Genomic DNA, 122,322 nt, shown 5'->3' with positions numbered 1-122,322 from the left:
AATTTGGGAAGTGGATTGTTGTGGCCCTGTGCCGCGACGTAGCTCAAGATCTGTGGGGCCCACCGTCATGTATGTGCTTATCCACGCCGTCCATCCGTTTTTTCAGATCATTTTAGGGCCTAAGACAAAAAAAGATATAGATCCAAAGCTCAAATGGACCACACTAAAGAAAATTGTGGGGATTAAATGCCCACCGTTGAAAAGTTCTTGGGAGCCACAGAAGTTTTGTATCAAGCTTATATTTGTGTTTCCGCACACCAGCCAATCCGCTTCTGAAAGGAAGGCAGGGGTATTTTGGTCCTCAAATGCTCGTCGGTACGTCCAGAAGCTAAGTTTTGGACTTCCCAGGGTAAAAAGTTGCGTCTACAGTAGTCAATTTCTCCGCGATACCCTTTCGGGAACTTGCAGGGAGCAAAATTTTGATACTCCGGCAGGGTGTGATGCCTGATACGCAGGCACTTGCAAATTACTTACAAAATGTTACGTTGCATGCAAGAAATTCCAATTAAGCCGTCTAAAATATAGTTCCCTCATATATCAAGAACTAAAAATTACGGTTATTTCAACAATGAGTGTCCGATTCGTGGACATTTATTGGACGGTTAAAAATGAAAACATCCAATGGTCCAATTTCAACAAACAATCCACCAATCAGAGATCAAGAATGTTCGACCAATCTGATTTTGGTACAGTGGGTTCCACAATTTAGTCTGTTTAACCTAGGTTGGAGTTTATATATAACACGCGTTTAAAGTGTCTGCGTATCAAGCGTCATGCCCTGCCCGAGTATCGTATTACCCCATTTGTAGCCTGCGGCTCCACCGCAATCGTTGGTGTGCACGTTTTCTGACGTTGATCTGATGGGCCCTACTGCGAGTGTGGTGATGGCTTGAGAATCAAACTGATCAGACGATCTTAACCGTTTGATAGGCTACTTACCGAGCAAAGGATGTTCTACAGGCAAAAGTCCAGCATTACGATTTACGACCGCATTTCAACGGTTCGATTTACTGGGCCTACAACATGCAGGGCTGGGCCCTCTATCGTACTCCTTGCATGATCATGAAGCAAGCCTCTTCATAGCGCGCGCACAAAAACTAGCCGTTGAACACTGACTACCTGGGCCGTTCATCTAGTGCGCCCCACTCTGGAAGGGCAGCGGCAAACAGTTTCACCAATCTAATAATCTCAACCGTCAGATCAACCATCTGAGAATAACAGCAGCAGATATAATTTAGAAAAGGTCCACCTACCAAATAGCTAGAAATAGAACTGTCCAATCGTGCAGTCATTTCATAATGGCCCATCCAGATGGAGCCCACGATGGTCCAGGTCACCATACCATATGACAACCGTTGAACTTTTGTGATTGGCCCACGATAAGCAATATACACTCTCTGCAGAAAATAAATTTCTTACTTAGAAATGATTCCAATCTCATTTCTAAGGCAAGAAAGCATAGTACAAAATTATATTAACGGTACGTTACAAGCTCTTTTTCATGCTTAGATTGAAATCAAAGCTAAGCTAATTTTGGCAAGTGGGATATGCAGTGTAATGTGGTGGGGCCCATTGTTCAGGGGATCCAAACCGCAAGTCTTCTTAACCTTACCTTGGATGGACCGTTCCACAAAGATAGCCTTAATGGAATGATCCTTGCCTTTCTACCAATGGACAATCTAGAGGAGAAAAAAATGTAGCACGAGTCCACAGCCAGATTTTAAAAAGGACCAAGATTGGTGTGAATGATAATTATATTCCGGGTAAGTTTCCAGCTGTGGTCCATCCAGTGTTGAGTATCAATATCGTGTTACATATCTCATCTTTGGGATATAGATATGCAACGGTTAATGCATGGGATATGTCATTTGTATCGAATAATTTATCACATTTTTTTAGAAACATGAGAGATCATTAGGAAAATTATTGAATTTTTCAATGAAACTTTAAAGATTGTTAGAAAAGACCTTAATATATACTTTTAAATCATAATATCTCAAAAAAAAAAGTACATATATTAGGTTTCCTTTGTATAGCATCTTAAGATACGTATTATTTAACTGAATTAATGTAATTATATTCAAATTTAATACAATGCATGTCTTAAGATACGTATTATTTAACTGAATTAATGTAATTATATTCAAATTTAATGCATAACATTTAGAGTAAACATGATGATCAATTCATCAAACACTCTTAAATACTTTGAAATTAGTCTCAATTGACAAATTGACAGTTGATTGAACGAAAATTTCAAAAAAATAATAATATGTTTTTTGATTAATTTTTAATTAAAAATGATTTTATTTTCTGAAAATTGACAAGGGCTTAACAAATTAGTAGATCAACCCTCACACACGCTTGATTTCATGTTTAGAGTGCAACGTTACAAGCAATTTGGGAGAAATTTAAGAAATTTTGAATTTTCCTCAATTTTTTGCACATCAAACCACCAACACACAAATTTCTAAATTAGAATGTATCCGATATATATATATATATATATATATATATATATATATATATATATATATATATATATATATATACACACGCATCAAACCACCAACACACAAATTTCTAAATTAGAATGTATCCGATATATATATATATACACACACACACACACTACCTGCGCACTTTTGCACACATGTCATGGGAGTCTAATCCGAACGGTCCATTTGATGCAGCATCCCATGAAACCTTCGGGAACCAATTTTCGCGGTGATCTAAAACTATGAGGGGCCAAAGCAAAGAGAGATGCAAATCACGGGAGGAAACTGTCTTCTTTCTTCATGGCCCACCATACTTTGGATCAAAGTAAAAGTTGGGATGTAAGGGTAAAAGTTGGGATGTAAGGGTTTCGTGGGGTGCTGCATCACGTGGACCGTTCAGATTTCGAAAACACATCACATGTGATGGGTTCTCAAAATGATGGGTTCTCAAAATGTTTGGACAAGTTCGTGCAAACTGGTTGGGCTGTGTGTGTGTATAGAGAGAGAGAGAGAGAGAGAGAGAGAGAGTATGAAGAGCCAATAGATATCAAAATCAAAGCTCCAACTCCATGATTTTTGGACTCTAGATCATTGAATTATGACCGTTGATGAAGTACAGAACTAAACTATAGTTGGGAATTTGGGAAGTGGATTGTTGTGGCCCTGTGCCGCGACGTAGCTCAAGATCTGTGGGGCCCACCGTCATGTATGTGCTTATCCACGCCGTCCATCCGTTTTTTCAGATCATTTTAGGGCCTAAGACAAAAAAAGATATAGATCCAAAGCTCAAATGGACCACACTAAAGAAAATTGTGGGGATTAAATGCCCACCGTTGAAAAGTTCTTGGGAGCCACAGAAGTTTTGTATCAAGCTTATATTTGTGTTTTCCCTTCATCCAGGTCCGTGTGACCTTATGAACAGGTTGGATGGCAATAAAGTATCATGGTGGACCCTAGCAATTCAACGGTAGTGTGGTCCACTTGAGCTTTGGATCTGCATCTTTTTTAGCCCATGCCCTGAGCCCCACAGCCCTTGGGCCACGTCATGGCACACGCAATACCCTTTCGGGGATTTGGAGGGAGCAAAATTTTGATACTCCGCCAGGGTGTGATGCCTGATACGCAGGCACTTGCAAATTACTTACAAAATGTTACGTTGCATGCAAGAAATTCCAATTAAGCCGTCTAAAATATAGTTCCCTCATATATCAAGAACTAAAAATTACGGTTATTTCAACAATGAGTGTCCGATTAGTGGACATTTATTGGACGGTTAAAAATGAAAACATCCAATGGTCCAATTTCAACAAACAATCCACCAATCAGAGATCAACAATGGTCGACCAATCTGATTTTGGTACCGTGGGTTCCACAATTTAGTCGGTTTAACCTGAGTTGGAGTTTATATATAACACGCGTTTAAAGTGTCTGCGTATCAAGCGTCATGCCCTGCCCGAGTATCGTATTACGCCATTTGTAGCCCGCGGCTCCACCGCAATTGTTGGTGTGCACGTTTTCTGACGTTCATCTGATGGGCCCTACTGCGAGTGTGGTGATGGCTTGAGAATCAAACTGATCAGAAGATCTTAACCGTTTGATAGGCTACTTACCGAGCAAAGGATGTTCTACAGGCAAAAGTCCAGCATTACGATTTACGACCGCATTTGAACGGTTCGATTTACTGGGCCTACAACATGCAGGGCTGGGCCCTCTATCGTACTCCTTGCATGATCATGAAGCATGCCTCTTCATAGCGCGCGCACAAAAACTAGCCGTTGAACACTGACTAACTGGGCCGTTCATCTAGTGCGCCCCACTCTGGAAGGACAGCGGCAAACAGTTTCACCAATCTAATAATCTCAACCGTCAGATCAACCATCTGAGAATAACAGCAGCAGATATAATTTAGAAAAGGTCCACCTACCAAATAGCTAGAAATAGAACTGTCCAATCGTGCAATCATTTCATAATGGCCCATCCAGATGGAGCCCACAAGGGTCCAGGTCACCATAGCATATGACAACCGTTGAACTTTTGTGATTGGCCCACAATAAGCAATATACACTCTCTGCAGAAAAAAATAAATTTCTTACTTAGAAATGATTCCAATCTCATTTCTAAGGCAAGAAAGCATAGTACAAAATTATATTAACGGTACGTTACAAGCTCTTTTTCATGCTTAGATTGAAATCAAAGCTAAGCTTATTTTGGCAAGTGGGATATGCAGTGTAATGTGGTGGGGCCCATTGTTCAGGGGATCCAAACCGCAAGTCTTCTTAACCTTACCTTGGATGGACCGTTCCACAAAGATAGCCTTGATGGAATGATCCTTGCCTTTCTACCAATGGACAATCTAGAGGAGAAAAAATGTGGCATGAGTCCACGGCCAGATGTAAAAAAGGACCAAGATTGGTGTGAACGACAATTATATTCCGGGTAAGTTTTCAGCTGTGGTCCATCCAGTGTTGAGTATCAGTATCGCGTTACATATCTCATCTTTGGGATATAGATATGCAACAGTTAATGCACAGGATATGTCATTTGTATCGAATAATTTATCACATTTTTTTAGAAACAAGAGGGATCATTAGGAAAATTATTGAATTTTTCAATAAAACTTTAAAGATTGTTAGAAAAAAACCTTAATATATGCTTTCAAATCATAACATCTCAAAAAAAAAATAAGTACATATATTAGGTTGCCTTTGTATAGCGTCTTAAGATACGCATTGTTTAACTAAATTAATGTAATTATATTCAAATTGAATACAATGCATGTCTTAAGATACGCATTGTTTAACTAAATTAATGTAATTATATTCAAATTGAATGCATAACATCTAGAGTAAATGTGATGATCATTTCCTCAAACACTTAAATACTTTGAAATTAGTCTCAATTGACAAATTGACAGTTGATTGAATGAAAATTTCAAAAAAATAATAATAAGTTTTTTGATTAATTTTTAATTAAAAATGATTTTATTTTCTGAAAATTGACAAGGGCTTAACAAATTAGTAGATCAACCGTCACACACGCTTGATTTCATGTTTAGAGTGCAACGTTACAAGCAATTTAGGAGAAATTTAAGAAATTTTGAATTTTCCTCAATTTTTTGCACATCGAACCACCAAAATTTTGAATTTTCCTCAATTTTTTGCACATCGAACCACCAACACACAAATTTCTAAATTAGAATGTATCCGATATATATATATATATATATATATATATATATATATATATATATATATATATATATATATATACACACGCACACACGTACACACATCAGCCCCACACGTGGGGGATATATATATATACACACACACACACTACCTGTGCACTTTTGCACACGTCATGGGAGTCTAATCCGAACGGTCCATTTGATGCAGCATCCCATGAAACCTTAGGGAACCAATTTTCGCAGTGATCTAAAACTATGAGGGGCCAGAGCAAAGAGAGATGCAAATCACGGGAGGAAACTGTCTTCTTTCTTCATGGCCCACCATACTTTGGATCAAAGTAAAAGTTGGGCTGTAAGGGTTTCGTGGGGTGCTGCATCACATGGACCGTTCAGATTTCGAAAACACATCACATGTGATGGGTTCTCAAAAAGTTTGGACAAGTTTGTGCAAACTGGTTGGTGTGTGTGTATGTAGAGAGAGAGAGAGAGTATGAAGAGCCGATAGATATCGAAATCAAAGCTCCAACTCCATGATTTTTCAAGCAAAACTTGAAAAACCAATATATTTATAACCATTTAACATAATTTCAACTCCAAAAAAAAAAAAGATGTAAGGATCCAAAATTGAAAACGAATACCAGATTGACCGTGTGGTATATATTGGCATTCAATATGCGTTTCGTATCGCACAGATATATCATGGGATATATTGGCCGATATCGTCCATATTTAAAACAGTGTCCATCCAAGGTGGGGCACGGCAGAACAACGATCTGGATTACTGAATCAGGGGCCACGTGTCATGGTTCATTGCAATTCCCTGCTCAAATTACACACCAAGGCAAACATGCTTAATGATTGGGACAGTTGATTTAGTGGGCCACCACATGGATAGGTCATCGAAAAACTAATAATAATAAGTGGCTCAGGCTGGGTTACCCTTCCTACAAGTGGCCCACAAGAAATGGTTAGCCCAAAAAGGAACACTTGTCCATACTCAACCTGCCAAACTCACCACTTATGGATGGTCAGAATTGTCCAATCACTGCAATTGTTGGCTTGTGGCCCACCAGGATGAAAATCCTCATAGCCTGAAATTTACGTGATCCAATGCTCACAACCACCAAAATGGTGGCCATCAAATGGATAGCCAAATATCAATTGGTTAGGGTCCAAATTCAATGGCCATCAAATTGGAGGGTTAAGATCAGCTGGTCCGTGTGATTTTCAAGCTATGCTACAACAATGAGGCCCATGATTTGACCGTCTTGATTGCCACAATCTAAGCCATGTGTGTAGTGGATGAGGAAAACACAAGTCCCTCGCCCAAAGTCCAGCCTTACTTCCATGAATTCACAATGCATTGCATTGCCAATTCATTGCACCAAGATCTCCACACTGGCCCCCACTTAAGATGGGCCAGAGGCCCGAAATGGATCATTCTGACAATCCTAACCCTTCAATTCATGAAGATGAATGCTTTCCCATTCAATGACACAACCATTCGCAATTTCTTTCAATCATCCATTTCAGGAAATGAAGAATTTCTAATATTAAACTGATCAATACAGAATTTCTATTTGGTTGCACCTAATATCATGATATTAGGTGCAACCAAACGCACCCTTATACAAGCAAGGGTACTTCAGAACATTATATATATATATATATATATATGAATCCCGTTACAACAGAAATGCCATTCTTGAGTTTTAGCGAATATACAGACCTCACAGAATAGCAGAAAATGGACTCAAGAACCAGCTTCAAACCGCGTAGTCTTTCACCATCAAAATCTCACCGCAGAATTTTCTTGGCACCTGTTCCAGCGCTTTCCCTTCTTGCCAAGCTTGCCCTGCCATTACTCCTGGGCCCACATGACGAATGTACACAACCACATAATCATCGAAAGGCCAGGGATGTTTCGCTGCACATGTACACGTAGACCCAAATTTTAAATTTTAAAGAAAAAGGTCAGTTTCATATGAAGGTAATGATGCCACAAGATGCAAGCAATGAAGAGAATGAGGAAATATAGTCTTGTGCATAATCAACAAACAGTCTACTGACACACATAGCATCCATACATGTGGGGGGCCAAGATTCAGTGATCCAAACCATTGACAGGGTAGTCCCATGGATGAGTGAAAGAACACCCTCTGATCTTTGGACTGTCTTCTGTTGAATGTGGACTGTTGTTGTATTTCCTCCATAATGATCCACTTGTGCGCCGTTCAATGAAGGTTTAGGATCTTCAAATCTGTAAGATCTTCCTGGCAACCCCTTTCCATGGAAGCCCATAATATCAACCAATTGTGGGCCCCACGTGATGCAATCCTGTGTGCCAGCAAATTCTAAGTTTGCTAATGTTTGGGATCTCATACTGCATGCTACCGTGGCTTATCATGAAAAGAGATCTGCTTCCTAATTACAAACACTTCAAGACATGCTCAGCATTACACATGCATGCAAACACCCAGATGCTACCGTGGCTTATCAAGAAAAGAGATCTGCTTCCTAATTACAAACACTTCAAGACATGCTCAGCATTACACATGCATGCAAACACCCAGATGCATGTACTCATGCTTTAAATAAGGTATCATACAGTGTTTTTCATTTTGTACAAGTGGGGCCTATGGTTCAGTGATAAAAATTGTCAATATTATTAGCCCCGCTTTGGCTTGAGTCACTGAAACACAGGCCCACTCGTACAAACTCAAAATCTGAACGTACTATAGGAACCCTCAGGCTGCACTGTCCAATAGATTGTCTCAAATCCAAAATGAACTCACTAGCCCAAAGGCGCTGTAACCGCCTATATACCTGGTTTTGGGAAGCCTTCAGGATACTCATGCAGATCCAAAAGCCCATCTCCAAATTCATATGCTAAATCACATGGCTGTTCCGTAGACATTACCTCCGTAAGCTTTACTACTGTAAAGTATAGCGGACAAATGGAATTGGTGATTCTGGGCAGAAGTGATCCACCTGAACAACAACATTACTTCGCTTGAGTTATACGATTATGGAGAAAATGATGTTTGAATAGCACCAACCTTGATAAGCAAGAACATACATTTCATGCAGATAGCATCACAATATGAGTAGGAATTCCAAATCAAAGATGCAGTTCTATGTGACAACAGAGACATTTCATTCTCCCATGTTCTTAGAGAAGCTAATGTCAATGCACGCAATGCAGTTCCCTGGCTAAGGGTGGCGTCTTAAGGGATCATATTGTTGTTGACAATCAGATGTGTTTGGATGTGAAATCTGGATGAGTCTTCAGCTGATCTAGTTTTTGTTTTCTGGGCTGCCATACATGTATTTTTAGCTTGCCATGAATATGTTAGAATACACACATCAGAAGATTATCTTTGTAATAAGGAGATGGAATGTTAACGCAACTATTATGTGCTAACCACTATGAGGAATTTGTGAATAGTTAGGATAAGACCATACAGTTTCAGACAAGCCCATATCACTGATTTGATGACAAGGCATTTGAAAACCTTAATTTGATTTTATTTTATTTTTCAGACAAAAAGAAAAAGAAAAAAAAAAATGGTTGGATACAAGGATGAAATTCATGAACCTAACAGTAACAAATTACTTCCAATTTCAATGTCGGTAGGTCACTTTTTTTAACTCACTGTGTGTCAGGTATGACATGGAAACAATACCCAGTCATGCAGTTTATAAGCTTATGGCTTTTCACCCCAAAATAAGAATCTTGCCCATTTTGAACACTGGTTGAAACAGACTATCAATTTCAGAAATTGATCATCCTACCCCACTTCAAGGTATTTCGAAAGTACTCTTGGCTACATGATTGGTAATGTAGAGAGAAGTCCAAATTTTTTAAAGAAAAATGATGATAACAGCAGTAGAAGAAAATAAATACAACTATTGTCAACATTAACAAATTTACCAAGAAATATCCGGCCATATGTCTTCCCATCCTTGCCACAAAATATAGCCTGAAACATGGTAAAATAGTGAGCTTCAATTGCGGTGCCTAGAATAGCCATAAATGATATATTACTGGGATAGAAAAATGAAATGTCCATAGCTTAAGGCCCTGTTTGGTAGATGCCTAAAATTAAGTTCATCTCATTTTAGTTAACAGTAATTATGTATTAGAGATCTTCATCTCTAATACATAAGGAGTTAATGTTTTTTTTTTAAAAAAAAAAAAAAGAGGCAACGATCAAAATATATTAAAAGAGGAAGGGAGAGAAAACAAGCAAAAGCAAGAAGAAAACAGAACTGCTGAGATAGCAGAACTGGAAACAGAAAACTAGCCTTTCAACCCTTCTACATTGACAACCCATTCAACCAACATCCTTTTGGCTCTGGCTCCAATCACGGAGGCAGAAGACGACCTATCATTAAAGCCTCTGTCATTCCTTTCTAACCAGACTGACCACCAAATAGCCAGGATGGCCATTCTCCAAATGATTCTTCTGGGATTTCCAAGCTTCCAACTGTGCCAAGACAAGAGGAGGTTATGGGCCGAATCTGGGCTGCACCAGGATAGGTTGAACCGCTGGCTAAAATCGTTCCAGATTTGACGGATGAAGGGGCAATGCACCAGAAGATGGTCCACCAATTCCGCATCTTGCATACAACAAAGACAGACATTAACCAGCTGCATACCTCTTTTCCGGAGGTTGTCGATAGTTAGGATTCTATTGTGGTCCACCAACCAAGCAAAACAAATGTACTTAGGGGGGACCGGATATCTCCAGATGAAAGGAGAGGCTGAGATCGGGGGAATCGAAGGGGGAGATAAAGAGGAATATAATGAGCTGACCGTGAAGCAACTGGACTTATCTATCCTCCATATGAGCTTATCAGGCTCGGAAATCTGCGGCATGGTCCTAGAAATGCATTCAAGGAGCTCCACGTACACGGCGATCTCACTATCTCTGCGATTTCTAACGCTTCTTACATCCCAAACAATTTTAGCGGCCGTATAAGCATAGCAATCTGAGATGAAGATGTTCTTGATTGGAGCCAAGCGGAAAATGTTTGGGAACCGGTCCTTCAGCTTGGTTTCACCCACCCATAGGTCTTCCCAAAAGTTAATAGCTACCCCACTTCCCAGCTCGAAGCTGATATTGTTGGTGACTGCCTGTTTAACCTTGAGGATCCCTTTCCAAAGGATAATGTATTAGAGATCATGTTAGCAGTAATAATGTATTAGAGATCAAGATCTCTATTACAGAATGAATTACTGTTAAATAAAATGAGATGAACTCATTTTTAGGCATCTACCAAACAGGCCATAAGAAACCCTAGAAATTTGAGAGTTGACCTTCTTGAAGTCCCTTATCCAAGCAACAGGCACAGGCCCTATGTCAGTGTAGAAAGGCAATGTCAGCAAACCAAGAAAAAAAAAACAAATTGATGATCGAAGAAGTATAATTAGCAGATTGCTAAGGATGCAACAACTCTGCGGGACCCACAATGGCAGTGAAACCATGGGCTCCATATGAATATGCATAAATACCCAATCTGAGTGTTGAAATACAGATATAGTATACACGCATCCTCCCAGTCCCTTGATAGACAGATCTCACAATGTAAACATTAGATTTGACCATCCATATCAAACTTCATGCCATGGGATACCAAACCAAGCTACCGATGGTCAGATATGATCACTTGGATGCACAATCTGAGAATTGAAATGTCTGCCTTAGCTATCAACCTGTGTAATCTTTAAGTAGCGAACCCCTTGAGTAATAACCAAGTGTTTCCTATTAATATGCTTGAACAAAATTTAACTAATGGCTTTACTCCGAAAGTATTCTCCCTGCAAAAATAATTGACTCTTAGATATACAAAGGGAAATTTGATGTCAAAGGATGCTCTCTGTGTGTTATGCATGTTCATTTAACTCTAGTTCATGAATATTTCCACCATGTTCAGTGATGTTTACAGTGTTCTCCCTCCCTCCCTCCCTACCAATTGGAGGCCTTTGCACACTGAATGTGGACTATCAGTTGGACTTATAACCATCCATTGCAACCACCAAAATTCCCCTGTCAACAATTAGATAATTATGCAGACAGGATTTTCAGGGTACAGCCCATCCATGGTAGCGCCACCAGATGAATGGTCCTGATCTCATACGTGTACCACCTGAATGGAATCCTTTTGAATGTCTAAAAGTTAAAAGGCAAAAACCAGAATCCTTTCGCACAAAAGGATATGTACAGATGTAATAACTCACAAACTCTCCAGTTACACAGACGTGTACTATGGAAGGCACAAGAAAACAAATAGAGCAGTTCTAATCCAGTGGCCTTGTCAGATGTTATCTGATACACATATCAGATACATACCCAACGTAGGAACTTTTCATAAAATAAATATGAACCCACATAAATATCAGACATTCAAAAGACTTTTGAATGTCTGTTTGCTGTTCAAGGATTTTGTGAATAATCACATTTAGGGAAGACCAAAAACTTGCATGACATAAATTTAGCAAAAAGTACCTCCACTGGTTCGGCAACTCCAAATTTCGGGTGATAGCAAACTATCTCCTGTAGATAACAAGCTGGATGCACTTTTCTTAACTAACTTAGAATCCTCATAGCGGGTGCCAGCTATTTCCCAAATCCTTGAAACAAGCCTGCATTTATCTTAAGAGTTTAGGTTCTTCGTAAATCATAATGGATCTCCAGAGCACAAGTACTCAAATTTAAATAAATGGCAACGACGAATGATAATATCACAACCTGTTTTCCTGAATGGAAATTCAACAGAAAATTCCACACAAAATTGTAGGATATATCAAAGAAACTCTAAGAGAGATCACCTTGGTTTTAGCAAGTAAAGCAATCGATGCCGTCTCTCCTCAGGAATATCTCCAATCTTCTTCCTGGATATGGACAGAAATTGGATATTAATAAGCATTGGATACAAAATCTCCAGTGTTGCCTTTTTCATAAAGAGATAGAAATAGAAAGAATATGTTAAACGCTGATACAATCAGTTGTACTAGGCATGGCAGAGGAAGTAAATTCGGAACCATTAAACTTTTTTGAAAGTTGATTATTTATTGATTAAAAGGGGGACAAGTGACCCCAAAAAGAATACAAAACAGCCCACACTAAATACAGCGGCACCCCCAAGAGTGCAATGGTGACCCACAAAACAAAGAGACACCCTAATTACAATGATGCCCAAGATTCATCCGAAAAAGAACAATCTTTAAGGATGGCATAGTCGAGGCCCACTCTATTACAAGCAATTTAGCTCCCTGAAGACTTCCAGCACCATTGCGCTTTTAACAAGAAAGCACCGATTGTTTCCCTCTCCCCACAATACCAAAAATCCTGCTAGCACGGATAATCTCCAAAGCAAAATTCCTTTCTTCCCTTCACCTCTCCCATGCCACAATCTAACAAATCCCACAATTGTCTCCTGCATCACCTATTGTATGCTAAACAGACCCAAGAAGCGATACCATAGCTTCCTAGAAAACAGGCAATGAAGGAATAGGTGGTCAACCAACTCCTCATTTCAAAGACACAAAAAAACATACATTAACAATCACCGTTCTCCTCTTTCACAAATTGTCCACCTTTAGCACCTTGTTGCTACCAACCAATCAGGCAAGAACAGTGACTTTTAGGTGGAGCCCCATAGGACCATATGAAAGTCACATGCCCCTTTTACCCTCTAGGGTGAAACCCTCAAAAAGTATCTTGTAAAATGAAAATACCATGAATCTCCCACATTTATCTTTTGACCATGACATTGCATCATGAACCATTGGCAAAGGGGATATGTCACTAAGCTTCCTTAACAAGGACAAGAATCCTGATTCTTCCCCTTCATGCAAGTTCCTTCGGCATAGAGGGGTCCACACCACTCTCGAGTCCAACACCTCATAACATGCACTAACTGTGACATTTGCATATGTGGCTAAGGCTGCCAACCTCAGATATTCCTCCCTTAGGGATTCCCCTCCTATCCAAGCATCCTTCCAAAACCTTATTCTCTTTCCATCCCCCAAGGAGAACTAACGCCTTGCACAAATTTCTTTCTCAAACCCACAATTGACCTCCACATCGACGTATCCCTATATAGTGATGATTCATTTGTCCACCATCCCCTTCTAATGAGGACATCAGAGCACCATTCAAGGTCTATCAAAGGAGGAGGACATCATCACCAGTTTCCCTTTGGATGGATGACCACTACGTGGGCCCGAGTGGCCTATTTTGAAAACCCCACATGCATTTGATGCATCTTCGAAGACCTTACACTAGGAAGATGCATGTAGGCTACATTCTTGAGGAGTCCAGACCATTGAATTGAGTGCTCACATTGATCGGACTATTGGATTGCGCACTATGGGCCTTTAGCCCATCTTGATCACCGACCACCCATTGGCCACGAATAGTTTAGAATAGTTTAGATTTATTTGTTTTTAGTTTTTTGTCATTTGGACTATTTTATGTTTTACTTGATATAAGAATTCTTTCCTGAGAGAGATTTTTTGTAAAAGTCTCTTTCTGAGACTATAAAAGAGAAAGGGGGGGTGTGTGGAGCCCTAATACCATTATTTTCAAAAAAGAACTTTGTGTTTTCTCTTCTTGATGTGATTTAGAGAATACTCCATCTGATTTGGAGCTTGGGTGTGGTGTGATTCCATTCCCCATTCAACGGAGGTGCGAGGCTTCCCATCAATCATCTTCCTTCTCACTTCTTTTCTATCCACAAAGAGGTATTTTCTCAAAAACTTCATCTTTCTTCTTCCCTTCCCATCCAAAACCATACGAATCATCTTTTTCTTCAACTTTTCATAATTCAACTTTTCATAATTCAACTTCAACCCCAACCGAACCCAACCATTGAGGATCCCAAAACCCTAGCCAACGACCCACATGTGTGACCATATAGCCACACGTGCAGGCCCCTAGACTGACCATACGAACAACCCCTCAATCCCTTAATTTTCCCTTGCTTCTCCCATCAAAACCCATTGATTCCCCATCCCTAACCTTACCCTAAACCCTAGATCCCAAATTCCCTATTTTCCCCAATTTCTTAGAAAAAAACATATTTCCAAAATCCCTAAACCCTATAATCTCAATTTCCCTAATTAACCTAAAACACCAAACCTCCAACCACTTAAATCCCTAATTCCCCTCAAGTAATACCCATGCTCAAAAATCCCTTAGCCAATTAAACCATCTAAACCATAATTCCACATTGTCCCCCAAATTCCGCAAACCCTAAGTTAGCTACATTCTAATCAAGCAAACCCTCGGTAGTAATAGTCATTCCCTTTTGAAATAAACTTATTCCTTTGATATTTGGGTGTTTTTACATCCATTAGATCATAATTTCTACTATTCAATGATCATACATGGCGTAGTTTGTTGATTGTGGCCTAGACTATTCATAGTTTCACGTTGGATTCTTGAAATATTTGATAATTTTGGCCTGATTTGTGATTTTGATTATTTAATTTAATTTTCTAATTGATCTCACTTCACCATTTAGCCACATGCATGTGTCCTACATTACCTTCCCCAACACCATGCTTTCTTGCAACTACCTCCATCCATAACACATCCTCCTCGATACCAAATCTCCAAATCTATTTTCCCAAAAGTGCTTCATTTATCGTGATCAATTTTCTAATACCAGTCCCCCCTTCCTCTTATGGTTTGCAAATTTCCTTCCATTTCATCGAATGGAACTTGCTCCTCAACCCCTTTGCCATAGAAAGTTTTGTCTTAGCCTCTCTAGTTTCACCATAACTTGAATAGGGACATAAAATAACGCAGGAGATTCAATAACATCAATTTGATTAGCGTCCATCAACCTTTTGCTCGTGGATAGATGTCGACATTTCCACACTGATAAATTCCATTCTTTCAATCACCCTATCCCACAAATGCTTAGCCGTTTTGCTGATACATAAAGGTAAGCCCAAATAAAATGAGGAGAAAAAGACCTCGTTGCATTCTAATGTCTTGGCTAATGAGCCAATCTCTTTCTTTCAAGTTCCAATGAGCAATATATCACTCTTATAAATATTGACCTTTAGACCCAGCATTGCCTGGAAACATCCGATTATCTTCCTTAGGCTATCCACCTTCACTATACTTGCATCACAAAAGAGGATAATATCGTCAAGAAACTAAGGATGTGAGACACTAAATTCAACTTTATCCACCTTGAAGCCACTAACCTTTACGCCTTTGTCCAACATCATACTCAAGGCCTCTAGATGACAATTGGATTTGAAGAATCCTTAGGGTGACCCACTGACGAGAATTAAAAACCTTGCCAATCTCATACACATTTGCATCCATTTTTATCCGTTTCTCCCCACAACCCAACTGACTCGACTTGTAGTTTAAAAAGGCTCACTCTACACGATCGTAAGCGTTCTTAATGTCTAGCTTGCATACAACTCCCTTCTTACCCTCCTTGTGGTGCGAATCGATACATCTATCAATGCCATATCCAAAATTTGTCTTCCCTATAGGAAAGCTCCTTGGCCTTAGAAATAACACGCCAAGAACATCAACGGTCGCCCAAGATGACCAACCCTACACCGCTAATGACTACTAGAGGATTGTATCAATCAATGTGTTAAAGTGACAAAAAGAAATGTGTTCGCTATATAACACGGGTTGGAAGGACAATATCAAAAAATAAGAAGCTATATAACACTGGTTGGAAGGACAATATCAAAAAATAAAAAGCAAATGTTTTGGGATGCATCACACATAGCATCTATCCAGAGTAGGCTGATTTCATTCAAGTTTCAACTAGAAGGTTGTGAAGGATCGGGTAGGTCGATGTGGCCCATATGAGTGCGAAAACAGTGAAATCTCAGTAACATTGAGCCTCTGCCTCGGTGGTGATAATCTCAAGTTTATAACATTAAGATCAAGGATTTTAGGGGAACTGCTACTTGCAAATACCAGAGTCAGGAAACTGACATGTGCCAATGTGGCACAGGTGCAGGATCCAGGCCATTCATAAAGCAGTTCCATGGTTAGAGTGACCTAGCCCAAAACTACCCTAGTCCATTCATCAAAGGGGCATATATGTGCAAAAAATGTGACTCACGGTTATCTTATTTTAGCCCTCCATTGTTTCATATGAATAGGTTAATTTGAGTGGACCAACCAAAGACTGGAGCACATTCACCATGGCACCTGCCAAATGAATGGCCCTTACCTTGCACACATATGGGGCACTTATCTTTGGCATTTGGAGGTAGGCACTTTTAGTAGCATTTGTGCAAGATCAGGCTGTAAATGGATTTCAACTTACCCAAACACAGACAGTTGTTTACCTGTAATCAGATTACAGCTTAAAGCCAAACAGGACCAGCTGTAAACACTTTACACCTCTAATCAGATTACAGCTTAATAATTTTACAGGCATCCAAACGACCCCTTATTGTAAATTTCACATATTGAATTTATGGATATTGCCTGATTTTGCTCATGTTTGTGCCCACCATCCACTCACAGCCACTGATAGTGGCTACATAGTCTGGGCCCCTTGATTTTCAGATTATGACCCATTAGCATGATGGCCCACCAAATCAATAGTATTGATCACAGCACACGGGTGCCAATTGCAGTGGAGATGTTTTGGGAGCACACTTGATAGAGGGGTGTATCATGGTAGCATTCTTCTTCATACAAACCATCCACTAGACAACATATTATTTTTGAGATACCATACATGCCAGGACTGAACTATTGGCAAATCCACCTTTCAGTGATTTTCATGTGATTCGTCGGGAATATTTTCTCACAAACCATCCATTTCAAGGAAATTTATTAGATGGCTTGCATTGCCCGAGTGGGGAATTCATTGCAGCATCACCCATCCACGGCCGTGCCCACATTTCAGTGATCCAGATCATCCGTCTGGTTGGCACTGCCATGGATGTAGAACGGACCAGAAACTCTCTTCCATCAAACAATTCCCGCCATCTGATCAGTGGACGTTTTCCCATTGCATGTCAATCATCAGGTATATTCTCCCTCCAACCATCCATCTGCAGGAAAACAATTGGATAGCTAGGATTATCCAAATGGGGAATTCATTGCAGCATTGCCCATCCACAGTGGGAATTGCTAGATGAACAGTCAGGATCAACAAAATGCATGCCCCGCGACCAATAATCCATACTGAACATTTTACATTTCTTCAAAAATAGTTTAAAATCATAAAACCCCCCAAATTTTCTTGATTATTTAGGGTGCGTTTGGTTTCACCAACATCATGAAATGTAATGATATTTTGCACCACTTTGGACTGATTAATCATGAAATTTCATGATATTTGATGCAACCAAACGCACACTTAGCAAAAAAAAAAAAAAGACCAAAAAGCTTACCAAAGATAAGCGGCAGGATTATACGAGGCTGGATCCAAGGGTATAAGCTCTTTGGGAGGATCGAGAAGTGTCACGATATCTTGCTCATCAAGATAAGCCCTCCTTCCACCCGGCAACAACTCGTGCGGCTTCTCATCCAGCGGCGACGACAGATTCTCTCCTTTGCTCCGACGATCAACGGCTGTGATTTCTCCATTGGAAGCGCTCTTCCTGAACCGTTGTATTGGAAGCGCTGAGAACTTCTTGACTGAAAAGGGCGGAGAAGGAATAGCATTCTATAAGAATAATAAGAGAAATGCCGTTTGGATAGAATTTTTTCTACTACCTTGTTGGGAGAATCGTGATTTTGGAGATTCGAGATTGTATTTGACGGAGAAGATTTCAGGGTTTGTAAGAGAGATGCTGGTTTTGTTGAAGATGCAGGTTGCAGTCGCTTGCATTCTGGTGTTTGGGAGGGTTTTAGGAGGGAGAGAAGAACTGACCGCGAATTGCGAGTTAAGATTCCGTACTGAGCAACTCAGCAGCGTACAGAGCGAACTCAGTGGGCCCACAATAATGTATGTTTCTTATCCACGCCGTCCATCAATTTTTACAGCTCATTTATGGCATGGGCCCAAAATTGAATCATGTCCAAAGTTCAAGTGGACCACACCACAGGAAACAGTGGGGATAATGACGTCCACCGTTGATACCTTTCTCAAGCCCGGCTGATATTTAAACCTATTCATAAGGTCACGTATACATGGATAGAGTAAAAATACAAATATCAACTTAATTTAAAACTTCCATGGCCCTAAAAACAGGCCACAGAAGTTTTCAACGGTGGGCAGGCATTCTATTCCAACAGTCTCATGGTTATTTGGCACCATGGATTTGGGAGGATTAGAGGGGATTTCAATTGCCATGGTTGTTTGGCAGCATAAAGTAACGGGGGTTTCAAATCTAAGGTGAGAGCTTTATCACACCTAAAATTCTTTCAATAATTGCATGTGTAACGTATGTGTCACCATACTATTATTCTATTGGGCACATGACCCATTAATGATATCCAAAATCAATTAGATTTTCAATTGTATTACTATAATTACTTTAATATGATGATCGGCATTGTCCAAATATTGCTTATGCAAATCAATGACTAACAATCGTTGGTTAGTCACTCAAACATGATCATGTGCTTGTGGCCCATCCGAGACTTGAAATTTCATCACTTTCGAGCAAAGCATATATTTAAGCGGGCTTATTATAAGCATTGTGTCAAACATTACATACTTCACTAATTAGAGATATTAAAGTTGATTAAGTAATTAAATACAAACTCATATAAATATATCATTCATAACTACTTTTGGATTAAAGTTGATCCTCAATCCAGCCAAACACAATATGAGGATTTCAAATTCATTGGGTTTCAAATACAAGAGGTTCCAAATCCACGCTCCTAAACAAGCCCTAAGCTTTGGATTAATCTTGTCGTCATGCCCTAAAACTAGCTTGTAAAATAGATGGACGGCATGGGTAAGAAACATATATCATGGTGGCCCCACGGAATTTACTCAGCAGGCACGGTTTAGGTGAAACTTGGTAGATCCCTAAGCATGGGCCCACTGTGATGCACGTGCCTTACATCCACACCGTTCATTCAAACAACTTATTTTAGGGCATGATCAAAAAAATGAAGCAGATCTAAATCTTAGCTAGACCATACCACAAGAAGCAGTAGTGATTGAATCCCCACCATTAAAAACTTCATGGGGGCCATTCGAATGTTTATTTGTCACCCAACCCGTTAATAAGGTTAAAACGACATGGATGAAGAGACCATACAAATATTAGATTAATTCAAAATTTTGTGGCCCATGAGAAGTTTTTAGCGATTGATTACGAATGTTTCATGTATTATGGTCCACTTAAGATTTGGATCTGCTTCATTTTTGAAATTGTGCCCTAAAAGAATAGCATGAATATAAATTACATACATCACAGTGATCCCCAAGATACCACACACCACGGTGGATCCCTGAAGCCACACCCTACCTCATATAGGGTGCTAAGTTACTCAATAGGCAAGCTGCATCCCAACAATAGGTGGCCAAATGGATGGACATGGTAGATAAAACACAAATATCAGCTTAAGGTTGGAGTAATTCCTTGCAACCCCAGTTGGAGGCCATCTGCATCCAGAATAACTGATCACCAGAATGCAGCAGCAAAGGCCATCTCCTTTGATGATCATCAATGGTCTTCTTGTAGTCAAGGCAATGCATGGTTATTAAGCTCTCCTAAATAAGTTGAGAAACTAGCCTCTTTTACATTAAATGAATCATCCTATATTGTCATCTGGGTGGGTAACCTCTGATCTGGTCTTTGATGCACCACAGTCGCCATCTATAAAAGCCTCTAGACATTCACCTGTAAAATGTCCAAATTGTCACGCGGACACCCAACAACTGAATGACTTAATTCATCATAGGGCTCTGCACCCTCAAATGGATTCATTTTTCATCCTATCTAAAATCGCCAACGAGACCAAACACCTTGCTCTAGCCCAGTACGAGCCTTAGAAAGAGCAAAGCCCAACCGTTTGCTACCATAACTTGTGGTATGGTACCATCTTACCAGCCAACATGCCACTTGTGCAGGGCATTAGTACCCTGAAAACAGTAAGGCCGTGAATATCACCCGGTACAGGAATCAGACAGATTCGGGCCCACAGTAATTGAATCGATGACAACCAACGGTCTAATTCGACATACATGTGTGGCCAGCCTAGTGAACTAATCAGCTAGATTTTAAAGAAGGTTGATGTTCATGGGGAGCCTACGGATTTGGTAGTAATGATTTTCTAAACAAGTGGCATGTTTACCTGAGAGGAATGCGTCGGGTTATCAGTTCTCTTCGAAGAGAGGGCTGATGATCTATTGTTGATTCTACAGAACAACCTGTTTTTTTAAGAGAGAGACTTCCACATACTTGGAAGATTGTGATAGATGATGCACAGGCACTTAAAAATTGTTTAGTGGAATGTGAAATGCAATTAATTCAAATTGAACATTCTAAATTATGGTCTCAGTTTCAATGCATCACATCCAAAACAAAAGATAGAAAGCAGTTTATCGGGAGCAACATTCGCTTCTCTCGATAAACATATCCGGCTCAGTTGATATTACTTTAGAATCTTAGTTGTGAGCTTTGAATCTCATTCAAATTCCGAAGCATGAATATTCAATGTACAGGTTAATTTTATTCTCAAAAGGAGAGGGCAGCGCATTTCCACAAGACATGTCCCCTAATTTGTAAGAAATACAAGATACTCGTTAAATGATAAGAAGCCATCTCTACTTCTATAGCTCTAGATTTTCCAAAGAGTTTGATCAAGCGGACCAAATGAAGGCTAAATAGAAGTGGAAGTAATTGGTTAGATTCAGGCCCAGCCCTATTGGGCAAGCACATCTAGTTCGAAGAAAATTCATTTAGGATGGAAGGAAATTACAATTTGAAGTGTGAAACATAAATCGGCCATAACTCTTTTATTTGAGTATTATTACGGCACATATGACCTATTGATCTTTATGTAGCAGGCCATCCGAGGTCAACCAACTTGCATGGCAGGTTGTGTCCGTCCATTTCACAAAAAAAAATAAAAAATTGCGCGCTTTCAATTCAAAATAAAATTTTCCTTAAAAAATTAATAGTTTTACTAATTTCAATTTTTATTTATTTTTGGTATTTCTTTATTTTTTAGAGTTTTAGATTTCTTGTTTTTTTTAGAGATTAAGAGTAATCATGCGAAGAATCCTCCAATAAAATTAATTTAGAACTTTCTATTTTGACAAAAGTTATTATTTCAAGTAAGTTCCGTTCTAATTAAATTAGGATTTCGTATAATTGAGAAATCATATACATTAGACATTATTCAATAAAATTATTCAAATTTTTTTCTATTTTTTCTTATTGATTCAATAAAGTACCTTCTCAATTCAAGGCCTTTAATATTTGAGGAATACGCATCGGGCAGTCAAACTCCATTTCAACATTAAGATCATAGGATCGAGTGCCCATATGGTGTGGGTGTATGTGTGTGTGTGGTGTAGGTGTGTATAAGAAAATTGATTTTCAAGGAGTCCTTTACTTTTATTTATGATATAAATGAATGGCCTAATAAAGAGAATGGGCTTTGCCAACATTCCCCAAAATGGCCGGCAATACTTTGAATCACATGTATTCATACTCATGATAGCATATGGATAACAAGGCTGATGACGCAGGACAAAGTCAAGGTCGATCTCATGGATGACTAAGATCGAATGACATCATGTAAAAAAGTTCGACCCAAGAGTCTGGTGTGCATTACAATTTCGAAATGGCCGTGTCATTGCAACTAGTTATTCATGATTAGCTTTGCATTTTGGTTAATGTCCTGTGCCATTGGCTACCAAATAGTTTTATAAAATTCAATTATTTCATAAGTTGAAGTTTCCTTAAATTTAACTATTTTTAGTTTGTTACTTTTCTTATTTTTAATTGTTTTATGATTTGGGGAGTCACAAACTCGCTGAAAGTCTTGGAAGAGTTTGAATAGGATTATATACCTATACTAATTTTAGAAAGTTTATATATTTTTAGAAAATTAATAATTTAAGGCTATATAATTTATATTGGCTATTTTGTAATCAGACATTTGTTCTTGGTATCAATTATATTTTCCCTTTCAGATTTTATTTTTACATTGCACATTTAGAAGTTTCTTATGGATTAAAAGTTTATATTAAAGGAAGAAAACAATGATTTCTTTGGAATGGATTTCTGCAAAATCAAAGGGTGGGCATCCCAGTTCAGACCATTGATCTGATGGCCGATGCCCATAAAGTAGGTTCGAAGATCAAACCTTTTTAGACCATTTTCCCATGAATGTGGACGATAAATGCATCTCTTGTTAACCATTCATATGTAGGGTATTCAGGGAAGGTTCAGGATCTTCCAATCTTTGAGATTTTCGAGGCAATGCATCTCTTGTTAACCATTCATAGGTAGGGTAATCAGGGAAGGCTTAGGATCTTCCAATCTTTGAGATTTTCTAGGCAATGTATCTCTTGTTAACCATTCATCCGTAGGGTATGCAGGGAAGGTTTAGGATCTTCTTATCTTTGAAATTTTCAAGGCCCATTGAGTCAATAGTTAGAGCTGTCCACTAGTCGAGTTAGCTCAGTCAGCTTGGTAGACTTGACTCACCTTAGTTTGAAGTTGGATTCGGACTGAGCTGAGCTGGTTTTCGGAGCTTAAAAAAATTTTGAATTCCGTTCAAGCTTGCTCAAACGTCAATGTACTCGTGATTTTGGATTATAGCGCATACTGTATCTCTCTTTATACTCTTGGTTTTTCGTATATGATGCCATTAACGAGAGAAGCTCATCCTTTTTTATAGAAAAAGAAGAAAGTTTGGATGAGACCATATCATCCAGTCTTATCCCTATCTCCTATCATAAATCAAATTCAAAATTGAATTTGAAATATAACAGAAAAGGAGAAAGGCCGGAAAATGCTTAAACTTATGGGACCCACCCACTAGTGATTGCTCACCGGTGCGCCCCACCGGCCTATGTCCAACAAACTTAGAACTAACCTGAACTTGAATCAAATTAGCTATGTGAGCAGCACAAAATATCTGAAGAAATGACTCAATGGAGTGTTGTTTTATGGTATGTACATTCTCTGCAAGGTCAGTTGGTGGCGAGATACAAGACAATTCATTACAAAAAAAAAAAAAAAACCTTTACAACATAAAACTGCTCTTGTATTTTAATTTTGATTTTGCTGATGAAAAATCTGTAAAATGTTGTCCTTGTATATCTGGTGAAAAATTGAAAATGCATTTTATGTGTTTGAAAAAATATCACACAAGCTTGAATTCGACTCGAATTAACTTGAGTTGTTGACCGACATGAGCCGGGCCACCAAGGCAAGCTCAAGGACCGAGCCAAGTTTGAGCTGTGCCCAGCTCGACTTAGTTCGGCGTGCGTACAGTTTGGATTGGTGGCCTCCCATGTGCTAAATCATGGGAACTTTATGTATGGACCATTGACTATTTCTCATCGCAGCCGTCAACTGAGACTTTTGGGTCATGCCCAACTGCAGCGGGGCCCACGATTTGAACGGTTCGTTGAAAAGAAATGCTCGTGCAATCGGTGGAAGAGTGACTCAATGAGTGATTTGCGGCGCACGTGCCAACATGTATAATGTGTTAGAGGTCTGGGCCACTCATCAGGTGGGCACCACCTAGACCATGACCTGGCCCTAAAATCAAGAACGCCGCATCATGCGGGCAACAAGAGTCGGTTGAATATAGACGGATGGTTTATCTTTCTTCTCACCGTCTAGGTGGCCCACCCAACTGATTTTTGGCCCAGAGCATTCCCACATTAGACTATACACGACAAATGTCTCTGATCTCTCGCACGTGTATTGTCGCCTATGCCACATATCCGGCATCATTCTATCTCGAACAAATTGTCAAATATCAACCGTTGAAAGTCAACCTACTGGTCCGGCAACAGTGGCCCTCCTGATTTTTGGTTACAGTGAAGATTCGACGTTGATTTTAGCAACGCTATCCTTGCACCGTTGCTTTCGAAAACAAGGAATCTTTCACTACTCTAGCAGAGTATAAAGATCCATACTCGTGCATAACCCCAATGTAGACATGACACGTATGTACCTCAACGGAAACAACCCAAATCGTAGCTTCCAACATAGATAGATCATAGACGTACAATCATATTGATTAGATGATTTTTTTGCCTCTGATCAGTGGACATATGTTGGCTGAATATGGACCATCCACTTTTTCTCATCTTAACCATCTATTTGATGACCACCAAACGGAGAACTAGGAACATCTGTTGAGAATAATTTTCTGGGTTATGCACGTCTGTAGTGGGTCCATGATATGAACGGTTGGGATGGAGGAACCTGTACGCCACACCTATCCAACGGCTGTGTCAATGATGCATGGATCTTCTACCAACGCATTAAAAATAACGGTCCACGAGATGTGCTTTTTATTGGATTTTATTTTTTATTTTAATTTTTCAAGAGAGATTAGTAAATGAAGCAATCGATGAATGTGAGGAAATCTTGTCTGATCATGCCCTGAAATGGGAGACCATGCAACACGTGCCAACGTGGAACACGGGTGAGAGATCAGGGTCATTCATTCCATAGGGCACGTGACACTGGGTTGACAACAAGTGTATGAGAACAATGGATGGTCACACCCTGGTACATAGCTCAAGTGGCAAACCGAGTGAAAGATACCTCATTTCAACATTGAGGTCTCGGTATCAATCCCTAGTGGGGGTGGCTAACAGTGAAGTGCCAACTTACAGTGGGGTGTACTAACAAGCTAGCAAATAATAATAATAATAATAATAATAATAATGGATGGTTATAGTTATTTATTCAATGTGGCCTATTTGATGAATGGATCCAATGCACCCCACCTAATGAATGGAGCGCATAAGCGCATAGTCCTTTGGTTATAGTGTGTGTTTAGGTAACTTTAATTTCAAGTAACGACTCATCTAGCTTAAATTTCAAGTAATGATACAAGTAATGACTCATCTAGCTTTGGTTATAGTGTGTGGATTTCTCTCATCATTGGTTATAGTGTGTGTTTAGGTAACTTTAATTTCAAGTAATGACTCATCTAGCTTAAATTTGTGCAATTGTACCTCTCCATGCATTGAGCTATCCTTTACCCATCTCATGTCACATACACTATTTTTTTATGGTGTGACCCACCTAATGATTTGATAATCCTAAATTTTTGTTTATTTAATAATCAATGTGGGTTGAAAAGGTTGGATGGATTAGGTATTATGCACACGTCTTGGATACCATGGTGCTCGACTTCACCACAAAAATACACACACACACACACATATATATTCTATTGCATTTTAATTATTTTATCTTCCAAAGCACTACTTAAATTTTTTAATTACTCATTACTTAATGAAAATTAGAAGTATCAAGGTATTTTAATGCATAAAAAATTTAAAAATAAAATCATGTGATATGATGGGAAGCCAAGAGCCATTTTATTTTTATTTTGGCATTTAGATCATAATATTAAAATTGGAAATCTAAAAATATGTTTGCATTGTTTGTTAATTTACATTCCTATGGTAGCTTGCGCATCCATGCATGTCTCAATCAGGTTGAAATATTTTCTCAGGTGACCCACAATGTACGTAATAATGGGGAGATGCATATGCATAACTCATCCTTTATACAAATTACTTTTATGGTTAATAACCACAAGGACATCCACAAAATCACAAAAAAAAATAATAATAATAAAAATAAAAGCAAAAAGAAATAAAGAAACAATGGTAAGATGAGAATACTCAATAGGTAGAAAACCCTCTCAATCAAAGAGAAAAATCAAAGTGCTGTCAAACAAATCCGCCATGCAAGAATGAGAACCTTTCTTCTCAAGACAATAGTTCCCCAAGGATAGCCTTTTGATTAATAGAAAAATGCTAACTTTCAATCAAATGATAAAAACAAGATCTCTCATTTTTCTAAAGAAATGAAAAATTCTTTTAACTTAAAAAATTTATATTTTAGTGCCCTTTCTTTCTCTACGCCTCTCTCTATCTAGAGAAATTTGTGACTGTACGACCCATTTATGGCCCATTTAGGAGACTAAGCCCACCTCATTTTCCTTTGCGAGAATACGCCCCAGCTGTACGGAAGGCTTGCCAAAGTTCGAAAATGCCCCTGCTTGTTCCTTCAAGTGGATATGTGGTGCTCGAAGACGAGCGCTGACACTCCTCGAACTCCGAGTTGTACGAACGATTCAAAAGATATCAAAGTTACATGGGCCCCATAGTTACGTATTTATTATATCCACAACGTTCATCCATATTTCGAGATGATTTGGGAGCATTATCAAAAAAAAAAAAAAATCCTATCCAAAGATCAACTGGACCACATCACAAAGAGCAACGGGAAAATTGATTTTCACCATTAAAAATTTTGTAGGGCCCACCATAACATTTATTTTCCATCCAATCTATTCATAAGGTCACAAAAGCCTGGATGAAGAGGGAAAAAAAATTTCAAAATGATCCAAAACTTCTGTGACCCCTAAAAGGTTTTCAATGGTAGACATTCAATCATCCACAGCCTTTTACAGTGTGGTCCACTTGATAGCTAAATCTATCTTATTTTTCTTCCCAAGCGTTAGTACGAGTTCGCCAAATAGATGGACGGTTTGGATATAACACATACTTCATAAAAAGACCTACAAAGACGGTGGGGATTACAACGGGGAAAAAAAAGAGCCTGGTATCTATGGCTACAGATTATAACAATAGAGATAACCGCAGCCAATGGTTTTTCAATATGTCCTCTACTATGCATCGAAGGTCTTTCGATATGTACTTCGATATATCGAATGTCTTTCGATTAATCGAAAAAGGTCCAAAACTGTCCAGCAACTTTGCATAAAAAATTCTACAATTTTCGATTAATCGAAGTGTGTTTGATATGTATCGAAGATATAGCTACAGATTATAGCTGTAGCCATAACTGCAGTCCGTAAAAGTCTATGCAAATTTTTTTATTTTTTATTTTTTATTTTTTACATGGAGAACTTTATTCTACCTACAATTTTCTCTAATACATGTTTATATAAATATGTATATATAAGCATATAAAAAAAATTTCTCTCTTTTTTTATTTTATTTCTCTATTCATTTAACAAGAATATCTTCTAAACCAAAATTAGTTACTTGATGTACCCTATATGATTTTGGGGTAGGAGAAGATACTTTAGCCAACTAACCTAGTTATTTTCCAAGATTCCATCAGGTTGATGGTCGAAAATCTATTTCATTCACTTTGCGGTCAATTTCAATCAATTCGTGGTCATTTCCATGCATTTCGCAGTCAATTCCCTCCACTTCACGGACAATTCCATGCATTTCATGGTCATCCCAAACTATTTCGTGTTGATTCACGGTCATTTCGAGGCATTTCACGGTCAATTCCCTTCACTTCACGGTCATTTGCATGCATTTCACGGTCAATTCGCATCAATTCATGATCATTCCCATGCACTTCACGGTCATCCCAAACTATTCTGTGTTGATTCACGGTCGTTTCGAGGCATTTCGCGGTCAATTCCCTTCACTTCATGGTCAATTTGAAGTGAATTGAAGCGAATTGAAGAGAATGATCATGATTTGAAGTGAATTGAAGCGAATTGACCACGAAATGCATGCAAATGACCGTGAAGTGAAGCGAATTGACCGTGAAATGCCCCGAAACGACCGTGAATCAACACGGAATTGTTTGGGACGACCGTGAAATGCATGGGAATGATCATGGTTTGAAGCGATTTGAGCGCGAAATGCATGCAAATGACCGTGAAGTGAAGGGAATTGACCGCGAAATGCCTCGAAACGACCGTGAATCAACACGAAATTGTTTGGGACGACCGTGAAATACATGGGACTGATCATGGTTTGAAGCGATATGAGCGCGAAATGCATGCAAATGACCGTGAAGTGAAGGGAATTGACCGCGAAATGCCTCGAAACGACCGTGAATCAACACGAAATTGTTTGGGACGACCGTGAAATGCATGGGAATGATCATGGTTTGAAGCGATTTGAGCGCGAAATGCATGCAAATGACCGTGAAGTGAAGGGAATTGACCGTGAAATGCCTCGAAATGACCGTGAATCAACACGAAATTGTTTGGGACGACCGTGAAATGCATGGGAATGATCATGGTTTGAAGTGATTTGATCGTAAAATGCATGCAAATGATCGTGAAGTGAAGGGAATTGACCGCGAAATGCCTCAAAACGACCGTGAATCAACACGGAATTGTTTGGGATGACCGTGAAATGCATGGGAATGATCATGGTTTGAAGCGAATTGACCGCGAAATGCATGCAAATGACCGTGAAGTGAAGCAAATTGACCGTAAAATGTCTCGAAACGACCGTGAATCAACACAGAATTGTTTGGGACGGCCGTGAAGTGCATGGGAATGATCATGGTTTGAAGTGATTTGAGCGCGAAATGCATGCAACTGACCATGAAGTGAAGGAAATTGACCGCGAAATGCCTCGAAATGACCGTGAATCAACACGGAATTGTTTGGGACAACCGTGAAAATGCATGGGAATGATCATGGTTTGAAGTGATTTAACCGGAAAATGCATGCAAATGATCGTGAAGTGAAGGGAATTGACCGTGAAATGTCTCGAAACGACCGTGAATCAACATGGAATTGTTTGGGCCGACCGTGAAATGCATGGGAATGATCATGGTTTGAAGCGAATTGACCGCGAAATGCATACAAATGACCGTGAAGTGAAGCGAATTGACCGCGAAATGCCTCGAAACGACCGTGAATCAACACGGAATTGTTTGGGACGACCGTGAAGTGCATGGGAATGATCATGGTTTGAAGCGAATTGACCACGAAATGCATGCAACTGACCGTGAAGTGAAGCGAATTGACTGCGAAATGCCTCGAAATGACCGTGAATCAACACGGAATTGTTTGGGATGACCGTGAAATGCATAGGAATGACATGGTTTGAAGCGATTTGACCGCGAAATGCATGCAACTGACCGTGGAGTGAAGGGAATTGACCGCGAAATGCCTCGAAATGACCGTGAAGCAACACGGAATTGTTTGGGATGACTGCGAAATGCATGGGAATGATCATAGTTTGAAGCGATTTGACTGCGAAATGCATACAACTGACCGTGAAGTGAAGGGAATTGACCGCGAAATGCCTCGAAACGACCGTGAATCAACACAGAATTGTTTGGAATGACCGCGAAATGCATAGGAATGATCATGGTTTGAAGCGATTTGACTGCGAAATGCATGCAAATGACCGTTGAGTGAAGGGAATTGACCGCGAAATGCCTCAAAACGACCGTGAATCAACACGAAATTGTTTGGGATGACCGCGAAATGCATGGGAATGATCATGGTTTGAAGTGATTTGACTGCGAAATGCATGCAAATGACCGTGAAGTGAAGGGAATTGACCGCGAAATGCCTCGAAACGACCGTGAATCAACACGGAATTGTTTGGAATGACCGTGAAATGCATGGGAATGATCATGGTTTGAAGCGAATTGACCACGAAATGCATGCAAATGACCGTGAAGTGAAGGGAATTGACCGCGAAATGCCTCGAAACGACCGTGAATCAATATGAAATTGTTTGGGATGACCGCGAAATACATAGGAATGATCATGGTTTGAAGCGATTTGACCGCGAAATGCATAGGAATGATCATGGTTTGAAGCGATTTGACCGCGAAATGCATGCAAATGACCATGGAGTGAAGGGAATTGACCGCTAAATGCCTCAAAACGACCGTGAATCAACACGAAATTGTTTGGGATGACCGCGAAATGCATGGAAATGATCGTGGTTTGAAGCGATTTGACTGTGAAATGCATGCAATTGACCGTGAAGTGAAGGGAATTGACCGTGAAATGCCTCGAAACGACCGTGAATCAACACGGAATTGTTTGGGATGACCGCGAAATGCATGGGAATGATCATGGTTTGAAGCGAATTGACCGCGAAATGCATGCAAATGACCTTAAAGTGAAGGGAATTGACTGCGAAATGCCTCGAAACGACCATGAATCAACACGGAATTGTTTTGGATGACCGTGAAATGCATAGGAATGATCATGGTTTGAAGCGATTTGATCGCAAAATGCATGCAAATGACCGTGCAACTTAAGAGACTAGAAGAAGCACACTATGAACACAACTTGGATAACATGGAGTGTGTACCGACATAGGTGTGTACTAACAAACTAACCTAAAAAAGCAAAACAAAAAAAATTATATAAAAAAAATAATAAAAAAAACACATTAGAAAAAAAAACGGAATAATTACACTTCGATATATCGAATAGAACACGATATATCGAAACTCTTCGATATAATCGAAACCTAATCGATTAATGGTAGAGTAAGTTGTCGATTATATCGAAATCTAGTCGATATAATAGTAGTAAGTCATCCTTACAATCGACCGATATATCGACTATTATTCGATTGATCGAAAATAGTCACACACTGTCCAGCGATAAAATACTTTTTAAATTGTATTATCGATATAATCAAATAGATGTCGATATATCGAGGTATCGATATATCGACTAGATTTCGATATATCGAAAATTGTCAGAAAATGTCCAGCTTCGAATTGCTTTTTTAGTGCAATTATCGATTATATCTCCGATATTTCGATAAATCGAAGTAAGTATATATCGAGTAAATATCGATATATCGAAAATGTACCTCAATGGTCCAGCAACCAGAATCTTATTGACTGGGGAAGGGTTTCAAGTGGAGGAGGTGGGCCACCATTCGCTGATCGAGAAGCACGATTTAAATGAAGAAGGGGGAGGAGATGGTGATGGAATCGAGGGTATGTTGTTGTATGGGTCAATTGAGAATGATTGTCCATCATCATCTGGTAAAGAATCTCTATTGATCGAAGTGCTCACAGAAGGATATAATAATGGACTGGAGGATGTGATATTGCATCTGGTAAAAATTTCGTGTTGATTCACGGTCGTTTCGAGGCATTTCAATTTCACCTCACCATGCATGCATTTCATGCAAAATCGCTTCAAACCATGATCATTCCTATGCATTTCACTCATCCCAAACAATTCCGTTTTGACGGTGCGAGGCATTTCGCGGTCAATTCACTTCACGGTCATTTGCATGCATTTCGCCATCTGCAAACCATGATCATTCCCATGCATTTCACGCTCGTCCCAAACAATTCCTGATTCACGGTCGTTCGAGGCATTTCGCGGTTACCTTCACGACCATTTGCATGCATTTTACGGCCAAATCACTTCAAACCATGATCATTCCCATGCATTTCACGCCGTCCCAAGCAATTCCGTGTTGATTCACATTATTTCGAGGCATTTCGCACACAATTTCACTTCACGGGCCATTGCGGTCCTTTCGGTCGAATTCTGACAACCCTTGACTCATATTCGATGTTTGCGTGTGATCCTAAGCTAAGTCCTGCATACCGAAGTCAGCTCAACCTGAAACTTATACCCTAACAACCGTGCCGTCGCCACGGTTCCAATGCTGTGACTCGCTCACTGATCTGATACCCAGGCTAAAAGATATGGGCCCGTATTTGTTCCGAGGAAGACGCTGCGTGTTTCAAAATTTGAGGGAATCTTTACAACATGTCACATCCATCAAGTCAAGTACATTACCCATACCCCATGCCACCTCACCCTATCTTAAGTACAAATGACCACTCCCTCTTTTCCTATAAGTCAAACTCCCTCTCTCCCTATCCATCACTCTTTTACCAAAATTCAAACAAGCCCATACCATCCATATCCTTTTCTTACAACACCCATTCCACCCACCCATTTTCATCCCATCACTCTCTCTCTCTCTCTCCATCTCATTCCATTCCAAGCTTCCATTTGAGGAAATCTCCAAGGAGAGAAGAATGCAAGAGAGGACCCATTTTCCTAACCCCTCCTCCAACCATCCAACCCTTCAAAATTCATCTCACTCCCTTAAAGAAGAAGCTTAGGAGCTAAGGAGTCCAAGGAGCTAAAGAAGGAGGCCATAGGTGGGTGTTTATCTGTCGATTTTTAAGTTTGATGGCCCACTTGTGGTGGGACCCAATTGATGTATGCATTGTATCTTGCATGGAGGAGCTCATAGTGGCGGAGCTCCTCCCATCTCCACCATTCGTCTCTCTCTCTCTCTCTCTTTCCCTTAATCCATGACCCACCTTGATGATGCGTGAATTAATCCACGACATACATTTAGTGGACCATACCGTTGTCTAAAGTGGAGCCCATCTCTCTGCCATATCCAGCCAGCCCACCTTCTTGTCCATTTTGGGCCGGCATGGGCGAAGGGATGCAACAAATATCAGCTTGGTCGGAAGGTGGGTCCCACACGTGTGGAATACCTCGCACCAGATAATATAGATGACTGTATTGACGTCATCAAAAGGTGGGTCCCATCGTGTGGTAAGTATTACATTCCACTGTCCATCCATTTGCGTGAGACCCAACCCACACGTGTAACACGTGTGAGGATGGGCCCACCTCATGAATGTGCTTCATATCTTGCCGTCCATCCAGCAGAACTGGAACAACGGGCCTCTGATGTATGCGTTCTATCCAGTGGTCCATCTGGACGCTAGAGGTGGATGACATTATTATTATTTTTATTATAAAATAAATATATATATACATATATATATATACACTATATAGGTAATGATGGTGAGTCCCACGCCGCGTGGACCCACCTCATATACGTATTCTATATCTGGACCGTCCAACATTTTGGACATTTGTGACCCACCTTTGATGTATGGGTCTCAGCCACACCGTCCACTAGATTGGGACGGTGGGACCCACCTTGAATGTATGTGTTTCAGCACCATCATGTGTTTTATCTATGCTATCCAATCACGTGGACCTCCATGGAGTGTGTGTTTCATCCTAGCCGTCCACTGATGCCACCAAGTTCCGTGGGTCCCACTGCATGACATGCAGCTCTGTGGGTCCCATTTGATGTATGTGATCCCCAAGCCATCCACCTGTTATGCTGCGTGGGCCACCACCGTGATGTATGTTTTGTATTCCACACTGTCCATTTAGACGGGCTGTGGGGACCCCATCATGATGTATGAGGTATATCCACACCGTCCAACCACCTCCAGTATCCCCACCATGATGGACGTGTTCCATCCAAACCGTCCATTCATTTGGTGAGCTCGCTTTAAGGCTTGAGAATAAAAATGAGGCAGATCCTGGTATTAGGCGGACCACACTGTAGTAAACAGTGGGGGTTGATCGACGACCCTTGAAACTCCCTTGGGCCACAGAAGCTTCGGGTCAATATGATATTTGTTTTTCCACTTAATTCAGGTATTTGTGACCTTATGATCAGATTGGGTGGAAAATAATGTTAAGGTGGGCCCTACCTTGATAATGTGTTGTATTCACACCATCCATCAGGATAGGTGGTGTGGGACACCACCATGATATTTGTGTTTCATTCATGCTGCCCTGCAGCGTGGCCCCACACACATGTGGAACCCCCCATGTTGTATGTACCGTGTGGGGTCTGCCTTGATGGGCCGTCCAGATTTTGGATTCCACCATGATGTATGTACTATATTCACACCATCTGTCCATTTGTGGTGTGAGCCCTCGATGATGTTTTATCCACTCCGTCTGTCCAGTAAGGGGATGCGGATCCCACCGTGATTCATGTGTTTTACCCACGCCGTGAGGGGTGGTCACATGTGGACCCACCTTTAATATATGTATTTCATCCATGCCATCCTGATGTGTAGGTCCCACCTGTAGTGACGTTCATAAGTTCCGTAGGCCATCTGATGTATGTATTCCACCTAGTCGTCCATCTGGATGCTTTGCTGGGTGGGGCCCTCTTTAATATATGTGTTGCATGAACCACTCCATGACGTATGCGTTTCATCCATGCCTACTGTTCATTTGTTGGGTGGGGCCCACTTTGAAGACATGTTATATATTCACATCATCCATCACATGATTGACGTGGCCCTACCATGATGAATGTAGTGTATATCCACACTGGATGGTGGGGCTCACCCCGATATATGTATTTCATATCCGCGCTGTCTACCCATTTTGATGGCGCGGGGCCCACCTGTGCCCATTGGTGGTGCCCATTGATGTGGCCCACTTATCGTATTTAAGGCCCATGGGTGGGACCGACGTATCTGAGGCCTATGGTTACAACCCATTGGATGTAGCCCATTTGATGAGGGCCGATGTTACGTATTTGGAGCTCATGGTTGAGGCCCACATGTATGTATGGCGTTGTGTATGAATCCTGTATGTGAGCCGGGGAGCGATGATGGTTAAATGTCCACATTGATGAGCAATGATGGTTGACGTCCACATTGTGACCTTCTTGCGGATAGGCTCATCCTCATCGTTCTCGTGGGTTAACCCAAACACTTGGGCCCCATTGACATTGCTTGATCCATCATCGTCCATCTATGGACCGCCTTATGTCGAGACCGATTTCGATTGCCGATTACGATTTTCATGGTTACCGATTTTGACTATCGAGGTCGAGACCGATTCCGATTGCCGATTTCGATTATCGAGGTCAGTTATTTCCCATTGCCGATTACCGATTTCGATTATCGAGGTCGACCGGCCGATTGACACGATTTCGATCGAGGTCGACCGACAATTTTTGATTCGCATTATCGGTCGTGACATTGAATCCGATGACCGATTTCGATTACAATTGATTATCGATGAAGATTTCGATTGCCGATGACCGATTTCGATTTTCATACCGATTTTGATTATCGAGGTGGATCCGACCGATGACCGATTTCGATTTTCGATTCCGATTTTGATTATCGAGATCGACTATCCCATTGCCGATTACCGATTTCGATTATCGAGTCAAGACCGATTTCGATTACCGATTCCGATCGATTGTCGAGACCGATTCCGATTTGCCGATTTAGATTATCGATCAATCCGATTTTCGTGTTTGTCGATTCGATTATCGATCGATTGATCCGATTGTCGTGACCATTTATCGATTCTAATTATCGATCTATTCGATCTTGACCGATTTTGACAATGATCGAGGGATTATCTAATTTACACATTCGATATCGATCGATCCCGATCATTGAGGAGTATCGAAGCGATTCAACCGAGGTCGATTGTATAAGGCCGACCCCGATTTCCAGTGTCGATTCCGATTGTCGAGACCTATATGCGAACCATAGTTGAGGCCTACCGTGATGTATTCGGCCCATGGGCAAGGCTCATTGTAGTATATTCGTGGCCTATGGGCAAGGCCATTGTGATATGTATTAGGCCCAGGATGTATGACGCATTTGATGTATTCGTGACCCATGTGTAGGGCCCACATGTCATGTATTTGAAGCCCATGAGCAGGGCCCACCTGTTCTGTATATGTGGCTCTTGAGTGAGGCCCATGGTGTTGTATGTTTAGCCCTTGTGAGAGGCCATAGGTCCACTATATGTTTGGCTCTATGTGGGTCATTCCTTGGGGGCAATGTTGGTTAAATGTTCATATTGTCGAGGTCGATTGTCGATGCCGGTTGTTGATACCGATTATGAATATGTGACAGCATAGCATCATGATACTTGCCCATACGCATCATCTGCATGTTTATTATGAGATGTGGTTGATCATCGCATATGTCATTGAGCATGTTGTTATGAGACTCGCTGCAGAGGTTATCTCACATAAGCACGCGCCAGATGCCAGGATTGATCAGATGACTCATCTCACATTATGATTATCACGCCTAGCGACATTAGGATTCGTGGCCTCCACGCATATCGTGGATGGCCAAATGGGACACCGAAAATGTTTGGTTCAGCATACGGGCACCATAGATGTCCTCGGGTGAAAATCCCTAAACCTCCGTGGCCGGGACCCCGACGCCGAGACCGAGTGGATACATGAGCGCCGAGTGCCGAATACGGCGCGTCGCCCACTGTGTCGTGGTTGGTCGGGAAGGGGTGTGGCCTTACCCGCCCGAGGGTGGGGGCATAGCTTTGATCAGCTCGTGAATGGCTATCGACGTGGGATGGTATTGGCAGACTATTAGCCGGATAGTGAGGTTTCTTACGCTCACTGAGACTGCGGCTTGAGAGCGGCAGTGCCATTTGGAGTATACTAAACCCTGATGATGACAACACCGATATGTGGACTTATTGAGTAGGAGTTGCATACTCATTCATTCATTCATACATTCACTATCCACTGGGTTGGTGGTGAATTATTTGTTCTGGTACCTTCAAATGGCCATGATTTCGGTCGCGCAACTAATCGAGATCGGGAGTTTTCCACATTGAGTCCGACTATCCAAATTAGGTATGGGATTAGTTTGGATAGAAGTCCTTTTGACCATAGCATGCGATATTACGTACTATCATCCCGACTTCACACTCTAGCATGGTCATTCCATTCGCACCGCATATTGCATTACATTTGTGGCATATGACATTTTGGGTTACGTGTTTATGCATTTATATGGTTTAGATGAGGTGATATTCGACTCTTTATGACTCCTCATTGTATAGCTATCTCGCGTACTATGATATTGTTCCTCATTTGTATAGTTAATCTATATATTCTGACATTGTTTAACTCATGGATTTGTTAGCTTACTCGATAACGTATGATTCATAACGCGCCTATTCACATGTATGATTTGTCATTGATCAATACTGACACTTACCTTGGCACACACTTACACCACCCTAAGCTTATAAGCTTATGCACGATAGATGCGCGCAGGTAATGTTAAGCATTGAGCTTGGAGCATGTAGCCGGAGCTTAATTTTCGATTTATGCATTTCCCTTTCAGTATTGTATTTAAAACGTTTATATTAGTGGATATGTGGTGATGATGTTGCCTTTGTGAATTGGGTAATCTTGTGGTTATGCTTATTACGAATTAAATGTAAAAAAAATAAAAATAAAAAATCCTCCTTGTAGGATCCCAGGATCAGAATCTGGCATATGGAGCCGAGAATGGGGTACTACGGAGGCTGTCGGCACCAGATTCGGCGATCGGGATTCTTGTGAATCCGATTTTCGGGTTTGGGGCGTGACACGTCCCAAACAATTTCATGTTGATTCATGGTCGTTTCGAGGCATTTCGCGGTCAATTCCCTTCACTTTACGGTCATTTGCATGCATTTTGCGCTTAAATCGCTTCAAACCATGATCATTCCCATGCATTTCACGGTCATTCCAAACAATTCCGTGTTGATTCACGGTCGTTTCGAGGCATTTCGCGATCAATTCCCTTCACTTCACGGTCATTTGCATGCATTTCGCGGTCAAATCGCTTTAAACCATGATCATTCCCATGCATTTCGCAGTCATCCCAAACAATTCCGTGTTGATTCACGGTCGTTTCGAGGCATTTCGCGGTCAATTCCCTTCACTTAACGGTCATTTGCATGCATTTCGCGGTCAATTCGCTTCAAACCATGATCATTCCCATGAATTTCACGGTCGTCCCAAACAATTCCGTGTTGATTCATGGTCGTTTCGAGGCATTTCGCAGTCAATTTCCTTCACTTCACGGTCATTTGCATGCATTTCGCAGTCAAATCGCTTCAAACCATGATCATTCCCATGCATTTCGCGGTCATCCCAAACAATTCCGTGTTGATTCACGGTCGTTTTGACGCATTTCACGGTCAATTCCCTTCACTCCACGGTCATTTGTATGCATTTCGCGGTCAAATCGCTTAAAACCATGATCATTCCTATGCATTTCGCGGTCATCCCAAACAATTCCGTGTTGATTCACGGTCGTTTCGAGGCATTTCACGGTCAATTCCCTTCACTTCACGGTCATTTGCATGCATTTCGCGGTCAATTCGCTTCAAACCATGATCATTCTCATGCATTTCACGGTCATTCCAAACAATTCCGTGTTGATTCACGGTCGTTTCGAGGCATTTCGCGGTCAATTCCCTTCACTTCACGGTCATTTGCATGCATTTCGCAGTCAAATCGCTTCAAACCATGATCATTCCCATGCATTTCACGGTCATCCCAAACAATTCCGTGTTGATTCACGGTCGTTTTGAGGCATTTCGCGGTCAATTCGCTTCACTTCACGGTCATTTGCATGCATTTCGCAGTCAATTCGCTTCAAACCATGATCATTCCCATACATTTCACGGTCGTCCCAAACAATTTCGTGTTGATTCACGGTCGTTTCGAGGCATTTTGAGGTTAATTTCCTTCACTTCACGGTCATTTGCATGCATTTCGCAGTCAAATCGCTTCAAACCATGATCATTCCCATGCATTTCGCGGTCATCCCAAACAATTTCGTGTTGATTCACGGTCGTTTTGACGCATTTCGCGGTCAATTCCCTTCACTCCACGGTCACTTGCATGCATTTCGCAGTCAAATCGCTTCAAACCATGATCATTCATATGCATTTCGCGGTCATCCCAAACAATTCCGTGTTGATTCACAGTCGTTTCGAGGCATTTCGCGGTCAATTCCCTTCACTTAACGGTCATTTGCATGCATTTCGCGATCAATTCGCTTCAAACCATGATCATTCCCATGCATTTCACGGTCATTCCAAACATTTCCGTGTTGATTCACGGTCATTTCGAGGCATTTTGTGGTCAATTCCCTTTACTTCACGGTCAGTTGCATGCATTTTGCAGTCAAATCGCTTCAAACCATGATCATTCCCATGCATTTCGCGGTCATCCCAAACAATTCCGTGTTGATTCACGGTCGTTTCGAGGCATTTCGCGGTCAATTCCCTTCACTCCACGGTCAGTTGCATGCATTTTGCGGTCAATTTGCTTCAAACCATGATCATTCCCATGCATTTCACGGTCATCCCAAACAATTCCGTGTTGATTCACGGTCGTTTCGAGGCATTTCGTGGTCAATTCGCTTCACTTCACGGTCAGTTACATGCATTTCGCGGTCAATTCGCTTCAAACCATGATCATTCCCATGCACTTCACGGTCGTCCCAAACAATTCCGTGTTGATTCATGGTCGTTTCGAGGCATTTCGCGGTCAATTCACTTCACTTCATGGTCATTTGCATGCATTTCGCGGTCAATTCGATTCAAACCATGATCATTCCCATGCATTTCACGGTCGTCCCAAACAATTCCGTGTTGATTCACGGTCGTTTCGAGGCATTTCGCGGTCAATTCCCTTCACTTCACGATCATTTGCATGCATTTTACGGTCAAATCACTTCAAACCATGATCATTCCCATGCATTTCACGGTCGTCCCAAACAATTCCGTGTTGATTCACAGTCATTTCGAGGCATTTCGCGGTCAATTCCCTTTACTTCACGGTCAGTTGCATGCATTTCGCGCTCAAATTGCTTCAAACCATGATCATTCTCATGCATTTCACGGTCGTCCCAAACAATTTCGTGTTAATTCACGGTCATTTCGAGGCATTTCACGGTCAATTCCCTTCACTTCACGGTCATTTGCATGCATTTCGCGCTCAAATCGCTTTAAACCATGATCATTCCCATGCTTTTCACTGTCATCCCAAACAAATCTGTGCTGATTCACAGTTGTTTGAGACATTCGCGTCAATTCCCTTCACTTCACGATCGTTTGCAACCGACCGTGAAGTGAAGGGAATTGACCGAAATGCACGGAATTGAGTGAATCAACACGGAATAGTTTGGGATGACCGTGAAGTGCATGGGAATGATCATGAATTGATGCGAATTAACCGTGAAATGCATCCAAATGATCGTGAAGTGAAGGGAATTGACCGTGAAATGCCTCGAAATGACCGTGAATCAACACGTAATAGTTTGGGATGACCGTGAAATGCATGGAATTGTCCGTGAAGTGGAGGGAATTGACGGTGAAATGCATGGAAATGACCACGAACTGATTGAACTTGACCGCAAAGTGAATGAAATGGATTTTCGACCATCGACCTGATGGAATCTTGGAAAATAACTAGGTTAGTTGGCTAAATTATCTTCTCCTACCCCAAAATCATATAGGGTACATCAAGTAACTAATTTTGGTTTAGAAGATATTCTTGTTAAATGAATAGAGAAATAAATGAAAAAAAGAGAGAATTTTTTTAATATGCTTATATATACATATTTATATAAATATGTATTAGAGAAAATTGTAGGTAGAATAAAGTTCTCCATGTAAAAAATAAAAAATAAAAAATAAAAAATAAAAAATAAAAAATAAAAAAATAAAAGAATTTGTATAGACTTTTACGGACTACAATTATGGCTACAGCTATAATCTGTAGCTATACCTTCAATACAAATCGAATACACTTCGATTAATCGAAAATTGCAGGATTTTTTATGCAAAGTTGCTGGACAGTTTTGGACCTTTTCCGATTAATCGAAAGACATTTGATATATCGAAGTACATATCGAAAGACCTTCGACGTATAGTAGAGGACATATTGAAAAAGCATTGACTGCGGTTATCTCTACGGTTATAATCCGTAGCCATAGATACCAGCTCTTTTTTTTCCCTGTTGTAATCCCCACCGCCTTTGTGGGTCCTTTTATGAGGTATATGTTATATCCAAACTGTCCATCTATTTGGCAAACTCGTACTAACGCTTGGGAAGAAAAATAAGATAGATTTAGCTATCAAGTGGACCACACTGTAAAAGGCAGTGGAAGATTGAACGTCTACCATTGAAACCCTTTTAGGGTCCCAGAAGTTTTGGATCATTACAAAATTTGTTTTTCCTCTTCATCCAGGTCTTTGTGACATTATGAATATATTGGATGGAAAATAAATGTTATGGTGGGCCCTACAAAAGTTTCCACGGTGAAAATCAATTTTCTACTGCTCTTTGTGGTGTGGTCCAGTTGCTCTTTGGATATGATTTTTTTTGCTTGGATAATGCTCCGAAATGATCTCGAAATATGGATGAACGTTGTGGATATAATAAATACGTAACTGTGGGGCCCATGTAACTTTGATATCTTTTGAACCGTTCGTACAACTCGGAGTTCGAGGAGTGTCAGCGCTCGTCTTCGAGCACCACGTATCCGCTTGAAGGAACGAGCAGGGGCATTTTCGACCTTTGGCAAGCCTTCCGTACAGCTGGGGCGTATTCTCGCAAAGGAAAATGAGGTGGGCTTAGTTTCCTAAATGGGCCATAAATGGGTCGTACAGTCGCAAATTTCTCCTCTATATATCTCTCATCTCCTTAAAAAATAAAAAAAAGGAAAAGAAAATAACATAACATCTACTTGTGCTCTCACACGCATAGAGATGCACTTGTATGAGTATTACTCACAATTTAGGCCCAACAGTTTATTTCCTCCATATGTGAAAATGATATACCACTGTACCAAAAAAAAGTGGGCCACACACATGAAAATGAAGCATCATACTGAATACATAATTGATGGAGAGTTGAATCATTAGTTTTTAGCTGCCCATTTTACTTATTTATATTTTTTTTAGTTAGCTTGTTAAGTACAACCACTGTTACTTCACACTTCACTGTTAGCCACCTCACTAGGGAATCGATGCTAAGACCTTAATATTGAAATGAGGTATCTTCCACCCAGTCTACTACTTGAGCTATGGATCAAAGGTATTAGCTGTCTATTTCCCTCGATCCACTAGGGTTGAAATGGATTGCTTTTTAGGTTAATAAGATCTAAACAATATTGGAGCCCACATGATAGATAGTCCAAAGCTAATTCTGTTCCACATTGCAGATGGGCTGCCTGTTGAAAACTTGGCTAAGGTGATTGATAGGAGAGGAAAGAGGAATTTCATCTCTTCATTTCATCAAGGACACGTGGCAGCCTGATGATTAATCGGCACCCATCTAGCTGATGGATGGCTTATGATTAAAAATTTCAGACCCATTGACAATCTGATCTCCTCTTTTTTTCTTCTTTCAATTTCACCACTCAATATTTAACCATATATCATTTTGTTTTCTACTGTCCATTTGAGGGCCACCAATCAGATGGTTAGTATCTTCCCATCCATATGTATTTTGAACGAATTGGACGGTCCCAAATGATTACTTCACTCTTCCATGAAGTGTTCAAGTTCTAACAACGTATCTTTGTTGAAGCAAGACTCAGATCATTTTGGAGGAAAAAACGGAATAAAACACGCAAATGATTTCATTGTTCAAATTATTCAAGAATTATTCAAACTCCAGCCGGCTGTACCATACGGACAAAAGATCGTTGGAGGAGGTTCCCGCTTTCGGAAGGTAGGTGGACCCAAGGTCATGTTTGTTAGAAATCCACCGTGTTTATCCGTTTTGCCAGCTCATTTTTGGACAGTAGACAAAAAATGAGGTGCATCCAAAATTCAGGTGGGCCACATGAAGAAAAAGTAGAGAAAGAAATGCCTACCGTTGAGATCTCCTTCGACCCATTTTGAAGCTTGTATGTCATCCAAAGGTCATTCGCAGTGGGATGAACTGACAACACACACAAGGCCTGATAAAAAAGCTCTACGGCGCTACAAATGCTTCAATGGTGCCCACTTCTTACTTTAGTGTGGCCTACACCAGTTTTGGATGTTTTCATTTTCGGTCTACCGGCAATTTCGGCCTCTTGACGTAAAATGTGAGTTTCTCCCAAACCACAGGCATCTATGCCCGTACCACGCAGCCTGTTTTCTTACGGATGTGTCACATCTAAACCGTACAGAAGTTGGGGTCATCACCGGAAACGGTCTGGCTATTCTCCCCTGCCACCAGCCGATGGCTGGTGGTAGGTGCTATGTGAGCCCACCATCATGTACGTGTTTCATCCATGCTGTCTATATATTTTTCAGAATGAGGTATGTCCCAATCTCAAGTGAACCACATTATAAGAAACAGTGTTGAATGAACTTCGACCATTAAAAAAACTTTTAGAGCCATGAAAGTTTTAGATCAAGCTGGTCTTTGTTTTTTTCCCTTTGTTTAGGTTTGTATGACCTAATCAATTGATTGGATGTCAAATAAACACAACAGTGAGACTTAGGAGGATTTTAATAGTGGATATCTAATCACTATTTTTTCCTGTGTTGTGGTCCACTTCAGATTTATATCCCTCTAATTTTATGGTCAAACCTTGAAATTATCCATTAAAATGGATGAACGTGATGGATGAAACACATACATCATGGTGGAGCCCACAAATCACCTGGCTAGCAGCAGGGGGAGTAGCCAATCCGTTTTGGACAGAAGTTATCACCTGTGTTGATGATCGGACCACTTTTTGAGTGGGTAGATAATTAACTTATTTGATATAAATAAGTTTAGTTTATAATTAATTATAAATATCTTTTTATTTAAAATTATTTAATCCTTCAATCTACTAAAGAGAGTTTGGATCTTAAGTTAGCTAAGATAAGTTATTTATGACTAAAGTAGTTTATCTTAATTTATACTCATTAAGCAAATTAGTATGATTGGTAAATAACATGTTTATTAGCTGCGTCTCTCTCTCTCTTTCATTTCTCTCCATTCTTGCCTTTAGCAACATATGAAATGTATAAAAGCTAAAAAAAGATTAGCTAAAAGTGATTAAGTAAATTTAAATAAATAATTACTTATAATTACTCATAAACTAAACTTCTTTTAAATATATTACTTATGTATTGCCATTAGAAAAAATAACTTGTTCGGTGGTATTCAAATGGATCCTAAATTGTTTAAGATAAGTTACTTATTTCACAAATAAGTTATCTTAATTCTTGCTTAATAAGAATACGAGTATATTTGATAAATAATCTAATTATCAGCTTTTCCTGTCTCTCTTCTGTTTCTCCGGTCTTCTTTTTTCTTTTCTTGAGTAACTTGTGAAAGTTAAAAAAATTAAAAAAATTAACTAAATAATTAAATAATTTTAAGTAAAAAAAATTACTTATAACTAATTATAAACTAAACTTATCTATTGCTTAAGTAAAATATAACTTATTTAGTGGTATACAAATGAACTCCAATAGGAAATCAAAATAAACTACTAAAGTCATAAATGGCTTATCTTAAATAACTTATGATCAAAATGCTATCTTGGAAACTCTTTTTTTGAAAAAAAATCCCTATCAAAAATCAATCGGATTGAGAATGCTAATGGAATGTATGAGAATGGTGATTAGTTAAATTAATCAGGGTTCAGTGAAAAGCTTTTTTTATAAAAGTATTAGAACGTGAATTCCATGACAACAAGGTACTATTTTATACAAATCCTGAAAATAAAAGGAAAAACTTTGATACTTCACGGAGTGCGATGGATGATAGGCAAGTACTTAAAAATTACATATAAATGCATACGTGGCATATGAACGTAATTCAAATCAGAGCCAATCATGGGTCTCATTTTATATGCTTGTTCGATTATCTGAGTATCGATCCGGATCGGGGGACCTTTATTGGACGGTTAAAAAATGATGTTCCTATTTCCACAAACAAGTTTCTCCTAATCAGAGGTTAGGATTGCTCAACCAATCTGATTTTCAGAATTAATTTATCTGACAGTGAGTTTCACAATTTAGGCGGTTTAATTTGAGTCTATGCATGACACGTGTACAACTCTGAGCGCATGCGTATCAAGCGCCATGAGCTGCCAGAGTATCAGATAACTTCCCAATGGGAAACCCTTCTCTCTACCCTTTTCGTATTCCAGGCACACCTGTAGGCTGGGCTGGCAGACGAGCAGAAAAGAAACCGGAGTCCTCTACGGCATCTGTTTTACGCAGTGCGTACACCACCCAAGTTTTTTGGGCCCGCTTTGATGTATATATTAAATCCACTTCGTTCATCAGGTTATTTATTTGGTTGTACAGTATGATACCAAAAATTATGCACAAATACAACTAAGGTGATCCACACCATAGGAAAAATGACTATGTGACGCCAACCATAGGTTTATGTGTCGGGCCACCACCGATTATAACTTTCATCAGGCCAATTAATCAGACTTTAATCACTATAATAAATGGAAAATACAAAATCAGCCTGATTTAAAGCTCATTCATGCTACAACGCATGAACTTAGAGGTTGTAGGCGCAATATTACATTGTTACCATTATTATGGATCTTTTTCGATTTTAATAGATATTTTTTTACTGTACGGTTAAAATAAATTTTATAATATTATGAACGGTGTTGATTTTTGAAATACAGAAATTTTGGATACCAGAGATCTTGGCTGGTACGCCCTGCGTAAAACGGGTGTTGTGTACAGTTCCGGTCCAAAAGAACCCCAGTCTCCCTTTGTCAAAAAGTCAAAACGCCAGACGACTAACGTGCGCGGTGTGGTCAGATACGAGAACGCTACTCCCCCCGCGACGAGCCCCGTTGCTGATGGTTGGTGCTCTGTAGGCCCCACCATGATTTAAATGCTTCATCCATTCCGTTCATGCATTTTTAAAGATCATTTCAGTGTTTAATAACAAAAATGAGAGGCATATAAATATTAATTGCACCACACCACAGGAAAACAATATTGATTGGATATCCACCATTAAAATCATTCTAATGTCCACTGTACTGTTTATTTGACATCCAGTCTGTTTATTAGGTCATACAGACCCAGATGAAAGGAAAAAAAAAAGATCAGCTTCATCCAAAACTTTTATGGCCACCAAAAAGTTTTTAATGGTCTAAATTCATTCAACACTTTTTCATATAATGTGGTCCACAGATCGTAATAGTACTCATTTTTTTTCCTTAGAGCATAAAATGACCTATAAAAATAGATGGACGGAATGGATGAAACACACACATCATGATGGGGCCCACAGAGCACCGAACACCAGCCATTGGCTGGTGACAGGGGGAGTAGCCAATCCGTTTCCTATTTGTACTCCCCATTTCCCGCACACTGCACTGCAATAATGATACCACCATCATTGTCATCATTTTACGCTCTCCCAAAACCTCCCTTTTGCTAACATCAACGGTGAGTGCGCTATACACCACCTTCTGTCTCTCTCTCCATTAAAATCCCATCGTGCTCTTCACGACCCAGCTTTTATAAATATACTACTTTTAATACCGCAGTACTACATGAATCTGTAAACCGCAGCTTGTGTTCCCCTTCTTCCCATCAACGGTTTCCTGCTGGCGGGAAATCGGACGCAGAAACAGGATCTGCTCCTTTCAGGATTTTTTCAAATACTGGTTTGGAGGGTAACCATTTTTTCTCTGGATTTTCCTTATTTTAATATGTTATTCGTATATTATACAGACATGATGCGGCCGCCGCCACTGCTACCACTAGAGATCTGTTTCTGAATCTTTCCGAATCGTCTTCGGGTTTGGATTTTTCGTGCACGGTATGGATTTCAAGAAGGAGAAGCTCGTAAGGTAATTCGCTTGATTCTTGGATTTTATTTTATTTTATTTTTTAAAAATCTCGGTGAAGAATTTGAACTGTAGAATCATTAAAGAGAAAAGAATTTGAATAGTGGATTTATGGGATTTTTTTTTGTACGGTCGAATTGTATAGTTTCCGTATTGTTCGATGGAGTGTTGTTCGGCCTAACAAAGTCGGAGGCCTTTTTTGTGATGAATCTGATTTTTGATATGATGGGACTTGTGGTGGATCGAAGACTCGGCAGGAAATCTCTTTCATTGAAGGGGTGTTTGGATGTGTGTTACTCTTGCATCTTGACTCGAGTTGGGTTGTTTGGTGCTACACGAGATTGTGTAATTAGGCTTCAGTTGCAACTTGAATGTGGTAGGTGGAATTCGGGGGGATTCTTTCTCTGTTTGAGCCTTTGAAGGTGTTTTTTGATTTTAACCTATCAAATGTTTGATGAAGATCTTTCAAAAAAACAAAAAATAAAAATTGCTTGATGAAATGCCTAAGTGAGGGTCCTTGTGGTGTTTTTGAATCAACCTTGTTTTTTGAATGTTGAGGCTATCCTCAGGCAAAACTGTTTTTCTTTTGGGTTATCCTTCATTCATAATTATAACTTGAGAGCTGAAGTCTTTCCATTGTAATGTTTGGCCTAAAGGTCTACCTTTGGCATTTGGCCATGCTCAGTCTGGTTCTAGTGTTCCTTTGACAGTTTGTTGGGGCTGAATGCGGGCTTTATGCATACCATGTAGTCATTTTAAAGTGAAGTTGCTTAGTGTCATAGGCCTTAGCTATCGTGCATGTCCCATGGGCTTGATCCAGACGGTTGATTCAATGGGCTCCAGCATGGATAGACAATGATCGAAAAATCTCTTGAATCGGATGCTTGCAACCATTCAATCTTCATTGATTTATGTATAGCCCACTTGATGAGTGGACCATTTCACTTTGGACCACTCATGTTCATGTTGAGCCCCATCGTGTGGATGTCCTATTCATCAGGTTGACCACACTTCTTTTGAGGATAATGCACAATTTATTATTTCAAAATGGTATATAGTGAATTTTAGTAGTTCGTGTGTGACCCACCTAACAAGTGGACATTTCACTTTAGGCCACTCATGCCAATATTGAGTAAATTGATTAATGTACACATATGCCTCTTTTGAAATGTGCAATCCACCAATTGAGCATTTCACATGAGTTCCACAAATTTGACATCCACGCACGAAGTCTTGGCTTCCATGTAACTGTAAACCAGGGAACAAAATATGATCATCAGACTTACTTGAAGGGGACATCCATTGAACTCGAGTTACCCATGTACATAGAGTTACACGTGGCCCCCTGAATGATCCTAATTGTCTATTGGATCCCATTTTAAATCTGGAACTTTGGCTGTAGCCTTCCATTTCCATTTGAAGGGTAGGGTCATTTGATTGGGAGATATTGGTTATTCTCATGATGGGGGCCCACTAGATTAATGGTTTAGATTATCAAAGGGTGAGTTAATTGGGTCGATCAAAGACGATAAAAATGATGTGATGTCTTGTTTGATCAAGCATCAAACAGTACTTATTAGTTTGGTAGGGGAAGAATCTGAATTTTGGATTTACGAGTTTGTTTTGGAATGAATTGTTTTAGATTCTATCCAGACGGGAAACACCATCCACAGTTCCCATGGGAAGAGGACAATATACCGCTGCATTTATCAAAACCATTGCCTTCATATCATGTCCCATCTCCTCTGCTTAAACCTGACGGCATTGGTAGAATATTTGGGATGCCGAAGATCGGACGGTCTAAGGTCTTTCCTGAAGACCACGGGCCATGGCAGAAGCAAATACTTGATCCGGGCAGTGAGGTTGTCTTGCAATGGAACCGAGTTTTCATTATCTCATGCTTGGTTGCTCTTTTCATAGACCCATTGTATTTCTACCTACCTTCAGTGGGGGGTTTGGTGGGGGATACTCTGAATCCGTGTATGAAGACAGATTTGAATTTGAGGATCGTGGTGACCTGTTTCCGAACTGTTGCCGATTTGTTCTATTTATTGCATATGGTGATAAAATTCCGGACAGCATATGTGGCCCCTAGCTCACGGGTGTTTGGGAGAGGTGAACTTGTCATGGATCCTAAGAAGATTGCGAGGAGATATTTACGGTCGGATTTCTTCATAGACTTGGTCGCGGCACTCCCTCTTCCTCAGGTACCATATTTGTTTTCATTTTACTAATTTTTTGCCTTTTGCTGTTTGTTTTAGCATCCTATCTTATACTTGTCAATTCTTATTAATGCTTGTGAAAGTACTGCTCCCCCCCCCCCCAATTTCAAAGTGCGTTTTTTACAAGTATGACATTAATTTGATCATTATAAACCTCCATCAAGTCAAGCACTAAAATAATCTATTTTTGATGAAGGGAGCCATCCTTGATGAAGATAGCTAGATATGAGCTGAGTAATTCAATTTTTGATTCATAGAGGACCTTGTATCCATTGGCACCATTGGTTTCCCTTTGTTCTCAGGCTTGGTTGTCTTTATGGATCTTGCCCATTTTTAAACTTTTGAGCACACTGTTTGCTATGTTCACCTGCAAAGGAGTGAAAAAGCATCAAAATATAGATTTTATTTTTATTTTTTATTATTATTATTATTATTATTATTATTAATTTTTTTTTGGGGGGGGGGGGGGGGGGGGGGTATGGACTGCGGAGGTTGTCTTTTATCTTTGATGAAATCCATGAAATCACCTATAGGCTAAACATTTTGTTTGCGCATGTGAGCAGAAAGGCTAATCTTGGTTCATTCTTTGGCTGGAAAGGTATCATTAGGTTGATTTGTTCTAAGAATTCATTCCCTCTTGTGTGATGTTTTCTGTCTTTTTGAATAAAAAGCCGTATCTTTCAGCATGCGTGTGCATATTCATGATCATTGTCTTCATCTTCATATTTACCTAAGAGACCAAAAAATGAATAAATAAATAAAAGTTAAAAAATGATACTTAAAATCTATAAAAGGAAAGGAAAAAAGACAATAATTCAACAATTTTTATTTTAGATTGAAGTTGTGAAACTTCCATGCCACTCTCCTTTCGCTTTATTTCATATCGAATTCCCATGACAATTGTTTGATGCTCAAAGCTTGTGGAAACGTCAGCGCTTTCTTATCAAGTGGTTATCTTGTTGGCTACGAGAGTGGAACCTTCACCAACTGTCTTTTTCTTTTTGCAGATTGTCATCTGGTTTATTATACCGGCAATTAGAACCACCCACGCTGATCATAACAATAACGCTCTTGCTCTGATTGTTCTGATCCAATACATTCCCAGATTGTATCTTATTTTTCCATTAAGTTCTCAAATCATCAAAACTACTGGACTTGTGACAAAGACTGCTTGGGCTGGGGCTGTATATAATCTGCTACTCTACATGTTAGCTAGTCATGTATGTAATCTCTCTCTCTCTCTCTCTCTCTCTCTAATCATATTGGTCACCCCTGTTATGTTATCGGGGGTGAACTGGTTCATTATGAAAAAAAGGTTTGCATCGGCAGATTTATGGGGCCCATACGGCTGTTACACCCTTGCTTTTGAAATATTTTATTTTCAAAATTTCTCCCGTTTTCCACTCCTTTCTTTGTTTCAACCATGAAGCTTAGCAACTAATTTTAAACTAGTTCTAGGCCCATCTTAAGAATCCAAACACAAGATTTGAGTGGATTCGATGAATGTCGAAGCGGAGTGGGACCATTTTGGGAAATATTTGAAGTAAGGGGTAATACATCACTTTAAAATTTTAATTTTGGATACCGCTACTCAAAACGTTGCCCCTTTTGTTTTCTCATTGCTCTCTTCAATAGTTGGATCTACTTAAGTACTTATAAAAAGCTTGATGACACCATGATTCTTGAGCCCTTATATTGCTCCTTGCAGAGTAGGATTTTGAATCCCACTCACTATTCAGAGTATCGATATCCTTACATGTATCAATATTGCCGATACTTTGAAAATATCATTGTTTGAGGGAACCATTGGCGAAACGTTGGGAAAAAGGTGAAATTTTTTAGTGAAATTTCAGGAGATGTTAAAGACACATGTTAACACATGTAGGAATCAAAATATTGTAAAAAGCAACTATACATAATAAGTTTACATTTTATAAGGGCTTAACCATGTGTTGTCAAAAAAATCAGTATAAAATAAATATATAAAATCTGTAGCCAATCAATAGATCATCCAACACTTATTAATATATAAAATTTCCACATTAATCAATAGTGAAAAATACATTTTTTAAAATATAAAAATGGAAAAATTAGGATTTCACAAATTTCCTTATTTCAAATAAATGTTAATTTTTTTTTCGTCACAAATCCATGTCAATGCATGAGAACCATGCATAGACATGGATTTTTTTGGGGCCTTTGGCCCTAATAAAATGCTTCATCTTTAAAAAAGAAGAAGAAGCATAAACATGGATTTCCATTGCAATCCATGCTAACATTTGAAAGAAAAAAGAAGAAGTTTCAATGGATTTTTCTTCACCTTTGAGTTTCGGCCTATCTTCGTTTTGAGCCGAGATTTCTTCCCAAATACAAACTTTGATTCTATAAAAACCACGAGTGATTCACCTAAGGAACAAAATTCTAAGGGCTTGTTTGGATGATGGACTAACACAATAATGTGATGTAAAACTCACATCATTACTCATCTTTGATTGGATATTGCAGAATGTCAAATCATGGTAATCCTTCTGAATCACAACATCACATAGATTGGTGAACATGTGTTGACGTGATGGTTTCGTAGGCCCACCATGATGTATGGGTCATATCTACACCGTTCATCCCTCTTGCATGATCATTTTATAGAATGAGACAAAAAATGAGGCAGATCCAAAGCAGAAATGGACCACACCACAGCTAGCATGGGTATTGAACAACTGCCATTGAAAACCTTTTGGGGTCTACAGAAGTGTTTGATCAAGCTCATTTTTGGGGACACACCCTAAAATAATATTGCAAAATGGATGAACGGTGTGGATTTAACACATATTGACAGAATTACACCAAAGTATATCCAACCAACTATAGTACTTTACGAGTTTGAAGTGGAGTTGGGAGGGGAGTATTGTGTATGGCCACTACTTTATTTTATTTTTGACTATGGTAGTAATGATAATCATTACTTTTTTACCGTACATTACAACACATTACTGCTGTTTCTGTGAATCCAAACATGCCCTAAAAGGAAAAAAAAAAAAAAAAAACCAAGAAAGGAGATTTTTTGGGTTTCTGGAAAATTTCCCAATTTCTTTCAATTTTCACCTATTTATGAATGTTCCCTTGGTATTGAGGATATTATTGATGGTATCACCGATGGCAGGGAACTTTTATAAGGGTTTCTTTTCAAACTATTGTTGATATCGATAATATTGCCAAATATTGCCAATATTTAGAAAAATTTAAGTTGTTAGTTGTTCGGTGTCGCTGCTCTGGTGATATCGATAATAATATCAGCAATATTATCAATAATATTGCCTTTTTGGATAAATGATCTTACTCTCCCTTCCAATGTAGTGTGTGTGAGATCTGGGCCATTAATCAGGCAAGCCCCACCTTGTATGTGATGCGGTAACGTGGCCAAACAAGCAGGCTCTCCAATTATTTGTGCATACGTTGAATGTGGACTGTTTGTCAACTTTTTTCAACGATATGTATGGCTCACCTGATGATCGGACTGGCCTGATTTTTGCGCCACAAAAAACACAGCAGGGCGCCCAGATGGAGTAACCTGGTTCTTGCACAGTTATGGTGCATTTGCACTTGTGGGTAGAGTGGGATTCCAAATGCTACTCGTACTCTGTTGAGTAGTCATTGTAATTTTCAGGATTCTTTGCTCAACTTTTGAGTGGGTAATCAATGCAAAGTCAAGTTTATTTTATTTTATTTATATTTTTTTATTTGTAGGTCTTGGGAGCATCATGGTATCTTTTGTCAATTGAAAGACAGACTGCATGCTGGAAAACCGAATGCAGAAACGAAACTGAGTCTATAAATGGAGCAAAATGCAAATTTGCTTATTTGGACTGTGACACTTGGTATCAAACGGAACGCCAGAATTGGGCAAACAGCACACCTGTATTTCAGAATTGCAATCCTGATAATAGTGGCATCACTTTCAACTTTGGCATATTTGAAGATGCATTGACTAAAAATGTTGTTTCCTCAAGTTTCGTTAAGAAATACTTATATTGCCTATGGTGGGGTTTGCAAAATTTAAGGTATGACAAAAACAGGAATTTCCAATATTTTATATGCATTCGAACAACAATGCAATATTTTATGCAGTGCTGTATTCTTATTCATGTGTATGGCTACATTAGACACTTAAGATATTTTACTTACCCAATTATTGAAAAGATAAGAATTCTACTTGGCCTGAAATGGCATTTGTCACTTTGACTGTGTATGTGTATATTTGTGAATTGGGGACAGATTATGACGCTCCATTTCCTTTTCTTTCTTTATTTTAAAGTTTCGATAGGTGAGCATGCATTAGAACTGTCAAGAGGATGGAGTGTGAAGATAAAATAGAACTTGAAAGATAGAGAATCGAAAATCTACCAAATTGGGAAGGGGATAACCATGTGGAGTCACACCACACAAAAGCCTAGAATCACTCCGAAAGATTTTCTAGAAGCATCACATCACTAGACCATCACATGATACACAAGAAAAGTAATTTCTTAATCAAACTAATTCATAAGATCACCATTGTCTGCCACCCGTGCATCTGGCTTTATTGACATGCTACAACTCATCATCATCATCTAAGCCTTATCCAACTAGTTGGGGTCGGCTGCATCATCTAAAGCCCTTTCTGTCGTTCCACTATGCTTGGCACTTTTAGAGCCTTCGACTTGTACCATCTCACTCCTAATTGGCATAGTTCTTGGTCTCCGTTGCACATCACAAACCATCCAAGTCTACTTTCCCTCATCTAATTACCTGTTGGTGTTACTCGTAAGTCCCTACCTAAAATAAAAGAAACCAAACTATTGATAATAATATATTTCTAAACTGCCTCCAACTTGCAATAATAGAGATGTTATAAAGCATACCTAGTAAAGAGTTCTAACTTCATCAAAAGACCCAAAACAGTGTATATGGCTTGGATATACTCTAAAGTTGTTTTATTGAACATGTGGCCTCACTTGTCAATCAGTCCATTTCAAGGGCCATCTGATTGGATCCATGTGCCCCACAGTCCAATGAGATCATTTATCTGCTTCATAAAATCTGTCAGGACTATTGACAAGGTCTTGATTTTTCATTAGCTCAAACTGGAACCATTATATGGTCTAAATGTTCAATCTGGATAGTTAGATGGTCTCTATCTTCGTCTCAATGGTTGGATAGACCTGATCTTCAATCAGGGCACTAGGATGGGCTTGATTTTCAATCGTGGGCCTATTCTTTAGGGATTTTGACCAAAATGGCCTTGTGGACCCCACAAAAAATAAATAAATAAATAAAATGCTTTGGCTCTAAGAGCCTTTCGAAATTTTTAAAGGGACGTAACTACCCTTGCATTGAGCCCAACGCCCATTAAGGCATGATGGCGGGAGGAATTCAAATGAGGTAAACACTGTAGGGTCCACTATGGTGTTTGTGAGAAATCCACATTGATCATATGTTTTGCCGAATCATTTTATGACACGAGTCCAAAAATGAGGTAGATCCAAAGCTCAATTGGGCCACACAACAGAAAACAATGGAGATCGTATGCTCACGATTGAGACATTCATGGGGTTGCAGAAGCTTTGGATCATGCTAATATTTGTATTCTTTCATTTCATCCCCTTGGTAAGGACCTTATGAGCATTTGGGCCACTTTATGAACGGTTTGGATTGCATATAAATATCACGGTGGAGCTCAGAAAGGTTTGAATGGTAGGCAAACCCTTTCCCCTATTTCTAGTCATGTGGCCCACTTGAGGTTCATATCTGTCTAATTTTTGGTCTCATGTCTTAACATTATCTTCCAAAACAGATGGTTGGAGTGGATTTCCCACAAACATCATGGTGGGCCCAATATAGCTTCCAGTGGCAGGAACTTCCTGCAAAAGGCTTTTGCTCGAAACCTGCATCAACGTGATGGAACGTGAGGAGAACTGGTTAGCAGGACCTAGCTAGAGACGGATGGTCCTATGGGGCTCACTCTGATGTATGTATTTTATCCACGTCGTCCATCCATTTTGAAAGATCATTTTAGGGCATGAGCCTAAAAATGAGTCATATCAAAGGCTCAAGTAGACCCCACCACAGAAAGTAGTGAGATTGAAAACCTACAATTGAAAACTTCTTCGGGGGGCCATAGAATTTTTGGATGTAACTCATTCTTTGGCCCATGGCGTTAAATTAAATTCTGAATTCAACAGACAGTATGGATTCAACACATATCCCATAGTGGGCCCCACAACCCTTAACGCATGAAAACTACGACCTCAACCCTTAACACATGACAATCTCAACACATATCCCACAGTGGGCCCCACAACCCTTAACGCATGAAAACTACGACCTCAACCCTTAACACATGACAATCTCGACCCTTAACACATGACAACCTTGACCCAGACCCTTAACACATGACAATCACGACCCAGACCTTTAACACATGACAACTTGGACACTTAACAAATAATATATGTTCATCATCTTCCAAGGCAATACATTATAAAATCCAAATTCTATCTCCTACATTGTCTTTCACATAACAACTGTTAAAAGGGCCGCAACGGGGCATAACGACTGTTACCCCCGTAATAGTTGAAAAACAACCAATTCTTTTTTCTATGTAAATCCATTTTTCTTTATTTTTCTACTTTTCTCATTCTAAAAACTTTCCTACATTATTCTACAATAGATTTCAAGCATTCATACTATATTCTTTAGGATTAAAATAGTAGATTGGAGCGATTTAGTCGAATAAAAGCTCCGAGAGCCATTTTTTTTTTTTTTTTCAAAAAAACCGAAAAAAGTGGTATATATGCATTTTTATCCGATTTCTAATTCCAATGTTTGATTGTGATGTGTAAACATCAGAGATACATAACCATGTTCATAAATTCACTAAACAACCCAATACAACACTCTCACCAAAGGGTGGACCGATACGCTACCATAAGCATGTTCAAACATCAAAATAAATACATATTTGGAATATTGATATTATTCTATATTTTCTAGATATTATTTCAGGATTTTTTGGGCAAATTTTTTTGAACCGTTATGGGGGTTGTAGCTGTCATTACGCCCCCATATCGGCTGTTGTGACTGATACCCATATCGGTAACGGTCTATTACAATCATCATTATTGATACGGAATACCTTGGCCAAGAGTCAACCCATCGGTGGATCCATTAGTGAAGTCAACAATAAATTTAATGGTGGACTTTATGCATCGCCATCTTGGACTTTTAAACATTTGTCAGACGTGTCTTCCTTTGGATCTTTTGACAATACGAAATGTGATCCACCATCTTTACTGGTTATCAACATAGGATTGTACCGATTCTTTCAATTTTGTCATTGATTCATTGAGTGTATCTTGACCTTCATCGAATTTTTAGATCATCTCCTTTCATTTCTCACTTTTTGTCTTTTTTACTCTTCTTTGATCTCCTTTCATGGCCTTTTACCATGCGATGTCAGCTACAAATAGCTGCCATTGGAGTTGACTGTCATAGCAGCTGCCATTGGAGTTGACTGTCATAGCAAGGAGTGGAATATGGATGGGACTTCCATAATAATCATAGGAAGAGAGGGATTGTTGTGATAACTGATAAGCATAGGATAAGAATGGTTGTAACCATACACAACATGGTGGCCCTCCACAAAATCAATGTTGGGCGTTCCCTCTTTATTGCTCCCTGTGTTGAGGTCACCCACGTCCTGATCTTTGGACCCATTTCCGAACATGGGAGGGCGTGCATGCTGTTTGGAGTGGAGATGTATATATGTATGTCTGTATGTCTGTATATGCATATCCAGTGGTATTGGTGCCACCATAGCTTACAGTTTCATGGGGCTGTGGTGGGTGTCACATCCATCAGATGCTCCATCCATGATTGGCCTTAAGCCCAAAAATCAGGCTGATCCAAAACTCAGGTGTGCCATCCACACGGAACCATTTGAGAGGGCATGCCCACCATTAATTTGCGTGGGGGGCTCACTGTGTTGTGTATATGGAATCCAGGCCATTCAGACCCTTCATCGGTCCTGGATGAAGGGTCAGGCCAAAAATTAGGCAGTTTTGCAACTCAGGTGGGCCTGAAGAAAGTCAAGGCTGCGCATTCCCTCCCAACTGTTTCACTATGTCGTGGTCCACTGGATGAGTAGATCGTCCTGATTTTTGGGCCTCCCTATGAGTAACATGAGGTGATCCATCTGATGGATGGTTTAGATGTCGTGGCTCCACAACAGCCCGATACCACTGAATTGCACCTTATATATGTATAATTTTTCATGTTCCTAACGAAAATTTTTTCCCCTATATTTTGGACTCTCTAGACTCTCTAAAAGGAAAAGAAATTTAAAGAACCTTAGTGTATAAAGTACAAAAGTACTAATAGTTTAATTAAACTTATCATTCTAGAAAACTACTAATAGTTTTGTTCAATAAATCAAAACTTAAATTAATAGCACTGTTACCATGTTTCAATTGTAAGTCATTAAATGCAAATAACTTGTTATGAATGGGATATTCACAAGTTTTCAATAATATGATACATATCATTTAATATGGCTGTACGACCCGTATCAGCCAATCCCTAGAGGTGCAGGGATGTATCAGCATCTTAGATGTGCTATAGCCAGTGTAGCGGCACATATTAGCTGATGCACATGCTAGCACAGGCTTGTGACATGCTTATAGTATTATGTTGTTTTCTATTGCATTCACAATGTTTGGTCTTGTAATCACAAATACTTTAATTTTGGATAATATGTTGTGAATCCCATGATGTCTGGTTAAAATATGTAATCGAAATCATGATAGTAAGACTGATAAAAAAGGAAACTATTATGGTAAAATTTGATGATAAACCAAAGAATTTCTAATTTCCAAATGCTTGAGGGCCCGTTTGGCATCACGCCCGATGCAGATGTTGACAGCCACATAGCCCAGGTCCCACATCGCATGGGTTAGGATCTTGGTTGAACCCCCCTCGTGGGCCCTAAATCACATGGGTATCACCTCACACGAGCCACCCACCTCTCATGGGTGGGGCCTACCTCACACGGGCCGCCCACCCCGAGTGTGCCCCTGCATCCCATAGGCAACCCCACTCGAGCCCGGTATGAAAATGCTTCTTAATCATTCTCGGTGAGGAGTCTCGAAAACGAGACCTCCCGCTTTGATACCAATTTGATGTAGGACAATTAGCCACTTGCTTTAAAAGCTCAAATTGATAGAGCATCGCAAACTAATTCCTTTATCTCATAGCTCAGGCCCCATATCGCATGTGTTAGGATCTCGGCCGAACCCCCCTCGTGGGCCTCAAATCACATGGGTACCGCCTCACACGAGCCACCCTCCTCTCACGAGTGGGACCTGCCTCACACGAGCCACTTGCCTCACATGGGCCGCCCACCCCGAGTGTGCCCCTACATCCCACAGGCAACCCCACTCGAGCCCGGTGTGAAAATGCTCCTGCATTACTTATCCACACCATTCAGCCATTATATCAGCTAAATTTAGGGTATGAGTCCTAAAATGAGGCAAATCCAAAGCTTAATTGGACCACACCACAGGAAACTGTAATGAATTGAACGCCTACCGTTAAATACTTCTTGGGATCCCCATAGGTTTTGGATCAAGCTGATATTTGTGTTTTCCCTTTATCCATGTCTGTGTGACCTTATGAACAGTTTAGATGACAAATAAACATCAATGTGGGCCCGGTGAAAGAAACAAATTTCAATGGTGGACGTTTTATAGACACTGTTTCCTTTGATGTGGGCCACTTGAGCATTGGATCTGCCTCTTTTTTCAGCTAATGCCCTAAAATGTTATGCTAAAATGGATGAAAGGCAAAGATATGTCAAATACATCACTATGCAACCACAAATTTAAGTAAAAAATTTTGGACCGGATTTCAAAGCAGAAAGACAGCTGGATTATCAAACAAGCTAAGTAATCATTATCTATTTACAATGTATTTACGGTTGAGGTAAAAAATCAAACGTGCCCTTAACACCAAATTTAGAGGTCAAAAATTGTCAAAACAGAATTTTCAGCAAGTCAAGCTGACAGACAATGTTGTTAAAATCGTTATTGTATCACAAATTGTAGTAGAGGTTGAATCGTATCAAATAGCAAATCGTATCATAAATCATAAGATTTTTACAGTTTTCTTTAAAAAAATTGAAAAAATGTGTAAAATATAAATAAATCACATTTTTTTTTTTTGGTCTTGGAATAAATTTCCCTTAAAAAAACATACGAGGGTCCTTTAATAATTTATGTTCTTGTTACCTTTCTTGAATGTAGAAACAGTGGAAAAGTGGCCTTTGATACTGTAGACCAATGAAAAAGGATATTTTGATTTCTAAACATCATTCCATAATACATATAAATCAGCATGATCGTAACCATCCATAAAAACATTACAAGTAGGTCATACATCAATTTGGTGTTTCGACTAGTTAAGAAGTAAGAAATCACTAAAAAAGGTACGTGATTTAATGTTAAAGAGAATATATATCATTTAATCTCTTATAAAAAACAAATAAAATAATTTATCTTTTCTAAATGATTCTTAAAGCCCCCACCAATTTAAAAACATAAAATGAAAACCAAGCGAAGCTTAAAATAGACGAGAACAAGTATAATTTGAATTGTTACTCAAGATTTGAATTGTAAATCGTAGGATTCAAATCATAGAATCGTAGGATTCATATAAAAAGGGATTCATGGATGGGATTCAAATCTTTTTGCTTAAGATTCAACTAAAATCGTATATCGTAAATCATAAATCATAGGATTTTGACAACACTACTTACATACAACATTCTTACCAAAGAATCATACAACACACCATTGGGTTCATGTAAAAAAACGCAAGTAAATGATACATGTGAAAAAAAAAAACAAGTAAATGATAGATTCATCTGCTGCCTGACTTTTCATTTTTTAAAATACTTTTTTGCATTGTTTTTTGTTAAAAGTTCACGATGATTTCATCTGATACAGGTCCCATATGTCCCGTATCATATCATATATATATTTTTTTGCCTCCACCGATATACCCTACGATACTGATATTCGGAACCTTGAATTCCCATATCCATTTCTGTGTCCTTAATTCTGAGAAATGGGGAGCTGTATAACCATTCCCTAGATTGTGTTGCTATTAGTTCCTCTGACTGGGCATCATGGGCTGCGTAAGACATGCCATGGATCATTGATGCATTCTCACTTGCTTAGACATGGATAGAAATTAATACAAGTGAAATTGTTGGGACAAGGCTATGAAGGCAATGATGATGATGAAGTGAAATTGCTATGTTTCTTAAGTTTCTAGTCTAAATAGTAAATAGTTGTGCCACATGCCATGAGCTTCTTAGGTGAACAAAGCTTACTTGAGGGGAAATTAAAAGAACACGAAGGGGGAAAGAATCTTTTATTTCTCCAATGTAATTTATAGTACCTGAATTCTACAATGGATATAATACTCTTATGGGGGGTCGGGAAGGAAAAGATAGCTTGTGTGGTATGAGGTTAATTCATGCAAACATGGCGAGGAATGTGGATGGTTGTTCATTGTTTCATCACGTAGATGCAGAGGCTCCGGCTAATGGAAAGCAGTCCTAGCATGGCCAACTCTTTCGGAGATCATACTTCTTTCTCTCCGGGGATGAGTCTTGGATACATTTTTAGGACAGGTGGTGCAGGATCAGCCCTTAAGGGAAGAGTTCCCATTGTTGTACAGAGTGGTGAGGGTGAAACATGTTTCTAATTTTCTACCGGGCGAAGAGTCTCGGATACATTTTTAGGATAGGTGGTGCAGGGGTCGGCCCTTAAGGGAAGAGTTCCCATTGTTGTACAGAGTGGTGAGGACAAAACATGTTTCTAATTTTCTAAATCTCAATGCATAACGAGCAATGGGGGCCAATTGGTGTGGTATTCGACTTTTTGAAGGAATCTCCTAGATGAGGAGATCATCGATTTTGCATAATCAAGGCATGCCAGTGGAAGAGGATAAATGTATTTGGAATCAATGCAAATCTAGGGGTTTCTCAGTCTAAGTCCTTCTACTTGGTCCTCCAAAACGAGACTCCTCCACAACTCGAGGATCCTATTCGACACATGGAAATACCTGGGGCCTTCTATGGTGGTGTCCTTCACTTGCTTGGTGGGTAAAAGCAAAATCCCTACCCTTGACAACCTAAGGAAAAGGCAAATGATCCTCCCTAATTCATGTATCCTGTGCATGCATGATGAGGAAATGGTGGACCATCTTCTCATCCACCATGAGTTCTCCCGGGTGATATGAATTGTTGGAAACCAGTTGGGTGATGCAACAAAAGATGGGGGATCTTCTTTTTTTTTTTGGTTTTTTGTTTTAATCGATGTGGCTTTTGGTTCGGTCAGGAAGGAAGAAAATGCTGATGTGGAGCCTTTCTCTAAAAGCCATTCTTTGGGCCATTTCTAGATTGCAACAACAGGTCCTTTAACAACAATTTGGTGACTCCAGAGCAGGTGCTTTGGAAGGCTAGGTGGTTAATGGAAGCTGAATGGAGCTTTTTCAGGGCTCTTTCTTCTTTTTATTAGCTGGATGGTCTCTCATCATCCTTTCTGTGTTCTCTTCTCCCCTTTGTTTCCGTAAAATTTTGAGTTGCCATTTAAAAAAAAAATCTTATGGACTTCTCGTTGTGATTGTGGCAATGGATAGGCCTGAATTGGCTATTTTGATGATGATGATCAAGTGGAATTGCTACATTTATCAAATTTCAATCCAAGTAGTGGCCAGTGGGGACAACATACAAGCTTCTGAGGTGAAAAGAAGCTTACTTGAGGGGAAATTAAAAGAACAAGAGGAGATAAAATTCTTTTATTACTGTAGTGTAATTTATATTACCTTATTTCCACAATGGAATTTATTTTTAAACTACTTTGATATGCCTGAGATCAAGTCAGATAAGAAATATTGAAGGATAACCCTTTTCACTGTTAATTGTCTTCTACGACAAACATATCTCTGTCATTTTCCCTATTTGCATTTTGCGAAGTAATTCAGCAAATAATTTTGTAATGGCTTCAAGCATTTTTAGGTTAGGTCTATTGTGGATTGCTGGATATTCCTGACTTAGTTTTTACAAGTAAAGTCTAATGTTTGAACATGTTATGGCATTTATTGAAGAAGCAGGCGCTGGTGTTTTGTGTTATTTGTATGATTTATTGGTTGAATGATGAAATAGATGGCAAGCTTGTTTCTTTATACAAATTTATGAAACATCTGTTTTGCTTGGTTTTTTTTTTTCTCAGTTCATATGGGCAGAATTTGCAAACAAGCACATTCATTGGGGAAACATCATTTGCCATACTTATTGCCATTTTGGGCCTGGTTTTATTTGCACATCTGATTGGGAACATGCAGGTATTTAGCACGTCTTCTTTCTCAAGGTCTCCCCTTTCTAGTTGATTAGAAAAATCATTTTCTCCATTGTTTTTGTTTTTGTGGACTACAAGAGATTCTTTAGATACTTTGAGATGCTGATTCCTTGTTCTTTTTTATTTTTTTGGGTATGTTTTTAGATGTATTCCTATTTAGGCACTGGGATAATATTCAAGCATTATTACATCTGAATTAAGCTTTCTGATATGTTTTACTTTGTAGGAATATATATATATATATAACCTAAGAAAATCTGAATTTTCTAACAAAGACCTTGAAAAAATTATTTTCAAAATGTATCATCCAGACAGAAGGGCAGATGACAGATTTGCCTGGCTGTCCTGTCTTTCTTTTCTTTAAAAAAAAATTGCTTTCTTGTTCGGCTCTGAAAGGATTTCGATTTCTTTTTAAAACGAAATTCTTTTTTCAATACTAGAAGGTTTGTGACATTCCAAACCTTTCGGTATCGAATTTATTTATCTATTTTCATAATCCTTCAGTACCATAAGGTCTTCTTCTTTTTTCTTTTTCTTTTTTTCCTTATTAAATAATGCTTTGGGTTCCCTTGATAGAGTAGAATGGCGGAACAAGATTCATGTAGCCAAATGTGCGCGTGCGCACGCCAGGCCAAAAACTTGGCTACTAGGAACTTAAGCCAGGGCCAAAGATAAGCATGAAAATGACACCAAGGATATAGTATCAGACACAAGTCCTCAAACTTACTAAAAGATGGTAGTTCCTATGCATGTTGGCTAAACATATAAGGGTTTATGGGAAGAGAGGAAAACCGATGTTTCCGCAATCTTAGTAGGGAAGCTTCGGAGGTCCTTAGGCAGGCGGGCGGGCCAAGTTAATGTAACTGAGTGGGCTTTGATCTCATCAGTGTTCTAAGTATCAGTATCACTACAAGTTGTATACAAAAACAATATCAATTTCCCCAATAATATCACTAATAACCGAAAATGCGGCGAAATGTTGGGTAAACATGGGGAAAACAGTGGAATTTTTCAGTGAAATTTCAGGAGATGCTAAAATACACATATTTGCATATTTAGGAATAAAAAAATTACAAAAAAAGTATAAATAATAATTTTCCATTTAATAAGGGCCTAAAAGCATGTGTTGTCGTAAGAAATCAGTCCAACCATTTCATCCATCTCATCTATCCATCCAAGCATCCATTCAAACATCCATAGATATTTTAGAATATTGACAACACAAGATATTTCAACAAGAAATCATTGACAACTGGAAAGGAAACAAAGATTGTGGTCTCGAGACCGCCCATGTTGCAATAATGATATTATCGTCAACAAATTGAACACTGCATGCAACCATGCGCCCATAAAAAAATTGAAATTGAAATTCTTTTAATAAACATATGATTGGCGATATCGATACATTGGCAATATCATCAAAATATTGCCGATACACTAGCGATACAAGCGACACTTGGAATTTACATAGTCGAAAATATTGGCGATGCAAGCCGACCCCTGGAATTTACATAGTCGAAAATATTGGCGATGCAAGCCGACCCCTGGAATTTACACAATCGAAAATATTGATGATACATTGGTGATATCGGTACGTCGATGATACTTATTGATGCATCGTCAATACCTAAAATTTTTTATGCTACCAGTGTTATTGGTATCGTTACCAGTGTTATCGGTATCGCCGAGCTGGAGATACAGATAATATCGAGGATGCTTCAAACAATGTTTCTCATCGACTTTTGTCGATTGTGATCTCTCCTATATTTGTTGAGTTTCTTTGTAATTCTTTGGCCTTTTTGGCCCTTTATCAATAAATCACAACCTTTCCCCCCAAAAAAAAAGAAAAAAAGAAAACAGGAAAAAAAGACAGAGAAGGGTTGTATCGAACATGAGAAATTAGTTGGATGTGAGTTTTCTTCATGCAAGTAGTGTTTTGGTTTGCCGTTGGCCATGCACTCCCCACATTTTCAGCATGAGAAATGAGCTGGACCTGAAATCTCTTCATGCTAGCAGTGCTCATTGTACCACGTTGAAGGGTAGGACGGAAGGAGTAGGGGGAAACATATGAAAAGACATGTTTTGTGATCTTGGGCCTTTTGTCTTCCGTCCTAATGGTATAGGCATTGATTTTGGGAAAAAAAAAGAAAGTCAAGGTCTTTTTCTGAAAATTCAGATTTTCTTCTTCATCTTCATTTTTTTTTTCTATAAAAAAAAATCTTATTTGCATCTTGTAAACAATTGGAACTTTATCCAATTTCATGTGGAGTTTTAGCGAATTTGGGTCTTTCCAATTACTGAAATTTTGGACATGATCAACAGCCACTCCAGTCCATGCGTTAAAGAAAAGAATTCTACATATGATTATATATTGCACTCTTTTGAGAAAAGAGTTCTCGGAATGCTCAAAGTTGGAGATGCTTGGCAATTGGGAAAATATGTAATCTGAATCTTTTTGTATGTCTGGTTGTATCTTGTGAGTGAACGAGAGGGTCACTAGATCAGGGTCTTAGTACATGTATCATATTGAGTAGCATATCAATAAATTCGTCAATTTGAAAAAGAAAAAAAATTAGAACATGATCTAGAACTCAAATCATAGGAAACCCTATGAACCCAAAATTGCATAATCAAAGCAAAAGTTCCAAAGCGAATAAACACCTGTTGTTCTGGGAAGAAAAACGAAAGTACTGTGCACTAACGAAAGAAAGCTTGCCCATGGGATAGGAAAGATTGACAGGGACTAAATGAGGAAAAATACTTAAACAAGTCTCACAGTTTCTTTTTATTTTTCTCCACCTTCACTTGGCTTGGCTTGAAGCTTGTAGAAAGGGCCACACATTTTCGTCCTCCAAGAATGACGAGTGGCATTATCTGTGCTGATTTTATCTTCTACTTATGTATACTTTAGCCTGGTCTAGATACCACTTCATGTGCCAAGTCATGTACTTCCCTCTCATATTTTCTACTTGGATTTGAGTTTCCAATTCACTCAATCAGTTACATCACTTCCTGTGAGCATATCTACCATGTGTACAAGACTAGATCTCGTGCTTGTATGCACATTAGGAGGAGGATGAGGAGGAGACAAGCAAAAGCAAAGGAGATGATGAGAAATCCTCTCAAGGTGCAAAAGTAGCCCCGCCCCTAAAGCAACTAGAAAACTCAATTAACTCTTCTTCTCCCAGTAAGAATGGACTTCCGGGGATGCCTGTGTAGCGATTCTTAAAAAACCCTTAGGTTCCTCTCCTTCCAGATGCCCCACAAGACTGTAGCAATAAGAATCTCCCATGGTGTCCCCCCTTTAGGAGAAAAGTGCCTTTATTCTATCCCCCCAAAAGAGGCAGGATAGAATCACTGAGAATCCACAACACCCCCAAAGAGGTAAAAAAGTGGCTCCAAATGCCCTTAGCAACCTCACAAGTCACAATGGATGAAAGGATGGTTCATAGACTCTTCCTCCCTTCTGCACATGAATAAAATGTAAGGATTGCAAGATTCCTCTTATTGATCAAGCGGATCGTGTTTGCCATGGCTATCCATATGAACACTTGAACTCTAGGAGGGATTGAAGACCTCCACAGCATAGCAAGTGGGGAAGGATGATTGCCCCTCGGTGCCAATTGAAGAGGGGCTCAAACAATTTGTTTGTAGTTCAAGTTTTGTCTTCAATAACTTGGAATCATCAGGAGGAATTGGTGAAGACAGATTGAAATGGACTATACTGGTTGATGAGTATTTCAACAACCCCTTTTCCAAGTCGAAAGTACTAACGGCTTTCAAAAGTACCAATAGCCTTAAACTAAAGGCTAAAAGTCTTTCTGTGTGAGGATTCTTATTTTTTTTAATGGATCTCTCTTGGGTTCACTTGCCCAGAAAGGTAAGAGTGAATTTTCCAACATGAATTGAGGGAAAGATTTGGAGGAGATGCCATTTTTCTACCACAACCCACACTGTTTTATCTTCAACTTCAGGATTTATTTTCGGACCATATAATTGTCCCTTGTGCCTGCTAAAAAGGCCCGATTTCTTCATCTCTAAGATTGCTCCTGGTTAGCACATTCCAGAAAACTGTCTCTCCTTTGATAGAATAATAATCCCCCACCTTACCTCTTTACAGACTAAGAGTGCATATGGCAGAAGGAAAAGATTCCACAGATGGGGCATGTCGATCCACATTATCCCAAAGCCTCACCGTATCACTGCGGCCGCCAATCAAATGAACCCCTTTCATAAATGCCATGCTTGCCTTTTCTGTGATACTTAAGACTATCGCCATTAAGCACTTGGCAAGGCAAGCTAATGTCTTTCCACACCCCCGAACACATTTCTCCATTTGATAGGGGAACCAACCTCCAATGGATGCTCCATGTTTTCTATGAATGGCATTTCTCCACATGGCCTCTGGTTCTTCTGCATATCTCCACCACCACCTCACAAGCAAAGCTAAAATGGTGTTGTTAAGGCAGTAAAATGGTTGGACGCATAGCTGCTAGTTTCTTACCATTGAGGCGGAGCATATTTCATGTAATGTAGGGGGCATTTTCACACCGGGCTCAAGTGGGGTGGCCTATGGGATGCATGGGCACACTCGGGGTAGGCGGTCCGCGTGAGGCGGGTGGCTCATGCGAAGCGGAACCTATGTGAAGTGGGGCTCATGAGGGGGTTTCAGCTGAGGTCATAGCCCATGGGATGTGGGGCCTGGGCTATGAGATAAAGGGATTGATTCGCTATGCTCTATCGGTTTGAGCTTTTAGAGCAAGTGGTTGGTTAATTATCTTGCATCATCGTGCCTTCTTAGTAATCTTTGATGTAACAAACTTTTCTCTACATGAAGTCAATTAAGCAGTTTGGCAGTCTACAACTGTAGGGGTTTAGCAACATATCTTTTATTGATGGGACCATGATCTGAGGATTGAATTTAGTCATGCAACCATCTCCCTCCCTCCCCCCAAATCCATGGACTGTTCCATCATCATGTGGTCTTGTCTATAAAGTGTGGGATGAGGATGTTTAGTCAGACATGAAAACATGGCGGAAGGTTCCACCTGTTGCCTTCCCACCCCAGTTCAGAGCCTCTATGAAATTAGCTCTGAGCATCCCATCTATGAATGAAACTGGCACCAGCCGACTGATGCATTCATGAAATTGTTAATAATTATGTGCCATTGTTAGTGGTTTTACTGATTTTTTTTGGGGTTTATTGCAGACCTACTTGCAGTCTATCACTGTGAGGCTTGAAGAGTGGAGACTTAAGCGAAGAGACACTGAAGAGTGGATGAGACATCGCCAACTTCCCCCGGATTTGCGGGAACGCGTCCGGCGGTTTCTTCAATACAAGTGGCTTGCAACACGAGGAGTGGACGAAGAATCTATCCTCCGTGCTTTACCCACCGATCTTCGTCGGGACATCCAACGGCACTTATGCTTGGACCTTGTTCGACGTGTATGAAGTTTTACCCGATATCTTATTAATGGCCTAAATTCAAGCACTTTAGTATTATCAGGAATGTGCTTCATTCTGATTTTGTTCTATTTCTGTCTGAGCATCGATAAAAAAAAATACTTAAATTCAATTTCTAGAATAAATTAAACATGAGAAAGCGCAAAATTAGCATTCTAATTTTGGGTTTTTGCAAATAACCACATCTATAATATGGTACTTGCAAATAACTGGTCAAATTTAGCTTTAACCACACCATTAATTCACAGTTTTTACACATGCCCACATTCTGTTTAGTTTTACTGACATCAATTAGAGAATGTTAACCCTGGAAATGACAAAGATACCCCTCCCTAACATTTGTTCCTCTTTCAAATCCATTTTCAACTCCAAAAACCTCATCCCATTCTCTCCACCTCCCAAAACCTTTCATTCTTGACTCCCAAAAAGAAAAAGAAAAAAGAAAAATCCTCAAGCTTTATCTCCTTTCTCCAACTCCAATTGCAAACCTCCTTTATGCTACCTCTCACATTTACATCAAACTCTAACTGAAAGGAGCAGGACGAAGAGATGATGATGATTTCTTCTTCTTCTTCTTCTTTTTTGTTTGTTTGTTTGTTTGTGGAGCCTATCCACATGATCCGCATCATCCATCTATTGTGCAACACACTCAAGATGAGTGGTGATTGGGCCCATTCACACAATCAATACCGTCCATTTGTTGGCCTCTGCATTCTTGATGGGCCCTGGTTTCTTTTCTTTGCTTTTAAAAGCTTTTTTCTCTCTTCAGTCATATTTGTCTAAATTTTGTGGGACCCATCCACACTGTCCATCTATTGGACCCACACTGTCCATCTATTGGAACCATGTTTTAATCAAAAGCAAAAAGGGTTTTGTCTGGCCCTTTTTTTTTTTTCCATTTTATAAATATGGGTGTTTTGATCATCATCTAACTATTGTTAACAGAAATTGTTAAAAAATAACAGAATGCTAGTATTTGCAATAATGGTGAATTATTGATGCTTGTTTGCATAGTCAAAATTTTTATGCAGGTATTTTCAAGTCCCCTATTACCAATGTCGAAATCTGCAAAAACCCCTTCAATTTTTTGAAGGGTGGGATTTTAATGGAATTTGAATGGGTAAGTATGAATAGAGCTACCACAATTTAAAATATGTTCAAATGTTTGTGAAAGGATATTGACTTAGTCTTTAGTGACATACTTGGGGAAGTGCTTAGGCCATGGCACTCATCTCGCCTTTCTTTCTTTCTTCTATACTGCTTCACATGAAACTCAATCACACTTCACACATGCAGACACTGATACATATGAGAAATTATGTCCCTGATGCACCCAGTCCATATAATAGGGACCACCGTGGATGGGTATGAGCCAAAAAATTTCCTAGATTGGAAGATCCTAACCAGTGGATCAGTGACCTAAAATAGGCCTTTAAGAACAACAAGGGTCTAGAGGAAAGGGCTAGGATCATCTTCCAATCTGGAAGATATTGTTTGGGGAGTCCCTCATCAATGGCATAGCCCATCAGATCAATGGTCTTGATCATGAACTATGGCCCCCACTCTTGTGGGCCTGGTACATCAGTATTCTATTCACGTCCTGAGGCCTCAGGACAAATACTATTCCATGCATACACATGCATGCTTGTGCACATACATTTTGAACAACAATGTAAAGACCTCGCACCATTCCTGAAACACTGGAAGTTCTCTAGATATGTTAAATACTAAACGAAAGACAAATTTCTGTCATATTATCATTTAGGGGTCAGTTTTTTAAAGTTTGATTCTGCTAAAGATGGAGGATCGTAATGTTTTCATCGGTTGTCTCCCAATCACACATTTAGATGTTAGGGGCATCTAGACCTAGGATAAATGGATATGGTTTCTGTATGACAATATGGAACAGAAAAAGGGATACAACTCTTTTTTTCCTTCTTTTTTCTTCTCAAGATCTACAACAAATATGAATATAAATTTCTGATTATCAACATGCTATTTGTGTTGTCCATATTGCAGGTGCCCTTTTTCTCACAGATGGACGATCAACTTCTTGATGCCATATGCGAACGCTTGGTATCATCCCTAAGCACAGAAGGTACCTACATTGTTCGTGAGGGTGACCCAGTAACAGAAATGCTTTTCATCATTCGAGGACGATTAGAGAGTTCTACTACCAATGGAGGCCGAACTGGTTTCTTCAATTCTATCACTCTTCGGCCTGGTGATTTTTGTGGCGAGGAGCTACTCGCGTGGGCACTTCTTCCAAAATCTGCCCTCAACTTGCCTTCTTCAACTAGGACAGTAAGAGTCCTTGTTGAGGTGGAGGCTTTTGCATTACGGGCGGAAGATCTCAAGTTCGTTGCAAACCAGTTTCGACGTCTGCACAGTAAGAAGCTGCAGCACACGTTCCGGTTCTACTCCCACCACTGGCGAACTTGGGCTGCTTGCTTCATACAAGCTGCTTGGCGTCGGTTTAAGAGAAGGCAAATGGCGAGGGATCTAAGCCTGCAGGAGTCGTTCTCCTCTGTGTCGGACGAGCACATACCTGATGGAAGGACACAAGAGGAGGAAGAGGATGGAGAGGCTGCCTCTAGCACGCCTTCACAGGCCAAACAGAATCTTGGGGTTATGATACTGGCGTCGAGGTTCGCCGCAAGCACAAGAAGAGGAGCCCAGAAGATCAAGAGTGTTGAATTGCCAAAAATACGGAAGCCGGAAGAGCCTGACTTCTTTGCTGAGCCTGATGATTATGAGTAGCTTCTTGGCCACTGGTATTGTAGGGATTGTATGGTGCAAAAGCATCAGGATGTGAGCAGTGTCCTAATGCTACCCTGTCTGCTCAAGTGGTGCCCATTGTTTGGTGGTCCAGACCATTGATCTGATGTGCCCCACAGTTGATAGGAGACTTCCAAACTAAAAGGCCCTAGCCAGTAGAATCTTCGGCCTTTTTTCATGAAACAATTGCTGCATTTTTCTCATAACCGTCTATTTGTAGGCCACTGATCGAAATGGTCAGGATCATCCCGGTTTTTTAGCATCCAATGTCAGTGGTGGGGCCCAACACATCCATGGCTTGACACTATTCACATCCTGATGCATCTGGACCAAACAATTCCTTGTATAAAATTCTCCAGTAACTACTGCTTCAGCCATCATTGATGGCTTGTGCTGCCACAGGTGAAACCAACTTAGGAAGTCTGCGAAGAACCTGTACAATGGTGATATGAAAGGCCCCATAACTTTCAATTTCGATACAAGAGGGGCCGAAATCCTGACCAGTCATTTGGTTGTCACAATTAAAGGTTATACACATGTCTTGACATTGTATCTATCCATGATTACATGTATCCATCATCTAACTTCAAGATTTATATAGGTTTGCTGTGATATGAACACTGGCTAATGCGTATTGGTTTTTTCAGGTAGTCAACAGTATGATGTACTTTGTATTGTATCATTTCAAGTTTGAAAACAAATATATTTTCCGGTACACATCGATTAGTGGTCAATGGCTGTTTCCACTTAACAGGTCTTGGGTCATTTTGGTATGGTGGCCCCCACACCCACATCAGATGCTGTCGCCTGAAAGCGGAGCTGATTTCTGATTTGGAGGTCATGGGGCTCATCTTGATTTTGTGGGATAATCTACCAAACGGACCACTTGTTTTTTATTTTCTTCTTCTTCTTTATTATTATTATTATTGTTATAATTATTAAATTTTTTTTTATAGAGGATCGGTGACGCACATGATAACATAGAGGTGGTGCCTATTGTTTGATGATCTGAACCGTTGGTCTGATGGGCGAACAGGGGTGGGATGCCCCCAGAAAATTCTGAGATGGGAAGATCCTAATCCGAGTGCACTTGGCCTTTATTCAGAGGAATAAGAACAGTAGTACTCTCTCTTCAACTGCCCATTTACAGCCCACTGTATATTGAAGGATCAGGATCTACTGATTTAAATATCTCTTAGGGTGTTTTGTATGTATTTACATTGGGGCCCGTTGGGTCAATGGTTTGGATCACCCAACAGAATTCTGCATGTCATCAAACTACATTGATATAGGATGAACTAGATCCCCTACTTCCACTTTGTCCAGTCTACTGTAATCTACTTGCTTATGATGGGTCCCTGACAAGGGATATAATCCAGGTGAAACACCTGTATGATTGGTGACTCTTGCCACCGTTGATCTTTGTGGAAGTGGGCCAACTTGATCCATCACTTTAAAAAAAAAATCATGGTGGACCCAATACTGATCATGTCTGAACTGTATTAGCACAAGATTCTGCCATGAGTTGTTGCCACTATATCAATTCCCTTCTCAGATGCTCATTTTCAACATTATCAGTATTCTTTTGTTCTCGTTATCTCCCTCCATTTCTATTTTAGCTGAGTTGCTTGTCTTGGATTAGAAGTTGGCTTGTCAATGCCGGTCGATTGGTGTCCACTGGTCAAGCCAACCCTTCCCACCTCGGGCCTAGATTCCTAGGCCTGTTGGGTTGGGTTGGGTCTGGTTTAGAAGTTGGGGTTAGTTGGTAGTTGGCCAGGCTCGGATCAAGCTCATTGGTCGGCCAGCCTGGTTCAGCCCAGGTTGGTTCGGGACATTAGTGGTATGAATGAGAAATGATCTAGTGCGGTGGATGTAGAGAAACCTTGCCTTCCAAATAGAGGTATTTGGACTTGTCATCATTCACATCACCTATCTTGTCCATCGATTAGATCTACTCTAATCTTCTTTCATTACTCCACATAAACTACAGCAATACACGACCTATCTTTAATGAACAATCTTGTTCATCAATTTTTGCACCCGGCCTATCATGATCAAATCAAATGTCTTAGAAGATGCCATGTGGTAGCTCTATCTACCATGTAATGAAGATGAACTTCAAAGCCAAAAAGTTCAGCAAAAGTAATTCTCTGGCAAGACAAGATTGGCCATAACTAAAGATAACTTAGGAAAGTCTGCGCAATTATGTGACTTGCCAGAAATGATATTTTTAATGGCTTATGGAAGTGTACATGATCATGTGACTTGCTATAGAAAGTTTTATCAGTGGTTTAGGAAAGTGTGCAAAGTTACGCAACCCCTTGGAAAAAGCATTCTCCTTGAAATAGGGCACATAATCACGTTTGCTTGTTGGAAATGTGGTTTCTCATGTACACTTGGCCTAATTCAATAAGCTACACTTATTTGGAAACTAAAAAAAATAAAATTACACAGCTAGCTAGGCCAACCTTTCACCCCCTCGAAAACACTGAAGGCCACCGCCTATTTAAGTTTATAAAAGCATCAAAGATCTCCAATCCCTCATCAACACAAATCAATCAATATATTTTTTCATCCTAGTGCAGCTTATTTATTCGTCCTTCATGGATGCATATCCTTTTATCTATTCTAGTTTAAATCTCCATTGCTCACCAGCGTAATGCTGCTCATAGTGTAGGGATGTAGTTTTTATCCTTAGCTTATTTCTTTATCTTTTATCCATAGCATCTTGTTGGATTGGAAGGAAGATTGTTCAATTTTAAATGGAAGATTACGGGGCTTTCTTGCTATGTATTAAATGATTCCGCTAGTCATCTTGCTACGAAGTTTAATCCACACCCACCCGATGATGAACAAATAGCCAAACCATGAGTGTCTCACTATGTGCTCGATTCCCACCAAGTCCACGAATAGACCATCATCCCATTGGCCATCTTGCCATGAAGCCTAGTTTTAAACCAAGCAATAAACAAATTATTAAAGTCATCAGTCATCTTACTACGAAGCCCGGTTCTAAATCGAGTAACGAACAGACGACCACCCATACTTCACAATTGTCGTGCTACGAAGATTAGTTCATAATTGGGTGTCAAACGGATTGTCGTCCTTCAAAGTTGATCGTGAGTATCTCTATTGTAAAACTATTAATGAAATACTTTCAACTTTTATCTTCTTTCTCTATTGTTTTGTCATTGAACTACGGTTACAATCATATTAAACATTAAAGATCTTTAAGTTGAAATGCAATAAAAAGAATCCATTTGAAGTACGAACCATCTTCTTTGCAAATCTCTTGATCTCACACAATTGATAGCTGGCTAGATGACCAATTTTCATAGATCTGGTCTTAAGTGGTCTATCTCAACGCCTAGGATCACAAGGTTTTTGGTTTGAATTAAGCCGCATCTGATTATGACATGCCTGACCTGCATGCACGACGAGACTTGAGTCAAACAATCTGATCATTATGATTTTTTCAAGGCCACTTGAACCGAACGGACAGTCTAGATAGGTGATGCCGTCCACCAAATTCACCCATGTGCATGGTAAGGCTCCGATGCACTCACCCCACTAGATCATTACTCTACATGTATTACAAGCCACTAACATACAAGAAGAAAATTGCTTAACAAGCCAGGCATGGGCTTGACAAACTCTTAATTGGGTCGAGCTCAGGCCCTAATACTTCAATTTCTGGGGCCCAGCCGTGTATCCATGGGTTGGGCCGAGTCTGTCCACATCACCACATAAACCCTATTCTCAGATGACCTGGCCAAGGCCGACTCAGTCCACATCGTATTCAGATTCTATTTACTCTTGAATTGCTTCTCATAGGCTAGAAATTGGATGATCGATCTCATCTCTGTATCAAATGGTTTGAAATCTTTGAAATGCGCCTGTTTCTACAACTGCCTGCTAGTATCCATGTAAGCCAAACAGATACATTAGCAGCTCTTCCAATCCAAAGAAAGATTGAATAGCATGCAGACGTGCATGTGGACCGCACAATGCAATCCCACTCCACGTTGGGCCGACACCGATGGTGAAATGGTGGTGATTGTACTTGTGAAAATCAATGTGCATGTGGATATGAAAAATGAGAGACAAGATGCGAAACAGGATTCGCATATGATCATGAGTCTACCAGCTTGCCCCACGTGCCGACACAGCACATGTTAGAGATCTAGACTGTTCATTTCTGTGGGCCCCACAACATGCACTGCCAAAGGAACCAGATACATGTGATTGTAGACCGTTTGACCGTTTCTTTCCAGGAGTGGGAGCCACGAGATGGGCGCACCTAACAGATTTTTGGGTTCTTGATATCATCACAAAGTTACTAAAATACCCCGATTTTTTGGGTGATTAGCACCATTATCTTTTTGTTTTATTTTTGAAAAAAAGAAAGGAAAATGAGGATCTAACCGTCCAAGTTAAAGTTGGGACATATCCACATGTGGGGGTTGTGTGTCGAACAAAAAGATGCTTGGGTGGGCCCCACATGCTTGATAGGATATCCTCATCATTTAACCATAACTGAGAGATGGGTATACCATAAAAAACCTGCCGACAGTTTGTTTTACCAAACCAACCACAGTCATATCTCATCACAAAAAGGAACAAAAAGAACAAACATGGAAACTGTCGGAAACATCACAGATGTGTGCGTGTGTGTCTATATATATATATATATATATATATATATATATATATATATAAAGGTTCTATGCGGTGTCCCATGAGGTCCAGCATCACCACCGTGCATTTGATGGTCCCTTTTAAATTATGGGATATCCCAAAAATCAGCCATATAGGAACTCAGGTTTGCCATACCATCTACAATCATGTGAAGACATGCCTAAAACATATAAAAGCACTTGGTGGGGCCCACCTGAAATTTAGATGCGTCTGAAACTTGGTTTGATCCCTCATCCAAGTGGGACACACATAATGGATGGGCTGGGTTTGTGAACCACATCTCGGTGGGCCCAACAAATGATTATGAATGTTTTAATGGGAAGGTAACCCCTCTCAACTTTTGTACTTGGTGTGGCTCACAAAAGTCATCGATTGACTTAATTTTTAAGCCTGAGGCCCAACATGGAATGGTGCATTGACTAATGGGGTAGATGTTCAACACGCATCACTGTCAACTCGAGCTCATGGGAAGTTCCCATGAGCTCGATTGCATAGAACCATTTCCCACACTCACACACCACATGTGATGTGGCCCACCATGAATGTATGTGGTTTATCCATGCCATCCATCTGTTTTTCTAGCTCATTTTAGGGAGTCCAAAATTGAAGCATATCCAAAGTTCAAGTGGACCACACCACATTAAACAGTGGGAATAATGATTTCCACTGCTGAAACCTTCCTAGGGCCCACAGTGATGTTCATTTGTCATCCAACCTATTTATAGGATCACACAAACATGGATGAAGGGAAAACACAAATATCAATGATGTTTATTTGTCATCCAACCTATTCATAAGATCACACAAACATTGATGAACCGATAACACAAATATCAGCTTTATTTATTTGTCATCCAACCTATTCATAAGATCACACAAACATGGATGAAGGGAAAACACAAATATCAGCTATGTTTATTTGTCATCCAACCTATTCATAAGATCACACAAACATGAATGAAGGTAAAACACAAATATCAGCTTGATCCAAAACAAGGGCAGTCATTCAATTCACACTGTTTCCTGTAGTGTAGACCACTTAAGCTTTGGATACGCTTCATTTTTGGGCTCAAGCCCTAGAATTATCTGGTAAAATGGATGGATAGAGTAGATAAAATACGTAGATCATGGTGGGCCCCACGGAATTTACTCACTACGCAATTCAATTCCGGATTTGTATGACCCTCTCAGCCCGAGGATCTGTATTGTCCTTGGCCTCTTGAGTTCCCAGCAGCGCAGCCCACAATCTGTTGATCCACAATGTTCGTCTCATGGGCCCCACTGTGTAGTTAGGCCATGTCCCAAAATTCTCAAAGATTAGAAGATCTTAGCTTATCTAATCTCTGGCGATCCACAATGTTAGTATCATGGGCCCCACTTTGTAGATAGGCCATGTCCCAAAATTCTCACAGATTAGAAGATCTTAGCTCATCTAATCTCCATGGATCCACAACGCTGTAGATAGGCCATGTCACAAAATTCTCACAGATTAGAAGATCTTAGCTTACCTAATCTCCACCCTTTATGCCGCTGAATGACGACCGCAGAATGTCACATCAAGGAGATTTCTGGGTTATCCACCATCCACTGTGGGGTCCATAAACAAGAACTCAGTGCCAGATGACACATGTACATATCATATCCTCGTGCCGAGGACCATATCAATCCTTGAAGAAAAAGAGGCGGCAATGAGAGAGAGAGAGAGAGAGAGAGAGAGAGAGAGAGAGAGAGAGAGTCCAGAGAGACAAAGGAAGCATCAGATATCATTTACTTTAAATAAACTGAATCAATTCAAATATACACATTACTGTTATACATCTCAGTATAAATGGATTTTGGAAAACCATAACCCAATTTCTCTCACCTTTGAAAACACTGCTAGTGTCCCACATCTTTTCAATTTCTTCAAATACACATATGGGTTGAATCTGAATAACAAGCCACACCCACCAAGCAAAAATAAAATAAAGACTCTAGTCCCACCTATAACACCAAATTCAAAGAGAAGAATGTCTATGTAACAAGTAGCCAAAAAGGACTGAAAGTGAGAGAGTTTCAAGGAGAGAGACTGATAAGAATCCTATTTGGGCAATTGGAATATGAATAAAGACTTATTTATTCGGATCGGAGGTTGCCTCCTTTTTACCCGTCGTTTGCAAAAGTGAAGATTCCAACTTCAATAGGAAGGCGTCGGCTGGACTTCCTTGCGTGAATTGAAGTCGTAGCAATAACAAGATGAGTTTTGGTGCATTGGAATGCGAATTGGATGGCTTTAAACAGATGAGTTTTTTTTTTAGTGTTCTTTTCTTGAGTTAACTCATTTGCTCTCCAATTAGATCGAGACCCACGAGGAGGAAGGACACTCCTTGGAAGAGAAGGAAGTAGAAGTGGACCCCTTGCGCGGATAAGAGGCTTCTGACCGATGCTGTGAGGAGGAGAAAGGCAAGAGCAAGTTCTTTTTTATAGATTTTGTTTGTCTTTTTGGGGGGAGGGGGTGGTTCTGATTGCTCCTTCAGCCTGTTCAGCTCAGAGAGCTCGCTCTCTGAAGCTCCTCTATGGAGTTGTGGGTGGTTCAAGGTTTTTGATTCCCTCTCTGCTGCTGCTATCAAGTCGGATTCTGATGATCGCCCTGCTTTCTTTGTGACAACCCACTCGTACGAACTACCCAACTGGAATAATCCGGACACCATGGCATTGAACTTGGTTACAGACATGGTGTTCTCGAAGAGAAGGTATGGGACGATGAAGGGGAAGGATCTCGGGGCGGGGAGGATGTTGAGGAAAGACATGAAAACCGGCACGTAGCAGATGACCCACATAGGTAGCTCAGCCTCGGGCACGAACATCGTCAGGGGGAGGATTATGCAAAACAATGTGAAAGAATAGAACGGAAGGATAAGCTTCCTCAAAAGAAAGAATAGCAATACCATATTCGCCTTCTTCCAGAAAGATATCTGCAATTCAACATCAACGGTTCCTCAGAAAATTAAGTTGAAAGTGACATGGTAGAAAAGGTCATGACTATTGAATTTGAATTGCGAAAAGTAGTATGGTAGAGAGGAAATGAGTAAATTGAAATTGAGAAAAACTTAAATGCTCTAAGCAGTGTGATGGATGATATGCAGGCACTCAGAGATTACTTAGCAATTGCATGCGTCACATGTAAGTAATTCAAATTGAAATGTCCAAATCATGGGTCCCAGTTTTGATGCATAATGAACCAAGATTTATGCTTATTTCATCATCCAACTATCAGTGTTATTGGAATGCTAAAAATGAAAATATCCAACGGTTCTATTTCAACAAACTAGTGTCCACAAATCAGAGATTAGGATTGCCCCACCAATCCGATTTTGGGACTGTAACTTAGCAACAATGGGATCCCCAATTTAGTCAGTTTAATTAAGTTAATGTATGCCAGGTGTGGAATTTCTAAGCACATGCATATCAAGCATCATATGTGCCAGAGTATCAAATAACTCCCCACTGTAATTACCTATGTTACTCTTCTTAGTAAGGGAGCTGCCCTCAAATTCTGGTGATGTTACTTTCAAGTCTGACTCAAAAGTAACATAAATGCAATTCAAAACGTAGGACCTTAATAATAATACCACAGTAATTGTAGTTTGGTTATTTCCGCAGTTGTGTAGTACCTCAATAAGATCCTGACATTTGATTCTAAAGAGGGTAATACATTTGGGTAGTTTCCATTTTATTGTAATGATTGCAATCCAATTTGATAGTGCATCCAAATATGGCTGAAGGGGATGTGAAGGCTGCAATTCTAGAGAGATGACAAACCTTGGAAGTTACAATAGCCGGAAGACATAAGCGGAAAAGGTGCATTGGACCAGAATGCCAACGATGTTGCTGTTTCCGATAAGCTTCATAAGACTCTGGAACTTCACAGAGGACCTGGAAAAGAAGTCGTAAATAGGATCACCAAACTGTAGTTACTAAGGCTGTGTTTGGATGCACAACTGAATTGAATTGAAATAATTAGTTCAATAACGAACAAATCGTAGTTACTTTAGTATCATTTGTAATGATGGAGAGCTCTCAAACTGCAGTGACGTTTGCTTGAATACATCCCAATGTATAGCAATATGATACGTTGGGGACTTTAGGCATTGGAATTGGGTTCTTTTCAATGACCCAAACCGTTTATGTGATAGGGCTCCCATAGGATGGGGGATGCCCAAAAAATCTCTCATATTGAATATTTCAAACACTTTGATTAGACAAAGGTTCATCATCCATTTTCAACGCATAGGACCCAAATTTTAAACAGTTGAAATGATTGAATTTGAGAGAACTTATTTGTTTTATATCCACCATACAAGGTGAGAAACATCATATAAACGGTTTGGATCACTAGAAGATGAGGATGACCCAAATTCAAAGGATAAAGTCATAATGTATCATATTGCAATATGTCGGGATGTAGTCAAGCAACATCAATTGCAATACCTTTCTTTCAAGCCTAACTTGAGAGTAACATAATTGCAACTTGGAGCATAGTCCTTCAATACTGACACCACAAAAGGTAACTTCAATTTGATTCAATGGTGCATCCAAACACGGCCTAAAGAAAATTATGGAAAATTGCAGTGTTAGATCAACCAGATAAGATTACCTTGACATCGTTGAGGAAGATGAATTTCCATCCGTTAAGATGGGCACGGACAGCAATGTCCATATCTTCGACAGTCGTTCTCTCAAGCCAACCTCCAGAGTCCTCCAGAGCTTTAATTCTCCAAACACCAGCAGTCCCGTTAAAACCGAAAAAATTCAAGAAGACACCATTGACCTGCTGCTCCACCTCAAAGTGAAAGCATAGATTGATGTTTTGGAGGCGGGTTAATAAGTTCTCATCCTTGTTTACGAAGGCCCACCTGGCCTGAACTAACCCCAGTTCGGGATTGTCCTGCACACCATACAATAAAATCAGCATTGATACACTAAGAAAACCACATTTTCAGTACTCGAGTGAAATTTGATAACACAGTAGCCATATGAGCTTACCTTAAAATGTGGAACTGTCTGCTTAAGGAAATCTGGGTTAGGTTGGAAATCCGCATCGAAAATTGCAACGAATTCATATCCTTTAACATAGTCACAGCTCATGGCAGACTTGAGATTGCCAGCTTTATAACCGGTCCTAACCAATCGATGTCGATAGATGATATTGACGCCCTTTTGGCTCCACTTGGACACCTCACCTTTGATTAACCATTGGATGCTCTCGTCATCAGAGTCATCGAGAATTTGAATCAACAAATGGTCTTTCGGCCAATCGATCTGGCAGACGGCAGAAATGGATTGCTCATATACCTGGGGTCAAGACCAGCTTATCAATATTCAGGAGGAATCTCTTTATGGGATATCATCAAAATTGAAACTGTTGGGAGAGTGAAAATTTTGAGTTCTCGATGACAGCATGCTTGGAACTCACATACTATAGTAGATTATTGTAAAGTTACCTCTCAAATTGGGACTTTAAAAATCACCTGGATGTGCAATGTAGTAGTTTATGCTGCATCCGGAAGTTGCCATATTTGCATTGAGTGAAATGGTACTAAGTGTACTCAATCTGGCTCCTTGCTGCATAGAGCTAAGTTGCCATTGAATCCACTTCAGTGGACTTTCTCCATTCCAACTCAATGCAGAAAGGGGTTTTCTCGTTTCCCAAACAAGCCAATTTCACAATTTCAAATTAAAAGACGACACCATTTAAACTACAGATCTAAAAGAAAAACAAGAGAACTTCAAGATACAATTGAATTAAAAAAAAAAAAAAAAGAGCAGTTGAGCTTCATACCTCTCTCTCATTGCACATCGGAATCTGAATGAGAACCATGGGATAATTACTGCTAGAACCCTCAACATCCTCTGATTTGTAGGGATCTCCTTCAATTCTAGGCTTAATCTTCTTGTACTTGATCCAAAAGCACCCAAGGCATAAGATCATCCGATCTAGTGACTGGATAAGAAAGAGAGCAACACAGAAGTTTGACAAGGCCCGAATCAATGGGGCAATGTAGTCAGTTCGGAATGACAGCCACATGAGATACACCAAATGCACCCACCCTTCGATCTCTAATGTTTGTGGAATATGCAAATTGGGTCTCTGAAAATGCCAGCCATTCAGGTGGGCCACCACCTCGAATGCAAGAATCACCAATGATACCACCAGAAATCCCCTGATGAGCCTGAACAACAGCCTCCCTTTACTCGACTTCTCTGACTCCACGGTCACTCCCTGCTGGAAAATCAACCGTTTCTTGACCGCACCAAGCAATGCCCACAAGACGCCTGCGACCCAAGTGAGGCAACCAACAGCCCGGTGAGCCCTCAGAAGCAAAACCCATGTAAATTGCTTCGCATTCTTCCCTCTATCCTTGTCCACGGGCCGGAAGGCGGCATCTGAGCCGTCAATCTCCACAACTGAGTAATTGGGGTTCTCCATCGTCACAACGACTGGAGTCCCTTTCCTTGTTTCCTTTGCCCACCAATCGGAAAAATCCAAACTTGGGGCCATTTTCCTCAAGAGAAATTCACACAAAACACCACCAAAACCTTTCCCGATTTCCCAAAATTTCACAATCCAGACCCCAAAACCAAGAAACCAAGAAAGCCCATTTCAGCTCCCACAACATAAACCAGATCTTACCCCCAAAACGTCAAAAAACACCCACTTCTAAATCAGCATTCCAAACCCAATGCAGCAACCCAAACCAACAAAACAAGAACTCTCTCTCTCTCTCTCTCTCTTTCTCTCTCTCTCTACTATTCTAACAAACTACAATAGAGAAGAAAGCAACGTTACTGGGAAAGGTTTCTGCAGTTGTAAAGCTCCAAACCATGTGGGCAATATTCAATAATATAAATATATATATCTATGAATGGAAATAAAAAAAGAAAAAGAAAAAACAAATACACCCCACTTTTTTAACCTTACAAACAAAATGTTACCATGAGATTGACTCAAGACCCCCAAAAGAAAGTTAAATGAGAACATACATCCAGTATGAACCCCACAGAAGAAAGGCCAAGATTCATTAATATCTTTGGACAAAACCCAAGTTGGGATTTTTTGTTTTTGACACCCCACTTTTTTCCTAACTTCACAAACAAAATCTCACATGAGATAGACTCAACCAACAAAAAGTTACATGAAGACACACATCTAGAATGGACTCCAAGATGAAAGGCCAAGATTGATTGATCCTTGAAGAAAACCCAAGTTAGGATTTTGATTTTTGAAGATGAACAACAACAAAATAAAATAAAAACAGAGAGATAGGGAGTAGATGAATAGTTACAGGCAATGCAGATTCATAGATCTTGATCTCCTCACAATGCAATCTGAAATATGAAAAGGCCCACCATTTTCAGATCCCTTACATATAGCATCTCTTGTGTAAAACCAGCTATATTACTTCTCAGAGTAACCATAGAAAAAGAAAGCTACTACAGTGAAAGAGGATAAAAGAGGAAAAGAAGAATACCAGCCCTTTTCATATTATTTAAAGAGAGTTGTTTTTTAAAAAATAAAAATAAAAAAAAATCCTTTTTATTCTCTCACTTTCTCACCCACATGCATGAATGGACATGTATGCATGCATGTAAGAAATCCTCATGTAAGTACAACTTGAATTACCGAAATGCCCCAAAATGTGGTGTGTTAGTAGATGGTAGTTTGGTCATTTTCAAATTACCTCCTTTAGTGAGAGCTATATACCACTGCATGTGTGTTTGCCACAACTCACCAGCTATACAGGATGCTAGCATGGACACAAATCTGGACCGTCCAAATCATGTGACCCCAACTTTGGATGGAGTATGTCAATTATTTTTTTTTGAAATTTTATGATTGAGCAATAGTTATTCTGGTGGCCATCAAATGGACGGCTAGGAAGATAAATGGTCAGATTGGACGGTGGATGAGTGCCCAAAGATGGGATAGTTGTGACAACCACACATTTCTAGTGTGGCCAACCTCGTTAGTGTTTGTGGGGAAGCATTGATTAGTTTTGTAACTGATTATTAGTGGGTGTCTGTAGATTTTAATGACAATAATCTAATAATAGCGAGACGGTTTTATCTGTATCTTTGAAGTTCGGAGAGCCAGCTAGATTTTCTAGATGGGCCTCCTAAATGTATTCACGCGAGCGAGAGATGGACATCATGAATCGCGGCACATATAATAAAGTGGCACACGCATGCCAGATTGAGGACTTGGGTGGAATCGATTTGAACATTTCCTTCTCCAGAAGTTTTTCAGGCCGCTTATCTAGTGGGCCACATGTGAATATAGAAGTGTAGCCCATTTGATGATTTAAGTGACGTGATTTATGATAAAGCTGATTTAAAGGGTCTTCCTCGCCCATGAATGGCACGGATGATGAACATGGGCTGTAATTTGGCATGTGTACTGCGATTCAACCCTTCCATCTTTACTCGCGCGAATCTCTGTAGAATTCCTCGTGCATTTCATTGAATCGAGTCTAATAGGATATTCCTCGCCAATTCATCGGCAACTTTGGAATATTCGACAGCGTTGGTTTTAACTACAGTGATAGTTCATCGCGGGCATAATTGTGGTGGTGACTTCATCCACCGTACACATTGTATACTTGCATGGGAGCGTATTAGGTGAGACCCGGCCGCACCCAAGAGGGTACAGCACTCAACGTGGGGCCCACATTGATGTATATATTCTGTATCCACACCGTCCTTTCTTTTTCCTGGATATTTTAGTGAATGATCTAAAAAATGAAGCAGATATAATTATCAGGTGGAACATATCATAGAGATTGTGGTGATTAACCATTAATGGGCCACATAAGTTTTATATCAAGCTGATATTTGTTTTTTTCTTTCATCCAGACTTATGTGACCTTATCAACGGATTAGATGGAAAATAAACACTACGGAACACTAAGGTATGCCCTAAGAAGTTTTTAATGATAGGGTGTTCAATCACCACTATTTCCTAGAGTATGGTCCACCTGAGATTTATATCTTTTTTGCTTTTGGGATCATGCCCTAAAATTATCCGGAAAAATGGATGGAAGGAATGGATATAGAATATATACATCAAGGTGGGCCCCACGGTAAGGGCTACACCGTCTTCCATGAGGCCGGGGTCTCACCTAATCAACTCCCACTTTCGTGAAGATTCACGCCATCAATTGGATCTCATCCACGATAACTAACGTAGCTGATGCATGTAGTCCACAAAAGACTCTAACGTGACTTATGCAAACTTTATATCTTTTATTTATAACCTTTTCAAAATATAAATAATTTTAAATAGTAAATTTATTAAAATAATAAATAATTTATAAATTCCCTTCAATTCCTCAAAATAAAGGTTTTAAGCTATTTTTAAAGTCTAAAATATTATAAAAATAAAAAAATTGTGATTCAATAAAAATTTTAAAAATTTTAAATTTTAATTTTTAAGTTTAACCCTTAAAACTATTTTATTAAAAAAATAATTCAATAACATTCGGCATTGCCTAGCATGTAGGGCAGTAGGTGACCTTGCAAAGATATATTTACACAAAGACATGCTCACCTGCACACCTTTGTACACGTGTCATGGGCCTCTAATCTGAATGGTCGTGATGCGGCATCCTATGAAACCTCCGGGGACTAATTTTAATACTGATCTAAAACTCATGTAAGCCATGAAAAAGAGATATGCAAACCAAGGAAGTAAATTATTTTCTTTTTCTATAGCCTACAAAAGTCTTGGATCAAAGTAAACGTTGGGCTCCAGAGGTTTCACGGGGTGCTGCATCACGTGAACCGTTCAGATACCGTACTTACAACACTTATGATGAGTTTTCGAAAAGTTCTCACGAAAACTCGTGAGCAGCTGAGCATTTGGATACGTCTGAGATGGATAGTCAGTCGCATAGTTATGGCGTGGAGGAGTCTCTTGGATGGAACTTTTAAACCAAATTTCTTTCAATCCTAACCGTTCATGTGGTATTCCTTAACCTTGTCTCACATCAATAATGGCCAAGTTTTAATTTGATCACGGTAGGACAATCTTCACCATTAGGCTCTTTTAATTTGAATTGTTGGCCGTTACATTCCATTCCCTTTGATCCAACCTGCATCTTCTAAGTCCATGGTCCACCGACAGTGGGCCCATCCACTGACCCCACCATCCAAAAATGGTGGCAAACTCACGTAGATTCTAACGTGATTTAGATTGTTATATAAAAAGTGTCGGTTTGAGTGTACCACAAAAGGAGGATTGGTTCATTCCAGGGGCCATCCTCGTTTTACATGACAAACGTACGAAGCATGGGAATGTATCACATTGCAATTTGGAAACAATAAAAATAAAAGTTTTACATACTCTAGCAAGGCAAATGTACACTTGGTATATGTTAATTTAGAACAAACCAATTAATGTGAAACACATTGTCACTAAGTCATGGTCCAAAAATTACATTGTTTGGGCAATCTTAACCTTTGATTTTTGGACATTCTTTTGTTGAAATAGGGTCATGGGATTTTCTTTAATTTCAACCGTCCAATGAATGTTTACCGAGCAAATAATTATTTCTCTTGATATTGAAGCTTCACTCAATCCACCATATAGTATGACATATATCCATTTGTTTGCGACATTCGGATTAGCGTTAGGGATTACGTTCCCTTGATCAAACTACTAGATGCCTTAACCAAACTTTAGAGTATCGGCGACATATACTTCGTTGCCGAGAAAGATTTGAAAAAGCTTGATACTCATTCAAATTAGCGCATTGCCATTCTCAGGGAAACAAGCATACATTTTTATTAATAGGATTTAGCTTAGTACAACTGCATGCACTAAACTCGGCAACATCATTTTAACAAAGTGATGTTGAGAACTCTGCAAATTCAGTGCAGAGAAATCAATGACGATCTCTATGAGATCAAGTGAATCTATCCTGGAATGTGCTTGCACTACTCTTAGACTCTTCTAAACTTCATCAATTCTCAAATCGATCTTTACCAAGCTCAGCCGCGTGAGAGCAATGAACATAAGAGAAAGGCTGAGTATAAAGCCGATGTCAACGGTTACCGCATTGATCAATTCTTGTGCTTTCTCGACTGAGTTATATAAAGTGAAGAGTCCTGAAAAGTTCAAAGACAAACAACTGAACTCATAAGAGAACGTGTTGCCAAAGAATTTGATGAGATGAATGTTGATTATGCCTAATTCATAATCTAGTTGAGCCTTTACTTTTCTAATTCTTCTCCTTTTTTTTTTAAGAAATAAATATGTAATTCACTAGTCAGCCTTATTTTACTAGTCTTAGCCTTATAATATAATATTTATATTTTTGCTTGCTGTCTTTCGATCGATTTTGATTTTTTGCACATCATTTGTGATTATTCTAATCATTGCTTGACCTAATCTTTCCATATCTCCCATAGACTGAGATGATATGCTTTTAGAAATCAAACATTTATTGAATTCTTTGTTATCTTTCTATTGATATCACGAAGGATATAAGCTCCTATATGAAGAACTTTTATCATTGTATATGGTCTATCCTATGTAGGTGACCATTTACGAAATTTAGCATCCTTAGTATTGAGAGTCAATATCACTTTTCGAACCATATCACCTTCACCGAAAATTTTCTTTTTCACTTTTTTATTGTATGCTCGAGTGACTCTGACCTTATTTGTCATGATGGAATTTAAGGCCCTTAGCCGAATTTTGTCTAAGTCCTCGAGTTCAACCGACATAACCTCTATGAACTTGACTGAGGTCAAGTTAGCTTAATAGGCTACCCATAATGATAACATGGTCACTTCCAATGGTAACACAACATCATGTTTATATACCGGTCTGAATGAATTCATCCTTGTGCCTGTTCAAAACGAGTTGCGATAAGTCGAAAGAGATTTTGATAAGTTAATATGCCATTATTTGAAATTTTTATCAAACATTTTTTGCAAGATATTCTTGATGACTTTATTACTAGCCTTGGCTTGTCCGTTGGCCTAAGCATAGTAAGGTGATAAATGCGTCAGCTTAATTTTATATTGATCGGTTATTGTATTAACCTACTTCTACCCATTTGGTAAAGTAATCAATCGCTACAATAATAACATTATGCCCCTTAAATAATGGAGGATAAATTTTCTCTATCAAATCAATGACCCATCCTTAAAATGACCAATGTTTGACAATAAAAAATAATTTGGTCGCGGGCACATGCTGTATCACCCCATGTTTTTGGCATGATTCACACCCTTTAGCATATTGGTTACAATTGGCAATGATGTTTGGCCAGAAATATCCATAACATCGAAGTGTAAGCCTTATTTTTCTTCCAACTTAATGCGCTCCACAAATTCTTTTATGCACCCCTCTTATAGCCAATATAGATTTCGTTTTGCTAAAATATCGCAGCAATACTCGATCGACCCCTTTTGATATAGTTCTTTATTGATCAATACATAATTCATAACCATTCTTCTAATGTCTCGACTGACCTTCATCTATGGAGACCGAAGATATTCCACGATTGAAGCTCTCTAGTCGTCATCGCTCACCTCGACCTAGTAAATTTTATCGGTTAATTCCCACAGGAAACTGAGGGTAATGAATTCCTCTGAACAGTCACTGTTCTTTCTTCAAATTCATGGGTGATTTGAAGCCTTGATGTTAATTGTGCTATTTCATTTGTATCAATATTGCTTTATTGAGTATATGTTTTAACTCAACCTCATCGAATCTACTTAGCAAGTATGTCGCCAAAAGACAATATGACTGTAGAGTTATACTTGTAGAATTAAACAAACTAATAACTAGTTTATCATTAATAAGAAATCGTCCGTAACTAATACCTATTTTGTTCATAAATCAACCAACCTCTAAACCGATTATCAACGCTTCATATTCAACTTGATTATTCGAGCAATCAAACTCAAGTTAGAATGCAAATTCTTATTTTCTATTAGTTGAATCGATTAGAATAATCCCTTCTCTTGATCCATTATCGGTTCTCGAACTATCAAATATCAGTCTATAGGGTGACAGATATACTACATATAAATCTAAAGTTATTAATGGCAAATGATTTTCAATGTCAGAAGGATGATTAACTAGAAAATTTGTTATAGCTTGTCTTTTTACAAACACTTTGTGGCACATAAACTAAATCAAACTCAGATATTATGAGAATCCATTTGTCAATTCGGTCATTCATAATCGGTCGATTTAACATATATTTTATTAAATCAATTACTGCAATTATATTGACTGTTTCAGCTAACAAATAATGTTGTAATTTTGCAGCCGCAAATTACAATGGTAAACATAACTTCTCTATGACATAATAACATCTCTCGAAAATATTCGATTAAGATGATAGATTGCATGCTCTTTCGGGTCACCATCAACTTGTGCTAATAAAGCTTCGACCGACTCTGTAGAAGCCACGATATACAACTTGACTAGTCAACCCTTTACTAGTAGCATTAATACTCATGGCATGGACAAATAATCTTTAATGCTGTCAAAAGTCAACTGATGCTCTGCCTCCCATCTAAACTCATATCCTTGTTTCAAATTCAACAAAGGAGAAAATAGATTAGTTTTTCTAATGCATTTAGAAATAAATAACTGTATAAAGTTAACATTGCTAAGAAACCTCTGTAACTCAATCTTAGTTCTTAATAGTTGGGCCTCTATAATTACTTGTGTTCTATACTGGTTGATTTCAATTCCTCTTTAATGTACCATGAATCTCATAAAATTTTTGGTCGATACACCAAAAGCATATTTGAGAGGGTTCATCTTTAATTTATGAAATATTATTCTTTCAAATGACTTTCATGATTGGTCAAAATGTTCGATCAAATTACCTAATTTGACCACTATGTCATCGATATAGATTTTCATGAATTGGCTAATCATGTCATGAAAAATTATTTTTATGGCTTTTTAATAAGTAGCTCCTGTATTTTGAAGCCCAAATGGCATTACGACCCAAAAAAGTATACCAAAAAGATCAAGACATCTAAATGTTATCTTTAGAATATTTTCCACTGCAATGTTTATTTAATTATATTCTTAATAACCATCCCTAAAGAATACTATCTGATATCCAGCAGTCTAATCGATGAGCTGATCGGCCATAGGCATAGGATACTCATCATTTGAGGTGGCTCGATTTAAATTCTAAAAGTCAATGCATACTCTGAACTTATCATTCTTCTTCATAACATGCACTATGTTTTAAATACATTCAGCATATTTGATGGGTTTAATGAAACATGCTTTTAAAAGACACTCGATTTCTTCATTTATCTTTTACGTCACTTCGGCCATCATCTGCCTATGTAGTTGTTTATGTAGGCAATAACCTTTCTTCATGGGTAACCCGTGTTCAATTTGTAACATTATAGATTTTCATTATTTTAAAATTTTAAAATTCTTAAAATTTTTTCATTATAATTAACTTATGATGCCACTTACTAACCTTTAACACTTGATGTGAGCCTAAATGCGAGTGGTACTAGTAAAGAACTATACGATCTGATTAGTCAACTGTATAAGTCAACAAATGCGCCTAATCACTTAAACCTCGAGTCTAGCCTCGCGATTTGTTCATTTAGGACCCAAATCTAGTTGACTTATCACTGGCTAATCAAGACAACCGCAACTAAATAAAGACCTATCAAAAGTCAAGACAACTAATGGTCAGATCTTGGTTAACAAACCAAACTAACCCAGTTACTCTTTTACCCCAAGTACCAACGGTTTAGGGTGATTAGGATCGAATCGCCGTTTTTGTTAATTGCAAATAAGCCACATTATGAACTTAACTAATCCAAACCTTAATCATCGGGTACAAAAAATCTCGCTATCCAATTCATTATAGAAATGCCTCGATTTTTCGAACAAGCTCTACACCGTTTGATAGTGTGTCGCTAAACCTAGAGACTATAGAAATGTGTTCGTCTTAGCAAGCTTGATGTCCATCATGAGACATCAAGTGAAGATCGTATCTCAAATCGCTCAACTTGGACTCGTAAGGCTAGTGTATGGGATATGTGAATATTTTCAGAATTAATTAAGAACTTAAGTTAGTTGTGTGTATCCGGTCTTTGCCAAAGTTATGACTTTTCGACCATTAGATCGTGACAAAATTTAGGGCACTAACCTAAGTTAATACCATGCGTATATCCATTTAGTCGTGGCCCTGATCGACCATCGGAGACCGTCGAGCTGACTTCTGATCATACCTGTCGATCGACGCATTTTAAGGGCAGACCGATCGTATCCATATGTCGATCATCGTTAGGGCCAACTATCCTATAGTGTATATCGACCCTTACACCCCGTAGTAGGCCTCAAAGGTTAGAAACACACTCCCATAGGGCTGATATAATGAAAACCTAGACATTATGGACATTTGCACCACTTCTAGCACTATATAAGGCCCTCATTTGGGCACCCCCTCTCCCCATACGAATGTGCCCTAAAATTGGAAAAGAAAGAGAAAAAGAGAAAGAGAAGAGAAAGAAGAGAGAGAGAGAGAGAGAGAGAGAGAGAGAGAGCTTGGAAGTGTGGGGTTTGTGCACCTTCACCCTCTCATCCCCTTTTATAGCCACCTTGCTGCTCATGGATCCTTCGTAGAGTCCTCTTGGCAGCGATTGGAGGTAAGAAATGGATGCTACTCTCTAATATAGTCGTTTAGGTTAGGTTTTCTAAGTCTTACAATGGTTTGTATAAATGTCTAGGTTTTGGTGGATTTTTTCTATAACCCTAATCCTAGGAATGCTTTGAGTTGGAAAAATCATCATAAGGTGTAGACCATTATTCCTAGGTTGTCATTTATTGACCCTTGAGGGTCTCATTTAATGATTTATTATTGTAGATGGCTTGGTGTATGCTAATATGTCCATATTTTTGTTCATCGGCTTAACCTATTTGCACTCCAAGAATAATTTTTTGTTGCAACCGAACCAACCATCGAGGATTAATGGTGGCTACATTGATCTCTATATTGAACAGAAACAAATCAATATTGATCAGCATCACTTCCTTTTCTTTTTCAGGGAACTTCAGTAACCCTTTGTCGATGTTGTCTTTAATAACATTTTTGAAAACAATACATTTGTTAGTGCAATGCGACCGAGTTCCATGCCATTTACAGTAATTAATAATTTTCTTCAAATCTTCGACTATCGAAATCTTATGATTAATAGGAATTTTGATAAATTTACCGTCTAACATGATATCAAAGATTTCGTCAATGTGAGAAATATACAAAATGTACGTTCTTTGAACTTTCTGATTAGCAGATGTCACTGCCTCTGTTTTAACCAAGGCCGAACATATGAATGGTTGTTTAGCCATTACTTCAATCACTGCAACATCATAATTAAGGTCATAATAATAAGTTCCTGCTGATGAATTCTTTTGTCTTATTGACTCCTGAAGCAAGGCTTATTGAGACACATTTCTAGTCAAATCATAAAGATTTGTGAATTCTTTACTAATAAATTTCTTTCAAAGTTTGAATTCTAGCCCATATTAAGCTAACTGTACAAATTCTGTTTCGGTCGTGACTACCTTACATCGGCTTTTTACTCTCTTGAATCGAGCATTATAAATTTTGACCGATTCTCCTGAAATTTATCAAAATCGAGTAAGATCGGCCATAAAAATTTCTTTGTCTTTATAAAAGAATTAAGCATGAAACTTTCTTTAATCTCTTGTTAAATTTGTATGAAATTTGGTAGTAAATTGAAATATCGAGTGAAAGCTACCATAGTAAGTGAATGACCAAATAGTTGTAATTTATAATACTCATTATTAGCCAACTTTTTTACATTATATGGTAAATCGACTTATGTCTTATATGGTCGATTGACCCGTATCACTTGTAAATAATGTAAAGTCATGTCGATAATTCCTCGACAATGGATATTGCCGGTCAATCCAGTCAGAATATGGCTTATGATAAACTGGAGTGGAAATTCGGCTAAGAACTTGACCCACCACTTCTTGAACCAGTTGAACAATTTGGTTACGCTCCCAGTATTGTTATTCAGCAACTTGCGGTATTTCCGGACCTACTTGATATTGTTCTTCACTATATGGTTGATTTCTAGCAAAGGTTGCCCCCCAGGTATCCATTGATTCCTACCTTTAGGGATTAAGTTTCTATTCTCAACTTCAAGACACCTGAAATCTGTAGGTGGTGGTGAATTTTGCACATCTTGGATAAGAATATGTTCAGGACATATGAAATCTACTAGTATTGGTGAATTTCACATATCCTGTATTGGACCAAGAATAGAAATATGTTATGTATTTCGTCGTAAGGGAAGCGTCTTGGGCTGGTGGTACAGGTGTTAGATTTCTAACAGAATTAGTATCGACCTATTGTTGAGGTGCAACATGTGCTCTTTTAACAAACAAAGCCATCAACTGATTCATGCTCTCGGTATGGCCAATCATCCACCTATTAAAGGCCTTAGTCTGAACTCGTGACAATTCTACGATATGCTAAATCTCCCTTTGCATATTAACCATCCCGGCTAACATAATCTCAAGAGATTCAACCCGAGATGTCAATAGTCTATCTAGATTTGGTGGAACAGGCATCGGACTAGGCGGTGCATTTCCTTAGGCACCTGTTGAACTTGTAACTTCTCCTCGTGAGCAGAAGGCTCATTAGCTAAAACGATATTAGTAGTGGCTATTGAAGCATTACGACCACCTTTTCGGCCCATGATTCTGAGAAATTACTGCACTGATAAGTATACTTATGTCAAAAGTGTTCTTTCTGCATAATCGGTGCAAAATGAATATTTATGATGTCTAAGTAATTTTTTTAGTCCTATCGGGCGTGCCAAAAATGTTGACAATCTTATTGGCTTTCTATCACGCATAATGTGCACGGCTGTGCCAGAATCAATAAAACGAGTTGATTCAAACCGATTAACTTCGACCCCAAGCGCCGGAATAAGCAGATGCATCCAGTATGAATATATATGTCCAGATTTTGAGAAGATTGGTCGCTTACTCGGCCACTTGCAAAATTTTATAATGATCAAGCAATAATCAAGGGGTGGGGTTCTTCCTCCAAAAATGGATTGCTTTGTGCCTTACATAAGAAAGGACTTTCAGAATACCAGTGCACGAGTGTACCAGAATCGATAAAGCAAGTTGATTCAAATCGATCAACTTCGACCCCAAGTGCTGGAATAAGCAGATGCATCCAGTATGAATGTATATGACCAGATTCTGAGAAGATTGGTCACTTACTCAACCACTTGCAAAATTTTATAATGATTAAGCAATAATCAAGGGGTGAGGTGCTTCCTCCGAAGATGGATTGTTTTGTGCCTTACACAAGAAAGGACTTTTAGAATGCCAATGCAATTAAACAAAAGGAAAGAACTTACAATCGGTCACTAAGAGTGACTGCAAAAATGCATCTCTTGAAAGAACTATGTGATATTAGATAAAGAACAAATCTAGTGTATGAGCATAGATTTAGATTACAACTAAAGATTACAGCTAAGAATTACCGCTACTCCTAAAATAAGCTGAGATAAAAGATAAATTTGTAGATGAATATTGTTGTTGTCGGAATGGAGATTGGTTGGTTCTTTCTCTGTAGATTTCTTCTCCTATTTATAGATCTATATTATACGACTTATTCTTCCAGATCATTTTTTCATTATTGCAACGGTTATAATAGTCGAAAAGCATCTCTAGATCATTCTTTTGTTATATTTTCTTTTTGCGATTGTTTCTCTTTCGTTAGCCAAACTTTGTTCTTCTCGGTCATTTTTTATATCTTAACTTGCTTCGATTGCATTTCTTTCTTCGGTCATTAAACTTTTGGATAAGTCAATCACATCATTCCATCGACCATTCACTAACGCGTAGAATTGAATTTATACCACATCCATCCCATATTTAAGGTACAATAACTCGCACGCCATATGTCCTGCTTATGATATATTACACTTTAACATGCTATCAAACATCTTATTTATAACGAAGGAGAAATGTAAGTTAACTCAGTCTCCATCTTTAAAAATGGTAAACAAAGTATAAATGTTAAGCCAAAGAAGTGCCTACATGTGATGTATGTATGTATACACACGCACATGCATCCCGTGCATTTGGTTGACCTCTATCAATCCCACCATGATGTATGTACGTTGGACATCCATGGCATACGTTTGGTGGGTCCCTCTGGGTTACAAGATGTACCAAAAATCAGTCATATATGTAACTTTTGGTGTACCATATCATCTAAAACCACGTGAAAACATGCCTAAAATATCTAAAAGCAATGAGGCCCACCTTGGTTTTGGATGTCTGAAACTTAATTTTGACCCCTCATCCAAGTGAGACACACACAATGAATATATATGTGTGCGTGCAAGCGTACACAGAGAGCTTTCAAATGCAGCTGGTTGGACGGCACCCCAGTGAGTAACTTCCAACCATTCATGCATGTGCGACATCCAACTCATCTAATATTTGAGTGGACCACACTTGTATTTTATTATTTATTAATGACTAGACATTATTTTCCATGTTGTGTCCCTATAAAGAGTGGACCACTGTCCTTTCTTCTCAGTAATTTCTACCATGAGGTCGTTTGCTTTGTCTGATCATCAACACTCTTCATATGTGTTTTGATCCACATAGATTGTGGGTTCAATCCCATCAGGTTTTATTGATGGTGAAAGGAATTGTACCATATTTATAGTTCTAGGTGTAAGAATCTCAAATTGACGGTTGAAATTCATGAAAAATATCAAAGTTCTTGTGGTTCTAAAAGGCAGGTGAGTCTCATGTCTCTGGTGGACTCAGACTCAAAACTAGCTCGTTGTAAGTTACACAGCCATTAAAAAACAAAACAGGAATGGCAGTTGTGGGCGTATGCTAATATACAAATTGAATACCATCATGACTGAATGCCTAGTAGAAACACTGATTGTACAATCATGTATATGGTGGGCCCCACTCATTTTCATGAGTGTTAGGTGGTGCACCATGCTTATTTATAGTACTTAAACATTATTTTAATAGAAAAATTGAAAAAGAAATGCACCATTGTGCTCTTGTAGCACTGTATGTTATGGTGCTCCTAGTTGTATTGGTTCACTTGGACAATCCAATCAACTGATCTGAACTGTCCACTACGTCCCGTACATATTTCATGCACTACTATGCAAAAATCATACGGATTAGATGATCCAATATCCTCCACTTACCCTTTCTTCATATAGCCATCCTTTTCCCAGAGCCATGGATGGGATGGTTACGATTGCCTAACAAAAAAGAAGAAGTTATACCTCCCTATCACACCCAATCCATGATCAGGCCTAACAAATAAATAGATAAATTTGTTAACTTGATCTATTTTTGTGTAAATGATCTTAACCATTCATATTGATCAAATAATTACTATTTGTCCTATTAATAAGATATTTGCATGGTGGCCCTGGAAGTATGTGTTGGACCTAATGAACCGTCCATATCAATTCATTGTACTATATAAATATCCTGGTGCAAGGAGGAGCACTATAACTTAGAGCTCACTAAGAGCATTGGAGCATTCCTCAATTTAAAACAACCTATCAATGTCCACAAATTCCACATTAACAAAAATATCTGAAATTTTGCATTTGCAAGCAACTGTTTTAGTAATTAGAATATTTTAAGAAATACCTAAAAAAACATTTGTAACATACCATTTCAAAAAATTTATTTAGGGTTGTTTGATTTGGTGTAAATACAAGTAAAATATGATAAAAACATAATAATGAGTAGTAGCAACTATTTGAAATATCAGCCCAATTTTAAGCAAAACTAAATCCCTTGGAAGCAAATACTCTGTGAACCTCATCATGATGTATATGTCATATCTATGTCGTCCATTCATTTTCTCTTATCATTTTATGATAGGAACCAAAAATTCAATAGATCCAACTACTTTATTGATTAATTCCCAAATTTAATAATTTTTCCTTCGTTCATTTACATATAATGTATCATTGTAATAAAATACCCTATTTATAAAAATAAAAAAAATTATACATAGAGAAATTAAGATTTTTTTTAAATGAAAAAGGTAAATCCAAAGCTCAAATGGGCCATATTATAAAAATATAATGGATTCAAACTATTTCCTTTGATGTGGTCCATTTGTACTTTGGATTTATTTTTTTTATTTTTTTTTGTGCTTATGTTTTGGAGTAACCTAATAAAATGAATGGATGGCACGGATAAAACACATAAATCAAGGCCTCAAGAGTTGTGTCATGTATATATGATAAGAGCATTACGTAAGTTGACTGACTCTTTAAACTAGTAAACCTATCAAGTAATGTTGAAGAAAATGCGAAAGTAAATAATTATTACTTATTTACCTTAATTTACCAATAATTCGGTGGAATCAAACCCGCCATTAGAAAATTGATGGTTCATAAACAATCTCAATAAATAATTTATTTATTAAAAATCAATGTTACACTTTCTAAAAACAATATTTACATGCCTTTAAAATAAGAAAGAAAAACAGCCCATACAACCGTTGTATCCAATAACTTGATATGCAATAGTAATCACTATGATATTATGTTAGATATTATTCTTTATTTAAACTTGAGTTGGGGTGAAGAATAATATAAAAAAATCAATTAAATATCAATCACATTATATGAAAATCAGGCAAATGTATTCATAAGGTGGGCCCCACTTATACACTATTTGTTCCATCAGTCGGTAATAGTTTTTGATGTATGGAATGGCCTGATTTTCATACCAGTGGTTATGAGCATGTGGCCCACCTTCTCTACACATGGGATGTTTATTTGAATTGATACGGTTGTATCAGACAAGTTCTCAATAGCAATTGAGAAATGTGACCCACTTTTCAAAAGCTGTGGCAGGCCCCAACATTTCACCGTGGCATACAACTTCAACCCCAACTATCCCCGTTATGATGGATCGTAGGATTTGAAAGTGAGTCGTCAATGAACGATCAGAACCATCCGATTTCTGCCAGTGAATCGGGACCATTGATCTTTTTCTTTGTACTGTCCATTCATGGTGGACGATTTGGAAGCACCGGACACACCGACAGGTTTGCCACGTGAAGAAAAAGGTAACACCAGTCAATCAATGGTGACAAACGCACACCATTAGTTACAGCTGCTTCTACGATTCTTTTCCTTCTTAGAGATAGAGTGAGAGAGGGAGATTTGTGATCCTTCTGCTCAGATATGCAGAGTTTTCTGGGTTTTTACAGGTGGGACTCATAGTTCAAGGGTCCAGATGTTCTAGACCATAGCCTCATCGCACGAAAACGACCTTTCAGTAAATTAAGGCCAAAGATTGAATCTTAGAACCGTCCAATCTTGGATTTATTTTCAATCATGTCTCACATACACCACCTTCATCAAACAAACGGTATGGATCAACGGATCATGGGCCCTACTTGTAGAAACTGAAACAGCGGCGACTGTATTGACTCCTCATACCCGAGTTGAAAAACCCTAGGGGTTTCGACTCGCCGAGTTTTTGCCGAGTAGAACGATGGGAAGTCACCGACAGTCCAAGCACCGACCCGACATTTGACCTCTAATGATTCTCAATCTCACCATCTATCCCACATGCACATGCCCAACCCACATGATGACGTAGCAAAGCGGATTTCATTCATGCTTCCCGAAACCAGGCGGTTTTGGTTTTCGTATAAAACCGCCTTTCCAGACCCGAAACACCCCACCCTGCAAGCAGAGCGCTCCCTGCCACGTGTAACGGTCACCCCCGCTCCTTGCCAGCAAAAGCACGTCGCTGGGGCCCACACCCGCCGTCTGTGTCGCGGACGTAAATTTCATGCAACGGGTACAGATAGGGAGCCCGTGTAACAAAAAGACGTGGGGCCCATCAGTGATGTCTTTGTGGAATCTATCCTGTCCATCCGTTGCGCTAGCTCATATTAGGATGTGACTAAAAAAATTAGCCAGATTCAAAGTTTAAGTGCACCACACCACAAGAACAAGTTGGAATGGGGGACGGCCAACATTGCAGCCTTTCTAGGGCTCACCGTGATGTTTATATGCTATCAGATCCGTCCATGAGGTGAGTCCCAACGGGATGAAGGGATAAAAATCAATATCATTGTGATCCAAGACTTTGGTGAGCCACAAGAATGTTTCAGTGGCGGGTGGCCCCCATCCCACTATTTCCTGTGGTGTAGATCACTTGAGCTTTTGAATCTGAATGTTTTTGGATCATATCCGTAGTATGATCTGGCCCAACGTATGGACGGTTTGGATGTCATCACACGGTCATCAAGGTGGCCCCACAGAGCTTTCTGTTACTCGGGCTCTTTGGGAAAGGTGTCGCAGGAAATTCGCGTCCCACCCGTCGCGAGACGTGGAATCATCTGATCCTCTGCGAGCCTTGAGTTTGGAAAGTGGGTCCCACGTATTAGTAATCTGGACCGTTGATATCATGGATCTATTAGAGTAAAAATGTCCTGTATTGAAAGCTGGTATAAGATCGAATCAATGGATCCACTTGATGTGGATCTCAACCAACTGTCAAAATTCCGGCAGATGATTCAGATGTTACGATTGTTCATTCAAAATGGCTTTTTATTTTTATTTGTATCCCTCCTTCAAAGTGGGACCCATCAGATGAACGGTATCGATCGTCAGGCCGTGGTTTACACTGAAACTTACGGCTCAAGAATACTGTTATATCGAATAAACCGTCTTCTAAAATTACGTGTGGATGGAGAAAAACGGTACAAACTGTCGTAAGTACACCGTCTGCCCGACCAACAGAATTCTCTGTGGGGCCCACCATGTTGTGTGTCCGGCATCTATTCCGTACATCATTTTCGTCCATTCATATTAAAGTGACCCAAAGATTATGCGGATGCAAAACTCAGTGGGCCACACCAAAGGGAAAAGTAGGGATGGAAACGCTTACCGTTGAAACTTTCGTGGGGCCCACCGAAGATTTTCACTGGGCTTTTATTTGGCCTTACCCTTCATCCTAGTGGGCCCCACCTTATGAACGAGTTGGATGTCATATAAACATCACGTTGGACCCTAGAAAGATTCTGACGGTGGGAGTATCCATCCCAACTAATCCATGTGGTGTGGCCCACAGGAGCTTTTGAACGGACTGATTTTCGGGCCCACATCATAAAATGGTCTGGATAAAATTATGTACAGAGAAGATGTGTACACACATCACGGTCGGCCTCAAAGAGCTTTTTGTTGCACGGGCTTCATATACGACCTATATTCTGTGAGTTATCTACCGCTTATGAAAAGCCCAGTGCATCCCGCCCCGGCCCAGACCCGACTTGGGCCTGGCCCACAGGGTCAGTTGCAAGTTACAACCGCAGCAGGAACTCATCCTAATAATACACGTGGGTGCATACATGTGCTTCAATCCAGACCATCCATTTCACGGATCGTTGCAAATGGAACAAGGAATTAAATTTTCAATGTAAGATCTTAATCATCTGACTTTCAACTTTGAATTTGGATTGTTGATTATTAGCCGTCCGTGTGATGGAACCTACTGAATATAAGTATTAGCCAATCAGTTAATTTCTGGGCTATGCCCCAGGCATACAACTAACTAATTTGGACGGTCTGTATCGATATACATGTATTCCAGATGGAATGTGAATGGGTGGCCGTTGATTCGTATGGGGTAGAGATATCACAGCATTCCTATGGGCCCACTACTTCGACCGTTTTATTTGAGTTATATATACGGCACGTGTGTAGTTACTGAGTGCATGAATATGATCCATCATAGTCTCATAGAGTATCAAATATGGTTTTGATGGGCCCCACTTATTTGATGGCTTTGATTTTGGATTTACAGGTTCCATGCAATTGGATGTTCTCCCATGCAGTTGGGATGTTCTCTAATGAGGAAATATAGAATCCTAGGCTCTGCCAGGATACTCAGGTTTTCATTTTTGATAAGTGGGGCCTGGTTGGGTAATCTAGACCATTGATCTGTTGAGTCCCACCGTAGATGGACCATGCATCAAAAATCTCCTTGTTGGGACAAAGCATAACCTGTAAATTGACATTTGGAGAAATTCAGGAACAGTGAACATTTAACCAAAAGATGTCCTAAGATCAGTGTCTAGGATGTCTAATATATGATTTTTCTTTTTTTCGGAATATTACATCCAGTATGGGATGAAATGGACTGATGGTTTAGATTACCGAAATGTGGGGCCCACTTACAAGAAATTAAAACTAGATCCTACTGTAGAAATCCTCCTAGTATTGTACGCAATTATGCACTGTAAATAATATATATCGTACATTCAGGTGTATCTATAACGCACACGTCGCGTAGGTGAGCCAATCGAGACCATTCAAATTGTGGGCCACGCAGAAGGTTGGACTTGTCTGCTGGAGAGGGCCCAATGTACACGTGTCACTGTGCACGGTCGAGACGCGCCGGTGACTTATAGGGAGGAGTTAGGTCTAGGGGTTCACACGGTTCGGTTTGGTCCGGTTTTGGGGTGAAACCGGAACCGAACCATTCCTAACGGTTCTAGGAAATTTGGAACCGAAACCGAACCGTTGGCACCCTAGAACCGAACCAGAACCGAACCGTTAAAACCTGTTCGGTTCCAGATCGGTTCCACGGTTCTTAGCTTTTTATAATCCAACCCAATTGCAAGCCCATGTCCATCCATGTTGTGGTCCATTTGATGAATGGTTCAGATTTTGTATAAGGTGTTCAAAAATATATTTACGAAAATAATTATTTTAGAGAAAATAATTATAAGATATGCAAAAATACATCGGTTCGGTTCAAAATTCGGTTCCACGGTTCGGTTCTACGGATCGGATCCACGGTTTGGTTCTACCGATCGGTTTACAGTTCGGTTCGGTTCTACATACCCCCAAACCGAGAACCGAACCGATATTATCGATTCTTTAATTTTTGAAACTGGAACCGAAACCGGTGCACTCTAGAACCGGATTAAACCGGACCGTTTGGTCGGTTCCGGTCCGGTTCTACGGTTCTACCGGTTAAATGTGCACCTCTAGTTAGGTCAACGCTCACTCTAGTCTCTCTCTCTTATTTACTTCAGGTGTGCTAACGTCACGCGAATGTAACGCAGCCTTCATACACGCCATCAATTGTGCCAGCATGGCGTACGTGTGAAAGATCCAACCCGTGCATAAGATTGTTCACATGGTTCAGATACACTGGCCCAAACCTCAGGTTGACCACTCATCATCTCAATGTAAAAACAAATGGATGGATTAGGAAAACTTAGTCAACTTTTCTTAGCCGTTCATTTTTACCAGCCTGATTTTTGTCCAGGGTATCTAGACGGTGGGATCCACCAAACGAACGATTTGGATCCTACCCATATGCCATGCATTTATATATATTGCGAGGAAAGAAAACCTAACACGCATGCACATTGAATGTACACGTGGCATGCATACAACTCAAATCAAACCGTCCAAATTGTGGGGACCACTATAAATAAATCCCCACCTAGATTTAAATCGGACAACCCTAACTTCTTATTAATGAAATTTTGTTGGTTAAATCCTGACCGCTACTATTTTTCCTTTAACCGTTAGATGTCCACCAACCGACAAACTAGGCCCACTGTAAGCTAATAAGCCATCTAAAGTGGGACCCATGATCTCTACGGTTTAATCTCAGCACATGTGTGTGAACCATCCAAAGTGGGGCCCACCTTTTTCAAATAATAAAGTTAGATAATTACAAGAGTATTTAAATGGTTAGCTCCCCACCGACACCACAAGATCACGTTATTCATGCGACCAGCTCCTTAGTGGGGTGGACTTGTGATGGGGATAGAAAGTTCCTCTCATCCTCTCATTATTGCCACGTGGACACCGATCCAACCAAAAAGGAGAGTTATTTGATACTCTGGCAGAGCATGACCCTTGATAAGCAGGCACTTAGAACTTGTAAGCGTCGCGCATACATTAACTTAAACTGAACGGATTAAATTCTGGAATGGACTTTTGCTAAGTTACAGTCCCAAAGTCAGATTCGTTGAACAATTCTAATCTCTGATTCTTGGACACTGCTTTGTTGAAATTGGACCATTGGATATTTTCATTTTCAACCGTTCATTATATTTCCACCGTTCTGATAGCCAGATTAACAAATAAGGGTAATTGTAGGTTTAGGAAACATCTGATCTTGGAGTCATAATTTGGACGGTTAGTTGGATGCCACGTAGGCAATTTCTAACTAATTTGTAGGTGCCTGCGTATCATTCGTCATTCTCCGCCAGAGTAGCGTGGGTTTTTCTCAATTGAAGTTACCTGGGCGGGAATCCAGATGCAGGTAGCTGTGATTATTATACTTTGTGCTACGTTTGATTAAAATAATCCATTGGGAAAATTGGAAGTAGTCAAGTAGGTGGACAGAAATAGTAAAGGGGTTCTTGGATCGCCCAATCAGGTGGGCCTGCTTTGGATGGGCCACAGACCAAATTCGCATCGAAATCTTGACCGTTCAATCATTACTTTTTCCTGGTTAATGTGAACCGTTGACTACCGTTGCTTTGAAACAATCAGTTACGTGTTGGACGAGGCAATATTTTTATATGGACTATAGAGCCTTGGCATGTGGACCCACCTTTTGGACGGTTCCAATAATTCTACATTGCCCAAGATCGGGACTAGCAGGGTTTAACATGGGAGCCCTTTCTAACAAAATGCATCACCTTCACACGTATGCCAACCTTGGAAGTGGAGCATCCGTGCCGGGAGTAAGGTGGGTCCCACCGTGAAAATAACCATGTACAGAAATCAGCATGGTCTAGTGATCAAACAGGTCACAAGTGTACATTGAACACGAACCATTGATCAGTTTCATTGAACCGTAGAATTCTCTTCTTACACGGGTGGTCCATCTGATGAATGAACCAGTCTAGTTTTTTACATGGTCATCTTCATTATGAAATGGCACTACATGAACGTGTCAGATGTCCCACAAGCTTGCTAAATTGGCATGTGTGTTGTATGCAAAGTTGCTTGTGGAGGTGCATGTGAAACCACCAGACCCTATCTAAATATGTGATAGAGCTTCACGTAACTTATTACAAGAACCAATCATATATAGATATTTGCATGAATGATTAGTCATGGCAAATTAGATGTAACCCATTAATTGTCTTTTTCTTTTTTTCTTCTTTCTTCATTTGAATTTAGAAATCACATGAGACATTAAAGCTTCATGAAGGATCTCCCAAATGTGACCACATTGACCGTCGGATCAGATGATTGCGACAAACGAGTGTTAGGTACGTGGGACTGATATCCAAGAATGACGCTGCCATGTTGGCTTTTTCTTAGTTGGATTTTAGCAACAAACCAGTTGGGAAACCCAAATGTCACTATTTTATATATATATATATATATATATATATATATATATATATAATATTGGATTGGAGATGTAGTAGAAAAGTTGTTGCATAAATCGATATAGAAAAAGCTTATGATATGTAAATAACCTATTACTTCAATGTGATTTTTTTTGGAACCTTTTCTTTTAAAGTGGTCTTAGCCAATCATGTAGGCCCATGGATTGAAGATTTAGATATTTGATCTTATGGGCTGCGCCATGGACGAGGGATGAAGAAGATCTTAACTCTTGGATAGTCCAAGAATAAGCAATAATTAAGAAAGACTTGGGAGTCTAAGAACAGACAATTTTGAGAGATTTTTCAATCATAATCAATTCAAATGTCTCAATCCCCTAATGTTTCTTAGGGCCTGTTTGGACGGTGGGATTAGAAGGGATCAGGTGGGATGGGATTCGCGTGGTCCTGTGCCAATTTCACTCCATGTTTGGGAAGAAAGGAAAAGCTTGGAATTGCATTGGGTCCCGTGCCAATTTCACTCAATGTTAGCAAGTTGTGTAGGTCCCACTATGATGTGTGGGCTATATCCATACCATCCACCCATTTATCCAAATTATTTTAGAGCATGGGCCACAAAAGCAGGTAAATTTAAAGCTCAAGTGGACCCCACCATAGAAAGCAACGGGGATTGAATACTTACCGTTGAAAGCTTCCTTGGGGCCACATAAGCTTTGGATTTACCTCATTTTTAGACCCATGCCATAAAATGAGGTTACAAAACAAATGAACGGTTTAGATATAACACATGTATGTTATTGTCAATAATTTCAAATGACGGTGGGTATATCCATTCAATGTACCACCATATTATCAACAAAGCATGGCATTAATCTTATCCCATGGCAGCAGGGGTCATGGTTAATAATTATGGTTTTTGAATCCAATCCCACCTAATCCCTTCTAATCCCACCGCCCAAACAAGCCCTTAGGCAATTAATTGTAGCGTACAAGTTCATGCAACTAATTGTGTGTGGAGCTCAATGTCCAGCATATATGCTGTCCAATTGTTACATAAGACACAGGACACAACAAAAATAAGTTAGACCTAACCATCCAGTGAGCCTTATGAAGTGTTTTATACCATAGAAAAAAAATAGACAACCACCTAAACATTTTCAAATTCAGATGCCACCCACTCGAAGGGTGAACTGGATTCTAGAATCCCATTTTCATGATAGGGCAACCCTATTGGTCGATTGGATGTCATACTTTTCATCAATAGATGATTTTATCAAGACGGTGGTGTGCTCCACTTGATAGTTGAATCAATTTAATTTTTTGAGCATCGTACTTTCATGATGAGATAATCTCACTGGATGGGCAAGATGTCATACAAACACCATAGTGGCCCACAAGTTAGCTAGTTGGACATACAATTAATCATGTGTGAGTATTTCTTTTTATTATTGATTATCTCATTTGTCACCCCATTATAAATCTCAGCCCACCTTTTGTATGGTTTTGGAAGTTTTTAATACTCTAGCAGTGTACAGGGCTTGATACACAAGCACTGAAAAATTGTACATGCAATATCCATTAACTCAAAGTAAATAGACTACAAAAGCCAAAGTTCAAAAATTAGATTGGCCAAGCAATCCAAACCTCTGATTTGTGGACACTTGTTTGTTAAAGAAGGCCCATTGGATGTTTTTAATTGTTAACCGTCCAATAGATATCCAGCAATCTAGTGGTCGGTAATCAAACCAGAATAATCAAAATAAAGTTTTTTATTTTTTATTTTTTTTTCCTTTTTGAGAGTGAAATTCAAGTCATGGACTAACCAAAGTTAGAAAAAAACACAAGGAGCAAAACAAACATGAAAGGATAGGAGTAGATAATGCTTTAGTTTCTTTTCCTGATAGTGTTGATTTTTCTTGTATTCTTGTTTGTGTTTGATTTTTCTATTATTTGGTGATGCGTGGGATTCCGTACGTGTGGGGCCCATGGTCTTGGCGATCCGAACCGTTGATCTGATCTGGAAGATTTTTTTTTAAAAATAAAAATAAAAATAAAATTTAATATTTGGTATTCTTTAAGGATTGAGATTTTGCAGATCAACGATATATTTGGATCACCAAGTCAAAACCCGGGACCCTATAAGTCCTCAATTAAGCAACAGCAGAACAATCCACACATGTGGGCCCCACCAATCCGTAGTTTGTGCCATGATCTTCGACATGGATTGTGGGGAGTCAAACACACTATCTTTAAACAAATTCCCATGTGCCCGCCTACTGCAATAATGTAATATGGCAACTTAAAATGGCCCACCATCAAATTCATCTACTTCTCTTGTTTTAGTCCACATTAGCACATTCACGTGTGGTAATGCATGGGCCCCATTGATGGTAGCCGAACAGGCCAGAAATGGACGGTCCAGATTGCCAAAATAGACCGATCGATCAGAAGTCTGGAGGTCCTGATTGGCGAAGTTGGTAGCACCGGTCGATCGGTGCAACTTTCATACCATGGTCCATCCATCAGCTGCAGAGATTTCCCTGCGCTAGGAACCATGTCGGCCATCTGATCACGAAAAACACGCCGTGGCCCACTGAAAGGAACGTTTGTAACCTACCAAGTCCCTGTATCAACCGTTGATTTTGCATGGATTTTCATGCAATCTTGTGTGTAATGATTACAGGAAAACTCAACTCGACTTGAAACCCAGTCGAGTTTGAGTCGAGTCTGAGTCAACTCGAAAACTCGTATGAGTTTTTCAAGCTTTTCTCAGTAATATCTGGTGTTTAAAATATAAAGAATATTTAAAGAGATGCTACAGTCAAGCAGTAAATAACACCCAACCTTTCATGTATGTGTGAAATCCAGACCGTCTAATAGGTTGGCTCAATCATTGAGATTATCATTTGCAAAAATCAGCGACATCCACTCACTGAATAGACCACGCTTGCAATTTTTAACTTATGGATGGATAAACATTATTTTCTATGGTGTGGCCCACCTAATGAGTGGATGAGGCTGATTTTTGCATAGGGAAATCCTCACAGTGGGAACAACTTATTGGAAGGGCTGGATGTTGCATAAATATGATAGTTGGATGTTATTAACTTGGTGGACCTGAAACTTTCTCATACATGAGTTTTGCCGAGTGGAGTTGAGTTTTGTGCAGTACTCTGAGTTGGGTTTTCTCAAATTTTGACTGAGTCATGACCAGATCGTGTTGTTCTGAGTCTGAGGTAATACATGGTCGGGTCAAGTTGACTCGGGCGAGTCTCAATAATCTTCCCTCGTATTATTTTGTCTGAGAAAGCCTGATAATAAAAAGACTAAACAACCCCTTAAATATATGGACACCAAACACATGCTGGTATGGGACCGCCTGCGTCCGGCGACCATGGTTTTAAATCTGCGTCATGTCTCGGGCAACCAAGGTTTTAATGTGTGTCATGTAATGCCCTGTTCACCACTAATGTTGTTACCTATCGCCCCCTATCGAGCTGTTTTAAGCCGATACATATCGGGCCATACAAGCCAGTTTCGAACGGTACTTAATGCCAGCTACAGGTTTGAATTTGCGGACTCAAAATTTGATTGAGTCATGAGCAAAACGAGCTGTTTCGAGTCTTGCGAAATTATCTTTGAGTCGAGTCGACTCAGTCAAGGCGAGTTGACTCGGATGAATTACCAGTATCTTGTCATGTTGTTTTCTTTAGCGTTTAGGGTTTAGGGTTTAGGACATTAGGCCCATAAAGGAAAATAACTAAACTACCCTTAGATACACGAAGGCACGAACACATGCTGGCTATGTGACAGGACGTGTCAGCGACAGGTTTATGAGACCTTGATGGTTTATACTGTTCAGCTGTAGGGCATCTACACGACGATCGCATATGCTTTTGATTGATATGTGGGGTCTGTCACAGGATCTGTAGTTGATCTACCCGCTCTGTGAGTGCGAATGTCCACGACAAGATAAGACTTGGTGAGTTGACTCGGTGGGCGGGCATGGCACATGACCATTACTTTCATTTTAAGTACATGGCCCAATGGTTATTGATTTTTCTCTTTCATGGCACTTGTGCTGGCTCTTGTGACCAAGCACGGTTAGCGCGCAGCCCGGTCGCAATGTCGCCGGTGACAATGACATGGTCGATGTGATGGACGGACTGCTGAGCTCCAGGTCTGGCCCATCATGTCAGGCTTGGGTTTTTAGTACAGGTTCACCATGCTCTGATGGTTTCAATTTGTGGCCTACCTTTAATAATTCTACTAGCTATGATCTTGTATTTGAACTCTGCACAGGAGTCATTCGTGGTGTCCTTGGCACATGTGTGTCGATCCAGATAAATGGATGGAAATGCCCTAGTATCATACCGATCGAACAATTCTAGCCATCCAAGTGGCTATCCAATGAAGAAGTGCTAGTGATAAGATGATTTATGATAAAAACATCAACGGGAGATGTTAAGATTATTCGATCAATGCAAGCTTTGGGTGATGATTCATCCACAAATGGGCCCCACATTTTGGATGGTTTGGATTGATAAAAATGCTAATAAACTATATGGGGTCGTTTGGATGCAGGTAAAAATCTTAAGGGCCCGTTTGGCCGGTCGGATTGGAAGGGACTGGATGGTATTGGAAGGGATTGGAAGTTAAATCCGGGATTGGCCGGGCATGCCAAACAGAGTCGGTGATCTGATCCCAATCCCATGGATCTTAAAACAATCCACTGACAACACCATCATTACCTTTAAATCCCATCCAATCCACTCTAATCCATTCAAATTTGCCTGGACGTGTTTGGTTTGAGGGATTGGAAGGGTCGGGAAGGTTTAATCTCAGGATTGGCCGGGCGTGCCAAACAGACTGGATATAGCAATCCAGGGATATAGCAATCCCATGGATCTCAAGACAATCCACTGACAACACCTTCATTAGCTAAAAATCCATGCCATCCACCCTAGTGCCATTCAATCCCTTTCAATCCACCTAGCCAAACGGGCCTTAAGTTATAAAGGAATTATACGGTAATGGGATTGCGGGGGCTACTTGGATACTTGTAAAAAGTCACGTATCATATTATAAGTTTTTATAATAGGTGGTGAAATTCCATAAGTTTTCTACTACTTGGACACCAGTAGACTCTCAGGAGTTTCAACACCGGTCAAGGGTTCGAGTATCCATAGGTAGTGAAATTCCACTAGTGTGAGTGTGTAGGGTGTGTGTGCCTGTGTAAAAAAGAAAAATAATAGTAATAATAATAATATTATTATTATTATTATAAGTTTTTATAGCGAGTCAGTCTCCATGGCTCAATGATTGATAGACCCCGTTCGGTAATGAGATTATAAGATTGAGGGCCCATGTGATGTGGGTGTGTGTAAAAAATAAAAAGTGAAGCCTTTATAGCTTAAAAGACCTTATGTCGATGGTTGATGCATACTTATGATGTACAGAGCCCACTGTAATATATATTATACATCTAATCTGTTCATCGTGTGCTTCCCTCGAGGCTCTCTTATGGCTTTTAAAAACCAACTTGATTAATAACTGAATGAACCACATGAGAGGGAATGATGGAATGCATAGCATTAAAAACTTTCAGATTGCATTTGGAGTGCACTGTGATATGGGTGGATAATATCTAGTCCTTCTAGTGTATGATTTTTTTGACGCTCTACTAGGATTTAAAAAGAAATGATCAAGTTTGTTTTATATGATTTGTTGATTTTAGTGGAATTTAGCTTAAGCTTTACTGTAGCGTGAATACCTAATTTATAAATTTTAACTACTTTACAAGTTAGCCAAATACATTATATATTTACATTTTATAAATTATCACTAAATAAGTCAAACCTGAAATTCTTTTTACGTGTGAAGTGTTTGCAACTTAAAATTTTGAGTAGCTAAACTATTTCAAGGAATTTAGTGCATAAGCCAATTTTACATGGGACATCATGGTAGGGAGCGGATCAAGTGTTACCCAAGTAACACCATAGTGGGTGTTTCCCTAACCGTGGGGTCCACCTTCGTGTATGTATTATATATTCATGTTATCCATCAATTTTTTTTAGATCATTTTAAGACATGTCCTAAAAATGAAGTAGATCTAAATCTCGAAAGGACTGCATATATAGTAGGGATTGAATGCCCACCATTAAAAATTTCTTTGAGGCCATAAGTTTTAGATTAAGATGATATTTTTGTTTTATGGTCACCCGTGACCTTACCAATAGGTTGAATGGCAAATAAACTTTATGGTAGCCCCTGAGATATTTTTAATGGTGGCCATTTAATGACCACTGTTTCATGTGGTGTGGTCCACTTGAGATTTGTATATGTTTCATTTTTGAGATCATGCCCTAAAATAAGCTGAAAAAACTAATGGATAGACAACACATACATCAAGGTGGGGCCCACCCACTATGGTATTACCCAGGTAACACCTAATCAACTCCCTCGTACGGTGGAACTAATAAAGCAGTGTCATCTTCTACATCAATCAGATAACTGAAGCATAATAGAACATGAGGTCATGAGTTTGAGTACTCGTTGTAGTGAAATTCACACTGTGAGTGCATATAAATGTATTTAAATCCATCTAAGTCCATTAATGTGAATATGAGAATGGTCTAAGTATGTAAGTGTGTCAATTCATTTAAGTGAAATATACTTAGATGCACTTAGACAACACTTAGATGCTTTCAAACCCACTTATACACACTTACAAAAATATGCACGGATCCGAATTCTTCCAAAAAAACGTCACATGTGTGTGGTCCACATGATTATCTTTTTTAATATTCACTTGCTTTGGTTATTATATGGTCACACACGAATTATATATTATTATTTATCTAAAGTATGTAGAATGCCCCCACAATTTCGGGAATTGTTCTTGCTTTATTATTAAAGGAAAAAAAAAAACGCAGTAGCTATCATTAGATTATAAAAATTGTTTTTGCATAAGTGAAAACTAATCACCAAAATCTTTTGAAACAATTTTTATACTTTGCATACGAGCCGTTGATGACGCTTTGCACATGGGGAATGATCCCCTACCGTATATTTGACCTGCGTCGGACCACCCATGATGCGTACGCATAATCCGCACCATGCATTGGGTGGCATTCCTCATCTTTACCATACATCATAAGAATCACCCTGATCCAAAGCTCAGGTGGGACACATCACAAGTATCGCGCGCGCAACATCCCTAAAACGTATGTATCTATTCACATGGCTTGGTCCACCTGAGTTTTGGTCTATGCACCTGATGACTACTGGGTTGATGCTATATGCACAGCTTAGTGGACCCCACATTCCATCTAGAAGTTTATATGGTGCGCCCCCATTGATCCCTCATTGGTTCCATTTGTGATTTTTGGGTCTAGGCCTAACATGTGGGGTTGCATCTGATAGATGGGAATGGTGGACCCCACACAACTCATATGCATAGTAATAACTAAATATTTGGACGTGTTTGAGCATTGTTTTTTTATAATATCATTCATCAAATGGTTATATTTGGACGTGTGTAAGCATTGTTTTTTTATAATATCATTCACCAAATGGTTATATTTGGACGTGTGTGAGCATTGCCTTTTTATAATATCATTCAACAATGAGATGGTGGGCAAGCTTGATTGATTGTCATTTAAGGCATAAATGTTTTGCACACGTACCAACATGACAATTCCTCGAAAATTTTATTTAAAAAATAAAAAGGGAATATAAAAGGTCCATTTTTAAGGTGCATTTGAGAATTACCTCCATTGTTCTAAATTTCACATTAAGATCTTTTTCTATTTTATTCCTATGTAGTGTAAAGAGTTGTTTGGATGCCTGTAAATGGGACTAAGTGTAAATGATTTACAATCTATATTTGGATGATGAAAAATGCCTCTAAATCATTTACAACTTTCATTTCTTCTTTTTTACTAACAAAAAGTTGTAATTTAATTTATAGGTTTTTCATTTATAGTTCAACACCTATATTTTCAAAGATTGGTTTTTCATTTATAGGACTTAAATAATTTAAGAGGTTAGTTGTCTATAAATCATTTATAGCTTACAGCCAAACATAGTTGACTATAAATAATTTATATCTGTAAATTATCCGGACCTACAACTCTATGGTTTTCTCACTTTCCTATACAAAGTTTGGTCTCTGCATCTTCTCCTAGACAAATGCTAATATAAACTGCAATGATTACTTTGTGGAATTTATGATTATAGAACCGTCATGGATTATTTCCCGAATGGATTACTTATCGGTTGCGCTTGCTTTGTATTTCGCATCCTTTTTACAAATCGGGAGGTGAACCAGTCCACTTGGAAGGATGAAATTTTCTGTAATCATTTTAAATAGAACCTCATAATAAGAAAGGGATGGATTTGTTTTTCATGGCCTAATGGCCAACCCTAGAAGATTTACTAAAATATAATGATGCAAATGATATTGATGATGATGGTAATTTTGACAATGATGATGAATATAAATCTGCCCCAAAGTTCTTCATATTGACCATGAAGCTTAGGCATAATGATTGCATTTTTTTTTCCACTTTCATTGTAGTAATTATTGTACTTTGTTGCTTCTTCGTGGAAGAGAGTTGTTTATTATTTCAATCATAGGGGAAGCTTTTTCACATTGATGATTATTTTAAAAACATGACTTGAGAAGTAACCATGATTCACATTTTTCTCTCCAAACTTGAAGAAAAGCTTTCAATAGGATAGGTCTTTAGAATATACCTGTATTTGGGCTAACTGGGTTTGGTCTTGGCTAGGGCTGTGAATGGGTCGGGCTCAGACCAAGCAAAAAAAAAAAATTTTGAATAGGGCCACGCCGAACGGTTCAAAATCAAGGCCGAAGCTAACCTCAGGCCCAGCCCGTTGACAGACCTAGTCTTAGCAATTCTTGGATCTTTGGTTTTTAGGTCTCAATTTTTTGAGGACCCTGATCCGATCAGGTTTGGATCTTGATTTTTGAGACCTGGATCCAATCGGATGGGCGCATTGTTGGGTTTTTGGATCCAATTCAATTGCTGAACAGAACTGAAAATGGATCCAGAAGCTACATTTAAGGTGCATGTGCCACCCCACATACAGTGTTGGCCAGCCTGATTTTTAGGACAGAACACATATATGGATGGAACCATTGGGATCCTACACACGTGTGACAAATTGGCACGTGTGGTGTGCTGATGCCAAGTTTAGAGGAACCATTGAGTGCCTCTGATGATGGAAAAAAAAAAAAAAAACCTCACTGTGTAAATCCTCCTTGTAAAATATTATGATCAGAACCTAGCGTATGGAGCCAGGATCCGAGAATGGGATACTACGGAGATTATCGACATCGGATTCGGTGATTGAATTAGAATGCTTGTATAATCCAATCCATTGTTCTAAAATTTCCGTTACATGCAGTTCTAACTTCATAGGCTACCATGCGAAAATCTCGCTGATCATTTGATCCAATCCATAGGTAAGTCGGCCTTTTATTCTGATCAAATGATCAGATCCATAGCTACGCCGGCCTTCTATTGTGCAACCACGAATAATCTTACAAGCCATGGATGGGATGGTTAGGATTCTCCAACAAATTTTTTTTTTTTTTTTTGAAACCCTAAGCAATCCAAGTTTATCCCTCACCAAATGATGGCTAGAGTTGTTGATTAGACCTGTTTTCTATAAAAGGATCTTAACCGTCAATTTGAAAGCTAGTGATCCAAATGTGACATGGAACTTTTCGGTAGAGCTAGTGTACAGCTCATATTGATCGATTGTGCTGTCCAAAGTGTCCCCATGCGATCATTTATCTTATTTATTTAATCTATTTTTATTGTGGGACCCATCATCAAAGAGACTATGAAGGCATTAAATATTAAAAGAATAGATTTATTAAAATTAGATTAAACTCCAAAATGTAAAGAGACATTGGAAGTGGGAGTAGTGGCAGGCAAAGTATGGGCAGGTTAGCTAATCAATCTCCATTTGAAAAATCAGGAATCTGTGTTCTAGTAAAATAGAAAGACCTTCTACAGCCTTGCTTGACTGAAATCTCTTTATTCTTGACCATGTCTGGCCCGTTCATTTCATCACTAGTCACGTGAAGCTTTTAAACTAGGGTTCATCACGTGGGCCATAACAGTGGAAGGTCCATAGCTCACAACAGCAATAAGACAATCTCATGCGTGTATATAAATGGTAACTCATCTATCAAAAGAGTCTCTGTTTTCAAATTGATCTCATACCCTTAGCCGCTCTCAGGATGTAATTTGATTGCATCCCTGTTTCAATCTGTACGTGATCCTAGCTTTTGATACGATGGGCCACACCATACAACATATATCCCTCAGGATGCAACATCCTAGCTAGAGGTGTACACGAACCGAGCTAGCTCGGTTAGCTCGCTCGACTCGACTCGAAAAAGGTCGATTCGACTCGGTTCGAAGCTGAGTTTGAGCCAAGTTGAGCTGATTTTTTTAGCTCGAAAATGAGTTCGAGGGTCAGCTCGAACTCGGCTCAGATCGGACCTAGCTCAAATTGAACTCTAATCGAACCAAATCGGTGACTCGGTTACCTTGATATTGATGTTGCTCACTAAGTGTTTGATAAAATAACCCAACAAATTGTGGCTGGTGGCAAAGACAGTATGTATATGAAACCAATACCCTTTTTTTTTCTTGATTTTTATGTTGCTTAGAAGTTGTTTGATAAAATACCTGTAAAACCATTATTGCCGTCTTAAATACAGTGAGATTTTAAAAGTGCAGTCCAGGTGTTTGTGAAAATGCTGCACAGGCAAACTCGGCTCGAACCAGCCCGAGCTGCTGACCAAACCAAGTCAAGCTGGCCAGTCATGCTCGAGGACCGAGCCGAGCCAAGTTCGATTTGAGGTCAGCTAGTGGCCGAGCCGAGTCAAGCTGAGGCCAGCTAGACCCGGTTGGACTCAATGTACACCCCTAGTCCTGGTATGGCTTTTTTTCTTTTTTCTTTTTTCACCATGTTGCAGTCAGTCTCTTTCTTAACCATCCATCTCAGGGCCACTTATTTAAGGTTAGGATATATCCATCCACGTATTTTTATGCACGGACTACCGAGAATGGGCCCATGATACCATTGGCAAAAAGCAATTACTCAGGTGTTTTTCCGTTTCTTTTTTTCATGGGGTATTATTACACAATGCAGGGTGAAACACCATTGGATTTCAGTTTCCATGAGTAGAGCCCATAACATGGACAGCTCAGATCATAACAAAGGCCTTTGTCATAAACCAACGAGCATGCAACTGCAGTTGGACCAGAAAATGTAATCATGGGCCTGCAATAAACGGCTACTAGACAATCGATGATCCAGCCAATGGGCCCAGCATGCTTTATAGGACAACCCAAAAAATCAGGTGGGTTAGGGCATTGGGTGGGTCCGCAGGCGTATAAAGAAACAGACGTTATAAAACATGGACCAGCTGTCCGCATTTAGAATACACATTGGCCAATCTCATGACCCGACCAACCTGATTTCCAGGCCATGGAAAGGATCCACCTGATGAGGTTAACTAACCAGATCTTGCATTCACACGTGGGGAGGGATCTAGCAACCATAATCAGCTCCTAGAAAATAAAAATAAAAATGACATGAATGGATTGCACTTCTGAAGCTTCCACATAGAAGCAGGCAATGAGTTCCTTTGAGTAATGATGATAAAACGATGAGAAATTACCCATAGTCTCATTTCAGTGGTGAATTTTCCTATCAACAATGGAAATGACCATGTTTCATTGCCTTTCTTTTCTTCTTGTTCTTTTTTTTTCACCTTTTTCTTTCACTAGCAGATTACACTTTCGTATCTTAAAGAGCTGATGGTAACTAATCAAATGGAAATTACTATAAAAGAGCAGCATGTGGTAAATTCCTGGATACCTTCATGCCAGTTATTTATTTGTGACGGGCCTCTTCGTCGGAGATTATCTTGCGGGGCTTGTTCTTTTTCTGCTGGTACTTAGCCCACGAATACCACACACCCCCAACCGTGTTAATAACCAGTCCAGTCACATTCAGAGCATGAACTTGCACACCGCCCAGCAAGATGAATCCAAGGGTCTAGTGACACAAAAAGAATAAGGGAATATATTTTTTAAAAAAAAAAAAATTAAAGAAAAGAAAAGAAAACATCACTGCTGTGTGGACCAGAACTGGTTGGATCAATAAATGGGAAAAGGTAAAAAAAGGCAACTCAGGTGTAGCAACTCATCCAGTGGTACACGTGGCATGATTGCCCAAATCATGGGCCCCAATGTAGATGAAGGACGGTTGAAAATCACAGTAATCAGAGGGTCCTAACCATCCGCTTGTTAACCCTTCTTTAAAATGGTATTGTTGACCACCAATGGATGATCAAAATGTAAAATGGTATAAATTCAGAGGGGATGCATGCCACATGGACAGCAGATGAGTTGCTGTGCCTTATTGAGATGCAGCATGCTTAATAGCACCAGGATCTCCATATCTATATATAAGCAAACACCTTTTGCCCATTGATACTTGATTGGATGTTAGCTTACATTAGGAAAAAAGCCGTATACTCACCGTGGACCCAACCCCCTTGAGAACTCCAACAATGGTAGTGGTGAGAGCCGAATTAACTATGGTGCACAAGAACATGGTGTAGTTGAGAACGATGCCCATCACCAGCGAAAGAATAAGAATCGTCAAAAATGTTAAAGAATTAGCCTGTCAGTGACGAGAAATTAAGCTTCATGTCAGAGACTGTTTGACTTCCAACAAACAGATTCGAATACAACGCACCATTCTAAAAATGAAAAATCCATATCCTCAGCCTGCAAATGCTAATAACTGATGATGCAGCAGCCCCCAATTTAGGTGGAGAAGATTATAAAGATTAATAGTCAGGTAGACGAAAGATTTCTTTCTGGTCATCAATGTGCTCTTTGCAATAAACTTACAACATTTAAGAGTGAGTTTGGATGCTCCTAGAAAGGCAGGGAGAGTGGTGTTCTTTCCACCCTCTACATTTCAGAGTCTACCTGAAATGTTGAATAATGATTTGGGAGCAGAAAAAACCATGCTTGAAAAAACCTGCCCCAACCCAAATGCACTGTGGAACAAATAACCATCCCTGGTGCCAAAAGCATTGCTTTCCCTCACCATTTCTTTTACATCCAAATGCGCCCTGAGGTACTGGAAAAATCTTCTTAAAGTAGTAAGGTTTCCAGTAATTAATAATATAGAAATCCCACCAGGCCACTCCCGCAATATAAACCAACATAACAAATGAAAGCAAAAACACAAGGTTAGAAACTCAGGAATAGACACTAGGGTTATAATATTTGGGTCTCTACCAAAGATGTATATCGAAGTGGCCCACTTATAGTTGAATGAAGCGTTAAGCAAATTGCCAACAAATTCAGGTGAAGGAGCAGGTAAGCGTCTACCTCAAAATGTTTCGGAGTATAAACAGGTAGGAAGCAGGAGCTGCAGATGATCCTCCCAAATGTATGTTCGCAAGAAAAAGATGATCCTCCTGAATATATGTTTAATGTGCTATCAAGATGAGGAAACGGTGGATCATCTTTTTCTATAGTGTTCGTTTGAGAGTAGGATGTGCGAATGCTTTCTTAAACTGTTCGGCATTTCATGGGTTCGTCCGAGAACTATTGCTCATCTATTCTTGATGTGGTATGGAGGCGGTTTAGGAAAGAGAGGGAAGAAAGTTTGGCATCTGTGCTTAGTAGCAGGTGTTTGGTTCCTCTGGCTAGAAAGGAATTTTATTTTTTATTTTTTTTTGAAGGGGCTAGAAAGGAATAATTGGTGCTTCAGAGACTATATTGTAGAGGTATTAGTGTTTTATAGCTCATGAAAATAGCTACGCTACATAGCTCATGAAAATAGCTTATGTTGCGTGTAGCCTACGCTACATGATAATTTGCATACACTACACGCTACAGAGACTATATACTACATGCTATGTAGCTTACATTACAAGTTATTTTTCACTACAACATTAAAATCAATTAATGTTTCAATGATTTGTTACATTTTTCTATTGTCAGTCAAAATTAGATAATCTTTTCAATGCTTTTAGTAAAATAATATAAGTAACAATATTAAATCAGTTACATTGCACTTTTTTACCTTTATACTAGATCATTCTCCTTTTTTATTACTTTAGGTTGGATTTGGTTGCACCACATATCATGCAGTTTTGTTAAATTTCATTATTACTCAGTATAATTTGGTGCAGAATATCATGAAATTGGTGTAACCAAGTGCAACCTTCAATAAAAATCTCATAGTGTAGCTTACGCCTCACGCTTCAGAGGGTGAGTGCTATTCGCTATTTAATACACTGGGAGGTATTTAGTAGGGCAAAAAGGCATGTGATAGAATGGGCAATTGCATCAAAAGTTATTGCCCATTTTCCTGATTGTTGGCAAGAGTGGTAATTATCTTTTCTAGTTTTTCTTTCTTGTATTCTTTGGCTGTGGCCTTTGGTAATAAAATATCCACCATTCAAAAAAAAAAAAAAAAAGCAGGAGCTGCAGAGTGAGTTCGAAGCAGGAGCAGGAGAGCAGCATCCAGTTAGAAGGATTGTGCCTACTGTTAAAGAATAACCAGGGTCAAAAGGAATGATGTTGTTCAGATGCTAACCTTTTGAAGTAACAAAGACAAAGAATATGGGAACTCTCCTGTAGCAATGATAAGGAACATCAGGAAAGGGAGTGATAAAATTCCATTGTAGAACATCAGCTCAACTGACGAAAGCCCATCCTCTGCACTTGATTTCTCCACTAGAACTAGGTACATGGTCTACACATAAATCAAGTATTAGTACCCTACAAACATAACAAAGAGTGGCTTGAGCCTGTACATGATTAAGAAGCAGATGCACGGCTTGGAACCAAAATTTCCAAGGTAGTATATTTTAAAAAACATAAGGAAGTATGTGCTGACCTGGAAGAAAACAGAAGTGAGAGCCATGCTATATCCAAAGAGATCAAAAGAGAAATCTCCCAATGCTGCAATTAGGACCCCAACGGCAGTAAACATGACTGAAAGTGATACCTGAAAGATAAACACAGCCAAGCAAGGATTTACTAATAACTTTCCAAAAGAAACAAAAAGCATTGTGAAGGTGTTTCTTTTGCAGGAAATTGAGTTCATATTTCTTGCATAGGCTCTTTACAAATCAGCCAATAATTGGAACTTTTTGAATGTGATGGTCCTTTTCATCGAAGTAATCTCACCAAATATAAGTCACATAAATGGCATGGAGTATATAAGTGAACGGTCACAGGCCCAACTGCCCAAGCCAGATTTGGCTATTTGGGTAGTGATGTTACCACACCTAAAAATAGATCCAGACGTCAAATGCTGATAGCAAATAGCTTAAATAAGCTAGCAAGATCACATTTGTCGTACGAGCAAATCCATGGTATCATTGAACATGCCCACACAGAAGAACATCTTACAAAGAAACAAAATAAATTGGCCATTTTCTGCCAAAGAAAAATCTGAAAGTACACATGAATCCCCATTGGAGACTGACATAGAGCTCTGTCATAGCTTTGTGTGACTCACTGTGGCTACGACTAGAATAACTAAAATTATCAGCCAAAACATTTTTGATTTTTGATTTTTTTTTTTTTAAGGCTTCAGGTATTTCAGTACTTTTTGAAGTGACTTTGCTTCACCATCCCCTTCCCATTCTTTCTGCACAGAACACCACCAACCACCAACTAAATTTTATGATTTCAACGACGGAGAACAGCAGAATCAGACAAGTTGAATTTTCCCGGTAAAAAAGCCTGAAATCCATTAAAGACAACTTGTTGGCCTGGCATGGTGGAGGAAGGACAGCAAGGCAATTTGGCGATTAGTTCTAATGGCAGTTCTTTGGGCTATATGTGGAGAGCGGAACAACCAAGTGGATCTGTGGAAGAATTGGTGAGGAAGGTGAAGGTGGCTGTGGTGGAGTGGGCTTCCAGCTTGGAAGCCATGGACATTTGTAATCTTTATTCTTTGATAGGGTTGTAATTTTTTTCCCTCACCTTAGCTTTTGCTTAGCTGGGTTCTCTCAATAAAAGTTCCATCACCTTTCAGGAAACGAAGAAGAAGAAGCCTGGATTGAGTAAAAACTCAGATGGCTACACCTAGGAGAGCTTGGAGCCAGATCGAAAGGGATTTTCATGGGGGAAGAGGGGCACGTGACTCTACGAGTTTCAAATGAAGAAAACAGCTCAAGTACTTTGGCATGTATGATGTGGGACCATTCAATAATCAAAATGGTCCAAAAGTGGACCTCATTGCTATTCAACTGAAGATCGGGCCAATCAAAGGTCCTGAATGAAGAACAGATCAATGGAAGGGTCCTTGACTGAAGATCAGACCTATCCATGGATCCTCATAAAGATCTGGACCAAATAAAATGTCCCAATATAAGATATAGACCAAAGCAAGAGTCCAATGGACTGGAGGATAGCAAACTCAATCTTCATTGTAGTTGATCATTTCTCAAGAATGGCCACTTCATACCATGGAAGAGGAAATTGGACACGCATCTCGCTGACATATTCAAGGAAATTGTGTGACTTTGGAGAGGTACTGAAGACCACAAATCCCGACCATGACTTAAGAGTTCGAGGGCACTTCTGTCACACTGTATGGGAGCATTTGTGGACTACACTTTAGTTCTCTAGCACATATTACTAACACATGAATGTTCAAGCTGATGTGATCTGTTGGGGCCTTGGTAACCTTCTTAAGCAACAATGTATCTTAGTGGGACTCGGCTTCAAGGCAAGGTGTTCCATAACGGTAATGGTGGCCATAACAGCCACCACTGTTACCATTATGATACGGGCCGTAACAGCCGTTACGGCTCTTATTCTTCTTTTCTTTGAAAAAAAAAAAAAAAAAACTGTTACAGGACCATTGCGGGGTCTCTACGGTTTGTTGCGGGGCCATTACAGGACCGTTATGGCCCCATGACGCGTAACAGTTATGACCATGGCCATTACGTAACCGATTTTGAATACCTTGCTTCGAGGATTAAAGTAACCATTTCATGGTACGACTCATTTGGGTATTGGAACAAGTCGTATCACTTACATTGATACAACTCGCGTGATAAGACTCGTCCAATATAGGAAGAATCGCCCAAAACACTAAAAATTAAAAATATATGTATAGAAAATCAGTAAATAGAAAATAAAAAATGAAAAACAAAAATCAGATGGACAACATTACCTTCATTGTGCAATTTTCTTTATTATAATCCATTATCCATCTAGAGTCGGGTTGGTGATTTGGGTATAGTCTGGATTGCCATACGGCTATGCCATGTGCGGTTGAAGAGTCATCAATGTGGCGCCATTTGAATTTGACGAGGGAGGTAATTTCCCAAGGAAGCTTCCTCTCTCCCATCCTACAAAGATAGTGGACACATGTCCCATTATGGGTGGAATGTAAAAAAGGTGATGGGGAAATGATTGGTCTGTTGGATCTGTTGCAAAGCTGGAAGCCTTTGGTGAGTAACAGGGATGGTTGGGTTTGGATTCAGGATAAGTCAGGAAACTTCTCGGTTTGCTCATTCTATGATAACATCTTATCTTCTCAGCCTGGTGCAGAAAGTGTCTCAAGAGAATTCATTTGTTCTTATAAGGGGTTGCCTAGGGTGACTGCTTTTGCTTGGTTGATGGGCAAAAACAAGGTTTTTGCATGTGACAACCTTCGGAAGAGACATGTTTATAACTAAAAGACTCCCTCCCTCCCTCAAATCATCCAAACTGTGGGTCTCATTGTGGATGGAGCATGTCCCCAAAAGCATACTGATTAATCAATCCTAACCATCCAATTAATGGCTATAGAATGGATGGTTAAAAGTAAATTAGTGAGCGGACCAAATTCGAAGGGACATATCAGATGGTTAATAGTATCTTCTCAGTGCAACTTTCAGTCATGCTCCATCCTCATCTTCTATTCAACATGAACTAGTACGTTATAAAAAGCTCAAGTATAAGAAGATTGGCCATGTCAAGTGAAGAGAAGCTGGTTAACAACACCTACATGATTGCATTGCCAGATGACTTGGATCTCCCCAACTTTTAACATGGTTAATTTGTTCAAGTTCTATGGC

At 39.4% G+C, this 122,322-nt stretch overlaps 4 protein-coding genes and 1 long non-coding RNA gene across 13 annotated transcripts in view; 1 reads left to right on the top strand and 4 right to left on the bottom strand.

The window, feature by feature from the left end:
• Positions 1–6,396: 6,396 nt before the first annotated feature.
• LOC131256836 (uncharacterized) lies at positions 6,397–18,604 on the bottom strand. 2 transcript variants are annotated; one of them, XM_058257894.1, is made up of 9 exons: positions 18,417–18,604; positions 18,092–18,338; positions 12,521–12,583; positions 12,198–12,334; positions 11,009–11,046; positions 9,620–9,668; positions 8,512–8,676; positions 7,415–7,612; positions 6,397–6,505 (listed from the first exon to the last, which is right to left on the bottom strand). In XM_058257894.1, the coding sequence occupies exons 1-8, from the start codon at positions 18,529–18,531 to the stop codon at positions 7,452–7,454; spliced, it is 975 nt and encodes a 324-aa protein (XP_058113877.1). In that variant the 5' UTR covers positions 18,532–18,604; the 3' UTR covers positions 6,397–6,505; positions 7,415–7,451. The 2 variants fall into 2 exon arrangements, with proteins under 2 accessions (XP_058113877.1, XP_058113876.1); XM_058257893.1 differs by lacking the exon at positions 6,397–6,505 and having other exon boundaries at positions 7,213–7,612.
• A 27,976-nt stretch (positions 18,605–46,580) lies between these two features.
• Positions 46,581–71,716, top strand: LOC131256834 (cyclic nucleotide-gated ion channel 17-like). 6 transcript variants are annotated; one of them, XM_058257890.1, is made up of 8 exons: positions 46,581–46,676; positions 46,965–47,083; positions 48,723–49,287; positions 50,310–50,522; positions 53,047–53,360; positions 62,634–62,745; positions 67,969–68,205; positions 70,243–71,716. In XM_058257890.1, exons 2-8 carry the CDS (start codon positions 47,055–47,057, stop codon positions 70,981–70,983), a joined length of 2,211 nt encoding a protein of 736 aa, XP_058113873.1. In that variant the 5' UTR covers positions 46,581–46,676; positions 46,965–47,054; the 3' UTR covers positions 70,984–71,716. The 6 variants fall into 6 exon arrangements, 5 of the variants coding, with proteins under 5 accessions (XP_058113873.1, XP_058113872.1, XP_058113875.1 ...); XM_058257889.1 differs by having other exon boundaries at positions 46,600–46,676; positions 46,778–47,083; XR_009176976.1 differs by lacking the exon at positions 46,581–46,676 and having other exon boundaries at positions 46,703–47,083; positions 70,243–71,528; positions 71,603–71,716.
• Positions 71,717–77,442: 5,726 nt separating this feature from the next.
• On the bottom strand, positions 77,443–83,210 carry LOC131256833 (probable xyloglucan glycosyltransferase 5). 2 transcript variants are annotated; one of them, XM_058257885.1, is made up of 5 exons: positions 81,521–83,207; positions 80,725–81,033; positions 80,336–80,626; positions 79,501–79,614; positions 77,443–78,653 (listed from the first exon to the last, which is right to left on the bottom strand). In XM_058257885.1, the coding sequence occupies exons 1-5, from the start codon at positions 82,238–82,240 to the stop codon at positions 78,012–78,014; spliced, it is 2,076 nt and encodes a 691-aa protein (XP_058113868.1). In that variant the 5' UTR covers positions 82,241–83,207; the 3' UTR covers positions 77,443–78,011. The 2 variants fall into 2 exon arrangements, with proteins under 2 accessions (XP_058113868.1, XP_058113869.1); XM_058257886.1 differs by lacking the exon at positions 79,501–79,614 and having other exon boundaries at positions 81,521–83,210.
• Positions 83,211–115,810: 32,600 nt separating this feature from the next.
• The window catches only part of LOC131256830 (UDP-galactose/UDP-glucose transporter 7), a 13,832-nt gene continuing 7,320 nt past the window's right edge, over positions 115,811–122,322 (bottom strand). For both annotated transcript variants that reach the window (XM_058257884.1, XM_058257883.1), the window contains exons 6-9: positions 119,139–119,249; positions 118,836–118,994; positions 116,754–116,897; positions 115,811–116,267 (exon numbers count right to left, since the gene is read on the bottom strand). In XM_058257884.1, the coding sequence (XP_058113867.1) occupies positions 116,103–116,267; positions 116,754–116,897; positions 118,836–118,994; positions 119,139–119,249 (579 nt within the window). In that variant the 3' untranslated portion in view covers positions 115,811–116,102. The remainder of the gene's footprint in view (positions 116,268–116,753; positions 116,898–118,835; positions 118,995–119,138; positions 119,250–122,322) is intronic.
• LOC131256832 (uncharacterized) overlaps positions 121,094–122,322 on the bottom strand; it is a 5,806-nt gene continuing 4,577 nt past the window's right edge. The window contains exon 2 of the long non-coding RNA XR_009176975.1: positions 121,094–122,322. This exon is cut by the window's right edge and continues 379 nt beyond it. This is a non-coding gene — a long non-coding RNA (uncharacterized LOC131256832).

The sequence above is a fragment of the Magnolia sinica genome, chromosome 9, assembly GCF_029962835.1.
Source record: "Magnolia sinica isolate HGM2019 chromosome 9, MsV1, whole genome shotgun sequence".
Classification (NCBI taxonomy): Eukaryota; Viridiplantae; Streptophyta; class Magnoliopsida; order Magnoliales; family Magnoliaceae; genus Magnolia; species Magnolia sinica.
Note: the sequence above shows the minus strand (reverse complement) of the source record. Positions and strands in the feature narration are given on the sequence as shown.

What these genes read in the sequence shown, in the direction of transcription:
- LOC131256833 (XM_058257885.1), bottom strand. Translation starts at nt 82,240, where the DNA reads ATGGCCCCAAGTTTGGATTTTTCCGATTGGTGGGCAAAGGAAACAAGG. An exon ending in TCTTCCTCAACGATGTCAAG is followed by an intron (nt 79,615 to 80,335) that starts GTAATCTTATCT and finishes CTTCTTTTCCAG; the next exon opens with GTCCTCTGTGAAGTTCCAGA. An exon ending in CGGCTATTGTAACTTCCAAG is followed by an intron (nt 78,654 to 79,500) that starts GTTTGTCATCTC and finishes GTTGAATTGCAG; the next exon opens with ATATCTTTCTGGAAGAAGGC.
- LOC131256836 (XM_058257894.1), bottom strand. Translation starts at nt 18,531, where the DNA reads ATGCAAGCGACTGCAACCTGCATCTTCAACAAAACCAGCATCTCTCTT. An exon ending in GAGTTGCCGAACCAGTGGAG is followed by an intron (nt 11,047 to 12,197) that starts GTACTTTTTGCT and finishes ACACTGACATAG; the next exon opens with GGCCTGTGCCTGTTGCTTGG. An exon ending in ATATGGCCGGATATTTCTTG is followed by an intron (nt 8,677 to 9,619) that starts GTAAATTTGTTA and finishes GTTGTTGTTCAG; the next exon opens with GTGGATCACTTCTGCCCAGA.
- LOC131256834 (XM_058257890.1), top strand. Translation starts at nt 47,055, where the DNA reads ATGGATTTCAAGAAGGAGAAGCTCGTAAG. An exon ending in AAGAAGGAGAAGCTCGTAAG is followed by an intron (nt 47,084 to 48,722) that starts GTAATTCGCTTG and finishes GAATTGTTTTAG; the next exon opens with ATTCTATCCAGACGGGAAAC. An exon ending in ATCTGATTGGGAACATGCAG is followed by an intron (nt 62,746 to 67,968) that starts GTATTTAGCACG and finishes GGTTTATTGCAG; the next exon opens with ACCTACTTGCAGTCTATCAC.